Source organism: Pelobates fuscus, chromosome 5 (genome assembly GCF_036172605.1).
Source record: "Pelobates fuscus isolate aPelFus1 chromosome 5, aPelFus1.pri, whole genome shotgun sequence".
Lineage (NCBI taxonomy): Eukaryota > Metazoa > Chordata > Amphibia > Anura > Pelobatidae > Pelobates > Pelobates fuscus.
Window position 1 is genome coordinate 303890508 of NC_086321.1, and position 144179 is coordinate 304034686.

Below are 144179 nucleotides of genomic sequence, written 5' to 3' on the forward strand. Positions count from 1 at the left end.
GTTAGTGTAGTGGATGCAGTGTGTGTGTTAGTGTAGTGGATGCAGTGTGTGTGTTAGTGTAGTGGATGCAGTGTGTGTGTTAGTGTAGTTGATGCAGTGTGTGTGTTAGTGTAGTGGATGCAGAGTGTGTGTTAGTGTAGTGGATGCAGTGTGTGTGTTAGTGTAGTGGATGCAGTGTGTGTGTTAGTGTAGTGGATGCAGTGTGTGTATTAGTGTAGTGGATGCAGAGTGTGTGTATTAGTGTAGTGGATGCAGAGTGTGTGTTAGTGTAGTGGATGCAGAGTGTGTGTTAGTGTAGTGGATGCAGAGTGTGTGTTAGTGTTGTGGATGCAGAGTGTGTTAGTGTTGTGGATGCAGAGTGTGTGTTAGTGCAGTGAATGCAGTGTGTGTGTTAGTGCAGTGAATGCAGAGTGTGTGTTAGTGCAGTGGATGCAATGTGTGTGTTAGTGTAGTGAATGCAGAGTGTGTGTTAGTGCAGTGAATGCAGAGTTTTCCGGCGCTTTTAGCTCCGCCCTGCCGCACGGTAAGCTCCGCCCCCGCCGCAAATTTAAAAAAAAAAAAACATTTATTTTTTTTAATCCCGGCCGGCTGTGCGGCCGCACGGCGCCCCCTGCTCCATGGCGCCCTGTGCGGCCGCACAGCTCGCACACCCCTAAGGCCGGCCCTGGGTACCACCAATCTGAAGGGAGAGCGAGAGAGGAGGATTAATATTATGAGGAGGAAATACAAGAAGTTCTGTTTTGGAAAGATTCAGTTTCAGAAAGCGGGAGGACATCCAATCAGAGATAGAAGAAAAGAGGTGACACGTTGCAGTACATCAGGGGAGAGGTCCGGGGAGGAGAGATATATCTGGGTGTCATCAGCGTACAGGTGGTTTTGGAATCCAAAAGAGGGAATACGTTTGCCAAGAGAGGCAGTGTAAAGAGAAAATAGAAGGGGGACTCCAACTGAGACAGGACAAATGGTGGAGGTATCATTAGAAAAGGAGACACTGAATGAGCATTGGGAGAGATAAGAGGAAAACTACGAGAGGACACAGAGACCGAGTGATTGAAGAGTTTGGAGAAGGAGAACATGATCAACAGTGTAAAAAGCAGCAGAGAGGTCAAGAAGAATTAGTATGGAGTAGTGACCTTTGGATTTAGCTGTGATAATGTCATTAGTGACTTTGATAAGGACAGTCTCAGTAGAGTGGAGGGGGCAGAAGTTGGACTGAAGAGGGTCAAGGAGAGAGTTGGAGTTGAGGAAGCAGGACAGACATTTGAAGACTAGTCTTTCAAGAAGCTTTGAGGAAAAAGAGAGCAGGGATATAGGACAATAGTTAGAAGGGGAGGATGGGTCGTGACATGGTTTCTTTAAGATGGGTACTACAGTAGCATGTTTAAGGACAGTAGGAACAGTGCCAAAAAAAAGAAAGAAGTTGAAGATGTGTGTTAAGGAGGGCACAAGACAAGAGGAGAGAGATCTGATAAGGTGACACGGGACAGGATCAAGCGGGCTGGTGGTGGGGCGAGAGGAAAGGATAAGCGCAGCCACCTCTTGTTCAGTAGCCTGGGAAAAGGTCGGAAGGGTTGGAGAGGCATGATCCAGCTGAGATTGAGAAAGTGAGGGGCAAGGTGGTGAGAATGCTTTCCTTAGCTGTTCAATCTTCTCAGTAAAGGATATGGTATTATGTTTAATAATGCATTATAGATGTATTTTAATATCCGGAAACACATTTTACCTGTTGTTTCTCTGTTCCTTTCAGCTTACTTTACTTTCATGTTCCAATGGAGGATCACGTTTTCCACCTACGAACTTGCTGTTTCTTCTTCAAGTTTGACCAAATGTTAGATTGAGATGTTAGTCGGAATCATTAAGAAAGAGGAGTGGCTTAGGGTCACAGGGAGCATTCTTATTGGATGCCATGTTATGTTAACCCTTTGAGGGTGTATGTTTGCATTTTTCTAAGAATATTACAGTATCCTTTCTTTGCTGCTGAGGAATAAAGAAAGAGATAAAGCATAATACTCGCCTCCGTGTCCTTAATAAAATCATGACTTTACGTCATGAAATTAGTAAAATCTGGTAATTATGAGGCAGAAATGTGGTTCTTTGTTAAGCTCATTTACATAGGTCTACTCATCCCTTGAAGTAGTGAGAGCACTGTTAAAGTGAGATTTCTGTGGGAAAAACAAGTCTTATGGCATGACTGGTATGTATTTGTGTTTAGCAATGTGTGTGTGTATATATATATATATATATATATATATATATATATATATATATATATATACACACAGTAAGGGGGAAAAAGTATTTGATCCCCTGCTGATTTTGAACGTTTGCCCACTGACAAAGAAATGATCAGTCTATCATTTTATTAAATTCTTTATTTTTGTAGTGCATATGAGGGTAACATACAGGCACATGGTACCCCAAAGGCAATCCACATGCATATTGCAAAACAAGAGTACATATCATAGAGAGCATTAGGGTATAGTCAGGGGCGTATTAGCCGCGAGGCAAACAAGGCATTTGCCTTGGGCGGCATTTTATAGGGGGCGGCAAAAAAAGCCGCCCCCCAAATGCCCAAGGCAAATGTCTTGTTAGCCTTGCGGCTAACAGACATGCTGGGCTGCTGCTGGGCGGTCGGGCAGCGCTCTTGGGCGGCTGGCGATGGAGCACTTCATCTGAGCGGTCTGCTCAGCTCCCTCGCGCCCCCCCCCCCAGCATTCCCAAAGGTAAGGAGGCTGGGGGGGGGGGGGGGTTGAAGTAAAAAAAAATAAAAAAAAGTGTTAATGTGAGTGAGTGAGTGTGAGTGTCTGTTAGTGAGTGTGAGTGTCTGTTAGTGAGTGTGAGTGTGTGTCTGTTAGTGAGTGTGAGTGTGTGTGTGTCTGTTAGTGAGTGTGAGTGTCTGTTAGTGAATGTGTGTCTGTTAGTGAATGTGTGTCTGTTAGTGAGTGTGTGTCTGTTAGTGAGTGTGAGTGTGTGTGTGTCTGTTAGTGAATGTGTGTCTGTTAGTGAGTGTGAGTGTGTGTGTGTCTGTTAGTGAATGTGTGTCTGTTAGTGAGTGTGTGTGTGTGTCTGTTAGTGTGTGTGTGTGTGTCTGTTAGTGTGTTTGCCTGTGAGTGTGTGTGTGTGTGTGTCTGACTGTGTGTGTGTGTATGTTAGTGAGTGTGTGTGTGTGTGTCTGCTAGTTTGTGTCTGCTAGTGACTGAGTGTGTGTCTGTTAGTGCGTGTCTGTTAGTGCATGTCTGTTAGTGCATGTCTGTTAGTGCATGTCTGTTACTGAGTGTGAGTGTGTCTGTTACTGAGTGTGAGTGTGTGTCTGTTACTGAGTGTGAGTGTGTCTGTTAGTGTGTTTGCCTGTGAGTGTGTGTGTGTCTGACTGTGTGTGTATGTTAGTGAGTGTGTGTGTCTGCTAGTTTGTGTCTGCTAGTGACTGAGTGTGTGTCTGTTAGTGCGTGTCTGTTAGTGCGTGTCTGTTACTGAGGGTGTCTGTTACTGAGTGTGAGTGTCTGTTACTGAGTGTGAGTGTGTCTGTTACTGAGTGTGAGTGTGTCTGTTAGTGTGTGTGTTTCTGTTAGCGAGTGTATGCGTATCTGTCAGTGAATGTGTGTGTGTGTATTTAGAATGCGGGACGGGGTAAAGGTTGGGTGGGGGTGGCGCGGGGGCGGGGGGGTGCCTGAGTTTTGTCCTGCCTAGGGCAGCACAAAACCAGGATACACCACTGGGTATAGTCGTACGGTGCACTATTTTTTATATATATGGTCATGCTTAAATCATGCTGAGTAGGTATTGTTTAGATTGAGATTCTATGAGACAACAAGAAGATATATAGGAAGATAGCTTTGCGTTAGAATCATATGGTTACATGCAGGTAATATGCTTAGTTTAGGTAAGTACATGCTTAGGTATGAACGATGTAATTAGGTATGAGCGATGTAATTTCACCCCTTACTCCCCTTAGCTACACATGGATGCAGTAGGTAAGGGTCGAGAGATATACTGTTAACCCCTTGCCGCTGATAGTTATACATGAATACATACAATACAGTAAGGCAGGTATCATTTCGTTATATTTACACTAGGGAGGGTAAGGGCTATTCAGGTCATGCTTAGAATGTCCCTTTGTGTCTGGAAAGTCCTGCCTTCTGTGGATTCAATTTGGTCTCCCTGTTGTCTGGTGTTTTGCTCGCATTGCGGCTGCTGTGGGCTGGCTAGCCGTTGCTGCATGGAGTGCTGTGCGTCATCCGATGTTCTGGGCTTGGACCCCGGAGTTTCCAAGGGGTGATGTGGTGCAGAGTGAGGGCTGATATGCTCTGCCGGTCTGATGGTTGCAGGCTTGATGCGTTGTGCCCATTTTCCCGCCGCTGGTTGCGGATCCCTCTCCTTACCGGAGCTGAGAGCCTGAGGAGGGTTCCACACGGTAAGTGTCCCAGTAGGGCGCCCTTTTGCAGGTATACGGCTAAAGTCTATGGGTGGTTGATCCTGCAGCGCTATGGAGCCACGTTGGCTGCGGCAGTTGTGGGGTGAGTCTCTCCCGCCAAGATCTTGAGGTTAAGAGCGTGTTCTCCGCCATTTTAAGATCTGGCGGTACTGCAAGGCCTCAGTCCCATTCGTGGCGGTCAGGGTGTCAGGGTTTCAGGGTGAGGACCGGGGGGGAACGGGGCCGGTTCCTCGAGGGCCCAGGCCCCCGGCTGGGTACCGTTCGGCGGGATAGCGGGGCAGCGGCCGTCCGCTCCGCTCACCTCTGGAGTAGGCCTCAATTTCAGCCTCGAAGATTACCCACCCAGGGGACTAAAACTCTGCGAGCTAGCCTCTCCCTGGGTCCCGGGCACTATGCCCATCGAGGGCCGCCGCTGCCGGTCGGAATATTTGGCCCAAACTGCATATTTATCGCTGAAAAGTTCAAGTTTTGCTGGAGCTGGTCTGTCTTGCGACCATCCAGCTCGGCGGTCCGGCCCGCCCCTCCAGTCTCTAATTTTAATGATAGGTGTATTTTAAAAGTGAGAGACAGAATAACAAAAAACAAAAAAACAAAACAGAAAAACGCATGTCAAACATTCTATAAATTGATTTGCATGTCAATGAGTAAAATAAGTATTTGACCCCTTCGAATTAGTACTTGGTGGCAAAAGTCTTGTTGGCAATCACAGAGGTCAGACGTTTCTTGTAGTTGGCCACCAGGTTTGCACACATCTCAGGAGGGATTTTGTCCCACTCCTCTATGCAGATCCTGTTCAAGTCATTAAGGTTTCGAGGCTGATGTTTGGCAATTCGAACCTTCATCTCCCTCCACAGATTTTCTATGGGATTAAGGTCTGGGTACTCGCTAGGCCATTCCAGGACCTTAATGTGCTTCTTCTTGAGCCACTCCTTTGTTGCCTTGGTTGTGTGTTTTGGGTTATTATCATGCTGGAATACCCATCCACGACCCATTTTCAATGCCTTGGCTGAGGAAAGGAGGTTTTCATCCGAGATTTGATGGTACATGGCACCGTCCATCGTCCCTTTGATGTGGTGCAGTTGTCCAGTCCCCTTAGCAGAAAAACACCCCCAAATCATAATGTTTCCACCTCTATGTTTGACGGTGGGGATGGTGTTCTTGGGGTCATAGGCAGCATTCCTCCTCCTCCAAACACGGCACGTTAAGTTGATGCCAAAGAGCTCGATTTTGGTCTCATGTGCCCACAACATTTCACCCAGTTCTCATCTGAATCATTCAGATGTTCATTGGCAAACTTCAGACGGGCCTGTACATGTGCTTTCTTGAGCAGGGGGGACCTTGCAGGCGCTGCAGGATTTCAGTCCTTCACGGTATAGTGTGTTGTTGACCAATTGTTTTCTTGTTGACTATGGTCCCAGCTGCCTTGAGATCATTAACAAGACCCCCCCCCCCCCCCCCCCCCGTGTAGTTCTGGGCTGATTCCTCACCGTTCTCATGATCACTGAAACTACACGAGGTGATGTCTTGCATGGAGCACCAGACCGAGGGAGACTGACAGTTATTTTGTGTTTCTTCCATTTGCGAATAATCGCACCTTTTCACCAAGCTGCTTGGCAATGGTCTTGTAACCCATTCCAGCCTTGTGTAGGTCTACAATCTTGTCCTTGACATCCTTGGACAGCTCTTTGGTCTTGGCCATGGTGAAGAGTTTGGAATCTGATTGATTGCTTCTGTAGACAGGTGTCTTTTATACAGGTAACGAGCTGAGATTAAGAGCACTACCTGTATAAAAAAAACCTGGGAGCCAGAAATCTTGCTGATTGATAGGGAATGTATAACTTTTTTTGCATGCATTTTTCTGTATTTTTGTTTTGGTATTCTGCCTCTCACTGTTAAAATACACCTACCATTAAAAATATAGACTGATCATTTCTTGTCAGTGGGCAAAATCTCAAAATCAGCAGGGGATCAAATACTTTTCCCTCACTGTGTATGTGTATGTGTATGTGTATGTGTATGTGTGTGTGTGTATATATATATATATATATATATATTTTCATATATATATTCAGTGAGGGGGAAAGTATTTGATCCCCTGCTGATTTATTTACAGTGAGGGAGAAAGTATTTGATCCCCTGCTGATCAAAGAAGTATATATATATTTGTTTACTGTTGTACATCACCAGTTGGACACTGGGCACAGAAACTCGAGAAACCATATTTCTACAACTATCCCAGAGTTTTCAGCTTGGCTAGCAAATGAGCAGACACAGGCAATGCTTTCAATGTGTTTCTGCCTGTGCTCATTGACGTGACATTATTTACTATATTCGTTCAATTGGCAATTCAGTTCACCCGAAAGCATGTTCACTGGGCTCAATTGAAGCTCCAGTAAAGTTCTTCTATATTAGACATTACTTGTTCCCCCCAACATAAACTATTGGGGGTAATCATGGGAAGCTACGGGCACTTGCTTCAATCTAGTCACTGGAGGTTTAGTGAGATTGGCAAGATTAGGTATGACTTGGAGTTAGAATTCCATATCATCTCAAAGGTATCAATAGAGGTTGGGATCATCACTACCAGCGATCTTCTTCAACACTCTTTTGTTTCTGTTTGAACAAAACTTTGTAAAGTAGTGAGACTCCTGATAAACAGGATCTATAGTGTGTCCACAGAATCTTAAATAGGGGATAACCCTTGAATATATAATAAATGTAGGAACTGAGGGTGGACCCAAGCCCAGATGAGCTCAGGGGCACCAGGAAAGATTCTATGAGTCTACTCTTTATGGACTAAAATAAAAAACACCTTTATTGTAGGGTATAAATTCCCCAGAAAAGTAAAGGAAACTTATAAATAATGCCAACACATCTAATAAATTGTATTGAGGGAGGTAGTAATGTATACAACTGAGAAAGGAGTGAGCAATTAAATCTTACACAGTCCAATACTTGAAACCATATAATCAGGGGTTTCTTTAAGTACCCATGTAGTCTGTGTAGGAGATAATATTCACTGCTTGTAGAGGACTAAAAGCCCTTGAAAGAGATAAGGAAAAATAGTATCTCTTATGAGTAGAGCTATTAACTTAGTCAATTGTAGGATTGATACAGTTAGACATTGAAGCATGTGGTTTTATCGCTAAGGGATCTAAAACAATTACCGATTCAACTGATACCACTACAATCCCCATAAAACAGTTTTTCAATTGCAACACGTCTGTAATGGTTTACTTATTAACATGCAAATGTGGCATGAAATACGTTGGAAAAACCATACGTCCATTCAAGAAACGAATAATGGAACATGTCCATTCAGTGACGTCAAGTAGGGACACCCCAGTGGCCAGACATGTTAGGTCTCAGCTTGGTCTCTCTGTCTGAAGTATGTACATAACTCACATGAGCAGAGCCTGTTTAAAGTATTTTAGCCAGGTTTTTCACAGGTGACATAGTCCAAACAAGCCCCTCCAAAAACCAGTGGCGAGGTCACTTTAGCCACAGGATATCCTCTTTCTGAAACGTAATCTATCTAAAACTGAGCTTCTTATCTTTCCTCCTTGTTATATTGATCCTCCTCTTTCTCTCTTCTTTCAAGTTGATGGTACCCGCATCAGCCCATCCCTGCAAGCGTCCTGGTGTTATGTTTGATTCTGGCCTCACCTCTGAGCCTCACATCCAGCTTGTTGCCAAATCCTGTCGATTCCACCTAAAAACATTGTCCGCATCTGCTTCTTTCTTACCCAAGAAACTATTAAGGAGCTTGTACATGCTCTAGTAATTTCTCACATTGACTTTTGTAACTCCCTCCTAATTGGTCTTCACAGAAGCCATACTGCCCCACTACAGCCTGTAATTATTATTATTATTATTATTATATTTATATAGCGCCAGCAAATTCTGTAGTGCTTTACAATGTGTGGACTAACAAACGTAATTTTAACCAGACAAGTTTGACACACAGAAACAGAAGGGTTGAGGGCCCTGCTCAATGAGCTTACATGCTACAGGGAGTGAGTTTTTAATGATTTTTTTGAAGAAGTGGAGACTGGGTGATTGTCTAACGGAAAAGGCAAGGGAGTTCCACAGGAACAGTGCAGTCCTAGAGAAGTCTTGAATGCTAGAATCAGAGGTGGGAGTACGAACAGAGGATAGACGTAGGTCTTCGGCAGAGCGTAGGGGCCTAGACAGGACATACTTGTGTATTAGGGAGAATAGATAGGTGGGTGTAGCATTATGTAGAGATTTGAAAGCAAAAAACACACATTTTATATTGAGCCTTATATCTTAGGGACTGACAGAGGGGTGAGGCATGGAAGGTGCGGGCGGACAGGAAGATGAGCCTTGCCACCGCATTAATTATAGACTGCAATGGGGCAAGTTGGGAGCATGTAAGACTACTGAGAAGTGGATTGCAGTAGTCAAGGTGAGAGAGGACAGTGGCATGGACCTTAGATGCATCTGGCGTTAAGTAGGGGAAGATGCGTGCAATGTTTTTTTGTTTTTTTTATAATTCTTTATTTTTCTGTGCTCAGTTGTACAAGAAAGTTACATTCTGCATTTCATGAGCTCGTTAGTTTGCAAATATTCAGCAATAGTGAGATTATCTCAGTATTTGGGGTTAGTGTCAGGCTATACAGTGAAATGCGTTTGGGGACAAACCCGGAGCTAGCTAGATTTCTACAGGCTAGTGGTTGGTTGTGTTGCGCTCCCGGGGTACTACAGGCGTGGGATGTGAAGTATGCTCCTTTGTGTTGCATGAGGCTGCAGTGTTGCGTAGGAGCTTATGCGTGTGTGGTCTCAGGTTGGCTTCTTTGTGTGTATATAGTGCCAGGGTGTGTGTTCCTTCTGGGTACTATGTGCGGTGCGCTATGCAGGTTTGTGTGGACGTTGGTCCGTTCAATGTCTTAGTGGTAGTCTGGCATGCTTAGTGTAGCCCCTGACCTAAGGGGGTGGCGGGGGGTATTTAAGACGCCTCTTGTTGCTAGGTTGCCTGAGTCTTAGAGGCCAGTGTATAGATCCCGTTATGTTTGGGTGTTGTGGTACCTATCTCAGGCGTTCTGGTGGGAAGTCTGCGTGCACGTACAAGAAAAAATAAATAAATTAAAAAAGTAAAAAGTTAAATAAAAGTGAAAATAATACCAGATGAAAAGAAGAAAGTAACAAAAATAAAGAGATAAGCATGGAACCATAATGTTATAAATTCTTAATCGGTTTGGGTAAACGTGCAAGCAATTAGTTCCGAGTTTTCAATAGCCTTGGCTCAGGTTGGCTGCTCAGAGGCCAGGCTGGTATAGTCCCAGATTAAGTTCAGGTATGCGGACGCTGTGGGTATTCCGCCGTTTGTCCAGTTGAGGAGCTGGCTATTGGGTCCCAGGTTACATTGTGGTTGTCATCTGTAGTAGGAGGTTGACTCGGTTGCAGTCCCATTGCAGATAGGAAGGCTGGGGCTCCCGTCGGGGAGGTGAGGCTGTGAGTGGTCCCAGCGTGATGGACAAGTAAGGAGCCGGTGTTAACCCCATCTGTAGGGTATGTTTGCTTTGCGTAGGGCGGACGTTACTGGGCCAAAGGATTTGCGTCTAAGTAAAGTGGCTCTGGTGAGGTCTGGTGAGGTCTAAAAAATAATAACTGTGCTCCTTCGAATTCTAGTGGCGTTTTGCCTTTCAGGGCTGTCATTATTTGGATCTTGTCATGTATGGTGACGCATCGTAGGATGACATCTCTGGGGGTGTCTGGTGCGGTGCGGGCTGAGCCTGTTACACGGTATATCCCGTCCAGTGTGATCTTTTTAGCTGCTGGTTGTGGCATGATTGTAGTCAGGAGACGTTGTATGTAGTGCGCCAGTTCTTCAGTGGTGATGGTGTTGGGTATGCCGCGGATCTTTACATGTGTTCGCCGTTGCTTGTCTTCAAGGGACATTATTTGGGTTGCTAGTACATGTTGTTCCACATGCAGTTGTTGGACTGAGTCTTTCAGGGTGGTCATAAAATTGTGGACTCCTGCTATGTTCCTTTCTGCATTTGTGACCCGGTCTGTGACTTGTTGCATGTCCCTTTTAATCAGGGCTACATCTGCAGCCAGTAGTTTCTGGATGTCTACTAAGGAGGGCTTTCAGGTCCCCTTTAGTGGTGGGGGCTGAGTCCTCTAGCGAGGCTGGGGGTTTTGTGGGTCCCCCCCTGGGGGTTCTGCCTGTGTGGGGTCCCCTCTCCCTCTGTCTCCGGGACTGGGGCCATATTTGGCGGGGGATCTGCATATACTGGCGCGGTCTGCGCTGGTCGGGGCATTTCCCCAATGTCCCTACCTTGGGTGTTATCTCCAGCCGTGGGTTTGGGGGTGCGACGGCCCATGTTTGGTGCTTCCTGCAAGGGGTAGGCTGGGTACTCATGACCTGCTCTCTGTCCGCCGAGGAGTGCCTCGAGGCTGAGGATTGGTGTGGCGCGGTAGGCCGTGGTTTTGCGCCGCTGCCTGGGTTGCTTGGCAGCTTGAAAAAAAGGGCATCAAACTGCTCGCCCCGACGCTGTGGTGCCGGGTATGCCCTTTGTTTGCTCAGATGGCCCCTGTGTAGGGTGATATCGTCGGGATTGTAGTCGGCAATCTAGGAGCTGTATAAGATGGCGTCTTTACAGGTTGGTCGTCAGGCTCCGCCCCCGCGTGCAATGTTTTTGAGATGGAAGCTTCAGAATTTGGAGATAGACTAGACATGAGAGGTGAAGGAGAGGTCAGAGTCAAATAGAGCACCTAGGCAGTGAGCCTGTGTGGTGGAGCTGATGGTAGCACCATTGACGTGGAGGGAGACAGAAACAGGAGTAGCAACACTTGAGGGAGGAAAGACCAGAAGTTCTGATTTGGACAAGTTGAGATTAAGGAAGTGGGCAGCCATCCAGTTAGAAATAGCAGAGAGGCAGTCATAGACACTAGTCACCAGGGGCGGGGAGAGATCAGGGAAGGACAGATAATATTTGCATGTCACCTGCATAGAAGTGATATTGGAAGCCAAAGGAGCTGATGAGTTTACCAAGGGAGGCAGTATAGATCGAGAACAGTAGTTGACAAATAATGCACCTGCACGGGCAAACTCAAAGGGTATAAAGTTGGAAGAAACCCTAATGCTGCAAGTTATAATTTGATAGGAAACCCTGATGTGCAAGGGCAGAATAGTAAGCAGAGACACTACTAACAGAGACAGGGTCCAGAGTTAAGTAACCCAAAGACCCTCAGGGGAAAAATGACTAGAAACTGTAGAAACAAAAACAAGAAAATGAAACTCAGTCATACAGAGGAGCAAGGTGCCATCCGGGTTCCAAAACAAGCTAAGGGAAATTGCACCTGGACAGCACCCCAGAGGGGAGGTGTAAGGGCTGTTTCCGCGCAAAAACTGCGCACAAAAAATGACCGTCGCAACCCACAGGGACCCCAACAAGATGTCCGCGGGCCAGTGTGAGGCTCCGTGAAAATGGCCGCCTCCAATGGGAGGCTGAATACGGCTCTAACAAGATGGCCACCGAGTCAGCCGCGAAAGGGGCGGCTGGAGTCCCTGTCTGAAGGGGGTGAGGGTAGCTGCTGCATTTCCCACCCTAGTCTTACACTCGAGTTTTTGGGGGTAAAATTAGGGGTCTCGACTTATATTCGGGTTGACTTATACTCGAGTATATACGGTATATTTGCTAATCTGGTCTGATGGCTTTAGTGCATAACTCTGCAATCTTTAACAATTAAAGAAAAACTAAATTTGAAGGGACATGCACTGTTCCTTCAGACCACTTTACATATTAAAATAACCTTACCTATATTTGTCTCCCCAACTACACTTCCCATCATTTCAGTTGATTAAAAAGTTCATTAGTTGAGAACAGATCACTATCAAAATCTTGTTTCAAAGAAAATAAGGAATACATGGGAAAGCATTCTTTTAGATGCACCTTAGATATGTCATGTAAGCATACATACATCCATACTCATAAATTATCTTTCAGTTCCTGGAGTTGATTCGATAAGTGAATAGACAATAGCACATTGCACAATGGGTACTTTCAAATGTGCTTTTTTTTTTTTTAAAGTAAAATATTGTAGGGTGTCTGAAATGTAAGATTAACTACACTTGGCATCCCATCATGTCTGCAACTTTTTTTGTTTATCTGAAACTTCTTGGAAGTCCTTGACTGTGTAAGGGGACATTTCCTTAGTACGTGTTTGTTTCGAGTATATAGGCACCAGCGGAATATTTTTAATACGGGCTAGATAGGAATGTCAGCTAAATTACCCCTCAAGAAGGTTTTTGTCGACATCCATGGATGTACACTGTTTTACTAATTGTCAAATTTACTGTAAAAATGGAGATAAGTAGTTCACACAGAAACACAAAGTGACAGGTTTTAAAGAAATAGTTAAACTTGCAGAAAACAAAAAATCTACGGCAGTATGCTATCATACAAATTTAAGTACCACCCATACTGACTAAGCTATGCTATTAGGAAAGCTAGCAAAAAAGCAATTGTAATATTTAACCAACAAGGCTGTGGTGTGTAACGCTCTAGTACTCAAAGCCAAATGCTAGATGACACATTCAAATTTTCATTGTCTTCTCACCATAACAAAGGGAAAATAAAGTACTGGCATTTTAGTGTGGTGAAGACTCCTGGTCTAGAGCCTATAGTAGCAAGAGTAAGTGCAGCCACAAGGAACCTAACAATCTACCAACCAGTGGTGCTCACCAGCAGCTCAACTAGTGATCCTAAATTCAGAGTGACCTGATAATGAGGAAGCACTGATCTGTGCAGATACTTAAAGGAACACTTCAGGCACCATAACAATGTTATGTAAATTAAGTTGTATGGTGCCAGGAGGTCCCCAGCAGGGCTGCCATCAGGGGGTGACAACCATGACGGCTGGGCCACACGTGTAGCCGTGGAACTGCCGCCGGTGCAGTTGCACCAAGCCCGCACGCTGTTGGGGCCTATCGGGTGGCCCACACACTTAGGGCCACCCGATGGGCCTTATATCTTCAGGGGCCTGGTCAGCGCTGCGGCCGTGCAATAGCGCAACCGGGCCCCTTTTAAAAAAAAAAAATCAAAATCACAGCCGCATAGCACTGCTGGGAGGAAGTGGCAGTCACTTCCTCCCAGCTCCCTCCTCGAGGGAAGAAAGCCAGGCCGCGGGAGCCACGCTGACTCCCATCAGCCACAGCCTTCCACCTGCAAAAAAAGGTAAGCAAAATTAGCTGTATTTGTGTATGTCAGTATGTATCTATGCATGTGTGCATGTATGTCAGTATGTGTGTGTGTGTGTAAGTCAGTATGTGTATGTATGCATGTCTGTCTGTGTGTATGTATTTCAATATGTATGTATATGTCAGTGTGTATTTATGTCCTTATGCGTGGATCACACGTGACTGAGTCCACCTTTATCAGGCCTACTTTCAGCTACTGCTGACATTACTGAGGGGAGACCTGGAGGATTGGTTGGGGCCACATCTCTCTTGTTCGGCAGGGTGGGGATTGTCAAACAACCTAGGGTTTTATACCTGTTTCAGACTATCCCAATTATTATTCCAAATGCCTTTTTTTTTTTACCTCATTACATACATTCATCCTTTGGCGCAAGTCCAAAGCCTGCATAAGTCATGACGTCCTCACGCTGCCGAAGACTTTAAACTTTACTATCAGGCTACTTACCTGCAGAGGGTAGTGGAATGGTCCAAGAAAGGTGTAGTAAAACTGTGCAGGGGAGGGGGGGGGGGGGGTGATGATGATTCTACCTTGGCTCAAACCAATTCACAGTTCCATACTAACACCCACTCATAAAGATGGCACTTCCTTGAGATGAGATTCAGACATTGGGTACGACTACTATACCATGGACTAACCGCTAGCTATCGCTACGGAATCTGTTGGCGCTATATAAATGGCAGTAATAATAAGGATTAACGTCCAAAGTTCTAATTAATTTAGCATAAGAAATGTAACTAGGCAGAGTTGCTCTTTCTCCCATATTATTCTCCTTAATTATGGAGCCCTTCCTCAAAGCTATCTGACAGAATCAAATGATCAAGGAGTATTCTTATTCAGGAGGTGAGATGAAGGTCTATGCTCCCAATTACTCCTATTAATTTATTACCCTATTCAGCGTTTCCCAATTGGTGTTCCGCAAAATGGCCGTGGGCGGCGAGAGAGCAGTGGTCAGTGATCTCCCTGCTCAGCTCCATCGCGCGCACAGTATAGTGATGCTGGAGTTGGAATATGACATCACTCAAGTTTCACTAAGAGGCGCACAAGGGAGATCACTGCTCCCTCGCCACCCGAACGCCAGCCGTTCAGCAGCCCCACTGGACCAATAGGACATGGGACTCCCAAAGGTACAGAGGCTGGGTGGAATTAAAAAAAAAAAAAAAAAATTGTATGTGTGTCTGTGAAAGAGTATATGTGTGTTTGTCAGTGAGAATGTATGTGTGCTTGTCAGTGAGAGTGTATATGTGTCTGTCAAAGAGTATGTGTGTCTAAGTGTGCATCTGTGTGTCAAGGTTTGTGTATGTGGCTAATAAATTGGACCTTTCCAAAGGGAATCTGCCTTATTTTTCCTTGACGGGTTGGATTAAAATTTTTTCTTGACTAATATATATAGCACGACTGAATGTTGGAATAGGAATTCCCAAGACAAAAACCCTGGTCTACAGGATTTACAAAAATGTTACTGGCTTATACATAGTTTTCAACTGATCTTGACGGGTGGGGGCATGCTCAGTGTTTCATTTACTTTTTGGTTATATGTTTCTAGCACAAGACCGAAATCAGTTAAAGACCTTGCGTGTCTCTTATGTTCTTATCACATGGAAACGTGCAGTTTCAAAGTTCATATGTTATGGAGACCTGCAAATCCATAATCTCAAACAGATCTTCGTATAAGTAGAAGTTACTCCATTTCCCCCTGCCTTTTGTCATTTTTTTTTTTTTTAACACTTATTTGGGACAAACCTCGGTCAGCAACCTGCGAGGCTCACGTGATCTCTTGAGCTTGCTGACACCTGCGATTTACAATGCTTACCACTGATGGAAACCGGAGAATCTCTTTCAGTTCCGTATTAACTTATTTGTTGTTTTAAAAAACAAAACAAACAAAAACTTAGTACATAAAATGCCAAAGCACACATTAATCCCTAGCTGGTTCTGCAAACAGTGCTGTCAAATAGTCTCCACAGATCTGTATCGAATAGATTGCCATCGGGTGCTGGTGGAATGGGAAAACCAACCTCTATAAAGCACATACTTAGAAATACTGGATAATTAACCATTCAAGCACTCTGGATTTTATTGGAGACTCTAACATGTCCTTAATGGACATGTAATGCTATTTAGATAAATTTAATGGCTGTACCTTAGTATACTTTTGATTTATCCTTGCAGTTCAGCAGCAGTCCATCTGCAGAATTCTTTGTTATACCAACTATGTCACATTTTTAATTTAAGCACTTCTACTGTATTGTATTTGCATTTTACTTCTATGCATTGAAATTAAAATACACAGTCAACAAATCTGCAGCAATTGTTATCAAAACCTTTTGATTGCTTTTGGATAACACCGTGTATTGATACCATAGTGTTAACTTTGTGTGTTTAAACCACCTTTTTATTTTATTTGCTACCCTCATAATTATTATATATTTTTATAAATTAATATGAAGTAATATGCCATTATGCTGCATTCTTCAATATCCGCCATACTAATCATGCTGTCTCATCCTCTACAGAAGTACTAAGTTTTACTGCTTTTCATATAGTGAGGATTCTGCTACGTATTGGGCTTTAATAACCAAGATTTGAATTATAGCCAATTAAAGTCTGAAAGGCAAAATTTAGGCTTGGAAAAATCCTCTAATTGCACTATAGGGACAACTTTGCTATTTTAGAAAGTATTTTATTATGCAAATTTGTATTCACTACATTTGGAACTTTAGTAAAGAAAGTGCATAAGAAGAAAACAGGATCTAGGCCAAATAGTGGGAAAACTTTGGAAGCCTTGTTTTACTATAAGCATTTATACCAGGTTTACCATGAATGTGTCAATGTTGCTGGAAGCAGGCTCCCAAAATGGACACCCATGTCCCTTCTGTTTTGCTAGCACAGAAACTAGCACAGTTTCTGCAACAGCTGGTCCTCTCCTGCCCTTTGTGAAAGATAAACAATATCCCCCTCCCCCTGCATGTTCTGTTTTTCATCAATTTGTAATTAATCAGTGAAACAGAGGTTTTGGGAAAAACTTTTTTTTTTTTTTCATTCTGTACAGAGAAGCTGGTCAGTCAGACCAATGAGACAGCTCTTCATCCAACTCAGCCCTCAGAGGGCCCACGCTCTAGTGTAGTGGGAGAAGTGGAAGAGAGAAGGGAAAACAAAAATGGTGGCCAAAAAGTGTCAGGTACTCGGTAAACATAGGTGAAAGGTATACATTATGTCTATAAAAATTTAAAAAAACAAAAAAACATTGCTTGTTTCCCTGTGATATGAAATAATTATTAATATAATTCTACTCCCACAGCATGAATAGGGAAGTTCAGGGCCAATTTCTAATTACAATCCATACCTTTGGCAAGTGTGATCCCTGCTTGTGTCCCATTACAACAGTTTGTCTCCTTACACCCCAGTCTTCTCCAGGGTCAGGAGTTGAACTATACACTCATGGTTTGCCTATAATGGCAAGTAACTAACCTTCTGTGATTCTACTTTCCATGTCAATGGCACTTTCCACACTTATATTTTTAAACTACAGTATAAAACCCCCTCACCTTGTACTTCACCAATCAGTAATGGCAAGTGACACAAAATGCTTATCTTTCGTTTGGTCCTTGTTTCCTTTCCCCCTCTCCACCCCACTGTTATTAATAGCACAATCTATAGCTTTGGCCTACTCGCATTGTCTGGTTCCCATCACAGAGTCCTTGGGTTATACACTGCTGTCATCCAACAGTGGCTCTTTACCCTCAGGGAGGTGTGCAGGGGGTAAAAGGGCATGGCTCTGTGCACCATTGCTGTGCTTCTTGTGAGCTCCAGAGCGCAGTGAAAGACCTGTATGCTCCGGAATGAAGAGTGCTACAAGCAGAGAAAGCAGCACGGAACAAGCACCGAACAAGAAGGGCGGGCCTGGGATGATGCTTCTCTGTAATAAGAAAATGAGAAACTTATTATGGGAAATTATTTCATATTGAGCATGGAACTTGTGTGTCCTAAAATATATTACCCCACCAGCATGCTATTACTTCACATATAAAAGTATGTTACGGAATTAACTAACAAGCCAAATAAAGATCAATCTCGTAAATAAATGTAGACCATTTTATCACTATCCTTGCTTGCCTCCTACTTGTATGTTTTTAGTTTAGCTTTACTTGCCTCATCTGAAGGATTAGCCATGTTGGCTTTATGAGTTTTGTCTGCAGGTTCCACATCCGCCATTTCATTCAGCTCCACATGAAACAAGTAAAACACAAAGCCATAGAGAGCAGGCCCCAGCCCGTTGCACAAGCCACGGATTCCGGTCACCATCCCTTGTACTACACCTGTGGATTGGGAGAGGACAAAACACAATGTGATAAGAAATTATGATGTTATGCTGGTTACATTTTATTATGCATGCATTTATGCTCTGTTTAATTTAGTCCATAAAACGTATCTAGCCAACTACTACTTTTACTAAATACTCTAAGCATACATCTAAAACCACCATATTTTATGAAAATACCAACATAATCATCTCCATCAATAAATAACTTTACTGTAAATTATTTTTTTTCCCTAGGATTTGAAGCAGTAGTCACATTAGGAATCTTTACCAGGACAAGTAGTCTATTTTGGATAGAATTTAGAAACGTTAAGCCCCTCCTAATACTACTTCTCATTGCACTCATCAATCTTCAATTCCCCAATGACTACACAAGTCACAAACAGCACTATATAAATATTCATTAGAGGGACAACCTCTAATGCTAGTGGAAGAAAAAAAAAAATTATGTATTTTTTAAGGTGAGAATCATTTAGCCACCACCTGGAGCATCTTTCATCCAAATGTTGAATCTTCATAGGAAAATACATCCAATTTATAGTGCTTTGTGAATATATGGATGGAGGACCAAGTAGCTGCCTTGCAAATCTGCTCTGGTGACACCAATGCATTGACATTGACCTAATGGAATGAGCACAAAGCAAGAAAAAAGACTACTTATTCTGGAAAGAATATGCCAGAGAAATCGCCAATTTAGCTACCAGCAAATAGATTTTGAATACTTTATCGTTCTTCTCGTTTTGACAAAAATGTATGTAAAATAATTTGAACCAAATACGGTTTGCAATGGATCAAGACTTAGAACCTCTTAGTCAAAATGACAGACTAGGTAGGGTTCAGCATGTGTGAGAGTTTGTAATTCTCCCAAGTCTTTTGGCAGATGTAATTACTACAAAATAAAACAATAATAAAATGATTTTCCATGTATATTGATAGATGACAAAGGGTCAAATGGAGGTTCATAAGAGTACTGGTAATACTAAATACAAGTTCCAGGGAGGAAGAATTCCTCAAACCATCTGAGCCAGATTTGAAATGGCCTTGATTAATCTTGAGATCAAAAGGATGAGATAGATGCTAGTTCTCTGATTAAAAAAAAAAACTAAAGCAGAAAAAAAATAAATTATGTTCGAAATGGAGTCTGTTAAAAGGCTCAATCTTCTCTGTAAAGAATATCCATAACATCTGTATACATTCTTTTGGATTCTAGAATTTGGTGTTTAGATACCAAGCTGTTAATTTAAAGGTTTTCAATGTTTCTAATGGCACTAAAGAATGTTTAAAAAATAGAGTACAGAGAGTTGCCATTAATGGTAAATTTTAAAGCTAGACAAAAGTGGTAAGTGGTTCTTTTAAGGGACTGCTTCAATTTAGACAACCAGAATTTAACTATATAGTGCCAGGAAAACAACTGTTTTCCCAGCACTATAGAATCCTTTGAAGCGTCTGTGAATAACACAAAACGTGTTTTTTTTTTTTTTTAGCCAAAAATCTAACGTAATGCAATGCCATGTCCCATATGTGCTTCCTATCCTACAGAGGCATCTCTTGTAATAATTCTCCAATCTTTGAGTTTGAAAGACAGACAGTGATTAGGATACGGATTAGTTATCCTCCAGTGAAAGCTTATGATCGAGTCCCATAGTGGCATAAGATGGTCTAGAGAAGCCGCTCTGTAGTTCCCCTATGCCAGAATGTTGGACTGCACATTTTCTCAGCCTGAATATCACCCACTTGACTGCAGGGACTGAGCAGGGACTGAGTATGTCAGGAGACCCAAGGTTCTCATAGCTTCTTTTATGGTGCATGACCTATTGTTACAGAACTTAATGCTAATTTAATTTGTTTGTCTGTTTATCTTCTGGAAGCAGGGTTTTAATGGGAATAGAGTTTATAACAACCTAGGAATTCTAGCTTTGTGTCTGGGATTAGATGAGTGTTTTGCAAGTTGATAATCCGTACATGGTTTTGTATGTATGAAACCGCAGGGAGGTGTGACAAGGGCTGTATAAACAAAGTGATTTAACTCCTAAATGTCAGAGAATTGAGCAGTGAGACATCAGGGTTATGGTCTATACACTAAGACTGCTTTATTAAGCTAAAATTGTTTTGGTGACCATAGTGTCCATTTACGTTTGAACTGAAAGAAAGCAGAACTGAATAAACGTCCAGCTTCAATGAGGTTGGTGGTGGTGGAAGAGATTATTTAGATAGGCGTCATCTAAAGAGACCATCCAATACCCCTGCTGTAGTGTCAGAGTTGTTGAAAGATCCCCCCTCCCCCATTAAAAATGTTTCTCCACCAAATGTCAGTTCACTTTCTTTAATTACAGGGACACTATAGTCACCAGAACAACTAAAGCTTATTGAATTTGTTCTGGTGAGTAGAATCATTACCTTCAGGCTTTTTGCTGTAAACACCGTCTTTTCAGAGAAAATGCAGTGTTTACATTACAGCCTAGTGATAACATCACTGGCTACTCCTCATATGTTTTTTTAGAGATCCTTCCTGGGTCATGGCTGCCTAAAAAGCACCCAAACATTCAGTATCTCCTCCCTCTGCATGCAGACACTGAACATTCATTGATTCAATTAATCTCTATGAGGAGATGCCGATTGGCCAGGGCTGTTTTTGAATCATGCCGGCTCTGCTCCTAATCTGCCTCCTTGTAAGTCTCAGCCAGTCCTATGGGGAAGCATTGTGATTGGATCAGGCTACCACTTCTGATGTCAGCAGATTGCTTGTTTATTTTTAGGCAAACAGCATGCAGATCTACAGTGTCAGGCTTAAATACAGAAAGAGTTTGCAATATTTATGGAGGCATGAGGGGCCCAGGGGGGATACATCATGGTTTTAACACTATAGGGTCAGGAATACATGTTTTCTGACCCTATAGTGATCCTTTAAATCCAGAATAGATCTGTAGGACCTGTGTCTTTTGAAGCTGGAATATTCTTGAGCAAGTTCCTTGGTGTTGTCCTGAAATAGGTAGCTACTCTCTCCCTCAGGATTAGTAAAAGGAGAAGTGATAGATTTTTTTCCCCCACTTAGCCATCTTATTGAGTAGATCATCTAGCTGTATTCCAAATAATCTTCCCTGCTCAAAGGTTAAGTCACACAGATAACGTGCTTATCCTCTTCCTTAAGAGCAAAGATGGTCTTGAAGTGCTTGGTGATAAATGATTAGCAGAGCTTGCCATTCTCTAATCATGAAGTTAAGATGAAATGGAAATACTTACATTTTTGTGTTTTTATGTGTTTCATCTAGTTAATTTACAAATGTGACCTTTATAGGTTTCTGTATGTGTTCATCTGAAAACATTGAGAATTTATCTAAAAAATATGGTGACTCAGGGGTTGATTTGTCAGACTCTGAATTAAAACTATCCTTTTCCACGCTTTTCTTTTTCTTGGTCTTTTGAACAATCATGGAGCTGGGTGGTTGAGAGGCTTGCACAGACTGAAGACCTGCTGAACGCATGTCCAGGAAGGTCTGCTGTAGGATGAAGGATGTAGACATTGCCACTCGTTTAGCCCCATCCACAGCGTCCTTAGAGCATTGGTTACACAATTTATTTTTGCAACGATCTGGCAAAGGTTTATAGAAAGCAGAAGTAGTTAGAAGTCTCGAAACAGCAGGGCTAGCCATCAGCTAGCAGGGATAACTTAACCGAAGTGCTCATGGAGCTTCTGTGCTCTGCTGAACACAGCAGAAAACTGTGAATTTACAAGTATGAGAGTGTTTTAAACCGCATGGAGGACGACGGTTAAGACTGGCTTAACTTTAACAATCCCTCCAAAATAGACTGCTCGTCTTGCGGAAGATAACTGTGGATCCCTGTTTCTATCTGCCAAAAAAAACAAAACAAAAAAAACCTATAAAAACAAACAATCAAACCAAAAACACAGAAAACCCTATGTGACGAACGCTCCTTATCCTGGACGTTTTAAACTCCTGGAGGAGTGTGGAAGCTAGCCTCCTGCCCACCGACTATGGGCCATATACTTTGTACCAAAATGAATACTTTGCCTTCTATTCACAAGACATTTCCCTGGTTTATTTGTAGGGTTCCTATATGTGTGGGATGTATATTTAATAGTTAATGCCTTATGACCTGTAACTCTAGTGCCTGGGGGATAATTAGGTTAGGCAGATGTCTTTGGGATATGATACTGGAACTCCGCTATAATACAGAGTGCTGCAATACAGTGTGATGCAGTATGCTATATAAGTGTAATAAAGAGTAATACAGTAATACAGTTATAATACAGCGAGATACAGAATATCATACAGTGTGATATAAAGTGATAGTGAATGCTATAATACAGTACAGTGTGATACTATATAATGCAGAGCATACGGTGATATGGAATGCTAATATACAATGTAATTCTGGAAGGCTAATGATCATTAACATGTCAAAGGACTTCCTTATCTAGGAGGCAATTAGGACAGGTGACAAATGAGAATTGATTTGTGCTGCAGCCAGACTTCCAGGCCACTTGTGTGTGACTTCTTACACCTGGCCCAGTGGCTCTGTTGGGGCTCCAGCTTCAAAGGGGAACTGGGTTGTAAGCTCTGACCTTTCATGTAGTCAATTAACCCCTTTTGAAATATTGAAATGTGTTTGTGGGGTGTTGGGAACTATTGTAGATTATTCTGGACCTGAGGGATAATCAAATTAAAGAGGCTTCCTCACACAATTATCCCTCAGGCACAGATGATCTTGGAAGACAAGACCCTGTATGTTTGTGTTGGAAACCCTTTGCAGGGGACTTTTGCATTAGAAGGCCGTGTGTGGCCCTGAATAAATATATTCCTGTTGTACCCTTCATCAAGTCTTGGCTGACGTTTGGGTAACCAAGGGCTCTGATCACCGCTTCACTTGGGAGACTTAAAACGGATGTACTCAGCCGGAGTATAGGGGATCCGTTACACCCTACTTTAAGAAAAGCTTACCGTTGGATTCTAAATAAACCCCTGTAAAGATATATGGTGCTTACACCAATGTATTTGTTCATTAATTTTAATTCAGCCTAGTCACATTAATTTCTGTCTTTTCATTTTGGTTTATAGATACTCCCCAACACGCATCAGCCACACTTAACATAAAAGTGACTAACCCTGCTGGTCGGGGTCAGCATTGCGAGACACTATGGCACTGATTGCTGGGAAGGTAATGCTTGACATTGCAGCTACGGCTCCTGCTGCCCACATCATCCTGCAAAACAAACAAGGGTAAATGGGAGATATAATGATGAGTAAATGGGGAGATGTCATGGAAAAGGAACATGTAACAAAAAAAGAAGAATAAATAGCCGTAATTAAAAAAAAAAAAAAAAAAAAAAAAGACATATCAATAGAAAATGGGATGGAAGAGAACAATGTCTAAAAAGAAGGAAATTCAATTAATTTGGTGAGGGGGTAACAAGTTTAGAGAGAGAGAAGCTACAGTATTATGCAAATTTAATGTGGCTCTCCTGAATGCTGGGCAAACAATGTCCAAGATACAGAAACTAGTTTACTAAATAAAGTGCAAACAAGTTTGAGGTCCCTGTGCTGTTCACAAAGCAAACTGCAATAGAGAATACACTTATTCAACTTTTCTCTAAAATAACATTCATGGGGAAAGGGCCAATACAAATTGTATATCATTAGAGATAAAAAATAAATAAAATATAGAGAACTTATTTTGTTTAATTCAAATTTGCTGGGACCCTTAAAGGGTTCAATAATTTGTGTATATGCAGTACTTCAGTAAGAATATTGAGGTTGGTTATGTAGTTCCCCTTTCAGCATTATGAGCAGTCCAGAACCAGAATGTGTGCATAGATTGATGGACCGTGCCAGCAAGGTAATGCAACAAAAAACAGTACTTGATTAAAACACTTTTTGTTGGCGCCCTTTAATAGTCATTACCTGCTTTTTTTCCGGTTATAAGAATAGTAATCAAGGAGCATAGATGAGATAGATGAAATATCAGATTTAAAAATGCTTTATTAAAATTTCCTGCTATTTGATGAAGTTTAACCAAGGGAAACTACGGTGGATGTCCTCACAGTTTGCACGAGGATGTCCAGTATCTTTTAAATCCCCATAGGAAAGCATTGGTTCAATGCTTTTCTATGAAGAAGACCTAACGAGTGCGCAACACTCGCTGCAATGATGTCTGAGGAGGGGAAGACAGACCCAGCACCAAGGAATCAAAGCGCTGGAATAAGGCAAGTGTTCAAAAGGCTTTTTAAACCTTTAATTGCCACGGGGGAACATTGGCACACTATAATGTTAGGGATACAGCTTTGTATTCCTAACACTATAGTGTTCCTTTAAGGAGAGATTTGTCTTTGAAAATGTGCCTACATACCTATGCATATCCAAGTATATAATTAGCAGTCTCATCATATTGTCATGTGCACAATATCAGAAACTGCAACATTTAGAGAAGGCATATTGCAGGACCTTGCTATTTGCAGTTTATATCATTAAAAGGTAAGTAAATTCAAAATAGCATGGGACTGTTGCAATACTTACCAAGATTTATTTTTGCTTTTAACCAGGTACCATGTGCACATATAGCCTCTCCAAATTTGTCTATTTCAGCTTTTATCGGACTCTGCAGTTCGAATGTTTGGCCATTACATTTGATCATTTATGTATGCTTAACTTGATGTCATGATTTTCTCACGGAGTAGCATCATGTCTGTAGCGAACATGTCCAGCTTACAGACAGCAGTATTGTATTTTAATAAAGTTTCATATAAGATATATGAATAAAGCACCTTTAACATGGCTAATTTATTTGTGCCCCTTTATTATTGGAAAGCACCACTTAATCTGCTTGATAGACACAAAGAGGAATCTGTCAAAAACATTATTATAAGGAAAAACCATTACAAAGTTAAAAAATAAAAAACAAAACAAAACCCTCATCAAAAAAATCCCCAGCACTCCATATCATACTTTGTTTTACTGGGAATTCAAACTGATGCAGGAAACCATATTCTCATTGCCAAAGAAAAAAAGAAAAAAGAAAAGAAAGAAAATAAGTTGTTTATATCAGAGAGAGTTCTTCTGCATTTGAAAAGTTCAAATTAAGGCCATATGGGGGGCGTGTCCGGCAGCCGACGAAGATGGCGGCTTAGTTCCAGAGCTCCTCGTGGCGCCCGCAATAAAACCGCTCAACAAGCGAAACCGGCACACTCTCACACCACAGATGGGCCGCACAAAACGGCAGACAGACCCCGGCGGCACCCCAAGACCCTCGGGACCCGGGGGAGACCACACAATCCGGTCCTACCTCCAGGCAGCAACCCGCGCACAGTCACCGCAACGGGAGATGGAGGCCGCAAGTCAGGCAGACGAATCACTCCCATCCACACCAGCCAGATTCTCCCCAACACTGTCAGAGCCCCAGCAGCAGCAGCAAGGGGGTGAGTGGAGAGACATTCTCCCCAATCTGCTCCATAAATCTGACTTTGAAGCCCTATCAGACCGCCTGGGCCGTGTGGTCCGCGAGGAGGTAGCCCAACTGCGTGCTGACCTAGTGAACATGGAGGCACGCATGGCGGTAACAGAAACCGAGACCAAGGCGCTGAGAACAGACGTCGAGCAGACAAACACGGCAGTGATGAACCAGGAGGCTGATATAGCATACCTTACAACATGGGTCGACGACCTGGATAACCGTGGCCGCAGACTGAACCTGCGAGTCCGTGGGGTACGGGAGGGAGGCCCCTCGGAGAACGTACCGGAACTACTGAGGCAAATTTTCGCCCAAGTCCTGGGCGGCCAACACACGCCACGAATAGGTCTGGTCCGAGCGCACAGAGCTCTGAGACCCATGCCAGCACCAGAAGAACAACCCAGGGACATAATATGCTGCCTCGACAACTATCATCTCAAAGAAGAAATACTACGCACAGCCCGCCGCATGGGAAATGTCCGCATGGCAGGCCAAACTATCTCCATATACCAAGACTTATCCAGGTACACTCTACAAGCCAGGAGAGCCTTACGCCCAGTGACATCAGCCCTCCAACAGGCGGGAATCCAATATCGCTGGGGCTACCCGTTCTCACTTTCTGCAAGACACGGTCAGGACCAACTGTTCATAAGAAAGCCAGGTGATGTCCCAGGATTCCTACGTAGCCTAGGCCTCCCGCCACAACAGGTACCTGACTGGCTGGCGAGATCGTTTCTTCAGCAACCACCGGGACCACAACCACCACGCAGACCTAACGCAGGCCAACAAAGGCCCCAGCAACAGCAACAACGAGACGGGAACCAGGGCCCAGTGAGGAGGGAGCGGTAACCAAACACCAAGCAGCGCAGCCGGGGAACGGGTGTGGGGACATGGGAATCACTACACAGCTCAACGAAACCGTGAGTACAAGCAGTGGGTACAGACCAATTCATACTACACTTGTCAGCAAGCCGTGGGGAGGGGGACGGGGGAGCTAAGGGACGCAGGGGACACCAGCCACATCAGCTCCACACCGTGGGGGTTCCTGCATAAAGACGAACGAATGGCAACACCTATACCGCCAGATAAGGCGCAGGGGGGGCAGACGGGACACTTTGGGGAGGGGGACGGGCAGCCCAGCCACAGTGGGCAACGAAGATGGCGAGCAGCAGCACAAACAGATACGCAAACATCCCAGCAGAACTATTACCTGAGGTGCAACTCAGACAGACGCTTGGGTCCCACCTCATGTTGCAACACCAACTAACAACCCACAGGGGGAGGGAGAGGGGTTGGAACCTGAGGGACGGCACCTGAGATGGAGGGGGAGCGGGACCCATGGGGCACAAAAGCTGAGTCGAGCATAGGAAGGGTTCAGGGAAGGGAATGAAGGAAGCACGGCAAGAGCAGGAAGACGGGATGCACTCGAGACAGAAAGAGTGGCAGAAGGGGGGGTCGCAGGAAGGCAGAGGGGAGGGGGGAGGGTTGGCGCAGGGGGAAGAAACAATAATACAGACATGTAGGTTAACAACTGGGGGTGATAGGGGGAAGGAGGGGAGGGGGAAGAAAGGTGAAGGAGAGGGGGGGAAACGACAAGATAAAAGCTTCAAAACTTTCCCAAACACACGAGGGGGGGAGGGGAGGGGGGAGGGGGGGGGGAAAGGGAGGGGGAGGGGGGGGGAAGTACAAAAAGTTGACCCACATGCGCTCAGCCACTGAACACGGGGATACAGACCACGCGAATGGGTAGAGGCAAGCAAGAATCTAGGCAGACACCCGATCCTTACAGCCCAGGTCCCACGACACTTACAAGCAGAAAGAGGGAAACTGAGAATGGTATATATGTTATGTATATAAATTGTGTGACATTGCATTAAGATGTACTGCACGAAACGTTATGCTCATGACAAAATTTGTGGTACCCAGAGCACCAGACGGCGTACGCACACGACAAAACGGGACGCAACACAAGCTTAGGGAGGCGAACATGACAAAGCGTAAAACTCAGAGACCCAGACGAACCATAGCCACAACAGGGGGATAGTCCATACCGTGAGAAGCAACACATAGATGCCGGACCACCCACACGCTGAGCAGAAATTGACGTTAAGACGCAGGCCAGGAAACAATATAACCCCCCCATGTCACATGGTGTCCAATCCCCTAACTCCGAATAGACATGCACCACCAGCAGACTACAGAATAGCGACTCACCCCCACCCCACAACAATGATCAGCCCAGCCCAGACTGATCCTAAACTCAACAGCACGCAAGACCCAACCCCACACGGCACACCGTACCCAAGGCAATACAATTCAGAATCAGAAAAGCTGTAAGAGCGCGGCAGTAACAACACGCACACGGCACAGCGCACCGCGCACACACAGTATAAAACCCAACACACACAGAGAAACCGAGCAGACGCTACCAATACACAGCCACTTAGGAGACGAAGGATCACAGACTATTACCAGAACTAACTACTATTTACGACAAGCGGAGGGATAACCCACCACGGACGAACTACCCGACACCCCCACAGGTGTAGGACACAGAAACCCCCGATACTAGGGGGCCATACAACTCCCGGAAACGACCCAAGCCCACCAACTGGTGGAGCTACACGGTCAATCCACCGGGACGATTGTCCATTAACCTAAAATTCACAGTACTTCTACGGATTACGTAGACCCACACAGCACTAGCACAAGGAGAGACTAAACACAGAACCGCACCACACTATACAAACACACTAACCACAACCTCACCCTCCGCCCCCTCCTGCCTTTACCCTCCTATCCACCCCCTGCGGCTGCCCTGACGATGCCGACCGCCAGCCCCGACGGGTACACCCGGGAAGACCTGAGCATACTCTCCTACAATGTAAACGGCCTCAACGTCAGAGAGAAGCGCACAAGGCTCCTGAGAGACCTGAAACACTACAGGGCGTCGGTGGCATTTATCCAAGAAACGCACTTCCAAGAAGGCAGGGCGCCAGCCTTGAAAGACCGCAACTTTCGAACAGGGTACTTTAGTAACAACCCGGATAAAAGAACACTAGGAGTCTGCATACTCTTTTCAAACGGGACCCCATACAAGGAGATAGCCACCCTCAGGTGCAAACAAGGCAGATACCTTTTCACTAAAGGCACAATAGTAGATCAGACCTACACATTCGCCAACCTGTATGCTCCAAACACGAAACAGCACTACTTCCTCCGGAACGCCCTAAGCACCTTGATGAAATTCACGGAGGGCACCTTGATCATCGGGGGAGACTTGAACTTGGCACTGCACCCAGATCAGGACTCCACGTCACCACGCGGAACAACACCACACGACAAACACGCCAACACACTTCGCCTTCTACATGCCCACCAATTAGCAGACTGCTGGCGAGCACTGCACCCAACAACCAAGGACTACACCTTCTATTCACAGACACACTCGACATACACGAGATTGGACTACTTCCTGACGACACATCACAACCTGAACCTGCTCCGAGACGCAGAGATCCTACCAATGACCTGGTCAGATCACAGCCCAATACGAATGCGGCTCAAATCGCCATTATACAGACCCCGGCAAATGTCATGGAGACTAAATGAATCGATCCTTTCGGATGGGGTGGAAGCAGACAAGATCAGTAACACCATAAGAGAATACTTTCAAACCAATGAAACAGAGGAAGTGACACCGCTGACGTGCTGGGAAGCGCATAAAACGGTCGTCAGAGGCCGGATCATCGCCATATGCGCAGCCCGCAAGAGGGCGGCGATGCGGGAGACGCTCGAACTCAGCAAAGATATAGCAGTCCTGGAGGCCAGACACAAACGAACCCTCGACGCACAGACGTACAGAGACCTAATAGCCAAACGAACCCAACTTACAACACACCTCAACCGAGCCATCCAACGCTCATACCAACACTACAGACACATGATACATGAACATGGCGATAAATGCGGGAGACTGCTGGCAAACCTTCTGAAACAAAGAAAAACTCAATTATACATCCCCAAGATAAAAGATACGCAGCAACGACTTAAGCACCTCCCAGACCAGATAGCGACAGAATTCCACACCTACTACCAGGGCCTATATCACCTCCGGCGAGACGAACAGGGAAACCCACAACCGGACAAAATTGATGCCATACACAGATACCTGAATTCGGCACACATGCGGGAACTACAAGAGGCCGTCCGAGAAGCATTGGAAGCCCCCATCACATCGGAAGAACTGGCGTACGCGATGAAGAAGGCGAAGACGGGCAGAGCGCCGGGGCCGGACGGACTCCCTCTCCAATACTACAAAGTCTTCGCACAGGAGGTCGTTCCGAAACTGCTGCGAGCCCTGAACTCCATTCAAGAGGGGGCCACGCCAACGGCGCAGTTCACCTCGGCGAATATCACCCTGCTGCCGAAGGAAGGAAAAGACCCGACAGTGTGCCCAAGCTATCGCCCGATATCGGTACTAAACACCGATATTAAACTCCTTGCCAGTGTCATGGCGTCGCGGCTGGCGCCACTACTGCCGGCCACGATCCACCCGGACCAAACTGGATTCATCCCAGGCAGGGAGGTGAGGGACAACACGATCCGGGCCCTGAATATCATAGCACACGTCAGGACCCAGCAGCACGGAACCCTTCTTCTGTCCACGGACGCGGAGAAGGCGTTCGACCGGGTGGACTGGGATCTGCTGATGGAAACCCTCCACGCCATAGGAATAGGACCAAAATACAGCACCTGGACGAGGGCACTATACACCTGCCCGACGGCACGAATCAGGATCAACGGCGCACTGACAGACCCGTTCCAGATCCACAATGGGACCAGACAAGGCTGCCCGCTTTCGCCATTACTATTCGCGCTGACGCTGGAGCCATTCCTGAACAGGATCAGGCACAATGCGGACATCCAGGGGATCAAGATAGGGGACACACATCACAAAACACTAGCATATGCAGATGATATGCTATTCGTGGTCACGAACCCGCAAACCTCCCTACCAGCAATACAGAAAGAATTCGAGGAATACGGGCGGGTCTCCAACCTTAAAATCAATTACTCAAAATCAGAGATACTGAACTTGACCATCAAACACGCGGATAGACTGACCCTTCAGAGACAACACCCATACCGCTGGTGCGACCACCGCATGCGATATCTAGGGGTTTGGCTCACCACCAACCCGGCAGACCTGTACGCACAAAATTATCTCCCTATATTAAAAAAAGCGGTGGAGGAACTTCACGGATGGAATGCCCTCTACATTTCCTGGCTAGGGAGGATAAATGCGGTTAAGATGACACTACTGCCCAAGCTGCTGTTCGTGTTCCAGGCAGTACCGATCCAAGCCCCCCAAACATTCTTTAAGGCACTGAAGGCCGAGGTCCGCAAGTTTATATGGAAAGGCAGGTCCCCACGCATAGCACACAACCAGTTAATCCTACCTAAACTTCGAGGAGGCCTGGCACTCCCTGACTTTGAAAAATACTACCACGCCACACACCTAACACGAGTGGCCAGTTGGACGATAGCCAGCGGCACAAAACCATGGACCCAACTGGAATCCGACACCATCAATTGCGACCTTCGGACGCTACCCTGGATACCCGCGGCGGCATACAGAAGTAAACGCATCACCAACCCCTTCGTGGCGGCAACCATGAAGATCTGGCACAGGCAGGGGCTGAAACAATACCTAACGACAGACCCAGGTCCGCTGCTGCCACTGAGGGGCAACCCGGACTTCCCAGCGGGAGACCTTGGTCCCAGACCGGGCCCAACGGGCCACACGGCTATCCCCCGCATGAAGGACGTCCTTGTGCACCCGTTCAACATTCGGCCGTTAACAAAACTCTTCCCAGACAGACTACACACATTCTCCCATACGCTGGCCAGAGCACAGCTCTCCCAGTACGCCAGATCGATTCCACAAAAACCGTCCCTGACGAGGGAGACGACACAATTCGAACGAATCTGCATGCAAGACAAGGAAACACCCCGAGCTATCTCACAGATATATACCATACTGATCACCAGCAGATACATATTGGCGCCGCCTTGTATAAGGAATTGGGAGGAAGACCTTGACGAGCCCATGTCAGAGGCAGACTGGGACAAATGCCTCACCCTAGTACAAAAAACGCCTAGCTCCTCACGCCTACAAGAAAACTCCTACAAGATACTCACCAGATGGTATTTGACACCAACAACACTACACGCTAGGAACCCAGACATGCCAGACACCTGCTGGAGATGCGGGGAGGAAACAGGCACATTTTTACATATCTGGTGGTCATGCACACGGCTAACACCATTTTGGGACACGGTCAGGGACGTCATACGAGAGGTGTCAGACGAGATGCTCCCAAGAACCCCGGCAGCCTTCCTCCTCCATCATACCAACATGGCAATGCAAACATACAGCAGGTCCGTAGTACCGCGACTGCTAAACGCAGCCAAAGCTATAATCCCCATCTATTGGAAGCAGGGAAACGTACCCCCGATATCGCGGTGGGTGGAAGAGGTGGAAACCACCAGGAAATACGAAGATATAAAGGCAAACACCCCGAAGCTCAGAGACCGTTACATCTCACGCTGGTTTCACTGGCTGAGGATAACCACATCGAACGACTTTCAACTACGCCTAGTCCAGCAGTAACCGGGGGAGACGAGAGGAAGGAGAGAGCAGCAGGGGAAACCAGAGGGGGGGCGGAGGGGTGCGGCGGAGTGGAGCAGCAGCAGGGGAAGGAGCCACAAATGACCCCATACCCTTACACCAACCCACCATCCCCCACCAAACTTGGACCAGACCCACCACCATGTCACACAAGATGGACACGGCAGCGACACGCGACAGACAGACAGGGGAGAGACACCCCCCACTGAACATGTCGGACTAGAGACACTACACACACGATACAACCCAACACGAGGACACAAAGACCACGTCCCGGCCTAGATAAACAAACAACCGAGACGCAGAGAGAAATATACAAAAAGGCTACACACAAATACGTTACGACAATACTCTAAACAAACACACACACACGTACAGACACCAGACCCCAAACCAAACTCTCCGACAAATACGACCCACAGGATTGGGGCACACACACAGACCTACATAGAACGCACACTAAGACGCTAGCCATGTCAGCAAGCCGACTACGTTAAATACCAGACAGCACGACCAACTGTTCACATGCAACTGGAAATATGCGGGAGCACACAAATGTGCAATGGTCTAAAACGCATAACTAAGATATACTCTTCAGTTAATAGTTCTTTGTTCATTTTTCTTCTTCTTAACTCGCTACCTTTGTTATACTAGTTCAGTACAGAATATTCTTGTTTATCGATGTCCAACCCTGCAAAGCTTATATAAACTTAATACTTGTGAATACATGCCTACAATGACTCAATCGCCTCTGCGTAGGCAAATACATGATATTCAGACGAATCTGCAATATGTTTGCCCCATGCTAACTGAAACTTAAATACGCACGCCTCTGCGAAGGCGACTACCTGCTTAAACTGTTTTATACTTGAAACCTGCTTTTATGTTGTGATAACAATAAAAATATTTAAAACAAATTAAGGCCATATCCTGCCCAGGAGAGAGCTGACTAAAGCATTTTTTTCCATGCAAAACATTAACATACACTAAAGACCAATGTAATATCCTATAAACCTCGACTGCACATAGGGTAAAATCAGAGCCTTTCATTTTGGTCTAAGGGGTTTGATTAGTGGAGACTTTTCCTAATCTTGAACTGCTTACACGCTGCTGCTTAATTGTAAATGTGTGGTAGCTGCACAAAAAATGAAAATATCTTTTCATTTGCCCATTTTTAATTATTTGCATAATGCATTGCAAAACAAGGAATTGCTTCCAACACAGGGCATTCCTTTAAAAATCCTGTTTTCTGTCCAGTGCTTAACTTCCCTTTGAGGGGGGCGTGGCCGACTGCCGAAGTGGACGGACGCATGGAGTGAGAGCTCCCGGTCCGACACAGCCTAAAGCGTGGTTTAAAACAGCATTCGCACCCAACGGACAGCGGCACCCGGGTGAGCTAACCTGACAACACCCGACATGGCCCCTGCAAAGCAAACTAAGCTCACAGATTCGATCCGCCATGCTAAACGCGACCGACCGCGACTGGCGCAAGATGGCGGAGGTGAGGAGCTGGAAACAGCACAGGCCACAAACACTCACACTGAATGCAAGGAGCTGCACTACTGACGCTCCGGTCACTGAAAAGAAGTTATATGCCATGCTGCAGGACTTCAGACTTGTCCTGCAATCTGACTTAAAGAAAGCTACAAATGACATTAAAATGGAGATAGCTGAGCTGGGGGAAAGGACGAACAATCTAGAAGCACGCACTGACGATATATGTGCTGCACAAGATACCATGGCGGACACAGTCCAATCCCTATTAGAGGAACACCAATTCCTTAAAAGCAAAATCGCGGACATAGAAGATCGCTCACGGCGTAACAACATACGCTTTCGCGGCGTACCAGAAACCGTCACGAGGGACCAATTATCACAATTCCTCATGTCCCTATGCAAGTCACTGGTACCAAACATAGCAGATACTGAATGGCTCATGGACCGGGCCCACCGGTTACCGAAACCGCAAAATCTACGCCAAGACACGCCACGGGACATGGTAGTACGCTTTCACTACTACAGAACAAAGGACGCTCTGCTGCAAGCGGCAAGGAAGCTACCTAAGCTACCGGATCCATATGCTAATATCCAACTATTCGCAGACCTGTCGGCCATGACGATGAGCAGGCGCAGAGAATTCATTACAGTCACAAAGACTTTAAGAAACAACGATATACAGTACCGCTGGGGCTACCCAACGAAACTACTCGTATGGAGAAATGCCAAATCACACACCGTTAACGATCCGGAGGTGGGGATGCGACTGTTGAAAGAATGGGGACTGTTCCCGCTACAAGATCAAGACGCTTCGATCTCTAAATCACCGAAAAGACCACATGCAGAATGGCAGATGGCGGGCTCGCCACGCAGGAACGACTGAGACCTGGATCCTGCCCCTACTGTAACAAACCTGAACTTTATCACCAAATGTCAACCAAAAGACACTCTGCCTCTAAAATGCCATCATGCTAAGTACCGTGTAATGCAAATGGTTTGTGAGTATGACAAATATGACATGTTAATATTGTATGGAGTTTGCATGTTACGCCTAGGGTACCCCAGATGAGCAGAGTTCTAGGACGTAGATGATAACCTAATCATACAGGCAGGTAAACAGTAAGGGGCATATCACAAGCAACATGGGTGAGAACAAGACCGTTTAATGACAGGCTGTCACTCACTCGGCCCGTGTATATTGGTGCGACCCCAGGATGAGTAGTGTGAGGGGAATCACCTGCCCGCTCACACCTCATCCACGAAGAGCGCTGACACTCTTAATGGCGCTTTATATGTATTATAGTTATTCACTACCCATACCCTCTTCCTGTATTACTATTCCCCCCCCCCCCCGAACTCCCTCTGCTCTGGACCGGCCTCACACTGCTCAAAACGAGGTGCAAATGCCCCCACAAGGCCCCAACACCAGACAACATTACAACAGGACTATGGATGACTCCCTTGTAATATTTAATCTAAATGTTAAAGGTCTCAACAGTCCGCATAAAAGGAGATTGGCAATGGTAGAAATGGCCAAATCCAAGGCGGCAATTGTCAGCTTACAGGAAACACATTTTTGTGCTAAAAACCCACCCAAATTTTATACCAAATATTACCCCCAGAGCTACGATGCAATGTCCCCCACTAAGGCCAAAGGTGTCTCTATATATTTTCATAAAGATTGGGTATTCACTCTATCCAAAAAATTCGCGAGTCGAGATGGGAGGATACTGATACTAGTAGGCTCTTTAAATGGCCTGCTGATGACGATAGCATCTATATATGCACCAAACGTCAAACAAATGTCCTTCCTCACAAAGGTTTTTCGCAAAATTGACAGTATCAAAGCGGGTCACACAATCATATGTGGGGATTTTAACTGCACCCCAGATCCTGAGGTTGATATACAAAGGGAAGAGAATAAACCACCCCAACTCCACTCAGTATCACTAGGCCAACACCTTAGGAAATTAATGCATGAACACGACTTTTATGACACTTGGAGGGGTCTTAACCCGAGAGGCAGAGACTACACATACTATTCTGCAGTCCACAGGACCTACACTAGAATTGACCTCTGCTTACTAGACACTAGAACGCTGCCCTTTGCCACAAAGGCATCGATAGGTCCGATCACTTGGTCCGACCACGCCCCACATATCGTGACTATGCGCATACCATATCCAGCTAGAGGTAGGGGCACATGGCGACTGAACGACGGGCTACTAGACGTGCCAGATCACCTCCAGTGGCTTCAAACCCGAGTAGAGGAATACTTTACGACCCATGCTAATTGCCCAACGTCCACTACCATACAATGGCTGGCCCATAAGGCGGTCGTGAGAGGCGAACTGATTCAGATAGGAGCTAGGACAAAGCGCAATCACAAAACGTTGCTACACAATACAGAACAGGACCTGGCTAAGCTAGAAACCATCCACAAAGCAAATCCAAACAAATCCACACATAAGCAACTGATGGTACTCCGTAAACAGCTACATAACCTCCACCTAGCCACAACTGAACGACACTTACGTTTTTAAAAACAATCGCACTAAATGATGGGTAACAAGGTGGGTAGAATGCTGGCAAGGAAAGCGAAAAACGAAATTACAATCCAAAATCCCTTACATAACCTCAGATACTGGGGAGAAACTGTACAACCCCCAAGATATAGTGAACGAGCTAGCAAAATATTATGCCTCCTTATATCAACTAGAAACCGACTCTACTACACACCAACCTACAGATGACGAGATCTCTCGTTTACTAGATAGGGCACCTTTAGTCAGACTGACACAAGCACAACGCACTCAATTAGAGAGTCCCTTCACGCAAGACGAAGTGGAGACTGCAATCCTTTCTCTGCCCAAGCACAAAGCCCCCGGTCCCGATGGCTTATCCAACTACTATTATATAAAATTGACCAAACAATTAATCAACCCCCTCACCGCATTGTTTAACCATATCAAAGAGGTGGGAATCATGCCCAAAGAAATGCTAGAAGCGCACATCGTAACTCTCCCTAAACCCAACAAACCTCCCACACAGTGCGCAAACCTACGCCCGATTTCCCTTTTAAATGCGGACACCAAATTATACGCCAAGCTGATAGCTTCCAGATTAAAACAGATGCTTCCGGACCTTGTCTCGGAAGAACAAGCTGGCTTCGTACAGGGCCGGCAAGTAACACCAGACATTTTTTAAACCTGGTAGATTGGGCAAATGCCTCGCGGCAAGCGGGCCTTCTACTCGCGCTCGATGCCGAGAAGGGATTTGACCGTTTACACTGGAAATATGTTGCTTACACTTGCTAAAATGGGGTTCCCACCGGCTTTTCAATCTAGCATAATGGCACTGTATCATAGCCCTTCAGCTAGGGTGTTCAGCACTGGTTTCGTCTCCAATACATTCGACATCCGTAATGGCACCCGCCAAGGTTGTCCCCTTTCCCCTTTAATTTTCATTCTATGCTTGGAACCACTGGTCAGGATAATTAAGCAAGACTCTTCTATACATGGGTTACATACCCCGGGAGGCACCAAAAAACTTGCTCTATTTGCTGACGACATCTTGCTATTCATTACCAAACCAGAATCTTCTCTGCCCTCTCTTCTGGGCCTGTTGAAAGATTATGGCACCGTGTCGTATTACAAAAATAATATAGCCAAGACGCAAGCTCTACCAATTAATTTGCCAAAAGCTGTAGCAGACACTTTAACACTGCATCATTCTTTTGACTGGCGCACTACCTCTCTCCAATACCTGGGAGTAAAACTCACCAAATCCCCTCACAAATTAACCAAAGAAAATCACTACCCTATGCTTAAACACATTACGTCTACCCTTGACAAATGGGTGGGAATGGATGCTTCATGGCTAGGTCGTATCAACCTGATTAAAATGATGATAATGCCGCATATCCTTTATCTCTTTAGAACCTTACCCATTTCTCTCCCAAATTTACTGCTCAAACAATTCCAAAGCACTGTCAATGCGCACGTATGGAAGAGAAAACCCCCAAGAGTAGCCAAGGGCTGTATGGGTATCCCATACAGTAAGGGTGGGTTAGGTGTACCTGACATAACAGCTTACTACAAAGCATCCTTTCTGGCACAAGGGATAAGACTCATTAGGGAATATAACTCCCCCCACGACCCATTATAGATGTCTTTAGAAAATGCATGCCTGGACACAAAAGACATCGTTCACTACTTGTGGACATGCTAGTCGCCTCGGACACCTGCGGGCCCAAATCTACACTGCACGAACATTATGCTCAGAGCGTGGAAGGTCTGGAGCCCATTGGTGTTGGACCCGACACAACCTCTTAAAAGAGCTCCACTATCGACACTGGCAGTCTATTCCCCAGGCATACAAGTGGGGAAATGGGTGACCAAGGGAGCCAGGGTGGTCGGCGACCTCATGAAGGGGGGCAAGATAAAACCATTCCCAGAACTGCAAGCTGACCTAGGACTAGACTCGAGAGATCTATATACCTAAGGATTAAAAACATATTACAAACCTGAAGTAAACAGACAGTCATTGGGAAGATAACTCCTGCGTTCACCCCAGGCCAAATATCTTTGTCCAAATTTGCAAAACCCCTCTCCCTATGTTACAATGCGATCATCACAAACAATATCCCTGACAAACTGCAATATATGACGAAATGGGAGAGGGAGATGGGCTACCAGGTCCCCCAGGAGGAATGGCAGTTAGCAATGGAGAACACAAAAAAAGCATCAAGTGGCCTCTCGCTGTGGAAAGCCTACTGCAAAGTAAATATGAGATGGTACTTAGTCCCACAGAGGTTAGCGGGATTGTATAAAGGAGTTACGGACATGTGCTGGAGATGTGAGGCATGCACTGGCAACATGCTCCACATTTTCTGGTCATGCCCTTCTTTGCAGAGTTATTGGAAACAGATCCAAACCCTAATCTCTCACAAGACCGGCATTTGTATACCCCTGCATCCAGACAAATACCTGCTCCACACTATGCAAGATCTAAGTACACACCCCCACAAGAAAGTGGTTATAAACATTCTTACGGTAGCAAAAATAGCGCTAGCCGGTAACTGGAAATGCAAGCAAGCCCCTCAATTAGATTTGGTAATAGCCAAAATGGACACAATTAGTGCATACGAGAAGATGGCATATAAATTAACAGGACACTTGGCGAAATATGAAATAGAGTGGGCAAGCTGGCTGAACACCTAGGTATCACATAGGTATCACTCGATATATTAGGCCACAAAGACCAGTTGGACCAAGGGGTAATAACGTTCACTCTAATATGTCACGCACACTAAAACGCTATGCTTTCTAATGTCGAACTATTGTGGAAGAGTCCAGGGCTCCTCCATCCCTTCCCCCCCCCTTTCTTCTGTACCCTGCCCCCCCCCCAGTTAGTATTAAACTCGTTAAATTGCAATAAGCTGATGTATGCATCACATCAAGATCTGCATGATGGGTATCTGCATTGCCATGTGAAAATTGTAATTATTATGTACGCATAATGTTCCCATCTATGTAACGTAATATGCATAAAATGATATGTGTTGCAAATATGCACACGATAAATGAGAAAAACTTCCCTTTGCTCTTTTATGAGCTTTTTCTACAAGGAGCTTCACTACAGTCTCCAAGTCAATCCAAAATATCATGTCACTCACCACTGCTGAGAGCCAAAGCCATACCAGGCCAGTTGTAAAATCTGGAAGCCAAGTCCTAGCAAGATTGTGTTTTTATTCCCAATGGATCTCATAAGAACCCCTAAAACCACAGTCTAGGGAGAATTGGAAGAAAATGTAAATTAGTACATGTGAGCTAATCATTTAACAAAAAAACAACCATGGCCACTCAGCCTTTTCTGTGTGCTCAATGTGTAAACAAAACACACATTTGGTTAAGAAGATGTAGGTAGCTAGACTTTAACATCTTAAGTAAAAAAAAACACATTCTTCAAATCGCAGCAGATACCATGGAAAAATGTGGTATCCCTATATTGACCAAATGAATGTGAAATATCTCAGAAACGCTGCAGTCTGATGAAAAAGAAATCATATGTTAAACATATTTTGCACTCAATACCCACAATATAATAATTCTACTCAAATCCAGTTCCATAGCACAGAGAAGAATAAATGTTATATTGTGCTTAATATATCATGCTATATCATGCTTAATACTCTCCTAAATCCCCGAGTGTGCACCACGAGCATATGACTCACCTGAGCCAAGATTGACAATATTCCAACCACACCAATAAAGGCAGCTACTGTTTCTGAAGTGAATCCAATGACCTGTTGAGTAAAGTAATAATTTACATGTATGGTTTTGTTTTGTGTCAGTCATATGCTAAAAGGTAATGCAAACATGAACAGGGACCTCTATCTTTTGTTACTTTTTCATAATGGCCAAATAAAGTCCAGTTGGAAACATTGTTAGTGTCTAGTCCTAAAAGATGCATCACATCTTGACATAGGCGCTTAAAGCGGCACTGTCATGCCAAACTTACATATTCCCAATCGATTCCTCTTCTCTCCCTCTGTCAGGATCTGTTCTTCATTTCTTCCTGTCTGCTCTAGTTTTCTTTAAAACATAAGACAACGTAGGGACTACTTTGTCTTATGTATATTTCCTACGCTTGACCAGCAGAGGTGCAAAGTGTGCTCAGTTTCCTGTGGTGAGAGAAATTTTCCCCCAATTCTTACATTTCCTCCGTGATGTCGCGATGCTTCCGGTCAGTATTCCCGAACGCCCTGTCATTTAGGCAGAACGCCGGTAAAACTACCAAATTTCATCCTAACAGAATGAGAACAGTTTCTCCATTTGTGTTAGGATGCAATTTGAGACTTTGTTCGGATCGGAATTCGTATGAATGAAATTCCGCTTCATGCCGCGGCTGCGTCTTGCAGCCTCATGGTAGATAAATCCCTAATTCCCACTGAATTAGGGTGCGATCTATCAAAAGGCTGAAAGACCTAAAATGGCCTTTCAGACAAATTTACTAATACCAAGTAAAGATTACTTATTAGTAAATTCTGTCCCTACTCGCTATATTGTGAGTAGGGGCATGTTTAGTAAACAGTGGCTGCTCACTGTTGTAAAAAACAAACCCTAGTGTCCCCCCTCCAGAGCGGGGGCTGTTAAACTGAGGGGGGTGCGGTGTATTGCAGGTATTTAGTTTTATTGTCGTCGTCCCGCTCACTAGGTAGGGCTTCATTTTATTGGGCGGGGCGGGTGGTGGTTACTAGGGGCTCGAGGACCCCTAGTCACTGGAAGTTTAAGGCTCATGGGTGGGGGCCGGACAATAGGTCCCCCCCCCTCCCCCCCATTTTCATTTAGGGCCCCACCCTCCGCTCATGGGTGGGAGGAAAATAGGTCCCTCCCATTTTCATTTAGGCCCCCCATTATTGTAATTTAGGTCCCCAATTCGCCGCTCATGGGTGGAGGCCCGAAAATAGGTCCCCCCGCCACTCATTGGGTGAGTGTCCGTGGGGACAATAGGCCACCAATTTTCATTCAGGGCTCCCCCCCATTCTGATGAATGGATGAAATTCCCGTTCGCATGCCCAAGTGTTTAACTGGGCATGCGCAAAAATTTCACAGCGCTATCTAGTGTTGGCAGATGGTGTCCCACAGGGACTTCATCTATCCACACAAAGATGGCGGCGCCCAGGGCCTAGTTCCGGGCAGAAAATAAAGATTTAAAAAAAATAGGTAACATGGGGGTCTTAGGGGCATTTGGGACTAACTAGGGGGACAATTAGATGAAGTGGAGTCAGGAGGGGATATATATATATATATATATATATATATATACACACACACAGGACATAGGAAGAGCACTCCAGAGGTCTTATTCAAAGGTATTTATTCGGTGAGAAAAATCAATCGACGTTTCGACCATACGGTCTTTATCAAGATATCTTGATAAAGACCGTATGGTCGAAACGTCGATTGATTTTCTCACCGAATAAATACCTTTGAATAAGACCTCTGGAGTGCTCTTCCTATGTCCTGTATATATACCTACGCTTTGCAGCACCGAGGCTTTTTTTGCAAGTGAATCAACTTTAAGGTAGAGTGCCAGACTTTGAATATATATATATATATATATATATATATATATATATATATATATATATATATATATTAAAAAAAAAAAAGGATTCGGCCATGACAGTGTCACTTGAAAGAAGAGCAATTTTAAAATCCTGTGCTTTGCTTACCGTATATACTAGAGTATAAGCTGACCCGAATATAAGCCGAGGCCCCTAATTTTACCCCAAAAAACTGGGAAAACTTATTGACTCGAGTATAAGACTAGGGTGGGAAATGCAGCAGCTACTGGTAAATTTCTAAATAAAATTAGATCCTAAAAAAATTATATTAATTGAATATTTATTTACAGTGTGTGTATGAGTGCAGCGTGTGTGTATGAGTGCAGCGTGTGTGTATGAGTGCAGCGTGTGTGTATGAGTGCAGCGTGTGTGTATGAGTGCAGCGTGTGTGTATGAGTGCAGCGTGTGTGTGCATGTGTGTATGAGTATGTGTGCAGTGTGAGTATGTGTGCAGTGTGTGTATGAATGCAGTGTGTGTGTGTGTGTGTGTGTGTTGCAGAGCCTTGGTGGGGAGTGGGCAATTTTTTTTTTTTATATTTTTTTATGATTAATTTTTATTATTTTATTTTATTTAATTATTTTTTATTATTATTTTAATATTTATTTTTTATTATTTTATTTGTAATATTTATTTTTTTTCGTCCCCCCTCCCTGCTTTATACATAGCAGGGAGGGGGGCTCCTTCCCTGGTTGTCTAGTGGCATTGGTAGTTCAGTGGGGGGGCTGTGGGGGCTGTCGGAGAGTTTACTTACCTCTCCTGCAGCTCCTGTCAGCTCTCTCCTCCTCTGCGCCGGTCCGTTCAGCACCTCTATCAGCTCACACTGTAAGTCTCGCGAGAGCGCTTACACTGGGAGCTGACCGAGGTGCTGAACGGACGGCGCGGAGGAGGAGAGAGCTGACAGGAGCTGCAGGAGAGGTAAGTAAACTCTCCGACAGCCCCCACAGCCCCTGTCTGTATTATGGCAATGCAAATTGCCATAATACAGACTATTGACTCGAGTATAAGCCGAGTTGGGGTTTTTCAGCACAAAAAATGTGCTGAAAAACTCGGCTTATACTCGAGTATATACGGTATATTTAAATGCTTGTAGTTTGACATATCAAATACTTCTGCTATTAAGTTTCACAGATGATAATAAACAAACATTTCGGGTACAACCCTTTTTCAATGCACCATGTCACCATAAACGTTTGTTTATTATTTTGTCCTCCAATAAATTTTGGTAGCACTTTGTTTGTGCACATAGCAACATTTTGCGCAGTCTCTATATGTTTGATTTGTACTGTGGATTGTCACTGTTTCAGCAATGAGAGGCTTTGCTGCATTTGTGAGTACTATTTTTTCAGATTTTTTTTTGCTATATCTGGATTTTTTTATCCACTTCCTCATACCTTGTTTTGTGAGAAATAATCCAAATCATGTATATTGTATTAAAATTGAAACTAAAATTCCATAATTTCAGTTACACAAGTCATGGAAAAACAAATCACTAAGGGAAATCTACACTGTTAAGGCCCTTATATGTGTTTAAAACCTATAGTACACATGCAGTTTTTCCATGCTTACCTGTCGCAGGTAGAGAAAGAAGCTTGAGTACTGTCCGGCCTCAGGAAGGTAAGACAAAAATACAGTGATACAGATAAGCAGCACAGTAGAGTCTTGGCCCACTTTTCGCAATGACTGGAGAATGGATGGGAAAAAAAGAAAATAAATAAATCATTGGCAACTATAAATTACATCTCAATATCCATAATGCTATATTCAATTTTACGACAATCTTTCTTAAATCAGTTTCATTACGAATCAAAGATAAAGGAATACAGTAGGTACAAGGTTGACATTAATTCAGCAAAAACAAATGTAAGAAAGGCTAGACTTGATGGACGCGTGTCTTTTAAGCTATGTAAATGTATGACCTGAAGGGAACAAAACAAGATGACATGCCATGTCGATCTCTACAGGAGAACCACACTGAAAGCAAAGCCCCATAAACGGGTAGAAGTTCAGTAAGTTCGGCGCCACATGCCACTTCTTCAATCAAACCAAGACTGGCAGTTCCAAGTCAATGCAATGTAGGGTATTCAGTCTAACATGGCAATATGTTACAAGGAATAAGTGAGTGGCTAAGTAAAACAATTTGTATAGGAGTCCCATCCAGTTGTTTGGGGAGTTTCAAAATCTCTAAACACCACTGAGGCCCTTGATCTTCCCATATAAAAAGACCCCTGCCAAAATAAGCAGTGGGTATTTTGATCTGTATCATCTGCAGCAAGTAGAGAACATGAGGAAGCAGATTCATCTTAATCACATTAAGGCGCCCAAACCAGGAAACAAAGTTTACTCCATAACATAAAGGGAGATGAAAAAGTCTCTATAGGTACATTCCACCCCTTTTGCCTTTCAATAATATGGCCGCCTTCTATTTACACTCCACTCTACCAAGATAGTCCCCACACCCCTATTCACGCTATTTGTAGCGTTCTGATCACGTCATTCATTTTGGACATGATAAGGACTACATTTCCCTCTATGCCCAGCAAATACACAGTGCATTATGTAGATCCCACCCATCCGCCCGCCTTATTGGTTTATAATGGCCGCGCCATCGCGACCTTTCACCTGCCATTACACCACCTAATTTCTTCCCTCCCTCACTAAAAGTTTATTTCTTTCTATCTCCCCTAGGTCATATGTAGACTCAGTACTACCCTATACTATTAAAACCATTATTTTTTACTGTTCTAACTTGTCCACCTGTTATATGTGTAAACGAAGGTCATGTGACCAGGACTACATTTCCCTGCATTCCCAGCGAATACACACGGCATTATGCTGACCCCGCCCACCTTATTGGTTTAAAAATGCCCGCGCCCTCACGACCTTTAACCCTTCATTTCACAACCTAATTTCTTCCCTCCCTTGCATAAAAGTCTATTTCTTTTTATATCCCTCAGGTCATATGCGAGTTTAGTACTACCCTATACTACTAAAATATAAAAAACATTTTTTTTTTTATTTATTTATTTTCACTATTTTAATATGTCCACCTATCATATGTATAATTGAAAGTCATGTGACCGCAGTCACGTGGTAATGACGCCATTTTGGCGCCAATCTTTAAAATTAATTGCAAATTAGCTGTCTATATAATGTGAATAGCCAGGATTATTTACTCTACACTTGAAAAAGCCTACTGTTTGGCGAAACGCGTTGTATATTTTTACTTTGTTTTTAATTAAAGTATTTTGTGACTACCACTTATCTTTGGTTAGTACATTTACTTTATATGTTGCTGTTTTATCCTGGCTGATTTTTTTTTAACAAGATCCAGTACTTCAAAAGAAATCCCTGGTGGGGATTGTGGCGAAACCAACCTCGCCACTGGGCCCTGGAGAAGCCTGTTTGCTAGCCTCCTACCTGCCGACTATGGCCCCTGGGTTATTTGGGGCATATTGTACTTTATATTGCTGCTACTGGCCCTTTAAAATCAGCAATGGATATATTGGGACTTTTGGGACTACTGTCCCTTTAAGACTGTGGAGCATATTCCAGTATACTGCCTTTAATATTACATATGTATTTATGTGTTGAGTTTAACCTGGGATATGTATGCAGCATTCACCTGATTGTTCGGTAGAATCACTCCATTCATTATATTGAGTGAAACTACCGAACAACCAGACCACCCAGGACTAAGTGTGCCTCCAATTACAGTTTGCAACAATGTTGCAAACGGGTAATTGGCAATTAGTGTAATGTATTCTTTGTCCTCTGGGTGGCCGCCATTCGGGAAACAAACACGTGGCGGCGGCCATCTTAAACTACCGAACAGCGGTGTTTTGCCGTCGAGTGTCTGGAACTAAAATCGGACACTTGACTAGGCAAACACCGCTGAGACCTCCATACTTCCAGAAATTCGTATAGAAACTACCGAATGACCCGCCGTTCGGTAGAAAGAACCCCACAAACAAGGGAATTCATTCAAACCCTCTCCAGGCTCTATAACACAGGCAATTCGCCTGTTTTCATTCCCTTGTTTGTGACCGACCGCAGGGCCAAAATGCATGGAACTGTTTTCGGATACTTTACCCATGCGGTCGGTCAAATCTTTGGAACCTCATATCTCCCGAACTGTTCATCCGAATGACTTGAATTTTGGATATGTTGTCCCCCTGAATAAGGGCTATCCAGCGATGCTGGATTTAAAGGTGTACCCCCGGGTTTTGGGGTACATCCAGAACTTGGCTGAAAAAGTGTACCGGATAATTGAGTTTAATGTTATCTGAGGGGAGGGGATGTGTGGGCTGAACCATGTATGTGATTGGTTATTTTATGCCTCCCCCTGGGTGTGGCCTGTATGTGGATTAGTGTAATAAAAGCCAGGCTGGATGAGCCAGTCCAGAGTTCCTGTTTTACCCTCAAAGTGATGTGTCGTCTCATTATTGGGGGGAAGGATTTATTGCATGCTGTTCCAGTTGACTGCTAGGAGTACAAGCCTATTCGTATGGTTCATATGCAATGGTCTACAGCATTCATACGCTTGGGAGAATTTAAAGGTTTCTTGGATTCGGTGATTATGGTGTCTGCCAGAGTGCTTGGAGTCCTCAGGAAGCACTAGGAGCATCCTTTAACGGAGGTACTCAGTCGGGGTGCCAGGCGATCCGTTACATTGGTGGCAAGCGGTGGGATGGCGTCCTAGTGTGAGGTAAAGCAGCTCGGAGACACAGTTCGTTTGGATTTACAAATTGAGGGCAACGCTAGCAGTCGTGCAGCGCCCCTGGGAGCAGACAAGTATGGAAGGTTCTGGCTCTGGAGATGATTGGCTGGCCGAGGTGAGGCAGCGAGTGGCCGAGTATGGGGATGATATACCCATGGAGACACGCCGGGTGATCTGGAACCAGGTCATGGCCGAGCGAAACACAAGGCTGGACCGAGAATTCCGGTTGGCAAAAGAGAGGAAGTATGCTCAGCAGCAGGAGCGTTACAGCAGCCGGGTAGAGGCTGCATCCGAGGAGGTTAGCCGTCTTTCCCTGAGGCGGCGGGAGGAACCCGAAGTGGGGGTCCTCATAGACTGGTCCTGTGAGGAACCACAACAGGCAGGTAGAGATGGGACCAAGGTCACTCCACCGGGATGCTGGGCAGCCGGCCCAGATCCCCAGCAGCAGCCAGAGTTGCCAGGTGGGGAAGCAGGTGGCCCTTACTCACAAATGTTGAGGGGCCTCACGGATTGGTCCTGGGAAGACCCACAGATGGCAGGTGGAGATGGGACTGCGGTCTCTCTACCGGCCCTACAGGGATGCTGGGCAGTCGGCCCAGATCCCCAGCGGCAGTGTGCGTTACAGGGAGCTGAAGGTGCCGTTCTTGCTCCCCAGCGGCAGTCTACGGTGCAGGGAGAGGAGCCTGTTATCCCCTCTCCCCAGCGGTTGAAGGTGTGTAAGGGAGAGGAGTTTGTTATTCCCTCTCCCCAGCGGCAGCACAGCTCACCAAGGGGAGACAGTAAGCCCCTCACCAGGGCAGATGGGACCGTGGTCTCTGCGCCCTGCCTACAGGGAGTACAGAGGGGCAGCCCTGCTCCCCAGCGGCTGAAAGTGTGTAAGGGAGAGGAGTTTGTTACCCCCTCTCCCCAACGGCAGCTTAGCACACCAAGGGGAGACAGTAAGCCCCACACCAGCGCAGATGGGACCGTGGTCTCTGCGCCCAAGCTACAGGGAGCTGAGGGGGCCGTCCTCCCTCCCCAGCAGCAGTGTGATTTGTTGGGAATTGGGAGCCCAGTCTCCATTCCCCAGCGGCAGTGTGAATTGCAGGGAATTGGGAGCCCAGTCCCCATTCCCCAGCGGCAGGCTGAGTTACAGGGGGCAGAGGTAGTTGGTCCTACCCCCCAGCAGCAGCGTGATTTTTTGGGAATAGAGAGCCCAGTCTCTATTCCCCAGCAGCAGGACACTGAATTGGGAGGAGAGACAGTCGGTCTCCCTCCACAAAGACTGAAAGTAGGCATGGGAGAGGAGATTGTTACCACCTCTCCCCAGCGGCGGATCATCAATGGGCAGAGTGTTCTAATGGGAGAGGAGCTGGTTACCACCTCTCCCCAGCGGCAGCTTAATGTACCAGGGGGAGACTGTAAGCCCCACACCTGTGCAGATGGGACCGTGGTCTCTGCACTTCCAGCACAGGGGGTAGGGACGGTCGGTCCTGCCCCCCTACAACAGGGCTGTTTAGCCAAAGGGGAGCCAGTCTGTCTCCAGCAGCAGAGCTGTGTAACTAAAGGGGAGACAGTCGGTCTCCAGCAGCAGAGCTGTGTAACTCAAGGGGAGACAGTCGGTCTCCAGCAGCAGAGCTGCGCAGCTAAAGGGGAGACAGTCGGTCTCCAGCAACCAGGCTCCAACCAGACTACTCCCGTAGTAGTGCTGGCACCAGGGCAGAGTACCGCTGGTCTCTGCCCACTCAGCAACCCACCAAAACAGCCTACCAGTCCCCCACACAGCCGGGGTGAGGCACCTGGACCTGGACAAGTTTTTCCATTACTCCATAGGTGTAGTAACCATTCATTGTGGGTGGGCTGTACTGCTGTTTCTGTTTTGTGGGTGGGCTGCTGGACTAACAAGGGCACTGACCGGCAAGAGGTCAGGTACCCTGTTAGTCTGTTTGGAAAAGGGGAGAAATGTGGCGAAACCAACCTCGCCACTGGGCCCTGGAGAAGCCTGTTTGCTAGCCTCCTACCTGCTGACTATGGCCCCTGGGTTATTTGGGGCATATTGTACTTTATATTGCTGCTACTGGCCCTTTAAAATCAGCAATGGATATATTGGGACTTTTGGGACTACTGTCCCTTTAAGACTGTGGAGCATATTCCAGTATACTGCCTTTAATATTACATATGTATTTATGTGTTGAGTTTAACCTGGGATATGTATGCAGCATTCACCTGATTGTTCGGTAGAATCACTCCATTCATTATATTGAGTGAAACTACCGAACAACCAGACCACCCAGGACTAAGTGTGCCTCCAATTACAGTTTGCAACAATGTTGCAAACGGGTAATTGGCAATCAGTGTAATGTATTCTTTGTCCTCTGGGTGGCCGCCATTCGGGAAACAAACACGTGGCGGCGGCCATCTTAAACTACCGAACAGCGGTGTTTTGCCGTCGAGTGTCTGGAACTAAAATCGGACACTTGACTAGGCAAACACCGCTGAGACCTCCATACTTCCAGAAATTCGTATAGAAACTACCGAATGACCCGCCGTTCGGTAGAAAGAACCCCACAAACAAGGGAATTCATTCAAACCCTCTCCAGGCTCTATAACACAGGCAATTCGCCTGTTTTCATTCCCTTGTTTGTGACCGACCGCAGGGCCAAAATGCATGGAACTGTTTTCGGATACTTTACCCATGCGGTCGGTCAAATCTTTGGAACCTCATATCTCCCGAACTGTTCATCCGAATGACTTGAATTTTGGATATGTTGTCCCCCTGAATAAGGGCTATCCAGCGATGCTGGATTTAAAGGTGTACCCCCGGGTTTTGGGGTACATCCAGAACTTGGCTGAAAAAGTGTACCGGATAATTGAGTTTAATGTTATCTGAGGGGAGGGGATGTGTGGGCTGAACCATGTATGTGATTGGTTATTTTATGCCTCCCCCTGGGTGTGGCCTGTATGTGGATTAGTGTAATAAAAGCCAGGCTGGATGAGCCAGTCCAGAGTTCCTGTTTTACCCTCAAAGTGATGTGTCGTCTCATTATTGGGGGGAAGGATTTATTGCATGCTGTTCCAGTTGACTGCTAGGAGTACAAGCCTATTCGTATGGTTCCTATGCAATGGTCTACAGCATTCATACGCTTGGGAGAATTTAAAGGTTTCTTGGATTCGGTGATTATGGTGTCTGCCAGAGTGCTTGGAGTCCTCAGGAAGCACTAGGAGCATCCTTTAACGGAGGTACTCAGTCGGGGTGCCAGGTGATCCGTTACAGGGATTATTCCACCTTCGCTTGGTTCATAGAGCAGTGTGGCTGCTCTGAACACTGTAAGTACGTTTCATTTTTATTCCACGGTCATTTTATATATGGAAAACACTATGGGCCCTCTCTTGTGATTTTATTTTCATAAGACCGGCACTGCAAGCATCATTAGAGGAATATCCTACACGTGGGGAGTTAAAATACCACTGCATGCTGTTTTACTCAGAGCTGGTCATAGCTCTTTAAATAGTAAGTTGGCACTCTTAGGACCTCAGTGTTGTCTGTTGTTGCAGTATTACCAAAGTTATTGCACCATTGGGTTTTTCCATCTTTATATATTTTATATGCTGACGTCTGTCTGGGATGGTGTAAAGAATCTTGTGAAGACACCTCCAATTGTCCAGCAATATCCTACATGTGGGGAGTACTAAATACCACTGTATGCTGTTTTACCTAGAGCTGGGCTTAGCTCTTTAAATTGAAAGTTGGCACTTCTCCACGTCTGTGTTGTTCGTGATCCTTTCCGCATTACTGTTTTGCACTATTGGTCTCCCCTCTCTGCTTTTGTATTCCATATTAGACTACTGAGATCCCAAAGAAAGAACATAAGAACACTCACTCAAGGTCCACATTGTACCTATAGAGACTTTTTCATCTCCCTTTATTTTATTTAGCGCACCCTGTATTTGTTGTCTTTTGTTCTCTCCATTCTCTGAAGGGTTTGAGGGTTACCCTTCCTTTCAGGTGTGCAGCTCTATCCCCCCTTGTGATCAGTACTGTAGCGCTGTTCCCCTCCCTTTTCTATTTACTAAAGTTTACTCCATGTCCATAAGTCAGATTGTATGGTGTGAAGAAGAGGGAGAAAGTTCTGTGTATGAGGTTGGGCCGGATCCTTGTGGATCCAGATACCTAAATATGTAAGCACTTCAGGGCACCACTTAAAACAGGACTGCAACAGCCAACTGGTCTTAAACATAGTCTGAAACGAGTTGGGAATCTCATCAAGGAATTGGCAGGATGTATGAAATTCGATGCAAGTAGGCCCTGAGCATTCTCGCCAATCGTGTCGAATCTACAGGGGTCGCAAGTGCGACCGGGCCCTCTGTGTTCCGTCATCCACCTTAGGCTTCCCCCAGGAGACGGCTGGCTGGGCCCTTGGGCAGAGTAGGCACTTGCTTACATGGACAGCAACTGCCTATTCTGCAGAAATATAGTGTCCGAGGGACCAGTAATATTTATGCTCTTCCTGCACTGCTTTTTCCACCCAGCAGTGATGCCAGGAGTTGGAATGATATCACACCAACCTAACCATCACTAAATGGCACATGAGGGAGCAGTGCAGGAAGAGCATGCAGATTACACCTCTCTTGCACAAAGATTACAGAAGCCCCAACTAGGCCCCAGGGATAGGATCCACACCAGGTCTCCCAAAGGTAGGAAAGCTGAGTGTACCCCCCCCCAATTTTTTTTTTTTTTTTAATGTAATTGTCTCTGTCAGTGAGTGTTTATCAGTGTATCTGAGCGTGCGTGTATGTCAGTGAGAATGTATTTGTTAAACAATGTGTGCCAATGTATGTGATTGTGAATCAGTGAGAACTGCCTGCCAGAGTGTGTTACTCCCCCAGCAGGTGCTTTTTTTTTCCCTTTTATAGTTGCATGGTGTATACGAGTTTTTCTATTGATATGCAGTCTTTGTATTATACCTTTGCAGCATTAAAAACTTTAACTTGGTTCTTATCAAAGTAGTTTTTCTTGTATGCCCGCAAGATTGATTGCAGTTACATATGTCACTCTTGAAAAGTTATGACAATCTGACAAGTTGCTTTAACATTAATTTAAACAATTACTATTTAACTATTTAATTTAACAATTACTATTTCTGCATTTAACTTTTTTTGTTTTCGGTTTATTTAATTACAATCCATTTCAATTCACTGATTTCTTATCTACATATACTTAATTGGGAATTAATGAGACTGGCCAGTAGCTTCTGGATACAGCTTTCATAATTACTTTGAGGTTCTTTATCCACTCTTTCTTCTCTCTCCCCTAACCTTTACATCTAATGGGATTACTTTTTTGATATTCTCTTGAGCTTATTTCTCTCTTGTAGTTTTAGATCATGTTCGTTAAATAGTTGGACTTGGTCTAGGTTACACATTCTGCATGGTTTTTGAATAAAATAAAATAAAAATTTGTGCTTTCATTATCATACTGGCTACTGACAAATTCCACACGTTATTGTTATAGTGCTGCAAAAAAGTGAATGGTAAAATTTTACAACTTTAGTCATATTTCCCTGAATTAGCAGGGTATTTCATTATTAAATAATTACAGAATTCAATACCTGTATGCACAGTTCCTGAGGGGTGTGGGCCATTTTGAATTCAGCTAAATATTTGTGATCTAGACAGACTGACATACAACCTACACTTTACATTAAGCTATAACTGCTACTGGTTAAGTGTGTAAGCATATGCAATAACAATTTTTAGTGCAGTCTGAAATTTTTTTAAATAAATAATGATGTGCTCAAATTAAAAGCATACAAAAAAAACAAACTCGTTTTCCTGGCACTATAGTGCCCCGAGGGTGCCCCCACCCTCATGGCCCCCCTCCCACCTGGCTGAATGGAGAGGAAGGGGGTTAAAAAAAACAACTCACCTTTCTCCAGCGCTGGGCTCCCTCGGCACTGGGGACTCTCCTTCTCCTTTGGCCATCATCGGCTGAATGCGCATGCGCGGCAAGAGCCGCGAGCGCATTCAGCCAGTCCATAGGAAAGCATTCTCAATGCTTTCCTATGGACGCTGGCGTCTTCCCACTGTGAAAATCACAGTGAGAAGCGCGGAAGCGCCTCTAGCGGCTGTCAATGAGATAGCCACTAGAGGCTGGATTAACCCATCTGTAAACATAGCAGTTTCTCTGAAACTGCTATGTTTACAGCAGGCAGGGTTAATCCTAGATGGACCTGGCACCCAGACCACTTCTTAAAGTGCCTATAGTGGTCCTTTAATGTTTCTAAAACATACACCCTGTCTTGGATGCCTAGGTCAAATAAACAATTGTATCTAGAGGGTCCTGTGCAAGGGAATAATATAGTATGGCTATTTTAACCCCTTAGTGACCAGACAGTTTTTAAATTTTCTTATCGTTAAGGACCAGGGCTGTTTTTACATTTCTGCCGTGTTTGTGTTTAGTTGTAATTTTCCTCTGTTACTGTTTTGAAACACTAATATTTGTGTTCAGCGAAGTCTACCGAGAAAAACAGTACCCCCCCCTGTATAGTTTTTTTTGTGTCTTGGAAAGTTACAGGGTTAAATATAGTGCTAACAAATTAAATGCTCTGGACTTTTGTTCAAATATTACATAAATATGCATGTAGAATTTAAAAATATATAAATTTTTGTATATTTGAAGTCTACGTGTATATTTCTGAAATTATTTATCTAATTATGTATATTTCGTATGTATATAAATATATATATATATACACACACACACACACACAAACTTTCATTCTAAGTGCATTTTGATATAAATATATCAACAAAACAGTTATAATAAAATTACATATAATCTAAAAAAAAAAAATTATTTTTAATTATTTTTTTATCATATAGCTAATTATACACACACACACACGTTTCATTTTACTCTAAGTGTATTTTTATATTAAAATATGTATGTAATAAACAAATACACTTAGTATGACGTTATACATAAGATATATATATACATATTATATTATAAAACTTTTTTTTAAACTTTTTTCACCAGCAGGGGCTTCTCAGGGGTTCAGTCCCCCAAGACGGAGAGGAAGTACGATGGCCGGCGGGAGAACGGTGGCGAGCGTCCGAGGTGCTGGGGGAGGCATCGAGGCATTGCTGCAATAACATTAGAGCGGCTGGAAGCGATCACAATTGCTTCCAGCGCTCAAATTTGCTGTGGATGTACGTCCGAGGTAGTTAACCATTTTTGTGTCGGACTACCCATTACGTCCGCGGTCACTAAGGGGTTAAATCACACCAATTTCTAACACAACATTAAAACCACCTGCCTAAAATAATGTAGGTCTCCCTTGTGCTGTCAAAACCATTCTGATGCGTCATGGTATGGACTCCACAAACCTCTGAAATTGTCCTGTGGTAATCTGGCAATCTTACATTAGCAGCAGATGCTTTAAGTCCTGCAAATTGCGAGATGAGGCCTCCATGGATTGGATTTGTTGTTCCAACACATCCCACAGATGCTTAATCTGATTGAGATCTGGGGAATTTAAAGGCCAAGGCAACAGCTTGAACACTTTGTCATGTTCCTTAACCATTCCTAAACAATTTTTCAGTGTGTCACGATGAATTATTCTGCAGAAAGAGGCCACTACCATTAGGAAACACCATTGTCATGAAGGGGTGCAAATGTTCTGCAAAAACCTTTAGGTAGGTGGTATGCGTCAGACATCCACACGAATCACAGGACCCAAGGTTTCCCAGCAAAACACTGCCCAGAAGAGAATACTGTCCCCCGACCTATCTTCTTGCATCCTGCTGCCATCTCTTCCCAGGTAAATGATGCATACACAACCGGCCATCAACTTGTCCTAAAAGAACAGACCAGGCAACCTTCTTCCATTGTTCCATGGACCAGTTCTGATGCGCACATCCCCTTTGAAGGCTCAGGGGACGTTAAGGGCACTCTGAATCATGTGAATACACAGGAAATTGCGATGCACTGTGTTCTGATACCTTTCTAACACTACCACTTTTTGTAGGTACTAACCACCGCAAACCAGGAAAACTCCACAATAGTTGCCGTTTTGGAGATAGCCATCACTATTTAGCCCTTTTCAAAGGCACTCCGATCTTTTCGCTTGCTCATTTTTTCTGCTTCCAAAATACGAAATGTAAGAACTGCCTGTTCACTTGCTGTCCAATATACCCAATCCCTTGACAGGTGCCATTGTAAGGCTATAATCATCTTCACCTGTCAGTAGTTTTAAAGGGACACTCCAGGCATCCAGACCACTTCTGCCCATTGGAGTGGTCTGGGTGCCAACTCACATCACCCTTAATCCTGCAAGTGTAATTTTTGCAGTTTTTATAAAGTGCAATAATTCCCTTGCAGGGTTAAGTACTCCTCTAGTGGCTATTAGACTGCCACTAGAGGGACCTCCGTGTTCTTAAAACACGAAAAGAGTTTTAAACTACGCTGGATGTCCTCACGCTATGCATGAGGACCTTCACCGTTGTTGAAATCCCTTATAGGAAAGCATTGAATAATGCTTTCCTATGGGGAGGTCTAATGCAGGCGGGCGCACGGCCGTTGCTGCGCATGCTCATTAGGTCTCCGCCGCCGACTGTGTTTATCAGCTTGTCACTGTATGTGTATATATGAATAAACCACTTAATTTAAATGCCAACACTACACAAATACAAACCTATATATGCAAAAACAAACCTGCATTCAAACACACAGACACTGCATATAAAACAAATTCTGGTAGATCCCCAACTGGCAAACGGTAGATCCCCAACTGGCAAACCATTGTGGTAGTTGTACAACAGTGGAGAATCTACCAGTTAGCCCACCCCTGCTCTATAGGGAGACACAAAACTATTCTTGTCCCAGGTTCCTCTCTTAATTGGTTCCTGTACTGTGTTGATGTTATGATGTTGACATATTGCAAAAATAATGGATGCATTCCTACGTTATTTTCTAGTAGTCAGAAATTGTAATGGAATGATCTGAGCTGCAAGTAGTTTTACACTCACCGCAAAGGGATCAGCTTGCTCCCATGATATAGGAGCACCCCAGGACACTGGTCGCATCTCTTCAGGAAGTGATTCAGGGACAGCAAGCAGGATGAAGCCTATGTCCAACAGGGCCACTCCAGAAGCCAATACAACCACCAAAGTGTCACTGTAAGCACGAGCCAGGTATGCACCAATAGCTGGACTTGTTACTAAGCTGGCGGCAAAGGTGGCTGAGACCTAAAGCAGGTAGACAAGCAAAAATGTAATGAGGGGAGACAAGGGAAACAAACTGTGTAGGAAAAATATTGAAATATTGATGGCAGAAACATTCTGTAGGTGGCTAGGCAGCTTTAAAGGGACACTGTATCTGCTTCATCTCATTGAAGATGTGATAATTGCTGGAGTCCGCTGGCACCATCCTTCCATTCAGCATTAAACTTTTTCTATGTTTTAATACTAAATGAAAGTTCCTTAGAGTCCTAATTCTCTGCACTGCTTGGGCTAACAAGGAAGCAGTCTGCAGTCTGAGCAGCAATGGATTGCGGTGATTGGCTGAGTGTATCAGGTGACTGCTTTCACCCTTTTACAGCAGCCATTGCTAGTATAAATTGGTATGGCTGGAAGGAAGTATGAAATATATTCATCCAGTAGGGGCAGGCCAGGGACCCTTATTTAGAGTGAAACTGCACTGTAATCTATTCAATGAGATTAAATTATTACTTACAATGTCCCTTTAAAGGAAAACTATAGTCACCTAAATTACTTTAGCTAAAAAAAGCAGTTTTAGTGTATAGATCATTCCCCTGCAATGTCACTGCTCAATTCACTGTCATTTTGGAGTTAAATCACTTTGTTTATGTTTATGCAGCCCTAGCCACACCTCCCCTGGCTATGATTGACAGAGCCTGCATTGAAAAAAAAAAACTGGTTTCACTTTCAAACAGATGTAATTTACCTTAAATAATTGTATCTCAATCTCTAAATTGAACTTTAATCACATACTCTTGCAGGGTCTAGCAAGCTATTAACATAGCAGGGGATAAGAAAATCTTAATTAAACAGAACTTGCAATAAAGAAAGCCTAAATAGGGCTCTCTTTACAGGAAGTGTTTATGGAAGGCTGTGCAAGTCACATGCAGGGAGGTGTGACTAGGGTTCATAAACAAAGGGATTTAACTCCTAAATGGCAGAGGACTGAGCAGTGAGGTTGCAGGGGCATGTTCTATACACCAAAACTGCTTCATTAAGCTAAAGTTGTTCAGGTGACTATAATGTCCCTTTAAGTGAATTCATATGAAGACAATAGGCATGCGATGATTGAGGGGTGGGTTTATATAGATGACTGGGGAAGGAGATGAAATATATGGATTGCAAGAGTATACATTTTATTATTATTTTTTATTATTAATACACAGACATGAGATAATGACATGGACATAAAAATGGATAGCAGGAATAAAAATTAGGGAGTATGAAATGTTTGGCAGCAACATGGAACATATTGGCAGGTGGGAAGGTTTATGACATGAGTGACAATAAAAATAACAGAAAAGGCATGAAATGGATGGCCTAAGTGAATAGGTTTAATGAGAAGACAGATTTGAGGTTTAGAGTGAATAGTCAGGTTAACACGTGGCTCATAAAAGCTAGAACTGCAGGTTTCCTCAAACTCCGGCCCCTCCAGATGTTGATGAACTACAACGCCCATGATTCTATGAATGCAGTAGATAGGCTGAGAATGGGAGTTGTAGTTCAGCAACATCTGGAGTTTGGGGAAGCCTGAGCTAGAGATTGTATGCAAATAAATTAAACAAAAAAATAATCCCTCACATTTGAAGTTTCTGTATTGGCTACAAATCTCCAGTAGTAAATTATATCCAGGCCAGGAAGTAACAAAGGATTTATGCTGATTCTAGCACTCCCACTTTGTTGAATGTGAGATAGGACTTATCCCAAACTTTCTGGTGGCAGGGGATCAGGAGGAACAACATTGTAAAGGCAGTAGATTAATTCATACAAAAACACAAGGGAAAAGTAAAGATATGGGAATACATGGAACTTCCTTGAACCATGATCTATGGAGGAGGATAAATTTGAAAGTTCCTTTAAGGCAAAAGGGTAATTTTACAGCCTTTTTTGTGAATTGGTATGAGCAGATACTCATAATTAGGAAGAGGGTAAATGGCTAGACAGAGTCCCTAAGTTTAGGTGAGCTGCAATAGCAGAGTCTACTTTTTAGTCCCAGTCCAACTCTGCCTACAGTAAAGTTAAGGATCTGCTTCAATAGCAGATGAGTAAATCACACAGGAATGAAAGGGCTAATGTCTGACTATTTGTTTTATGGCAGTGCAAGGTTGGGCACACTGGCTGTCTTTGGCTAACTCAAAGGTAAACAGACCTGTTGCTCTGCCTGGTAGCTGCAGGTCGTTTTTCTGAACAAGAAAACATTATTAATCAGTACAACCAGAGATGACATTCCTCAGGCTGCACAGCCTGTCCACTCCCCATTTTGCAGCAGCTCCTGCAACAATAGTGAGACAGCTGTCAAACACAAACACATGCAAAATCAAAAAGCACAAGGGCTGTGTACAAAATGCTGGTCAGCATTATGTTTAAGGAAAGGAACATATACTTTTTTGTAAACTGATTTTTATTTTTTAAAGAGAGAGAGAAATATTGTTCATATTATAAAAACTACTCTTGTGTAACACCTTAAGGACCAAGCTTAATATGTTTATTTTTCATTTAAATTAACAAAAAAATGTTGTTCCCGTGTTTAAATGCAATTTCTATTTGAAGGGCCACTATAGGCATTCAAACAACTTAGACTGGGGGAGTGGCCAGCCAAGCACTTGACCCAACACCTGTGTGGCTCCGATGCGACCCCACAATAAAGTCGATTGAGGACGCTAAAATATCCAACCTGAGACTATCAACTTCTCAACAATGGGGTGCAGGAATAAAAAGCAGCAGCACTCAGAGAGTAGTCACCTATGGGACAGACTCTCCTTTGAGAGGCCTACACCACCAGCGGCTTCCAAGATGGCACCCAAGGCCCAAAGTGACCAAGAAACCTCTAAGACTCTCACGAGTAAGAGAGATCGCTTACCTCACCCCGAGCATATCAGACCCCCGAATCGGAGGAAGACTCGGCTCCGTCCATCAGGGAGGATATCAGGAGGCTCCTGATTAACATGAGGAAAGTATGGAAATCAGACCTCATGGAGGCTCAAGCACAGATTAGAGTCATCCACCACAAGGCAGTGGAGGAGAGAGAGACTGCCAGGGATGGTCATCTGCAGGAGACAAAAGGCTAGCTTGAGGGACTTACCGAACAGGTACAATACCTGAATTGGGCAGTAGCCACAATGGAGGCCCGACAGACGCCAAAATGGAATACACACAAAGTTATTAAAAGAGCTTAGTGGTGTACTAGCAAAACAATTAACATATTTATTTAACCAATCATTGTTAACAGGAGTAGTCCGAGAAGATTGGAAGTTAGCGAATGCTGTGCCCATTCACAATAAAGGTAGTAGGGAGGAGTCGGGCAACTATAGGCCAGTAAGCCTTACTTCAGTAGTGGGGAAAGTAGTGGAAACCATGTTAAAGGATAGGATTGTTGAGCATCTAAAATCACATGGATTTCAAGATCAGAGACAACATGGGTTTACTTTAGGAAGCTTATGCCAAACTAATCTTATTGATTTTTTTAAATTGGGTAACTAAAATAATAGATCAGGGTGGTGCAGGAGACATTGCTTACCTAGATTTCAGTAAGGCTTTTGACACCGTTGCACATATAAGGCTTATCAATAAACTGCAATCTTTAAGCTTGGATCCCAATGTTGTTGAATGGGTAAGGCCAGTGGTGTATTTTGGTTTTGTGCTGCCCTAGGCATGACTAAACTTATGCACCCCCCTCAATCTTCATGTGCCCCACCCCTTCTGGTCAAGGCCACACCTCTTCCTTTTGAGACCCAACCATTCTGTAAACCCCACCTCTTTCTCTTCAAGCTCCACCTCTTCATCTCTGTCCTCAAACAGTTTACGAAGCAAACTTTGCCATCAAACCGCTTTCCAATACCATCTTTATCCCAAAACAACTTTACAGTGCCAGCTTTGTCCCCAACCAACTTATTAGTGCCATATTTACACCCAAACAACATTCCAGTGCCATCTTTTTTCACAGTTTGCCAGTGCCATCTGGTATATCAGGCCTCTACGCTTTAAATGCATAAACTTGGTATATCACAGCAATCAGTTATAATTGAATAAAACTGGTACATCATAGTAATCGGTTATAAATGCATAAACTAGGTATATCATGGCATTCAGCTGTAAATGCATAAACTTATATTTTGCCAATGACCTGGAGAGTGCCTTACTCTGAAGCCACTGCCTCTGAGCGAGCACCAGGATGTTTTGTTACACCTGGCGCTCAGGTCCGAGGGGAGGGTGGCAGACAGCTCAGTAGTAAGTTGAAGTTGTGGAGGCAGGTGGGGGTCACTCTGTGCAGTAACTCATGGTGTCACCCTACTAGATATCCTCCAGTATCAGACCATTCAGAATCCTTAGCGCAAAAATTTTAATTATTCAGTTTATTTACAATACCAGTATAGGATACGGTTATCACAGACCAACATTTAGAAGAAATTAAAACAGAAAACACTTGACTCCTACACATTTCAATGATTTTACAAACAAAGGTGTATTAAGCAGCTTACTCAAGTTATTCAGGTTGGACATGGAAAAGTAGAAGTCTAGCTCTCAGAACACATCAATTTCCAGGAGCAATGTTACCGACCACTATAGTGCCAGGAAAACAAACTTGGGCCAGGAAAACCCCTTCCGCTTGGTTGAATGGTTTAAAACCCATTCAGCCACTTACATTTCTCCAGACCCGGGATCCCTCGGCACTGGTGACCTCTCCTCCCCTGCCAACGTCCGCTCCGAATGCGCATGTGCAGAAAGAGTAGCGCGTGCATTCAAACCACCCATTGGAAAGCATTACTTACTCAATGCTTTCCAAGGACGTCCAGCGTCTTCTCACTGTGATTTTCACAGTGAAAATTGCGGAAGTGCCTCTAGCAGCTGTCAGTGAGACAGCCAATAGAGGCTGGATTAACCCTCAGTGAAACATAGCAGTTTCTCTGAAACTGCTATGTTTTCAGCTGCAGGGTTAAAATTAGAGGGACCTGACACCCAGACCATTTCATTGAGCTGAAGTGGTTTGGGTGCCTATAGTGGTCCTTTAAGTATCCCTCTTTAGGAGAGGCAGCATCTATTTTGGACAATAAAACTCACATTCTTATGTAATTCAGATAGATAATAAAGCTTGCACTCTAATGTAAGTAGGATAATTAATAAAGATTGCACTATAACTGAAATACATTAAAGTGCAAGCTTTATTACCTAAGTGAATTACATAATTCAGCCATAGACAATAAAAGCCATGTATAGAGAACAGCAATATAGTCTGTGACATTATACACAGCCATATAGACTGTATGTATATAGATTGAGGCAATTTACTTATTGAGAACGCCATATAGACTGCATATATATAAATAGGGGAATTTTACTTATTGAGAGAGCCATAAATTCTGTGTATAGGTAGGAGTGTGACATTATACACAGCCATACAGACTATGTATATAGATAGGGGCCTTTTACATATTGAGGGAGCCATATAGACTGCATGTATATAAAATAGGGGCATTTTACTCATTGAGGGAGCCATATATTGTGTGTGTATAGGTAGGAGTATGACATTCACGCTGTGTGTGTGTGTGTGTGTATTATATATATATATATATATATATATATATATATATATATATGAGCCTTTTATTTATAGAAAACGGCCACATAGATAAAAGTCTCCCACCTTTTTGTTGGACCTGGCTGCTCTATTGCAGTGTAAACTTTTACTCCATACTTCTCATTTTAACAAAACAACTCCCATGTAATTAAATGACAAAAATAATTGGAACAAAAAAAAAAATGAAACATCCTAGAAACATACAGTGAAACACAAATCAAACCACTTAAATAAAAAAATGGAGAAATAAATGACATTTAAAAAGAGCAAATAAACAGAATAATAGAATGGAAGAGGATGGAGAACTAACAAATATATATATATGTTAAAACTGACATTTTGTGCAGTTTAAGGATCCCTACAGTCAGGGCAGCACTGGGACAATATGTTACATGCAGCACCAGCCATTTTAATTCTGCTCACCTATTAATGAAAGGTGTGTCAGATGAAACTGAAGACCTGAAGATAGAGAGATGATCCTGCCTTCCCAACACATTGCTTAGGAAGCAAGAGGAGGAGGAGCAGAGGCTGCAATAGAGAGCTACCGCATGGTCTGTCAGGGGGAGTGTCAGCTGTCAAGTTAATGTCGGGAGAGGGGGCTGGAAGGCTCCATTAGCTGATAATCTGGAGGGGTGTGCAGCAGTTACTGGAGTGCTTATAATCAGGGCCGCCATCAGGGGGTGACAACCGTGACAGTTGTCACGGGCCCGGCGGCCCGGACTGCTCTGGCAGTCCTGGGCCCCACTTTCCCTCCCTGCACACATAGATAGCGAATATCGCTATGTGTGAAGCCGCGGGCCCCCCAGCTTCCTGTTACCGCAGAGGGGGCCCAGGCAGCACACAGCCTCTTCTCTTCTCCTCCCTGCTAATAACTGTCGCGATCGCGAGACCCGGTTGCCATGGCAACGCTCCGCGGGTCTCGCGAGAGTTATTGGAGGAGAGAAGAGGAGAAGCTGTGTGCTGCCTGGGCCCCCTCTGCGGTAACAGGGAGCCGGGGGGCCCCACCATGCCACCGGGGATGGAATCTTTCCCCTCCCTAGACACAGGTAAGCAGGGAGGGGGGAGAAACAATTGAATTAATTAAATTACATTTTTTTTTTAAAATAATGTTAATTGCCCCCCCTCCCCCTCCCCCTCCTCATTGGGCATTTACACACACACACTACATACACTGACACAACACACACACACACTACACACACTGCCACAACACACACACACACACACACACACACTCTGCATACACTGACACAACACACAATGCATACACTGACACAACACACACACCAATACAACACACAGTGCATACACCAATACAACACACAGTGCATACACCAATACAACACACAGTGCATACACTAATACAACACACAGTGCATACTCTAATACAACACACAGTGCATACTCTAATACAATACGCACTCTGCATCCGCTACACACTAACACACTCTCTGCATCCGCTACACACTAACACACTCTCTGCATCCGCTACACACTAACACACTCTCTGCATCCGCTACACACTAACACACTCTCTGCATCCGCTACACACTAACACACTCTCTGCATCCGCTACACACTAACACACTCTCTGCATCCGCTACACACTAACACACTCTCTGCATCCGCTACACACTAACACACTCTCTGCATCCGCTACACACTAACACACTCTCTGCATCCGCTACACACTAACACACTCTCTGCATCCGCTACACACTAACACACTCTCTGCATCCGCTACACACTAACACACTCTCTGCATCCGCTACACACTAACACACTCTCTGCATCCGCTACACACTAACACACTCTCTGCATCCGCTACACACTAACACACTCTCTGCATCCGCTACACACTAACACACTCTCTGCATCCGCTACACACTAACACACACTCTGCATCCGCTACACACTAACACACACTCTGCATCCGCTACACACTAACACACACTCTCCATTCGCTACACACTAACACACACTGCATTCGCTACACACTAACACACTCTGCATTTATTACACACTAACACACACTCTGCATTTATTACACACTAACACACACTCTGCATTTATTACACACTAACACACACTCTGCATTTATTACACACTAACACACACTCTGCATTTATTACACACTAACACACACTCTGCATTTATTACACACTAACACACACTCTGCATTTATTACACACTAACACACACTCTGCATTTATTACACACTAACACACACTCTGCATTTATTACACACTAACACACACTCTGCATTTATTACACACTAACACACACTCTGCATTTATTACACACTAACACACACTCTGCATTTATTACACACCAACACACACTCTGCATTTATTACACACCAACACACACTCTGCATTTATTACACACCAACACACACTCTGCATTTATTACACACCAACACACACTCTGCATTTATTACACACCAACACACACTCTGCATTTATTACACACCAACACACACTCTGCATTTATTACACACCAACACACACTCTGCATTTATTACACACCAACACACACTCTGCATTTATTACACACTAACACACACTGCATTTATTACACACTAACACACACTGCATTTATTACACACTAACACACACTGCATTTATTACACACTAACACACACTCTGCATTTATTACACACTAACACACACTCTGCATTTATTACACACTAACACACACTCTGCATTTATTACACACCAACACACACTCTGCATTTATTACACACCAACACACACTCTGCATTTATTACACACCAACACACACTCTGCATTTATTACACACCAACACACACTCTGCATTTATTACACACTAACACACACTCTGCATTTATTACACACTAACACACACTCTGCATTTATTACACACTAACACACACTCTGCATTTATTACACACTAACACACACTCTGCATTTATTACACACTAACACACACTCTGCATTTATTACACACTAACACACACTCTGCATTTATTACACACTAACACACACTCTGCAATCACTAAACTATGCACACACTCTGCAATCACTATACTGACACACACTCTGCAATCACTATACTGACACACACTCTGCAATCACTATACTGACACACACTCTGGATTCACTACACTAACATACACTCTGCATCAACTGTACACACAGCATCCACTACACAAACATCCTGTATTCACAGTACACACACTACATCCACCACAAATTGAAACATTCTGCATTCACTATACACAGACACTGTGTCTAATACACACACTACATCCACTAAACACATTACATCCACTAAACACATTGCATCCACTAAACACATTTCATCTAGTACATACAAACACTACATCCACTACTCAAACACTCTCTGCATCCGCTACACACTAACACACCCTCTGCATCCGCTACACACTAACACACCCTCTGCATTCACTACACATTAACACACCCTCTGCATTCACTACACATTAACACACCCTCTGCATTCACTACACATTAACACACCCTCTGCATTCACTACACATTAACACACCCTCTGCATTCACTACACATTAACACACCCTCTGCATTCACTACACATTAACACACCCTCTGCATTCACTACACATTAACACACCCTCTGCATTCACTACACATTAACACACCCTCTGCATTCACTACACATTAACACACCCTCTGCATTCACTACACATTAACACACCCTCTGCATTCACTACACATTAACACACCCTCTGCATTCACTACACATTAACACACCCTCTGCATTCACTACACATTAACACACCCTCTGCATTCACTACACATTAACACACCCTCTGCATTCACTACACATTAACACACCCTCTGCATTCACTACACATTAACACACCCTCTGCATTCACTACACATTAACACACACTCTGCATTCACTACACATTAACACACACTCTGCATTCACTACACATTAACACACACTCTGCATTCACTACACATTAACACACACTCTGCATTCACTACACATTAACACACACTCTGCATTCACTACACATTAACACACACTCTGCATTCACTACACATTAACACACACTCTGCATTCACTACACATTAACACACACTCTGCATTCACTACACATTAACACACACTCTGCATTCACTACACTAACACACACACTACATTCATTACACTGACACACTCTGCATTTACTACACACTAACACACACTGCATTCATTACACACTAACACACACTCTGCATTCACTAAACTATGCACACACTCTGGATTCACTATACTGACACACACTCTGCATTAACTGTACACACAGCATCCACTACACAAACATCCTGTATTCACAGTACACACACTACATCCACCACAAATTGAAACTCTGCATTCACTATACACAGACACTGCGTCTAATACACACACTACATCAACTACAGACACTGCATCCACTAAACACATTTCATCGAGTACATACAAACACTACATCCACTACACAAACACACACTACATCACTGTACACACCCTACATCCACTACTCAAACACACTCTGCGTTCACTATACACACTGCATCCGCTACACTAACACACTCTGCATTCACTGCACAAACAGTATCTAATACACACAAACACTACATCCATTACACACATTCTAATTCACTTCCACTATACACACCACATTCAGTCCCGCATCATTGTCAGCGGACTAGGTAGGGCGTGGGCGGGCCCAGGAGGGAGGGGTCGGGGGGGCCCAGACCTTGTGCTTTGTCAGGGGCCCCAGAATTTCTGATGGCAGCCCTGCTTATAATGCTGACTGACTGGTGCCTTCTAGGAGAGAGACACAGCTTATCTTGCTGCAATTTCTCCCAGTCTCACACACTTTCCCTTTTTCAAAATTAGCTTGGGAACAAAAATAAAAATTACCATAGTGAGGATGACAGCTTGTCACCCCCGTTTTTTACCGCCCCCCCTTGGAATGTGCCGCCCAAGGCGAGTGCCTTGTTTGCCTTGCTGAAGATACACCAGTGAGTAAGGCAGTGGCTGAGTAAAAGGTAACAGAGGATTGTAGTCAATGGAGTATATTCAAAGCATGGCCTTCTTACCAGTGGGGTACCTCAGGGATCTGTACTTGGACCCATATTTTTATTAGTGATATTGCAGAAGGTCTTGATGGTAAGGTATGTATTTTTGCTAATGATACTAAGTTATGTAACAGAGTTGATGTTCCAGAAGGGATAAATCATTGCAAATGATTTAGGTAAACTAGAAAAATGGTCAGCGCTGTGACAGCTGACATTGAATGTGGATAAGTGCAAGATAATTCATCATGGACGTTAAAAGCCAAGGTAAGAGTACAGAACATTTGATAGAGTCCTTACCTCAACATCTGAGGAAAGGGATTTAGGGGTAATTATTTCAGATGATTTAAAGGTAGGCAGACAATGTAATAGGGCAGCAGGAAATGCTAGCAAAATGCTTGGTTGTATGGGGAGCGGTATTAGCAGTAGAAAGAGGGAAGTGCTCATGTCATTGTACAGAACACTGGTGAGACCTCACTTGGAGTATTGTACGCAGTACTGGAGACCATATCTTCAGAAGGATATTGATACCTTAGAGAGAGTTCAGAGAAGGGCTACTAAACTGGTTCATGGATTGCAGGATAAAACTTACAAGGAAAGGTTAAAGGAACTTAACATGTATAGCTTGGAGGAAAGGTGAGACAAGGGGGGGGTCATGATAGAAACATTTAAATACAAACAGAGAATCAACACAGTAAAGGAGAAGACTATATTTAAAAGAAGAAAAAACACAACAAGAGGACAGTCTTGAATTAGAGGGGTTTAAAAAGGTTTAAAAAGTATATCGGGAAGTATTACTTTACTGAGAGGGTAGTGGATGCATGGTTGTATAGTACAGTGGTAGTGTGTTAACCTCTACCACTTCAGCCTTCCAGCTGAAGTGGTAGAGGTTAACACAGCGAAGGGGTTAAAGCACGCTTGGGATAGGCATAAGGCTATCCTAGCTATAAGATAAGGCCAGGGAATAATGAAAGCATCTGGAAAATTGGACAGACTAGGTTGGCAGAATTTTTCTTATCTCCTGTCACATTCTATGTTTCTATGAAATATCCGCCTCCACGGATTGCCTCGATGGGAAGCAAAGGGAGCAATGACCCTTTACAGATTGTGTCAGCTTTCCAGGTCAGCAAATCCGCTACAGTGCCACCTGAGGACCCAAGAGACGCCATTGCAGTCACAAGAGATGTAGCGGTGAAAGCCACAATCTTGAACTGATCCAGAATACTTGGGAAGGTGTCCTATAAAAGACTGCTCAGTGCCCATACACCGTGACCTACCTTTCTCGGACTTGACGGAGAGGAGAATGCTGGCCCTGATCGCCAGGAAGCGGAGGGACCAGTCGGTCAAATACAGATGGGGAGTGGAGGGCTCTCTAATAGACCCCCAGGGAGGTAAGACATGTACACTGACTTCCTCTAGCAACCCATAGTCGTTACTAAAGAAGTTGGGTTTGATGGGAATGCCACCTACTGAAAACCCACCCAAGAGAAAAGTCAACTGTCCAGCCACATGGTGGGGGGGCTGCCTAGTGGCAGTGATCTCTGACCAGAAGCAAAAATTACTAGGCGTATGCCTGGCACGCTGTACTGTTGTCACACTTCCACCTCCCCCAATCTACAGCCCAAGATGGGAAGTGTTATTGTTCTCTCGTGCTATTCTCTGCATAATCTGTTTTGTTTGCCTCTGATATCTTGATGCTCCATACTCCATATTGTTGATATCTTTATACCTATATTACTTTTCTCATATAATGAAAAAGATGTATGATGTATGTACAAACTCAAATAAAACACACACAAAAAACAAAAAAAAACACCTTAGGCTAAAGATGCAGTTTTAGTGCTCAATTATCTGCCATTTAGGGGTTAAATGCTCTGGAAAGCATTGGATTGGCTGAGATCACCAAATCTGATGTCTGCCAAGGATGCAGAGAGGGTACAGTTGTGTCAACCGATACAAATAAGGTGAGTAAGCTCACCTTTTTAACAAGGCCACCTAAATAGCACTTTTACAACTTTAGTGTCAGCAATACATGTTTTTATTTAAACCTCATACGGCCAATTTAGCACAAATTTATTTAAAAGTTTACAGTATTAATTTAGGTTTGCATTTTTACATGCATATTGCAATTTTGTAAACGTAATATGTGCTACTATAATAGAGATAACTAAATTGTTCTCAGCTATATCTTCTGAGTATCGAAGGACACTACACGTATACCCTTGTCCCGTTTTGTGAAATACAGAGTTGATTTCATAAACTTTTTTTTTATTACAAATTGAAGATGGTCTATGATGCATTTTGTGGCTGTTAAGTAGCGGACATATTGAAAATACTCCATAAGTGAATATAATTTGCAAAAGTGGACAACCTGGGGACTCTCACATAAATGGCTTAGAATTGAGCAGTGAGACTTCAGAGGCATGATCTATACACCAAAACTGCTTTGTTAAGGGGAACACTGACTTCTCTAGAAATTACTCCAACTGATTGAAGCATCAAAAATCATACAAATCAACAATAAATTATATTTTTTAATGAGATGTTTTCTTTTAAATGTATACAAAAGATGCAACAAATGGCATCAAAATTTAGGTCCAGCCTGGTAGGTGCAAATGCTCTATTTTACAGTAATGGTTGACAGGGATCCAAGATGGAGGTGCCTGATTTCTTGATGAATTTCTGCATTTCATCTCATTGGTCTTTTACATTTCATAAATACAGGGGATATGTAAAGATAAGATTACAAATTATTGTCAAGTGATGTAGGTTATGTGAGTCGTCCCTAAACAGACACATATTCTGTCAAAACACATAATTAAAGAATCATAATACTTAAAAATTAACTTCTTGCAAATTCTTTTACAGCTCACTATATACTTCCAAACTGTATTACCCCCACATTTGTAATCGGTAATATCCAGCGGTTTTCATACACAGACATATGTCTATAGAACATGTCTGTAACACTCAATGAATACCTTTCTTTGATAAAAAATAAATAAATATGGGAAAAGACAAAACACTCTAAGTTACCAAATAATATATTATATTAAACATATGCACTTTAATGCAGATAAATAAGTAAATAATTATCTCCTGCCATTTAGAATTAAAGGGAACCTATAGTTGCGAAAATATATACATTTTTTTTTTATCTATTCCCTTCAATCAACATGACTACCGTCCACCCCCAATAGAAGCATTGGATATGAGATACACGTCACACGTGTGGCAGAACGTCGTGCTCCTCCAATAAAATAATGCTGTAAGCAACATTTGATTGAATATCAGATTTTGACTCTGTTCTGGAGGTAGAAGGTTGCCACTAGATGTGTATTTAACTCGATGTAAACATTGTCAATGTTTACAATGTAGACAAAATGTCACCATCCTACACTGAAAGTCTAAAAACAACAGGGCCACTGCACCCAGACTACTTAATTGAGATGAAGTGGTCTGGGTGCCTTTAGTAATCCTTTAAAGGCACACAGTTTAATGGAATATCAGAGTAGTCCAACATGCAGAAGGCTGCAGATTCCCTGGTTCTGAGGCCATAATATTGTTAATAATTATTGTTGTGTTCACCCAGATGTACCTTACTTTTAGCCATGTAAATTTTTATCAGCACATGCCTTTGTTTCACTAAAACACAAGGGGATGCTTTCACCATCTCCTCATGCTTTGGTAAAACCAAGGCACACATACATATATACACATATATAAAAATATAAGAAGTTTACGCATATATATATATATATATATATATATATATATATATACATATACATATATATATATATATATACACACACACACACACACACACACACACTTTATATAAAAAGTGATCCATTCAGAATATGTAGGTCTCACCAAGCCATATGCTGTGCTTCGCTCATGCTCTTGGGTAATGTCAGCCACATAAGCAAAGATCACAGAGAAGGTGACAGCAAAGACACCCGACATGGAGATAACAGCAAAGTACCACCTGTAAAATAGTCAAAAGCAATAACACAAATGACTACATTTCCTAATCTGGTTTCAGTACAATTTAGAGAATACATCTTTAGGGCTACTTTAGACCGTAGAGAAATACACTACTAATGGGATTCTCAAAATGTTATTGTTTGTACCCCCTTATATTGGGTATAGATGTTTGTCTTGAATTATTATTCATTTGAGACTTTAAAATACAGTCTGGCTTTTTATTTACTAGTTTGTGAAATTAAACATGTTACACAAAAGAGTCGTTACACAAATCAAAAGTTGTACCAGATCTGCAATTTTATGAAGTTAGTCTCAGTCCTTAAAATAATGTGGATTCCCCCACCCACTTCAGTACTTACCATGGGCTGATCTTGAGCAGGGGGATTGGGGCACAGGTGAAAAACACAGTGAGTAGAAGGAAGGACTTTCTTCCCCATACATCTGATAGTGCACCAATAAGAGGAGCACTCAGAAAGGAAAGGAGACCCTGATAAACAAGAGGTGAAACAAGTTAGGCAACTAGACTACCACCTCAAACACAGAGTTTAGAGACATAACATATCCATGGCTGTTGCATAGAAGCTTTGCTCACCTTAACTCCATGGATCAAACCATTCATTAGGAAGGTGTGCTGGGGAAAGGTCTGGTGCAACACCTGGGAATTGAAAACCGCTAGTTTAAAAAGACAACCGAAAATTGTAAAGACTACAGCGAGGTAACTGAAAAACTTTCCATACCGTTAGCATAGGTGTTGTCAGCAGACCCCAGGCGAAAAACTCCAGGAATATGACCACCACCGCATGGTAGACACTGGGTTCTCCAACCCCTTGCCTCTGTGTAAAACATAGATGAAGACATATTTTCACTTAGAGAGCATGGAGAGTAAGTTTAAAATCTTGAAGCACTCAATTGCCCATGATCACTATTTAGTAGATATGTCCCAATGGAAACATGAATGCATTTACTTATGCATTCTTTCATTGAAGGGAGAATTTTCTTTTGTTCCCATTAGCTCCACAGATCTAACAGAAGTGGCAGGCACATTGTTATAGCTATTTTTCCTCTCTCTCATAGAGATAGAGATAAAACAACTAGCACTATGTGCCTGCCCCTTCTGTTAGAGCCATGGAAAATCAAGAAAAATCTCCCTGGCGTTCTGATTGACAGCAGACTGGTGTTTCTGTTCTTAATTAGAAAAAAAATGCTTTTTTTCCATTGAAATCAGCACTTTTATAAACTGTCACAAAGGTGACAGGCTCCAGACCTAAAGTGCTTTATGAGTGTAAGTGTGTGTATAATTAAAGTGACACTAGTCACCAAAACAACTTTAGCTTAATGAAGCAGTTTTAGGGTATAGATCATGATTCTGCAGTCTTACTGCTCAATTCCCTGTAATTTAGTTATGTCACTTTGCTTTTGCAGCCCTAGTCACACCTCCCTGGATATGGCTTACACAGCCTTCCTAAACACTTTCTGTAAAGAGTCATCTAATGTGTACACTTCCTTTACTGTAAATTAGGTTTAATTTTGAATTTCTTATCTCCTGCTTTGTTAATAGCTTGCTAGACCCTGCAGGAGCCTCTGCGTGTGATTAAAGTTAAACCTAAAGAGGAGATAAAACCTTTTAACCCCTTAAGGACCAAACTTCTGGAATAAAAGGGAATCATGACGTGTCAGGCACGTCATGTGTCCTTAAGGGGTTAAAGTTACTAACTGAAATTGAAACCATATTGTTTTCATGCATGTTGCGTCAGTCACAGTCAGGGGAGGTGTGGCTAGGGTTGCATGAACAGAAACCCAATGGACTTAACTCTTAAATAGGAGAGAATTAAGCAGTGAGACTTAAGAGGCACTTAAATTGCTTCATTAAGCGAAGGATAGTTTGGGGACTATAGTGTCCCTTTAAATACAAATAGTAAAGTCTTCAAATACCATGCAGTGGGATTAATTGCATAGATTTACATTAAAGTCTTAAATAAACCGTATTACCAGTATACCAAAAAATCATTCAGAGCAGGAAAATAAGGTGGCAGTGACATTACATTTAAAAGAGTGCCCACCCACACCAATGTAACTATGTAATGTGGACCTGTATCACTGTCTGTGGGAGTACCCCCTAATGTGGGGCTTCTAAAGGGAGGTTGCGCAATACGACGCCCTTGCCATTAAATCCTAGTTTCCAATTGTTGGGACCCATCCCTAGCAACCCCATACCTAACAGACGTTTCTCCATGATCATAGCAGCGGTGGGCCGCAAGACCATTCTTCTGGTCTGAAATCAGCCGGGTGCTACACCATTCAATTTATTCTTAAACAAAAACTCCTTTTTCCTTTTTATCATGGATTGGCTTATACCTTAACCCCTTAAGGACCAAACCTCTGGAATAAAAGGGAATAATGACATGTCACACATGTCATGTGTCCTTAAGGGGTTAAAGGGGAAACTCCAGTGCCAATCAGTTTTCCTGGCACTGCAGGTCCCCTCTCTCTCCCACCCCCGATCCCCGGTTGCTGAAGGGGTGAAAACCCCTTCAGGTCACTTACCTGAGACTCCGCCGATGTCCCTCAGCGGTGGTTTCTCCTCGCCGCCGCTCCTCCCAGTCTTTACGTCGGCCGGTGGGCGAGACTGATCCCGCCCACCGGCTGTGGAGACCTAATGCGCATGCGCTGAAATGCCGCACATGCGCATTAGAGCTCCTCATAGGAAAGCATTGAAAATGCTTTTCAATGCTTTCCTATGGGGAATTGAGCGACGCTGGAGGTCCTCACACAGCGTGAGGACGTCCAGCGACGCTCTGCTATAGAGCAGGAAGTGCCCTCTAGTGGCTGTCTAGTAGACAACCACTAGAGGTGGAGTTAACCCTGCAAGGTAATTATTTCAGTTTATAAAAAACTGCAATAATTACAGTTGCAGGGTTAAGGGTAGTGAGAGTTGGCACCCAGACCACTCCAATGGGCAGAAGTGGTCTGGGTGCCTGGATTGTCCCTTTAACCAACAAGGAAATCTTGGTCAAAACAATTATTATTATTATTATTATTATTGCCATTTATATAGCGCCAACAGATTCCGTAGCGCTTTACAATATTTTGAGAGGGGGGGGATGTAACAATAAATAAGACAATTACAAGAAAACTTACAGGAATAATAGGTTGAAGAGGACCCTGCTCAAATGAGCTTACAGTCTATAGGAGGTGGGGTATTAGAAACATTAGGATAGGAAATATCAAGTAGGAGTGAAGCAGAGCTGGAGGAGAGAGCAAAGCACTATCCCATAGGGACAGGTATGTAAGGGAGAGATTACTCTGGGAGGCCATACGCTTTCCTGAAGAGATGGGATTTAAGGCCCTTCTTAAATGATTGAAGACTAGGGGAGAGTCTGATGGCAGTAGGCAAGTTATTCCATAGGAGAGGAGCCGCCCGTGAGAAGTCCTGCAAGCGTGAGTTGGCCGTACGGGTGCGAGCAGCGGTCAGGAGGTGGTCGCGGGCAGAGCGGAGGGTACGAGGAGGGGCATACCTCTGGATCAGTGAAGAGATATAAGAGGGGCTGGAATTGTTCAGTGCTTTAAATGTATGGGTTAGCACTTTGAATTGACTCCTATAGGATACAGGGAGCCAATGTAAGGACTGGCAGAGGGGCGAGGTGTGAGAGGACCGACTGGATAGGAAAATCAGTCTAGCTGCAGCATTCATTACAGACTGTAGCGGGGCAGTACGGCTTTTGGGGAGACCAATCAGGAGAGGGTTACAGTAATCCATGCGGGAAATTACTAGAGCATGGACAAGCTCCTTGGTAGCATCTTGCGTAAGAAAGGGGCGGATGCGGGCTATGTTTTTGAGTTGGAACCTACAGGACTTGGCAACAAACTGGATGTGAGACTCAAAGGTGAGACCAGAGTCAAGTATGACGCCAAGACAGCGCGCTTGTAGGGATGGACTTATGTGGATATCACTGACTTGAAGGGAGAGTGAGAGAGGAGGATCAGTATTAGGAGGAGGAAAGACAAGGAGTTCAGTTTTAGAGAGGTTAAGTTTGAGAAAGCGTGACGACATCCAGTCAGAGATGGAAGAGAGGCAAGCAGTGACACGTTGCAGGACGGCCGGGGAGAGGTCCGGTGAGGAGAGGTATATCTGAGTGTCATCAGCGTACAGGTGGTAGTTGAATCCAAAAGAGGCAATAAGTTTTCCAAGAGAGGCAGTATAAAGAGAAAATAGAAGGGGACCAAGGACAGAGCCTTGGGGAACTCCAACCGAGACAGGGCGAGGGGAGGAGGTATCCTTGGAAAAGGAGACACTAAATGAGCGTTGGGAGAGATAGGAGGAAAACCAAGAGAGGACAGAGTCACAGAGACCGAGTGATTGAAGAGTTTGAAGGAGGAGAGAATGATCAACTGTGTCAAAGGCAGCAGAGAGGTCAAGGAGAATTAATATGGAGTAGTGACCTTTGGATTTAGCGGAGATTAGGTCATTAGTCACTTTGATAAGAGCGGTCTCAGTAGAGTGGAGAGGGCGGAAGCCAGACTGAAGAGGGTCAAGGAGAGAGTTGGAATTAAGGAAGTGAGACACACGGGTAAAGACAAGTCTTTCCAAAAGCTTTGATGAGTAAGGGAGCAGGGATATGGGACGATAGTTCGAGGGGGAGGACGGGTCAAGAGATGGTTTTTTCAGGATAGGTATTACAGTGGCATGTTTAAGGTCAGCAGGAACAGTGCCAGAAGAGAGAGAGCAGTTAAAGATGTGTGTTAGGATAGGCACAAGACAAGGGGAGAGAGATCTGATGAGGTGAGATGGGACTTGCTCACATCGAAGTGGTATATTCCCACCCTGGATACCGCCTTTCAAATTAAAACAAGAACAACGCTGGAGTACACAGCTTTCTTCTAGGCGGATGGGATCCTTTCAGTACTCTATCCAATGCTACTCTACCATAACTTTGTTTGATGTTCTTTTGGGGTGGTGGGCGGGGAAGTTCAGTGGACCAGTGCTTGTAAATAGGTATCAATTTCGAAAAAGTTTCAGGTTAAACCTACATTGATTTTGTAATGGCGTTACGTTGGGTCTGTTTAAAATCTATGGGCTGCATCTCAATACCCAGTTCCCAGCACAAGGAATTGTAATTTACCCTTTGGATGGCATTAGACCTGGACATGACATTGTCAAATGTATTCCTTCTTCTCACAGTGGCTGGCTCTTTACATTCACTATTCAAGAGCAATGGAGAAATTCTTCTCCTTATTTAGATTTTTTTTTTAAATTGATAATTGACCAGGTGACCAAATGACTAAAGTTGGATGCAGATATTTTCGCCAACGAGGGCAACATGTTTTTGTTTGGAGATCCTGACGACCCTCGCTACACCTATATGGTCTGAAAATTCTCCATAGATATATTATACTTGACAAATTTTAGTTTTGTTTTACAGTGGAGTGCCCACAAAAAAAAAAAAAAAATGGTATTAAACAATATTCCTAGAAAAGGCAGCAAAGAGCATGTGATACCAACAACCAATTATAACATCTTCTTAGTAGCTTCCTGCATTCATGAGGTAAGTTGATTTACAAATTTTTAATAACTTACAACTATTCCCCAGACTGATAAGACAACTACCCCCCCCCCCCAAAACAAAAAACATGCAAACAAACACAGCCCCCTACCTACACCATTTATGGCATTGTGAACAGTGTTACTGACACAATAACTATGGGATTGATGAACTAAAAACCACAAATGCAGTAAACATATCTCAGATTCAGTTCATTATAACATTTGTTTAATCTGACAATTAAAAAGTGGTTTTGCTAGCTGTTAGTGGATGTAGAACAGTTATGAACGGGAATTTTAACCCTTATAGCGAAAGAAGAGAATTATTTGTGTTTACCTATACCAGGATTGTCACAAAAAATTTTTTTAAAGGGTAACTCCAAACACCATGGAATCTTCAGTGATTTAAAGTGGTTATGGTGACTGGATTCTGTATGTGCAGCGTTTCGCTATTAACCCCTTAGTGACCAGACCGTTTTTCAATTTTATTACCATTAAGGACCAGGGTTGTTTTTATATTTCTGTGGTGTTTGTGTTTAGCTGTAATTTTCCTCTTACTCATTTACTGTACCCACACATATTATATACAGTTGATCATCGCCATTAAATGGTCTTTCTAAAGAGATCATTATTTTCATCATATTATAATTTACTATAAACACTTTTTTTTATAAAATATGATGAATTTGTTTTTTTAAACACACCTTTTCTAACTTTGACCCCCAAAATGAAAAAAAATGAAAAAATAATTGGTATTTTTTTTTTTGACACACATAGTAATTTAAGAATACATGGGGCCAGGGCCTGACTATCGAGCGAGCAGGACGCACGCTGAAAGAGCTCCTCGGCAAATACCGAGAAATTGGCCAACAACTTGCTAAATTTTATAACTCACCAGCTGAATCTGATCCCTGAATCCCAGAGAGAGACTGGGCACCACCTGGACAGAATTATAGGACTCTACTGAGAGTTTTGGGTGTCCTGGCACTTATTGCGGCCTGCTCGCTATCCTAAGGCGGAGGACACGGCCGATCTCCCGCCTTATTTACAAATTGACAACAATCTTGGCCGCGCTTCCCCCCTATGGGCCGGTGGGGACTATCCCGGTACCCACGAAGCAACCGCCTACGAACACCCCAGTGAAGGGTGATGGATGGCACCAAGCATCTACAGACCCGCATGCTTGCTGCAAAGATGGCCACCAGATGGAGACCCAATCTCTGGCACCCCATTCCCCCGCGAGGACCGCATAGCAGAGGCATTTGACCGCTTTTGGGAACAACTCTGGGCAAAACTCGCCGAACAGGCACAGAGACGGGCAACCATGGACTCCTCTAGACAGCTCACAGCAACAACAGCACCACAACTCGCATCGCGCAATGCTGAAAGGATGATCATAATTAAGAGGACACCCCGACTCGGTAAACGCCGTCCTACTTCCAAGGCTCACTTACCTGGAACCCAGTTCAAGTGGGTGAGTCCAACCACACACAGCTCCCACACGCAGCCTCGGGTAGCGAGAACCCCACGGAGACACCAGCTGCCATCAAACACTCTCAGAGATCCAACCCGGGCCACCCACAGCATCCACACACAGTCGGCCCCTGTTTACTTATGGAGGGGTAGAAGCAAACCACAGTGGCACCAACCAGCAGGCACACGTGCCGAATATCACCTTCCAGGGTCTCTGCACTTCCCACAGTCGGGAGTCGGCTGATCGCTGACTTACCTTCTGCCGCACAAGTCACGTCAGAGTTAACTGATCTGTCGGACCCCTGTGGTTGCCATATTGTCCAAGGACATGGTTCTAAGTTTAATATTTATTTTATCACTTGAACTAACCGTTCCTTTTCTTTTAATGTCACTCTTATACTCACATGACAAGGATAATGGCACTAGTCTGATTAAATCATGGGTAGTCAACCTGGTCCCTACCGCCCACTGGTGGGCGGTTTGGGATTTCAAGTGGGCGGTGGTAGTTTCTGCAGAAAACTCTCAGTGTGCCTTTATGGCCGTGGACCAAGGCCGGCAGTGGAGATCTTTTCATCTCTGCTGCCGGCCCATGCAGAGCCAGCGTTGCTGTAAGCCCTCTGCTGGCTCTTAGTTCCAGGAGAGGGAGGGAAAGGCCTGGGAAGTTCTGTGTTCCTCCCGCAAGCAGGCTGGTCGGAGCTTTGCTGCGTTACCATGGCAACGCTCCAACAGTGCCTGCTTGCTGGAGGACAGGAGAGTCAGCCTGCAGCCGGAGGAGCTGCAGGCTAAAGTGAACATGCCACCACTGGACCACCAGGGCTTGCAGCACTATGTCCCCCCTCCATGGTAAAAGAAAGAAGGGAGAGGGAGACATTAAGAAAGATTTTTACATCTCTCATCTACACACAGCATAAACCCTATGCACCCTTCACACAAACTACACCGCTTATCCAAACACAGCACCCCCGCACAGACACACAGATTACCCCTCACACACACTGCCCCTCCCACAAACACACTGTCCCCCTCTCCTACACACTGCACTCTTCACACACTGCCCCCTCACACACACACACACACACACTGCACCTTTCCACACACACACTGCCCCCTCACACACTGCACCTCTCTCACACACACACACTACACCCTTCACACACACAAAAAGTAGAATAGAAAATATAAAAAAAAAAATGTAATCTAAAAAACCCTCCTTTCAAAAAAAAAAAAAAAAATCGCACATGCGCTTTCAAATTTGTTACTGTGGCACTGGTGGGTGGTAAGGAAATGCTACCACCAACAAAGATATAAAAGTGGGCGGTAGGTATTAAGAGGTTGACTACCCCTGGTTTAAATGCTATTCAATATGCGTGGTTACTGCTACTTACACGCACTCATATTAGATGTAAATACCACGACCAGTGCAGCGTAACAGAAATGCTAGTTTCATTAGTCCACCTGCATTACCAACCTACCGTGTTCCTCACTTATAACATTTAATAGTAGGTTCCACTTTCGTTACACGTAGACTTCATTACAGCTTAAATATGTCTCACTGTTCAATCCAGATAGTCTGATAGCAATATCACTCAGTCCTAGTTTTTGATAGCCTGTATTTAAAGTTTTAAAATGACTGCCTTGCATGACTCTCTCTTACTTTAACCCCTTAAGGACACAGCTTCAGAAGCTTGTCTTACGCTTAATGACACAAGCAATTTTTGCATTTTCTTGCTGTTTGCGTTCAACTGCAATTTGCATCTCTCTCGTTTATTGCACTGACACATATTACAGTTTTTTAACCCCTTAAGGACCAAACTTCTGGAATAAAATGGAATAATGACGTGTCACACACGTCATGTGTCCTTAAGGGGTTAAAGGACAGAAAGGGCTTTAATTTGATGTAACATACATACACACACACACACACACACACACACACACACACACACACACACATATATATATATATATATATATATATATGCGCGCTTATTTATTATAAAAAAAAATACAGAAAAATGCATAAAAATAAAAAATAAATGTTTTTTTTTTTTTTTTTTTACAGTTTTTGCAATAATAATGTGTGCATAATTAGAGCAGGTTAAAGAAAAGCAATTAAAAAAAATTCATTTAGTTGTTCTGATTTACAGAATATATAATGTGTCTGGGATTTGTTTGTTTTGGTAGTTACAGGTGACAAAGCACAAGGAGTAAAATAAACTTTTAATGTGGAGCAATTTTAGAATTTGGTATGTTTGTCTTGTAAGCTTAATAGCCATAAAAGAAAACAAAATTGCCACACAAAAGTATATATTTATATAAAGTAGACATCACAGGCTATTTACCCAAGGTTGTTTTGACACTTTCTACGTAGTCATTTCACCGCCAACCTCTGCTAAATATTGGAGAAAAACTGTGTTTTTGGCACACAAACTTATAACAAAGAACTTATCATGTGTATTTTGTAAAGTTGGTGTGTGCTATTCCTTTACAAAGTTTTATTTTGTGTTCAGTTACACCTGCTGAGTAAAATGACACCCCCTTTGTATGTCTTTGGCACCATTTCGTGAAGCTACAGTGCCATATATGAGACCTGTCCTTTTCAGAATTCACAGTAGAATTTTGAGAGACGGATTTAATGAGCCAATGCTTCCATTTGGGGTATTATAACAGTTTGACTGTTCAAAAAAAACCAGGCATTGTGCCATTGTTAAGGCATATTGTGCCTTAACATGCCCCCATTTTTTCACCAATATATGCCAAAGTACGGTATGTAGTAAAAAAATATTTTGGGCATTTTTTTTTACATACGGATTACATTTTTGCTGGGCCTTTTGTATATTTTATATGTGCCACTAAGTTCAAACCTCCCAAATTATGCTCAGCTAAGTCTTCTGAGTAAAATGACACCCCCATTGTATGTCTTTGGCAATATTTTGTGAAGTTACAGTGCTGTAAAAGAGACGTGACAAGTTTACGTTTTTAAGTGTGAATTTTCATGGAGGGTTTTGATGAGTCCGTGTTCCACTTTGGAGCACTTGAGCAGGCTACATATTACAACTACACCATAAAGGCATACCATTTCTTAAAGAACACATCCCAGGGTATTTCAAAAGGCATATTTTGAACCTTAGCGTGGGATCATTTTTCCGCTAGCTTGTAACAAGTGTTTTTTCTGCCTTTGTATGTTGCTCAGCTATGTTGGCTGAGTACAGCAATACCCCCGTATGTACATTTGCCAGGTATATGTGGACATTGGAGGGGCACATTTGGGACATAGCCATTCCAGTTTTTTTCAAACTTTAAATTTTTGCGCTCTGCCCATGTCCCATTTTAGAGTATTTTACCAGGCTATATAAACCAAATACCGTATATACTCGAGTATAAGCCGAGTTTTTCAGCACATTTTTTGTGCTGAAAAACCCCAACTCGGCTTATACTCGAGTCATAGTCTGTATTATGACAATTTGCATTGCCATAATACAGACTGGGGGGAGAGGGGTGCTGGCAGAGCTGTACTTACCTTTCCTGCAGCTCCTGTCAGCTCTCTCCTCCTCCGCGCCGTCCGTTCAGCACCTCGGTCAGCTCCCAGTGTAAGTCTCGCGAGAGCCGCTTACACTGGGAGCTGACAGAGGGAGCTGCACAGACCGCGCGGAGGAGGAGAGAGCTGACAGGAGCTGCAGGAAAGGTAAGTACAGCTCTGCCAGCACCCCTCTCCCCCCCTGAACTACCAATGACACTGGACCACCAGGGAAGGAGCCCCCCTCCCTGGCCAGCTAGCAAGCAGGGAGGGGGGACGAAAAAAAAAGTAATAATTAAATAATAAATAAATAATAATATAAAAAAAATAAAAAAATAATAATTAATAATATATCAAATGCCCACCCCCACCAACACATACACAAACACACACTGCATCACACACACACACTGCATCACACACACACACTGCACTCATACACACACTGCACTCATACACACACTGCACTCATACACACTCTCACACACACACTGCACACTCACACACACACACACACACACACACACTGCACACACACTGCACTCACACACACACACTGCACTCACACACACACACACTGCACTCACACACACACACACACTGCACTCACACACACACACACACTGCACTCACACACACACACACACTGCACTCATACACACACACTCACACACACACTGCACTCATACACACACACTGCACTCATACACACACACTGCACTCATACACACACACTGCACTCATACACACACACTGCACTCATACACACACACTGCACTCATATACACACACTGCACTCATATACACACTGCACTCATTATATACACACACTGGAAATAAATATTCAATTAATATATACGCACACACACTGCACTCATACACACGCACTGCACTCGCGCACTGCACTCATACGCACACACTGCACTCATACGCACACACACTGCATTCATTATATACACACACACACTGTAAATAAATATTCAATTAATATAATTTTTTTCGGATCTAATTTTATTTAGAAATTTACCAGTAGCTGCTGCATTTCCCACCCTAGTCTTATACTCGAGTCAATACGTTTTCCCAGTTTTTTGGGGTAAAATTAGGGGCCTCGGCTTATATTCGGGTCGGCTTATACTCGAGTATATACGGTACCCCATAAAGCTATACCATTTCTTAAAGATGACATCCCAGGGTATTTCAAAAGGCATATTTTGAACCTTAGCATGGGATAATTTTTCCACTAGCTTGTACAAAGTGTAGTGGTAATAAGCATTTTTTCTGCCTTTTTGACACACAAAGTGAGTTTGCGCAGTATATTTTGCAAACCTTATGTGTGCTATGACTGTATAATACTTCATATGTTGCTCAGCTATGTCGTCTGAGTACAGCAAAAGGTACAGTATGTACCTTTGCCAGGTATATGTGAATGTTGAAGGGGCACATTTGAGACACAGCCAGTTTTTTTCTAACTTTGAAGTTTTACGCTGTGTCCATGTTCCATTTAGGAGTAGTTTAGATGGTTGGTTATTGAAACTTCCCCCCCAAACACATACTATTTATTAAAGAATACACCCTGGGGTAATTCAAAAGGCATATTTTGAACCTTAGCGTGGGATCATTTTTTCTCTAGTTTGTTCCAGGTGTAGTGGTAATGAGTATTTTTTTTTTTTTAATTCTTTATTTTAGACGTGCAGTGTTAGATACAAGCTTTGTCAAGATATACTGCACTTTTTTTTATAAAAACAGAAAATTAGCTTTGCGCAGAAAGCTTAAACATGGTGAGATAATAGAAAACATGCATGTTATCAGTGCATTAGCCTACAGGTGTATAAATGTGAACAATGCAGTCAACATATGGAGGTCTCAATGTGGCATATTTAAAATACCATCTAGCCCAAACATTTTCTAGCCGCTCTTCTAGTGTGAGAATGGTAGTGTAAACGTTACTAGTAAGTGAATTTACACTGTGAATTCCTACTTTATGTATCCTTTTCAAGCTAAGCCACACAGTCAGAACGGTAGGGTAACAATGAGCGTGAGGACAGATAATGCTTATCTACGCTATGTTTACCATCCCAAAACAGTTGTGGTGTCACAAGTTAAACATGCTGCTGAAATCCAGGGACACGGCGTTGTAGTTGTCCCCAGTAAGCAAAAGTAAATTTGTACCTGCACTACTGTGGATCAGAGTAAAAGTAATACCCGCTATTCGGGCAGGCCTGCATATGTATACCTATCATGTACATAACAACTATAGAGATCATTCGCTTTTCGCAAGTGTAGGTAGCATTTGTGTAGGCCAATTGCACAAAACATTTGCTTAATAGTTGCATAAAATAAGTATATAGTACGTTTGCATATCTTAGTGGCATATAACGATTGCATATAATGTTTACTGAAAATAGGTGCCTATATCTATTGCATAGAACGGCCACCTAAGATATTTGCCTATAGTAATTGCACAGACTATGTGCACATAACGTTGGTCTATGTCGATTGCACAGGATGTTAGCCTAAAACATTTGCATTTGTCGGTTGCATAAGATAGTAGCCTGTAGCAATCACACAGACCGTGTGCACCTACTATTCGCGTATAATGATTGCGTAGGATGTCTGCGTGAAATGGTGGCACATATCGGTAGCCTACAACTGGTGCATTAAGTATTCGCATATAGCAATTGCATAAACCATTGGCTCCTACTGATCGCCTACAATAATAGCGTAGACCGTCCCCAAGTGTGATTTGTACCCCACTGGTTACCGTGGCGGTCTAGCGTCGCTAGGGAAGGCTGAAATAAAATTAAATACATGTAATTAGGGGCAGACTGCCTGATGTCAACCAGATATAATTGAAAACTTTAACGGTAAAAACAACAGTAAGTAACCTCTGGATAAGTCCCATAGAATTGAAAGGCTGCGGATATCTCTTCGTGGTATACCCAACTTTGTCAGCTTGGGACCGTGCTGGAATGGAGGCTTAGTCCGCCTGTAGCCTGAGTGAGATGCCAAAGGTCAGGTATGTCCCTGTAGCAAGAGTTCGTGCCAGTCCAGGTCCGAAATATTTTTGAAAGGCAACGTGGCGGGCAGTGCAATCCATGTTTGGCGTTGGTGAGTTCCGTGCGGTAGAAGATTTAAGATGTGGCCGCTGCATAGGCCTCCGTGGTTCTCTGTCTGGGCCGGAATTCCGCTGCGTGTACGGGGTCTAGGCCTCTAGAGTAAGTAGGTGCCTCTTGTCCGAGGGAGTCCGAGGGAAGATCTAGGCCTCTGAGAGCTGCTGCAGCTTCTTGTAGGTCGTGTATCACATGTGTTACGTCCCCTTTGGCGACGAGCAGTGTGTTGGCTGGGCCCCATCGGTACTGTATTTGATGTGTGCGCAGTAGGGATGTGAATGGTCTCAGCGACCTCCTCCACGCTAGCGTTCCACCAGAGAGGTCCGCATAGAAGGAGAGCTCCATCTCCTCGAAGAGGTAGGTTGGCCGGCCTCTGGTGGCTGCTAGTACTGCAGCTTTGTCTCTGCGATTTAGGAATTGGACCACCAAGTCCCCAGTGGCAGTAGTCGGTGCCTTGGCCGGTTTCGGCATGCGAAAAATGCCCGTTAGTTGGGTCGCTTTGGCGGTCTTGGGGGACAGAAGTGCTGTTAGGAGCCGCCTGGTGAAATGCGGTAGCTCAGCTCCGGTAATACCCAGAGCAACTCCCCTGATTTTTAAGTTGTTCTGGCGCCGCTTATCTTCTTGGGCGTTGAGCTTGCGATCCATGAGGAGATTTTGCTGTTTAAGCTCCGTGACCGCCCGCTGCAGCTCTTTGATTTGGTCTGCCTGGGCGTTGGAGGTGCTTTCAACTACTCCCAGTCTGCTTGACAGACCGCGCAGGTCGTCACGAATTGTGGCCACCTCTGTTGAGATTTTTTGGTGGTGGTCCGCCATTAGTTTGCGGATTGCCCTTATCGTGACCGGCGTGGACATCGCTGCGGGCGGTGGGGGTACCTGTCGTGCCGGCGATCGCCTTTGTGGTACCGGTAGGTATTCCCCCTCCGTTTCGTCTGACATCCCGTCGTCGAAGTCGGAACAGCCGCCGTGCAGTGACGCCATGTTGGGGCCTGGTGCGCTCAGGGCCTGCTTCCACATGTCCCCGATGTTCATGCCCGGTCGGGGCATGTCGGGCTTTTGTTTTTTGGATTTGCGACCCATGGGGTACGGGTGAGGTGTGCGTTCCCTCCGGTGTACGTTTGGGGTGGGGTATCCCCCTTTTCGTGGGTGCTTTTTGCAATTTCGTCCCGGAGCTCTGCGGCCATGCGTCCGATCGCTTCAGTGGTTAGACTCCGTCCCGGTAATGAGTATTTTTTAATGTATTTTTTTACTTTTTTAAACTTTAACTTTTTAAAACTAGTTTGTAAACTTTTGTTTTGCTTATTTTTTAAAATTTTTCTTAAAACTTTTTTTTTTTTTTTACAGATTTAACATTTTTCTAAGCTTTTTTTTTACCGTTAACCCCTACCTAGCAGTAAGCAGCACTAACTGTAAATTCCCCATTTGCCCATAACTCCCACCCCAGCTAGCAAAATATATAATTATAAAATATTAAAATTAATTAATTAAAGGAACACTATAGTCACCTGAACAACTTTAACTTAATGAAGCAGTTTTGGTGTATAGAACATGCCCCTGCAGCCTCCCTGCTCAATCCTCTGCCATTTAGGAGATAAATCCCTTTGTTTATGAACCCTAGTCACACCTCCCTGCATGTGACTTGCACAGCCTTCCATAAACACTTCCTGTAAAGAGAGCCCTATTTAGGCTTTCTTTATTGCAAGTTCTGTTTAATTAAGATTTTCTTATCCCCTGCTATGTTAATAGCTTGCTAGACCCTGCAAGAGCCTCCTGTATGTGATTAAAGTTCAATTTAGAGATTGAGATACAATTATCTAAGGTAAATTACATGTGTTTGAAAGTGAAACCAGTTTTTTTTTTATGCAGGCTCTGTCAATCATAGCCAGGGGAGGTGTGGCTAGGGCTGCATAAACAGAAACAAAGTGATTTAACTAAATGACAGTGAATTGAGCAGTGAAATTGCAGGGGAATGATCTATACACTAAAACTGCTTTATTTAGCTTAAGTAATTTAGGTGACTATAGTGTTCCTTTAAATAAATTGAACCCCTGAGAGTTAATAAATCAATAAAAGTTAATCCTCAGGGGTTAAAACAAATTAGATCACAGTATAATACTGTGATCTGTATTTTGATCACTGTAGGCAGTGATCGACTGGCAGAGAAGGGGTTAATTTTTATTTGGACTGGGTAAAGGCGGGTGTCTTTATTTTTTACTTAAACGTTATTAAAACTTTTTTTTAAAAAGTAATTTTTAACTTTTTAAAGCTTATTTTAAAACTTTTTTTAACGTTAACCCCTAGTTAGCCTAACTCAAACTCCCCAAATTCCCCACTAACTTTCACCCACCCCAGTTAGCTAAATATATAATTTTAAAATATTTAAATTAATTAATAAAATAAATTTAACCCCTGAGGGTTAAACAAAATAATAATTAACCCTCAGGGGTTAAAAAAATAAAATCAGATGACAGGAAAATGTAATCCCTGTAGTCAGTGATCAATTGGCAGGGAAGGGGTTAATTTTTTTTATTAAAATGGGTAAAGGGGGGTGGGATTTTATTAAAACTTTATTTTTTTTTACACAGGGGGCAGGGTCAGTGAAGATCTGTCTCCCTGCAATTCACAGTGAACCCGGAAGTGCAGGGAGGCGGAAGGTGACTATACACAGCACATGTACCCGCTCTGACATGCAGTGCCCGATCCGGTGCTCCTAGTCTGCCTCTAATGCAGAGGCAGACCGGAGCACCATTAACCCCACGATCGCGGCGATCTGGGGTTAATTTTTAATTTTACCGCGTGACGGACAAGGTCGTTAAGGGTATCCCCAGGATGACGGACCTCGTCAGTCACCCGTCCTGAAGGGGTTAAAAGCTGTGCTGATAACCTGTCTTCTCTAAATCTTTAAAATGTGCTGTTGTTCTATGCCATTATAATGTTCATTATTGCTGCTCACATCTGCTGTTGTGGCGCTGCAAGCATTTCATGTAATCAAAGGCAAAACAAAATAAAGAATTAAAAAAAAAAAAAAAGAATACACGTATTGAGAAGTTTAAGGGTTACTGCCAAAGAACACCCCAATACGTGTTCATCAACATCTCCCAAGTACAGTGATACCACCCATGTATAGGTATACAGGGTTCTCTGGGGGCTAAAAGACCTTATTTGGGTGCGCATTCCAGTTTTCCAACTTTTTCACTGCTGGTCATCATGCACCCATGTCCTATTTATTCATTTATACAATATTTTACAAGGAAAGATATATTAAGATTTCTCTCATTTTCAAGTATGTCCTGGGTTCACAAAACACTGCATTGATACAATAAAATACAACAACAATATTAATACACAATATATACAAAATATAACATAGAACAGGTACGAAATATATAATCAACCATGACAGGTGCATTCTGTTTTGAGGTATGTAGAGAGTGATCTTTTACAGGACTTTAGGCTTGGGGAAGATTTGAAAGTGTGCAGGAGGTAGTTCCACAATTGCGGCGCTGTGTAGGAAAAGGAGGATCGTGCTGCTTTCTTTTTGTATTGAGGTAGACTAAATAAAGTGCTGGTACTGGAGCAGAGGTTATAGGAGGTGGGAACAGCTGGGGAGAGCATTCTGCTCAGGTAGGGTGGGAGTTTCCCAGAAGTTTACACAAGGCTGGAAAGATGAAGGGTGCGTCTGGATTCCAGCGACAACCGGTTTCGTTCTTTTAGCATGTCACAATGGTGGGTCCTGTAATTACATTGTAGCACAAATCGGCAAAATGAGCTATACAATGTATTGAGTTTATTAATGTTGGATTGCCATGCAGGTGCAAAACTACATCCCCCATAATCAATGATTGGCATCAGCATTTGCTGTACAACCTTTTCCTTTACTGTAGGGCTTAGGCAGGGTTTGATTCTGTACAGGGCACCTAGTTTTGGATGAAGTTCAGATGCAGGTTTTTCTATGTGGAGGCCAAAAGATAGATTGGGATCTAACAACAGTATTTGAATGAGTGGACTGCGGTCAGTGTGCTATTTGAATTTGTTTTGATGGATAAGTGGGAATTGTATAATTCCAAAGATAATTGTGACAGTTTTGCCGTGTTTAGAAAGAGTTTTTTTTGCGATCCACTTTTCTACCTCTGTAAACTGGTCTTGGAGCACAGCCTCAAGCTGCGGTAGATTGGATTTGCTTGCATAGATTACTGTGTCGTCTACGTACATTTGAGTATTTGCAGACATTAGGCAGATCATTTATGAATAATGTGAATAATAGGGGGCCGAGAATAGAACACTACAAGTGACTGGGAGAGGGAGTGAATCGCAATCAGAAATGGACACATATTGTGAGCGATACGATACAAATGATCAAAACTAGGTTAGCAGACAATTACCGATACCTGAGTTTTTGAGTTTGTGCAGTAGAATGTCATGGTTTACTGTGTCAAAAGCATTTGCAAAATCAAGGAAAATAGCTCCAGTTAGGTCTCCTTGTTCCATGCCAGATTGGATGTCATTGCAAACTTTTAAGAGGGCAGTTGTATTAGAGTGATCTGGATGAAAACCTAATTGATCAGGGGTCAGATAGTTTGTTTGTTGGCAATACTCACATAGTTGCGTATATGCACACTTTTCTAAGATTTTTGACAATACTGGGAACAATGATATTGGGCGATAGTTGAAAACCAAAGTAGTGTCAGCACTTTTATGGATAGACACTACTCTTGCAGTCTTCCAAAGTTTAGGCATGCATCCAGACACCAAGGATTCGTTAATTAGGGTTGTGACAGGTTTAGCAATTGCCAGCGCACTGAGCTTCAACAGCATTGCTGGGATTTGATCAGGTCCTGATTGGTTTTTCATTTTTAGATTACTAAGGTGTTTCTTAAAGGGACTCTCCAGGGAGGTGATTTTACTCACCTCGTTCCAGCGCCGGGAGCCTCCTGAAGCCGCGCCCCCTATTTCGTCAAAATGACTAAATAGGCGGGCGCGAGCAGGGAGCAATCAGACGCATCATTGCTCCCTTGTGCGCATGCGCGGCTTCGCCGCACATGCGCACATACTTCAGAGGGCGGCATTCATGCCGCCCTCTGAAGTGCTGAGCGCACTACCGCGCATGCGCGCAGTGTGCGCGGGTCTTTGCCCACCCCCCTCCTCCGCTGACAGGCTAGAGAGAGAAGGCGCGCACACAGTGCCTTCTCTCTCCTGAAAACGTCAGACGTATTTTAATACGTCTGACGTGTACAGGGCCTTTTTATGGCCCTGCGTGATAGGAAGTCCCTCTAGTGGCCGTCTGAGTGACGGCCACTGGAGGTATTCCTATCAATCAATGTAAACACTGTATTTTCTCTGAAAATACAGTGTTTACATTAGATTGCCTGCAGGGAGCTATAGATAATACCTGAACAACTACATTAAGCTGTAGTTGTTCAGGTGACTATAGTGTCCCTTTAATGACACTAATTGGTACAGGTCTAAAAGAGAACTTGTATATATTGGGTCTATGCAATTTTAGTGGGGACATTTGTAGTTTCAGGAGGTGTGTCATTTCTTAGCTTGCAATCAGGTTAGTGGAGCATCCGACAAAATAATTGTTAAAAGGCATTTGCTACATCCAAGAGAAGTTGTAGGGTTTGGTTATCCACTTTGACAGTGGAGGGTTGGGAGTGGATTGGGGGAGTTTGTAATTTATTGACATTCCAAAAGTTTCTAGGGTTTGATAGGTCATTCAGGGACATTAGGGACATTTTTGAAGCTGGCCAATGTAATTTACCCCATCAAACCACATTTTTGAAAAGTAGACACCCTAGGGTATTTTAATGGTGGAGAAATTTTAAAAATAAAGTGGGTGAGAACAAGTGTCTCGCTCTTACGGAGCTTATACACCTTTACACCATACCTGGAGCGCTTGCAAGGAATCCCAGTCTTCCCTTATATTTCATCAGGGATTCATCCATGCATATATTCCTTCCAGGTGTATAAGCCTCTGCAAACCTGGCAGCGAAGTGGGCAATCAGGGTGTGGATTTTATACAGCCTGTCAAACTGGGTATGCTCCATAGGGGGGCACAGGCCGTTGTCACTGAAGTGCATGATATGTAGAATCAGTTATAAATCAGTTTGGGCGACAATGTTCCCCAATACATCATCGCCCATAAACACCAACATAAACTGTTGGGGGCTAAATGCTGCGACATCCACATTGATGCCAGGATTTGCGGTGAAGGATGGGATATCTGGCGATGAGGCGCTACCCACTCCTCAGCAGCATGTCTCCTACTGGCAGGGGGCCGAGCAGCCAGATACATCACTAGATACATTACTAGCAGCAGACACTATCTAGTGATGTATCTGAGCAACTGGCATATGCCTCCTCATCGCTATACAACCTCTGTGACATGATCACAATCAATCAAAAAAAAAAAAAAATTACAAAAAAATTATAATGCAGACACAGCAAAATAAGTCCTGCTGTGCAAGAGCCAGTGATCACTGTCAGGATAGGGGCTAATGGCTCTGAAAAGAGCCTTTGGGTCTCACAATTTTACAAATCCCTACCTAAAACTACCTTAATCTCTCTACCTAAACACAGATATCGCTCTCTCACTAAAACATAAGTGAAGAGAGGGAGGGAGATCCACACTGATCAGAGTCAATATTTACTAATAATGACCTGACAAATGGGGATCATAGTAATGAGCCCGATGGCTTCTGATGCTCTGCCGGGGGAGAGATCACTCGGCGGCCCCGCAGTCAGAATCGGTATTGCAGGAGACAACGACATTGAGGCATCGCTGCAATACCCTTAGAGCGGCTGGAAGCGATCATAATCGCTTCCAGTGCTTATATTTGTTGTGGACGTAGTATGTCCGCGGACCATATGGGGTTAAACGACATCTTCTCAGTCAGCCATCCCTATCACCACCAGAAGCAAGGGGGTATGACATCAACGGTGGAGGATCGGATTGTCGGAAGTACTTTGACTCGGCACTGGAACATAGGTAAGTTTTTATCTTTTTTTTTTTTTTTTTTTAGGAGGGTGGGGTGAAGAAGAGGAGGACTAGTAATGCGTTTGCATTACTTGCCTATACTTCTGCTAGAGAGATAAGATTTCATGTGCATGTCCCTGAAACAATCCTGATGTTCCCCTATGGTTTTCTAAGACAAGTGTCAGGGGAGCAGGGGAAAACAGAGATAGAAGTTCAGGGAATTTGTTACTATGCAACTCTCACCCAATCCTCCACAGCGCGATATCACCAGGGCAGGATTAAGAGCACACTGGGCCTGGTGCTGACAATTATGATGGGCCTAATTACGGAATCTTATTGACCAAAAACACTAAAACAGTCATACCTCCCAAGCGTCATGTATCTGATAGAGATGGTGCTGGAGGGAAACTCATAGGATGCGGCTATAAGAAAACACATACGCTATTCTAATCTCTCTCTAATTTTTGCTTTCATCTTTCAAGTAAATCCATAACCCCTAATAGCAGTGTCCAGTGAAGCAGGAAGTCAATGGGCAGGGTAAAAGGTGGGCCACTGGTGCGAATCACGTGACCAGACCTGCCAAAAGGGGAGAACATGCCCAAAAAGGGGGCATGTCTGTCCAAAGAATTTGAAGGACAGCCTGGCATGAATGCATGTCAGGCTGACCGCCAGGGCCGGACTGGGAAAAAAATTCGGCCCGGGCATTTTTCGATCACAGCAGCCCCCTGAGAAAGGTGTGGGGCTAGAGAGGGTGTGTTTTGTCATCACTAATGACAAGCACGCCCCCTCTCAAAGTGAGCATATTGGTTTAATGCGCAGAGCCCTGCTGAAGAGCTCTAGCATGGGAAAAAGGCCCTGTATTTGTTCTGCGCAGCGTAAGCAAATGTAATAACATGCTTGCGCTGTGTTTGGTTTTAACTTGTCTCTGGCGTCTCCATAAGGGGGATACCAGAGGAAAAAAGGGCCAGAAAAGCATATGGTGCATGTGTTTGGAGCCTGCTTGTGGGATTGCGTGTGTGTTGAGTAAGCTGATTGTGGTGTGGTATTGTGTAAATAGGTCAATTTAATTTGTGTTTGTGGTGTAATATATGTGGCTACGGGCTGTAGCGAGTGTTTATAGGGGGCATAGTGTGTATAGGGGATGTAGTGAGTGTGTACATACGGGGCATTAGTGTGTGTAGGGGTTGTTGTAGAGAGTGTGTGTTTAGAGAATGTAGTATGTGTTTGCTTGCAAGGAATGTAGTGTGTGCATAGGGGATCCAGAGTCTGTATGTCAGGAATGTAGTGTGTGTATGTGGTGCAGTGTGTGTAGGGGATCTTGTGTGTAAAGGACCCAGAGTGTGTATAGGAGATTGTGTGTGTGTGTGTGTGTGTGTATAGAGGATTCAGAGTGTATATAGGGTAAGGGATCTAGAGTGTAATATGTGTAGTGGTGCTGTAGTATATAATATTGTAAAGCGCTACGGAATTTGTCGGCGCTATATAAATGGCAATAATAATAATAATAATAATAATATGCATGCTGCACCCTTCACACATACACACAGCACACCCAACACACTGCACCCTTCACACATACAATACCTCCAAACACATATGTGTTTGGACGTATTGTATGTGTGAAGGGCGCAGTGTTTTGGGTGTGCTGTGTGTATGTGTGAAGGGTGCAGCATGTGTGTGTAAGAGGGGTGCTGTGTGTGTGAGGGTGTTCTTATCTACTGTCACATTCTGTTTCTAATGTATTTGTCTGTTAACTTACTGAGGGTTATTTTATATATTATACATACATGTGTGTGTTGTATATGTGTGAGAGTGTGCTGTGTGTGTTGTGTGACTGAAGGTGCTGTGTGTGTGTGTGTGTCTGAGGGTGCTGTGTGACTGAAGGTGCTGTGTGTGTGTGTGTGTGTCTGAGGGTGCTGTGTGACTGAAGGTGCTGTGTGTGTGTGTGTGTGTGTCTGAGGGTGCTGTGTGAGTGAAGGTGCTGTGTGTGTGTGTGTCTGAGGGTGCTGTGTGAGTGAAGGTGCTGTGTGTGTGTGTGTCTGAGGGTGCTGTGTGTGTGACTGAAGGTGATGTGTCTGTCTGAGGGTGCTGTGTGTGTGTGTGTGTGTGTGTCTGAGGGTGCTGTATGTGTGTGTGTGTCTGAGGGTGCTGTGTGTGTGTGTGTCTGAGGGTGCTGTGTGTGTGTGTGTGTCTGAGGGTGCTGTGTGTGTGTGTGTGTCTGAGGGTGCTGAGTGTGTGTGTCTGAGGGTGCTGAGTGTGTGTGTCTGAGGGTGCTGAGTGTGTGTGTCTGAGGGTGCTGAGTGTGTGTGTCTGAGGGTGCTGAGTGTGTGTGTCTGAGGGTGCTGAGTGTGTGTGTCTGAGGGTGCTGAGTGTGTGTGTGTCTGCGGGTGCTGTGTGTGTGTGTGTCTGAGGGTGCTGTGTGTGTGTGTGTCTGAGGGTGCTGTGTGTGTGTGTGTGTGTCTGAGGGTGCTGTGTGAGTGAAGATGCTGTGTGTGTGTGTGTGTGTCTGAGGGTGCTGAGTGTGTCTGAGGGTGCTGTGTGAGTGAAGATGCTGTGTGTGTGTGTCTGAGGGTGCTGTGTGACTGAAGGTGATGTGTCTGTCTGAGGGTGCTGTGTGTGTGTGTGTCTGAGGGTGCTGTGTGTGTGTGTCTGAGGGTGCTGAGTGTGTGTGTCTGAGGGTGCTGAGTGTGTCTGCGGGTGCTGTGTGTGTGTGTCTGCGGGTGCTGTGTGTGTGTGTGTGTGTCTGAGGGTGCTCTGTGTGTGTGTGTCTGAGGGTGCTGTGTGTGTCTGCGGGTGCTGTGTGTGTCTGCGGGTGCTGTGTGTGTGTGTGTGTGTCTGAGGGTGCTCTGTGTGTGTGTGTCTGAGGGTGCTGAGTGTGTGTGTCTGAGGGTGCTGAGTGTGTGTGTCTGAGGGTGCTGAGTGTGTGTGTCTGCGGGTGCTGAGTGTGTGTGTCTGCGGGTGCTGAGTGTGTGTGTCTGCGGGTGCTGAGTGTGTGTGTGTCTGCGGGTGCTGTGTGTGTGTGTCTGAGGGTGCTGTGTGTGTGTGTGTCTGAGGGTGCTGTGTGTGTGTGTGTGTGTGTCTGAGGGTGCTGTGTGAGTGAAGATGCTGTGTGTGTGTGTGTCTGAGGGTGCTGAGTGTGTCTGAGGGTGCTGTGTGAGTGAAGATGCTGTGTGTGTGTGTCTGAGGGTGCTGTGTGACTGAAGGTGATGTGTCTGTCTGAGGGTGCTGTGTGTGTGTGTGTCTGAGGGTGCTGTGTGTGTGTGTCTGAGGGTGCTGAGTGTGTGTGTCTGAGGGTGCTGAGTGTGTCTGCGGGTGCTGTGTGTGTGTGTGTGTGTCTGCGGGTGCTGTGTGTGTGTGTGTGTGTGTGTGTGTCTGAGGGTGCTCTGTGTGTGTGTGTCTGAGGGTGCTGTGTGAGTGAAGATGCTGTGTGTGTGTGTGTGTGTGTGAGGGTGCTGTGTGAGTGTGTCTGCGGGTGCTGAGTGTGTCTGCGGGTGCTGAGTGTGTCTGCGGGTGCTGAGTGTGTCTGCGGGTGCTGAGTGTGTCTGCGGGTGCTGAGTGTGTCTGCGGGTGCTGAGTGTGTCTGCGGGTGCTGAGTGTGTCTGCGGGTGCTGAGTGTGTCTGCGGGTGCTGAGTGTGTCTGCGGGTGCTGAGTGTGTCTGCGGGTGCTGAGTGTGTCTGCGGGTGCTGAGTGTGTCTGCGGGTGCTGAGTGTGTCTGCGGGTGCTGAGTGTGTGTGTGTCTGCGGGTGCTGTGTGTGTGTGTGTCTGCGGGTGCTGTGTGTGTGTGTGTCTGCGGGTGCTGTGTGTGTGTCTGAGGGTGCTGTGTGTGTGTGTGTCTGAGGGTGCTGTGTGTGTGTGTGTGTCTGCGGGTGCTGTGTGTGTGTGTGTCTGCGGGTGCTGTGTGTGTGTGTGTCTGAGGGTGCTGTGTGTGTGTGTGTCTGAGGGTGCTGTGTGTGTGTGTCTGAGGGTGCTGTGTGTGTGTGTCTGAGGGTGCTGTGTGTGTGTGTCTGAGGGTGCTGTGTGTGTGTGTCTGAGGGTGCTGTGTGTGTGTGTCTGAGGGTGCTGTGTGTGTCTGAGGGTGCTGTGTGTGTGTCTGAGGGTGCTCTGTGTGTGTGTGTCTGAGGGTGCTCTGTGTGTGTGTGTCTGAGGGTGCTCTGTGTGTGTGTGTGTCTGAGGGTGCTGTGTGTGTGTGTGTGTCTGAGGGTGCTCTGTGTGTGTGTGTGTCTGAGGGTGCTCTGTGTGTGTGTGTCTGAGGGTGCTCTGTGTGTGTGTGTCTGAGGGTGCTCTGTGTGTGTGTGTCTGAGGGTGCTCTGTGTGTGTGTGTCTGAGGGTGCTCTGTGTGTGTGTGTCTGAGGGTGCTCTGTGTGTGTGTGTCTGAGGGTGCTCTGTGTGTGTGTGTCTGAGGGTGCTCTGTGTGTGTGTGTCTGAGGGTGCTCTGTGTGTGTGTGTGTGTGTCTGAGGGTGCTGTGAGTGAAGATGCTGTGTGTGTGTGTGTGTCTGAGGGTGCTGTGTGAGTGAAGATGCTGTGTGTGTGTCTGAGGGTGCTGTGTGAGTGAAGATGCTGTGTGTGTGTGTGTGTGTCTGAGGGTGCTGTGTGAGTGAAGATGCTGTGTGTGTGTGTGTGTGTGTCTGAGGGTGCTGAGTGTGTCTGAGGGTGCTGTGTGAGTGAAGATGCTGTGTGTGTGTCTGAGGGTGCTGTGTGTGAGTGTGTTGTGTGACTGAAGGTGATGTGTCTGTCTGAGGGTGCTGTGTGTGTGTCTGAGGGTGCTGTGTGTGTGTGTCTGAGGGTGCTGAGTGTGTCTGCGGGTGCTGTGTGTGTGTGTGTCTGAGGGTGCTGTGTGTGTGTGTGTGTGTGTGTGTGTGTGTCTGAGGGTGCTCTGTGTGTGTGTGTGTCTGAGGGTGCTGTGAGTGAAGATGCTGTGTGTGTGTGTCTGAGGGTGCTGTGTGAGTGAAGATGCTGTGTGTGTGTGTGTGTGTGTGTGAGGGTGCTGTGTGAGTGTGTGTGTCTGAGGGTGCTCTGTGTGTGTGTGTGTCTGAGGGTGCTGTGTGAGTGAAGATGCTGTGTGTGTGTGTGTGTGTCTGAGGGTGCTGTGTGTGTGTGTGTGTCTGAGGGTGCTGAGTGTGTCTGAGGGTGCTGTGTGAGTGAAGATGCTGTGTGTGTGTGTGTGTGTGAGGGTGATGTTAGTATGAGTGTGATGTGTGTGAGTGCTCTTAGTGTGAGTGTTTATAGCACAGTGTTTGTATAAATGTAATATATAAATATAATTATTATTATTTTTTTTATAAAAACTAAAAACTATGTATCCCACCCCCTCCCTTCTTACCTTTAGCCTGGGAGGGGGTGGGAAGCCCGGTTTCCATGGAGGGGGGTGCCGTTCTGCCTGATCCCTGGTGGTCCAATGGTGAGAGTCTCGCGAGATCTGAGCGTTGCCGCGGTAACCGCGGCAACGCTCAGACCTCGCGAGAGGATCCGGCGGAGCTGCTGGCTAGAGCTCCGCCGGTCCTCTCCTCCTCCTGCCTCCCTCCCTCACTCCCCAGGAGGCCGCATCTCAGTGTCTCTGGGCCGGTGAGGGAGATCTTTGATCTCCCCACCGGCCCATGGAGGCACAGAGCAGGGCCGGCGCTCGGGTAGCGCTGGCCCTGCAGGGGCTGGTAGGGGAGATCCTGTGATCTCCCCTGCCGGCCTCGGCCCCACGGCCATCGCGGCCCACCGGGCATTTGCCCGGTATGCCCGATGGCCAGTCCGGGCCTGCTGACCGCCAATCCTGCAGGCTGTCCAACTAAGGGCATACTATGCAGGCAGCACCCTAAGCTTGACATAAATGCGTCTAATGTTGCGCTCACTCCATGCTTTCTAAGGACTGTCCCCTAGCACTCACATGTCCACTTTTCTCATTATTGTCTTATTAGCAGGCAGAAGTCCCTGGTATATAGTTTGAGACAGAGAAAAGGTGTATGTAGTGAGTGTAGAAGAAAGGGGACATGCCACAGTGTTAGAGAGACCAACGTCTGCATTACCTAAACTAATTTTATTGTCAGCCAGTCCACACAAGTTTTGTTCCCATACATCCCTCTTAAGCTTTCACACTTAAAGGAACACTATAGTCACCATAACAACTACAGCTTATTGTATTTGTTCTGGTAAGTATAATCATTCCATTCAGGCCTTTTGCAGTAAACACTGTCTTTTCAGAGAAAATAACTCCACTGGCCACTCCTTAGATGGCTGCTAGAGGTGCTTCCTGGGGCAGTACTGCCTAGTGTGCAGCACTGCCATTCAGTGTCTCCACCCTCTGCATGCAGACACTGAACTTTCCTCATACAGATGCATTGATTCAATTTATCTTTATGAGGAGATGCTGATTGGAATTGTGCTGGCTCTGCCCCTGATCTGCCTAGTTGACAGTCTCAGCCAATCCTATGGGGAAGTATTTGCTCAGACCACCACTTCTGATGATGTCAGCAGACAGTCAGTTCAGAGGCAGAGCCAGCAGCTGCAGACTTGAATACAAGTTATATTTTACTATACTTAGGGAGGCAAGAAGGGGCCAACGTGCTGGTTTTAACATAATAGGGTCAGAAATACATGATTGTGTTCCTGACCCTATAGTGCTCCTTTAAGCAAGAGTATGTGAAGAGTAGTTAGGGTTGCCACCTTTCTTGGAAAAAAATACCAGTCTTAATCATTTGTTTAATCACAAGGAGTGACATCAGAGAAAATTTTGTAAAATCACCAACAAACTACTCACAGTTTGATTCTGCTGTATAGATGGATTGCTCCCAGTGTCTCAGTCTCGCAAGTCACCCAGTGTCTCAGTGTCCCTATATATATGTCAGTGTCCCCATTTCTCCCAGTGTCCCAATGTCTCAGTGTGTCCCCATGTCACTAGGATACTGGGGACACAGAGAGACCCGGGGACACAGAGAGACCCGGGGACACTGAAACATTTAGGGAAACTGGGAGAAATGGGGACACTGAGACACTGGGAGACTAGGGGACACTGGGAGACTAGGGGACACTGGGAGACTAGGGGACACTGGGAGACTAGGGGACACTGGGAGACTAGGGGACACTGGGAGACTAGGGGACACTGGGAGACTAGGGGACACTGGGCACACTGAGACACTAGGACAGGGGTAGGCAACCTTTTAGCAGCACTGTGCCAATATAAGATTGTGATGTCCTGTAGTGTGCCGGTCCTATTTTTTTTAAATTGAGGTGTGTATGCTGCCGTATTCTGCTTGTGTTATTTATACTGTAATTGCTTTGTATTTGTGCGTATATGAGCTATTATATTGTATATGTACATTAATAGTTTGGTATCGTGTGATACATATGAATGTGGGCTGTGTATGGGGGCTGCTTGTGGAATTGTGTGTGGATGGATATGTCACTTTGTGTGTTTGGTAGTGTGTGTATGTGTGGGGGCTGTTTGGGGTATTGCATGTGAGAGGCTGCACGTGGGGTTGTGTGCATGTATGTGGATTGTTAGCGGGTTACGTTTGTGCGGATTGTGTGTATGTTTGTGTGTGGGCTGTCCGTATTATTTGTAAGAGGGAAGGGTTATTGTGCAGGTCTGTGTATATCTAGCAGTGTGAGTAGCTTCCATGGGTTCCAGTGGGGACCAGGCTGGCCAGGTACAGGTCAAGGACAGGAGCTGCAAGCTGCTCTACTACTGTGTGTATTCCCATTCACGAGTGCTGGGAGGAAGTGATCTGAGATCACTTATTCTATGTGCTGCAATGCATACATTGAGGATTGTCCTTCACCACCTTTTCGTATTGGCAGATATCTGAAGTTTCACTGGGACTCCTGATAGGCCAAAGCCTGTTTGGCTCTAGCAGCCTTGAGTGTCGTGCAAAGACACCTTGAGTGCCGTGCATGGCACTAGTGCCGTAGGTTGCCTACCCCTGCACTAGGAACACAGACACTGGGAGACATGGGAACACTGAAACATTTAGGGACACTAAGACACTAGGGACAAAGTGACATAGGGACACTGGGAGACTATGGGACACTGGGAGACAGACACTTGGGGACACTGGGAGACATGGGGACAGTTGTGGACATAGACATGGGGACACTGGGACATAAAGGGACACTGGGACACATGGGGACACTAGGCACACTGAGAGACATGGGACACTGGATGGGGGACATGGGGACACTGGGAGAAATGGGGACATAGTGTCTCCGTGTCCCAATGTCTCAGTGTCTCCCAATGTCCCTATGTTTCACAGCATCCCCATGTGTCTCAGTGTCCCCAAGTGTCTCAGTGTTTCCAGGTCTCCCAGTGTCTGTGTACCCATGTGTCCTAGTGTCAGTATCCCCTTGTGTCTGTGTCCCCATTTGTCCCCTAGTGTCTGTGTCCCCTAGTGTCTTAGTGTCCCATAGTGTATCAGTGTCCCCATGTGTCCCTGCTGCCTTTCCCCCCATCCCTCTCTTACCTGAGCTGTAGAGCTGCTGTCTGGACTCTGCTGTGTTGCTGCTCCCTCATGGATCAGTAAGTAGTAGAGAGAGGCAGGGATATGCTGTAACTTCCTATCCCTGCCTCTCTCCACACACAGTGACCCCTACTGGCCGGTGCTGGTATTGCAGAGTAATCTCCATGTATTCTGAGAAAAATACCTGCATTTGTATTGCCGGTATTACTGCAATACTGGCACGGCCAGGCAGCCTCAAATACCAGTCAGGTGGCAAACCAGGAAAACACCAGTCAGGTGGCAAACCTAAGAGTAGTGTGTGTGTGTGAGTTTTTTTAAAATGGGCCTATTCCATGGGCCTGGAGCTGCAGCTCCATCAGCCCCTATGTTAATACGGCCCTGGATATCACTACGGCTGGAGCTGAACAGACTGTATAGCTGCAGCAGAATTCTCCCAGATAAAGCTTTAGATTTCTACGTAAAAAGTGTATACTTCCTATAAGCTCTGTGTAAGGTTTAAGGGAAATGCACAGCTTTACCATTTCAGATATTCTTCTGTTTAGGTTTGTGAGAATGCAACAAACACAACTCATGTTTTATAGTGAACTTTAGCTTCTTCAATATTAAGTACAGCCTGCATGTGAGTGGTCATAACCTGTGTCTTCGTGAAGCAACAGGTGCGTTTAACAATTTAGACCATAAGTGGGTTGTGCATGTGTGAAACAACAGATGCTTAAAACCACTCTTTGTAGAAGGGTGAAGCTTTAAAATATGGCTAAAGCCACCCAAACCACTTTATCTCAATTAAATGATCCAAGTACAGTGGCCCTGTAGGTTTAACCCTGCAATGTACAACATTGCAATTTTGGAGAAACTGCAATGCTTACATTGCTAGGTTTACAACATCTGTAGCAGCTGTCTTTCTGACAGTCACTAGAAGTGCTTCCTTTACATCAACGGAGTAAAATTCAGTCATGTGACCACACACAGCTCAAAGAAACGCATGCTTTCCTACAAGAAGTAATTGGATGCGTGTAGAGTTTATGCACATCAGTCCGACTCCCTAATGCTCCTCTATGGCCATTGGCGAGGGAGCCGGATTACATTATGGAAGTAAGCATCGAGGGAGATAGAGACGTCCTGAAGTTTAAAAAATAAAAATTTCTTTAAAAACATGAACACTCCAAAAAGGTTATTGTGAGTAGGGCTCCCTTGGTCCTGGTCTCTTTTTGCTTTCCTAAAGACACTCTAAAGCCCTAAACAAGGTGACGTTAAAGGACACCTTCCATAGGTGGCTAATGCCCATGCATGGCAAAACGCTGCATCTATCAGCCTCTCTCTTTATAGAGATGCATTTCGATAGGGAGAATTTAGCATCTCCATGCAGAGAGTGGAGACACTGAACGTCAGCGCTGCACATGGTTTACATTAAAATCCCTGCAGGGACAGGCTATACACACCAGAACAACTACATTAGCTGCAGTTCTGGTGACTAAAGTGTCCCTTTAATAAACTAAGGGGGTGGGATTTCCATTTCTCGAATCGGTATATGAGCCTACTGTCACTTACCCGACATTTTGAGAAATACAAAGGCAAACATAGAAATATATGGGGGGAGAACTATAGCGTAGATCAGGAAATGGAATATGCTATCACCAAGAGTGTACCTCACTCAATCAAATACAATAGAAACCAAATAAGCTAATGAAACTTACAAAAAGAATCAAAAGCTAAAAGATGGGATAGCACACACAATAGAGGATATAAGGTCACAAGATACAACCTGTAGCATGTAACGTAATCTCAGGTGAATCTAAATGACAATAAAATATACATAGTGAAGTACGAAAAAAAACAGGAAAAATGCATCCAGGAGGTAGAGAACTTACAAAAGGTATGCGATGGTCTGCGTATATCACCCTTGTAGGGGTCTCCTTATTTTGATAGGCAAAATCTTCTCAAGATTGAAATCCTCAAAAGGATAAAGAGAAAAGCATACATAGAGTAATATAGTTAAAAGAAATAAAAATGTATTGCACAGATTGCACTTACATCAAAGTCACAATCAGCAGGCATATCTCCACTACTGGGTGTCCACTACTGGGTGGAACAGGTGGTAAATGGCGTCTATGCAGTAGAAGGAAAATCCTGACTGATGATAAATAAATATACAAAAATATATAACAATGAAAAGAATATATATCAATGAAAAAAAACAATTACAAATAAAAGTCCATGCAGGTACTTCATCCAACGCGTTTCGTCGACTTCCTCAGGGATATTCCTGCATGGACTTTTATTTTTAATTGTTTTTTTCATTGATCTATATTTTTCTATATTTATTTATCATCAGTCAGGATTTTCCTTCTACTGCATAGACGCCATTTACCACCTGTTCCACCCAGTAGTGGAGATATGCCTGCTGATTTTGACTTTGATGCAAGTGCAATAAATTTGTATTTCTTTTAACTATATTACTCTATGTATGCTTTTCTCTTTATCCTTTTGAGGATTTCAATCTTGAGAAGATTTTGCCTATCTACATAAGGAGACCCCTACAGGGGTGATATACGCAGACCATCGCATACCTCTTGTAAGTTCTCTACCTCCTGGATGCATTTTTCCTGTTTTTTTCGTACTTCACTATGTATATTTTTATTGTCATTTAGATTCACCTGAGATTACGTTACATGCTACAGGTTGTATCTTGTGACCTTATATCCTCTATTGTGTGTGCTATCCCATATTTTAGCTTTTGATTCTTTTTGTAAGTTTCATTAGCTTATTTGGTTTCCATTTTTACAAAGGCAAACATAGTTCACTGTTGGCAGGTTAAAGGTGAAATATCAACATTAAAAATAAACATTTATTTCTAATGTTGGAGTGTTCCTTAAAGGGATACTGTAGTGCGAGGAATACAAAGCTGTATTCCTGGCACTACCGATCCCTCTGCCTTCCCCCTCCCTCGCACCCCCTCCTACCCGGTAAATAAAAAGGTTAAAAACCCTTTTTACTTAACATATCCCAGCGCAGATGTCCGTCGGCGCTGGGTCGAAGCACCGCCCCGCGACGAGCGGAGTCTAATGCACAGGTGCGGCATATGCTGTGCACGGGCATTAGACCTCTCCATAGGAAAGCATTGAATCAATGCTTTCCTATGGGAAAATCTGATGCTGGATGTCCTCATGCAGAGCGTGAGGACATCCAGCTTAACATAACGGACCAAAAGTTTGTTACGATTCCGGAAGTGCCCCCAGTGGCTGTCTGGTAGACAGCCACTGTGGGCAGACTTAGAGCGGCAATGTAAACATTGGACGTGGTCTTGGTGCCTACAGTGTCCCTTTAACTCTCAACATTCCACGCAAAAGAAAAAAAAAAAACAAGCACTGGACAGGTGAGGCAATTGTCATGTAGAGCTAATTTGATGCTTATCATATAGAAGTATAGAGTCCAGTAAAACCAATTATTGAAAGCGGCTCAAGGAAGTGCCTAGTGTGACTGACTGACTGCAATTTTTACATTTGTCTGTAAGAATGGCTGTTTCTCATAAATGGTAATGCTTATATTTGTCAGACTGCATGGATGAGATATATGCACGAAAACCACTACATCAATATGTAGTGATTGAATACATCCTCAAAAATGCAGGTCTAAATTTCCTCTATTTAGTCGTTTCTGCCTGCCTTCCTATTCCACAATTTTAATTTGGCATGTTTTCTCAGACTGTAGTCTGACGTCATGCTAGATGGCATCACCTGGTTCATCTATTTGTACATTTCTATTTAAAAGGAACACTAGTCACCTAAATTATTTTAGCTAAATAAAGCTGTTTTAGTGTATAGATCATTACCCTGCAATGTCATTGCTCAATTCTCTGTCATTTAGGAGTTAAATCCCTTTGTTTCTGTTTATGCAGCCCTAGCCACACCTCCCCTAGCTATGATTGACAGAGTCTGCATGAAAAAAAAACTGGTTTCACTTTCAAACAGATGTAATTTACCTTAAATAATTGTATCTCAATCTCTAAATTGAACTTTAATCACATACAGGAGGCTCTTGCAGGGTCTAGCAAGCTATTAACATAGCAGGGGATAAGAAAATCTTAATTAAACAGAACTTGCAATAAAGAAAGCCTAAATAGGGCTCTCTTTACATGAAGTGTTTATGGATGGCTGTGCAAGTCACATGCAGGGAGGTGTGACTAGGGTTCATAAACAAAGGGAATAAACTCCTAAATGGCAGAGGATTGAGAAGTGAGGCTGCAGGGGCATGTTCTATACACCAAAACTGCTTCATTAAGCTGAAGTTGTTCAGGTGACTATAGTGTCCCTTTAACAGAAACAGTCCAACAGATTGGTATAATAGTATATTAAAGATATTCTATGCAGTCTTTGAAGTTGTCTTGGCATCAATTCTCGAGCTCAGGTGTGGCATTTAATATAGCCATGTCTACAATGTGTTTCGGTGCAACAGTGTTTGGACGGAAGACCTTCTCCCATGGGATCAACTTGGTTGGTAGAGATGCACCTGCAAGCAAGTAGGGAACATGATAGGGACCAAGAATAAAGCAGAACACGCTCTGCCATGATAAGGAACCTCCACAGACAAGAAACCTGAATTCAGAAAAAATATATAGCATAGGAGAAAAATGTTTTACAGTGAGAAAATGATTCAAATAACTGCTATTAAAACATTCAATGTATTCGTAGACCATTTTAGAACCACAAATGCTTGAAAACCGCAAATTAGACAGCCACAGTGAAACATGGCAAACTGTCAGGAAAAAATAAATAAAATTCACGTTGGACCCTCAATAACCCACTGCTGACTACAGACACAAAAACAACAACAACAACAAAAAAAAAACAGTATACAAGTCTGCTACCTGGGACTACAGAATTGAGCAATCTTGAACATAGTTAGAATGCACATGTCAGGAGACTAGGGACCACTACTTACTAGGATGGTCCATGGGGAGGATAAACTGCTGTTATGCTGAACAGAAATGGCAAGACCTACCGTATATACTCGAGTATAAGACGAGTTTTTTGGTACATATTTTTGTGCTCAAAAAGCCCCCTCGTCTTGTACTCGAGTATAGGTCTGTATTATGGCAACTTACATTGCCATAATACAGACCATGACATGTTGGGGGCCGGAGAAGCTGTTACTTACCTTTACAGCTGCTCCGGTCAGCTCCCAGCATGTCCGCGCGGCTCCTCTGTTAAGCTCCCAGTGTAAATCTCGCGAGACACGCGGGCCGCGAGATTTACACTGAGAGCAGACCGTGAGATTTACACCGGCAGTAAGTACCGGCCCTCCCCCTACACAGCCTCCCCTCCACCTGGACAAGTATGAAGTAGGGAGGGGAAAAAACAAAAACAAAACAAAAAACCTGTTAAATATTAAACATTTTAAAATAAATAAATAAATGCCCAGTTGATGGGAGTCTGACTCCCTTTATTTAATGCAGAGTGTGTGTGTATATAATGCACACACACACACCGCATTAAATACAGGGAGTCAGACTCCCATCAATCTAAGTCACCCTCTTGCACCTAAAATGCAGATGTGTGCATTATATACACATACACTCTGCATTATATGCACACACACACTGCATTTTAGGTGCAAGAGGGTGACTCAGATTGATGGGAGTCTGACTCCAATTTCAGACTCCCTGTATATAATGCAGTGTGTGCATTATATACACACACACACACACACACTCTGCATTATATACAGAGTGTGTGTGTATATAATGCACACACACAGCATTATATACAGGGAGTCAGAAAAGGGAGTCAGACTCCCATCAATCTGAGTCACCCTCTTGCACCTAAAATGCAGATGTGTGTATATGTAGAGTGTGCATTATATACACATACACTCTGCATTATATGCACACACTGCATTTTAGGTGCAAGAGGGTGACTCAGATTGATGGGAGTCTGACTTTAACCTACTGATGCCTCAATTAATGTAATTTTATTGGCATCTATTTTTATTTTTTAAATTTACCAGTAGCTGCTGCATTTCCCACCCTAGTCAATAATTTTTCCCAGTTTTTTGGGGTAAAATTAGGGGCCTCGGCTTATATTCGGGTCGGCTTATACTCGAGTATATACGGTATGTAATTTGCTCAGAGTAACTTGGCATTAAACTATCATCATGTGCGAGTACAAATGTCATACACAGTACATCACTTTCTACGAGGTGGACTGGTGTACTGGTGTATCCCTTCATATATGCAAAATAAAATAAAAAGAACACATGCTAAAGCACCACAAAACTGTAGGTAGGAATTGCAAAATGACGCTGTTATGACAAAACACAGGCAAGAAGCAGAAAGGATGAGCAAGGAGGCATGCAAGCAAAGAATGTTTCCAAATGCAAGAAATCTGCATGACCCACAACCATGAGCTCACATATAACCCCTGAAACGGACATCCAGTGTGGTTCCGGTGGCTGCAGAGTGCATAGGAGTCCCTCGCAGCTGCCATCATCTTTTGACAACCTTAGGGTTTACCATAAAAGAAAGTAGTCCCTACTTTTTCTTATGGTATCTTTGGATTGTATTGGAATTCCAGTGAAACTTCAACACAGTCTTGATCAGTATGTAAAAAAAAAAAAAAAAAAGTATCTATATGTAACACTGAAAAGCTTTGTTTTTAATATAGTTATGAAGGCAAGAACATACTGTGTAATATATGTACAATTGTAGAATCCCTCATATAATAGTCACACCGACAAAGCCATGCATAGCTTGTCTCATTTGCTGGAAAACTAACAAAATATGTCTGGACAGTACCTGACATCTAACTTATAAATTGCAGTGAAAATGTAAAACTGAAAAATAAAATGCATCACTTGAATTAGCTAGACTCTTACTTATGTTTGTGAACAAATACAGACACCAGTTATATTTACAATTCTCACTACAAAATAAATTACATGTAGCTCTTTTCCATCATTATGTGAGAAGGGGAGTGATATTAGGTATGTGGGAGTTTAACTGCGTGAAACAACGCTGGACATACGAACTGGCTTAACTCAGTGAGACTAACGGAAACTCCTTGCAGGAGCTTCTGGCTCCACATGAGGCAGTAAAGGGTGGCCGGTGGTTCCCAAGTAAGTCAAAGGTTTGCAAATGGTTTACCTACTTAAAGGGACACTATAGTGTCAGGAAAACAAATCGGTTTTCCTGACACTATAGTACCCGAGGGTGCCCCCACCCTCAGGGTCCCCCTCCCATGGTGCTGAAGGGGTTAAAACCCCTTCAGTAGCTCACCTAATTTCAGCACCGGACTCCCTTACCTCTCTTCCCCCGCTGACGTCAGCATCCTCGTCCGACATCACAGGAGCTGAATGCGCATGCGCGGCACCCCCGCACACGCATTCAAAGTGTGCGTAGGAAAGCATTTTTCAATAACTCTCCCTTCATACAAATATGAACAGCTCACACACAAACATACAGACAATCCGCACAAACTCAACACCACTAACAATCCACATACATGCACACAACCCTACATGCAGCCTCTCTCATGCTACACCCTAAACAGCCCCCCCCCCCCACACACACACACATTACCAAACACACAATGTGACATGTCCATCCACAAACAATTCCACATGCAGCCCTCATATAGAGCCCACATTCATTAGGTACACAATACCACAAACACAATACAATAGCTCATATACGCAACTGCAGTTTAAATAAAACAAGCAGAATACGGCAACATACACCCCTCAATTTAAAAAAAAAAAAAGTTAGGACATCACAATCTTAATTCGGCACAGTACTGCTAAAAGGTTGACTACCACTGGGTTAGAAAATCATGGAAGGGGGCCGAGTCAGTCCTATGGAGAAGGTTGATGACAGCAGTAACAGGTCCTTAAGTTAATATTTGCTCTGCATGGTGCTCTCACTTGTTGGCAGTTCATCAGATAGCAGATATAATCCCAGATTCATTAACCCCTCAGTAGATTTTTGACTTTAGTAGCAAATAAGCCAAACCACACTTTACAAAAACTATGGAGTTAGCACAATTTAAATGTTCAATATTACAATGAACTTGTATTTTGGGAGATCAACACTTTTTTCCAGCCACTTCTAATCTAGGTTTTTGCACATCAATTGTGATTTCCATGTGCACGAATAGTTTTTATAAAATGTAAATTCAGTCTTTCATGCACACCATTGTTTATATTGCTGTGCAAACCTAGCGCTCTGTACACTTGAATTTATTACCACCTCTGGGAAATTTCTCATTTCCACCTGCTCAGATCACCTGTATAACAGCTGCTGATTCTGTTTACCTCCATCTGCGTCTCCCCAGGCCTCCAGGAAGGGGTGATAATTTAAAAGTTAGCAGTAATCTCATTACTTACTTACAAAGCATGTATTATCTTGCAATATCAAAATTAACTAATAACCCTGGTCATAAATTTCTAATTTCACACTAATCAGTATAAGGACTTGGCATGAACAAGACCTAAATGTCATGATTAAACCGTTCAGAAAGTACCTGCCCAAATAATGAATCAGAGTTACCAGGGGTTTGTGATGGGTAACCTGTGGCACCTGCAACATTTGCAAAACATTATAGAGAATGTAGTGACAGTGACAAAATAATTATTGAAAAATCGTCTAGGGCGGGCACATATTACTGGATATCTGTAATGTAGTGACAGTCTAAAAATCGTGATCTATCGCACCCCACTGCTATGGAATGTTTCTTCAATACTGACAGCTAACTTCTGCTAGTCCACCTAATTAAGTTTCTTAGGATACATAAAAAAAAAAAAAAAAAAAAAATAGAAAATAAAAAAGTTCCGAACTAAAAACCGCTATATGGGACCTCTAGGATCCATGGTGTTGTGGGGTTATGTTCAACATGATATTTAGCATGCCAAAATAATCAGAGCAACATAGCAAGTGTTTTCCACAGCAGGAGGAGTGCCATAGGTTTGGTACCACACGTGCAGGACAATCAGTGAAACCCTCTGTGGGCAACACACAGGTGGTACACGAATAACCCCCAGCGTCATAAAGGGAGTTGTAGTTCTCAACAGCTGGGGATCTATCTACCTTAGGGTGTGAAAGAGCATTGTGACAAAGTAGATAGTAAAATATCAGTCAGGAGATTCTGAAGTCAGCAAAGTCCCCGTCACCTGGTGACAGGACCTCTGTAGCCCAAACCCAGGGCAAACAAATCTTTAGGTGTCACCAGACTGCCATGTCGCGACTCACTCACCGTCCCTCCATCTTTAATTACGATTTTTTTGGCTAGGAGGATGCTGCGGTTCAGCCTCTTCTTTTTTTTCTTTTCTCCGGTCATAGTGAGCTCAGGCCCGTCATCCCGGCGCCGGGGAAGGTTCACTACCAGGCCGTCACGGCTCACCGGGCCAAACTACCATGGAAACGGCGGCTCCTTCTACATCTCACCCTCCCTCATCGGCCGCTTCCGGCCTCCGCCGTTCTTCCCGCCCAGCAGCCGCCATGGAACCAATCGCAGATAACCTCCCCTTAACGGAGCACGGCAATTGGTCCTCGTTTCTGACTGCTACACAGTTGTGTGTTGCTGATTTGCTGAGAGATGTGAGGAAACGTCTAAGGGGGGAATGGTAAGAGCCGCCATATTGAGAGTGGCAGGAGTGACTGGCACCTCTGTGTATGAGTAGAAGGGAGGGGCTGCTACAAATAAGCATCCATATGTTAACACAGAGACACCATATGTACACGTTACAAAGTGCCTTATCTAATGTCAGTAGCTTGTATGTTATAAAAAAAGAACATTAAAATCAACTTGCACACTATTGCAATTCAATATGAATGTTTAAAGAACAGAAAGTTTTCAATATCTATCCAATAGTTACTTAAGTGTAAGCTCACCTGCCTGTCAAGTTAGGTGAGTTATACACTGACACTGCAACATACACATTTCGACTAAAAGGCAAAATCTCTAATGAGACAAAATAAAGGGGTATTCTTATGAGCTGTTACACACTATTAACCCTGAATAGCACAGACATTGGCTGGGCCACTGCACTGTAACATAGATGTGCAATAAAGAAGCAAATGGAAAAACACTTAAGCCCTACGCTCAAACTTGCACTACTAAACTTCCGCTGTCCACCTGGCATGTAAAGGGTTAAAAAAACAACAACTATATTTACTTACCCAATGCCCCATTCGAAGGGGTAGGAGGGGCCGCTAATGTGTATACCCGGCGGACCCTAGGCCCATCCCATAGGAAAGGGTAAGGGTACAGTTGGGGGATGTAGCGACTTTAAAAGTGCTTGTGATTCAAAATTCCAGTGCCCAGACCTGGACATGACTCGGCCGGTTATAATAAACCTGTTTATCTATCTCTATCATCCCTCTATCTCTATCATCCCTCTATCTCTATCATCCCTCTATCTCTATCATCCCTCTATCTCTATCATCCCTCTATTTCTATGTGTATGGCTTCTTCATTGTTTTCCGTAACAATATATCTGATGCTGGATGTTCTCATGCAGAGCGTGAGGACATCCAGCGTCAGGCAACATAAAGTCCAGTAGAGGTTGTCTTAGTGCTGTAATGTAAACATTGCAGTTTCTTTAAGACTAAGTCTGACAGGGACACTGAACCCAGACCACTTCAATTAGATTAAGTGGTTTGGGTGCATATAGTGTCCCTTTAAATAACAGTAAGATTTTAGTAGGCTTGTGCACAAACGTGTTTCAGCTGGGTCGAACAAATCAAATTCCTCTTCTAGGTCCAATCAAATAGATCCGTCAGGGATTTTCCCTGTGGAGGCTTATTCAATGAATAACAACAAACCTGAAATGCATTTGTATGCAAGTCTAGTTTTTAACCCCTTCACGACCGGTGACGGTTCAGGACCATCATCGGAAAAATCCCCTTGAGGACCGTTGATGGTCCTGAACCGTCATAACGGAAATATTTACTCACCCGGTCGCCATCGTTCCCCCGGCGGCGATCGGCGTTGCTCCCAGTGTGGAGAGACTGCCTGCAGCCCACAGCCATGTGATCGCTCAAACAGAGCAGTCACATGGCCGCAATAGGTGTCCATGTATCTGCTGGTGAAAAAAGTTTTAAAAAGTTACCGTATTTTTCGCTCCATAAGACGCACCTCACCATAAGACGCACCTAGTTTTTAGAGGAAGAAACCCAGAAAAAAAATATTCTGAACAAACTGTCCCATAGTGTTTCTTACTATGGGACAGTTTATACAGAATATTTTTTTTTCTCCCCTGTCCCATAGTGTCCCCCCCTCCCATAGTCTTCTCCTCTCTCCCATAGTCTTCACTCACCCCCTCCCCATAGTCTTCACCCACCCCCTCCCCATAGACTTCATCCACCCCCTCCCCATAGACTTCATCCACCCCCCTCCCCATAGACTTCATCCACCCCCCTCCCCATAGACTTCATCCACCCCCCTCCCCATAGACTTCATCCACCCCCCTCCCCATAGACTTCATCCACCCCCCTCCCCATAGACTTCATCCACCCCCCTCCCCATAGACTTCATCCCCCCCATCCCCATAGACTTCATCCCCCCCATCCCCATAGACTTCATCCCCCCCATCCCCATAGACTTCATCCCCCCCATCCCCATAGACTTCATCCCCCCCTCCCCATAGACTTCATCCCCCCCCTCCCCATAGATAAATCTGCCTTCATAAGAAGCCTCCAGATGTGCCCAGATATTGATATTACAACTATGCAAATGTCATATTGTATTGACGGTGTCAGATAATTTCAATTTTAGTCAGTGGTCACACCAAAAAGCAGTAATCCAGTTTTTTTTTTTTTTTTTTTTTTTTTTTTTAACAATTACTGATATTTGTTTTGATTTTTAGCCCTTTCACTACACAATGCATTAAATATTTGGTATCTCCTTAATATACCATTAGATTTAGACTATTCCTTTAATATACCATAACCCCATCAACCATTTACTACACATTTTCAAAGTTAATAAAATATTAAATAAGTTTTTATTACAAATGAAAATGCATTAGCATTCTTCTCTCCCATACTGTCCCCCTCCCCTTGTCCCATAATTACTTACCTGTCTTGTAGCGTTGACCGGCAGCACAGGGCGCACCGCAGTAGTGGAACTTGAATTTCATGTTCCGGTTTCCGGCGGGACTGAAAGGAAGTGCATACTCAGCTTGTGCACACTTCCTTTCAGTCCCGCCGGAAACCGGAACATGAAATTCAAGTTCCACTACCGCGGTGCGCCCTGTGCTGCTGGCCAACGCTGCAAGACAGGTAAGTAAAGCTTCATATTCGCTCCATAAGACGCACAGACATTTCCCCTCACTTTTGAGGGGGAAAAAAGTGCGTCTTATGGAGCGAAAAATACGGTATAATAAAGCAGTCACAGTAAAAAAAAAAAATTATATATATATATATATATATATATATATATATATATATATATATATAAAACAATGTCCAAAAGCTTGCACTCCAGTATAGTCAAAATTATATAGCCCGGTGCTTGTCGGCATCAATAATATACATGGTAGTTTGAAAAGCACTCCAAGGACTTCATATAAGGTGAAAATAGACTTAGCTTTATTCTGCAACAACCAAAGGTGATCTATAAATATATTTGTGCTCGGAATTTAATACATAATGGATAGTATCTGTAAGGGCAAAGTTGGTTGTGGTGTGCCGAAACCAACGTACGAGTGGGCCTGTGAATAAAAGAGGGCCCACCAAGGAGAATGTAATTATAACAGGGTGTAGGAGGTTGGGGACAATCAGCTGAACGGCAGAGGTGAGTAGGGGCTGGGAGTTTAAGTAGGGGACTTACTCCTCCCACAAATTCAGGCCTAATGGCCTTTCTACTTGTGCTCGGAATTTAATACGTAATGGATAGTATCTGTAAGGGCAAGTTGGTTGTGGTGTGCCGAAACCAACGTACGAGTGGGCCTGTAAATAAAAGAGGGCAAAAGAGAAGTTCATGAAAATACACACTTTATTGCCTTTTTACATAACCAAGTTCCTGAAAGCTTGACGAAGCTCTTTCTCTGTTCGTGGAATATAAGTATGGTATATGGAGGATTTCCATCGCCCCAGTCTCTTGATGATGTGAACCGGTGTATTAGTGCTGGAGGCTGAAGAGGCGGCTCCTATGCGAAAGGAGTGCCCGGAGAATGAAGTCGGATTGAAACCCAGTTTAGATAATAGCGTTCTGACGTGAGGCGTGAATTTAGCAGTGGTAAGCGGGTGCCCTTGTATTGATAAGTGTGGAGAGTCTGGTAAGTGTGCGTGAAGGGTTGACCGTAGGTGGTCTAGCGCCTTGACCGGACACCAGGCATTATCAGTAGGGAAGAGAGGAATTACAGTGGGGTGTAGTGAATGGTTGGTTTTAGTTGATGGGATCGAAAGTAGATAGTGATCCTCCACCTTTGTAAGGTGCAATGTTTTTAGACTGTGCGTGATATCCCCTTGACGAACAACAATGAACTCTCTAGGTCTGAGAAAACCGTAAAAAGCAAGATAGATAGCTGCTCTGATCATCAGGTTAGTGTTGGGATCAAACGGGGATTCGTCAAGGAGATTGCTAAGTGATCTGAAGATAGGCCCATCTATAGGTAGTCTTGTGATAGTGAGAGGAGCTGAAACCTTTAACATACCTTTCAATACCTTTTTAATGGGATATGATGACAAGAAGGGGGTGTTGTTAGGGAAATTTGTGAGGCTATGGTGCTGCACCCCAGTGAGATAAAGTGTTATGGTGTTGTGGGAAAGTTTAAGATGTAAGTGGCAAAAAGAGGCAAAAGCCACCATGGTTTGTATAGAAATGTCGCCTTGTAAACCGAATTCTGCAGTGAATTTGTTAAATATGGTAAGTGCCCTATTATAAGAGATAGCTGTGTTAGGTGATAGTGCTAGGTGAGTGAGAGTCCTAGCATGATGCATTAGTGTGCTCAATCCAGGATTAGTTCGTGAAACCGTGGTGTCCTGGATGGCTGGTGGTGAGCCGTTGGGAGTGCCTGAGAGAATACCTAGAATTGAGAGCGAGAAAGAGCGTCAGCTGCAGTGTTGTGGATACCCAGGATGTGAAAACAAACTAAGTGAAACTGACCGGTTGCTGCTAGCCAGGTCAGCTTGCGAATCAGCCGCATGATGGTCAGGGATAATGAGCGCCCCTTGTTAATGATTTCGCAAGCTGCCGAGTTGTCAGAGTAGCATTTTACTGCCTTGCCGGACCAGAGATGACCCCAGGTGTGTGCGGCCGCCACAATGGGATATATTTCAAATAGGGCTGAGGTCTCCCTGAATCCTGGCAAGGCATCCGTCTCAGCGGGCCAGTGACCTCTAAACCAGTGGTTGCCAAAGATGGCTGCGAAACCAGTGTTGGCTGCAGCGTCTGTGTGAATGATGGGTGAAGAAGTGGAGAGAGGGGGGATAAACATGGAGATACCGTTCCAATCTGCCAAAAACTTCCCCCACATAGCTAAGTCAGCCTTGGCGTGGGGGTCCAATGAAACTGGGCAAGAGTCCGGTACCCCGTGGAGCAGGCAAAGGAGCCTGGATATAAAAGACTTTCCCTGCAGGATGATGCGCATGGCAAAGTTCAGGGATCCCAGAAGGGACTGGAGTTCCTTCCTGGTGCAAACATCATTCCGCAGGAACATGTCTATCTCCCCTCTCAAGCGGGTCAGTTTGTCATGGGGAAGGCTAGCTCTGAGGGTAACGGAATCTAGCTCTATCCCCAAAAAAGGTTTATTTAGTTGTGGGGACAATTGTTTTAGCTGGGGACAAAGGTACTCCCAGTGTGGAAAAAAGTGCTGTAGTGCGGCTGATAGCGGTGGGTGTTTGTGCCCCTGGCTCTATCAGTAGAAAGTCGTCTAGGTAGTGAATAACTGAGTGACACCTGAGGACGTTCAGAAGCAGCCAGCATAGTGTCTCAGCGAAGATATTGAAAATTTTGGGGCTGCTTCAAGAACCGAAAGTGAGTCGTGTTGAGAAGTAGTACTTTCCTCGCCATTTAACACCGTGCAAGTGCCAGAGTGAGGGGTGCATGGGTAATAACTTAAACGCGTTTGTGATGTCTGTTTTGCTGAGCCAGGGGTGATTACCAGAAGAGATGATGGCCTGTATAGCGTCGTCAATAGTTACGTACTGGAGTGAGAATTCGTCTGCTGGAATGAGTGCGTTTATGCTGGGAACAAAAGAGGAGTGCAGTGCCGATAAATCGATAATTAGACGTTTTTTATTAGAATATTTGTGAACTGCGACACCGATTGGGTTAGTGCGCCAGGAGGAAAAAGGTGAGGAGGTGAAAGGCCCGATCATTAAACCATTGGTAATTTCTGAGGAAAGGAGAGTGTCTGTGGAGACTGGGTCTAGACGTGCTGACAGGAGATTAGGACATTCAAGTGTACATGAGGGGATGGCTACTATACCCGTGAGAAACCCCTGTGTGAACCCCGTGGTCAAATATTCCACCAGGTGCATGGTAGGGTGTGACTTTAAGTAAAAAACCAGGTTGTCGACATTAATGTCGGTTAGTCATTTGTTAGGGGACAACCTGTCTTGGTATGTGCCCTGAAGCAAATGGAGCAGATGTGCAATAATCTACATGCGCTGAAACTGCAGGAGCCTGCGTTGAAATTATTGCACACCTGCGCCTTGCCTAAAAAGGAGATGGGCCTACCCAGCTTGTCACGTAGACCACCCGCTGGTTTGTTGTGAGGGGTGAAAGAGGGATGAGGGGTGGGAGTGGAGGTGGTGGGATCTGCTTCAGAGGGACATAAGTCCGCCATGTGGGAAGTGGAATTACATATGGCACAAGACGGGGGCCTGAGACCAGCGAAGTGGCGACAGAATAATTCTGTATCCATCTGACACCAGTTAATTCTAACGTTGAACTGTTTCACATGGGTCGCCGCCTTCGCTGATACTGACTTATGGTAGTCGTAGAAAGAAGAGCCCCCGTACTTGATGCCTAGATCCACCACCTTGTGAAGGTAGAGGTTTAACTCCTCTCTTCTGTGGGGATACAACGTGCAGATGACGTTACGGTATATCCCGAAGCTATCACGAACTGGGGAATTGAGAGTTTTTTTATTAAGCCTAGGACCTCTTGTCTTGAGCACTACTGAAATATCCCCGTAATTGTAAGCCTTGTTCTCCAGTATGTCCTGTGACGCTATAAGCAGAGACACCAGACACACGTCCTTCCCGTCTAGGATTTCTTTCCTGATAGAGTCTGGGACGGAGTGAGCTGGTGACTCAAAAGGAGTTATAGCTGTGACTGGTGTAGGTGAGGGGCGTATGGGGGGGCATGCTGGTACAGCGGGGACAGCCGGGGTGGAGACTGGGAGGCCCGGGGTATTACCTGGGGAGGCAATGGCGCTCTCCACCTTAGATAGCCTGCTATTAAGGGTCTGTAGGTTGGCCAAGATTGCTGCCAGGGTATCCTTGAGAGCTAGTGCTTGGCCTAGGCTCAGGGGCTTGGTAGGTAAGTAGCCTGTAAAGTTCTGCCTTTCTAGCTGTGGCTGGAAAGGGGATTCCCCTGAGCCTAAGTTCGGCCGTAATTTTAGGAATAGTCCATGCTCTCAAGGACGTGGGAGTTGAAGGGGTGAGAGATTCGCCTGGAGACTCTGGTCTGGTTGGCGTGAACGGTATCTCTTCTGGCAGTTCTTTGGTGGGGATTGGTTCTTGGGACATTCTAAAAGAAATGATTTTGTGAATGAGGTATTAGAAGGGGAGTGAGGAAACGTGTGTGGGGGGGAGGGGTATGAGAGATGGTATTTGTTGGAAGAACTGGATTGTAATGCTAGTGCCGAAGCGAAAAACTTATCTGTGAGATTTTTGGTAGGTGAGGCCCTGCTAATGCCAAGTGGCGGTGAGAGGCTCTACCTATGATTTGGCTTAGGAAATTGAGGCCACAAACGTGGTGGCAGGGTGTTGGCCTCTCGGTGACTGTAAAGAGAATTCAAAACGTGTGGCCGTTACAGGTGAGGCCCTGACTAAAGCCCTGTAGTAGGGCGGGCGAGGTGTATAACTATGATTTGGGCGTGGGGCCGTACCTCCGTGTTGAGGTGTGAGATGGCCTCACGGGACCGGATTTCCTAATAGAGTGAGCTAAGGTGGTAGCCTAGACCCAGTAGCCAGTTCAATAGTATACTTAAGGTTGACTGGGAAATTCTGGTGTAATGTGTGGATACTAACCTTGAAAGGTTGTAAATGATAACTGGAACCTTCTAGTATTTTTAATGTGGCGAGTCTTGTCTGCTGCTGTTCCTGAAGAAGAAGCCTGAGGATTAAGACAGATGTTGATGTATTTATGTGTATCGTGGTGACGTATGGTTTGTAGTGAGGATTGGCTGTTAGGAGCGCAACGTGAGATCCTGAATTGAGGGATCTGAAAGGTTTAGTATAGGATTGGGACGAGTTTGCGTTAAAGAGAAAGGCTGATTGAGGCCTTGGGGTAGTGATTGCCGTACGTGGGTAAGGACGTAAGTACCTGGTGGTATGCCTGAGTACCGTATCAGGTAGGTAGGATGTTTTCCTTGGCCTGATGGTTGTATGACCGTAGGCCTTGAATGAAGTATGAAACCTGTGATGAGCGTAACTGGTTTAATGTGTAGAAACCGGTGGAGGCCTAGAATAATACTGGAGCTAAGGACTAACCAATTAATATTTCAATAGTTAACGACAGATGTGACAGTATGTAATAAATACCAACAGTTTAATTGAATTTTGAGGCCTAGACCTAGATGAAACCAAAGTGAGAAAAATACTATACCTGTTCCTGTAATAAAAGAACTTGAAATAACAACTTTTGAGCAGGAATGCAAGAAACCAATGCAATCTGTAAAGCCAAAGACATGTGACAGAGGCAGGAATAAATGACTGCGTGATTTTAAGGAGAAGATGTAGTACAGATGTGGATTTAACGGAATTATCCTAGAAGATCGTGTATAATAAATTAATATCTGTATGTAGGGTTTGAATAGGGTTGGTGTATAGTTTAGAAAAACTTGTTTATTTATATTGGTGACATGAGAAGTCTATAAGACTAATAACATGGATATTAAAACGTGGGTTACTAGTTAATTAGGTGTAGGAAAAAGAACCGTGTTATAAATAATTGTAGAGATTTTAAATGTTTTAGATATATCAAACCGGCCAACACAGTTTAAGAAAAAGACTGGTAGTTAGACCGGATTGTATAACCAAATACTGACATGTAGGTATCAGCAGTTAACTGACCGAACAGGGAATATACGTTTATATTTAGAATTCGTGTAAATGAAATTCATGAATTTGTTTAGCATGGTTTAAAAGAATTAACCGTAATAGGGATTTGTACCGTGCGTTCGTTTAAACCGTACGAATAGATCGGTACTGAATGACCGAACGGAAACATAGAAATACAACGATTAATATGAGCGTTATACTTATACATAGTTTGATAGTTTTCCGTACAAAAACGTGAACAATGCGTAAGTGTGACGAGCGATCGTCCGTTTTGGCGCAAACGCTGAATACGTTAAAACGAGCATGGATACGTGTAAAGAAGTTAGAGGAAGCCTACCCCTACGTTTTTAGGCCCGAATGGAGGGAAATAGCTGAACGCTATTTCCCTCACTTAGCTTACGTGAGCGTGCCGGTGTCGTGACCGGAAGCCGGGTACCGGGACCGGGAGGAAAAAAACGCGTGGCGGGCCTCAGAACGGACGGAGGAAAGCTATGGACCTCTTGCTGCAGGAGACTGAAGCTGATCTGGCGGGAAGCTCGGACCGGAAGTGCTGGTTGCTATGGGGATAGACAATCAGCTGAACGGCAGAGGTGAATAGGGGCTGGGAGCTCCCACAAATTCAGACCTAATGGCCTTTCTACATATCATATAAATATAATTTCAAATTAAGTGTATTTTTATATTAATATATACATATATTAATATAAAAATACACTTATAATTAAATTACTCACGTATATATATATATATATATATATATATATATATATATGAAATATATAAAAACTATATATATTGTGTGTATATATATATATATATATATTATAAAATATAAATAAGTAAATAAAATTTTTTTTTTAAATATATATATATATGTAATTTTATTCTAACTGTATTTTGATATTTATATATATATATATATCAAATTACACTTAGAATAAAATTATATATATACACACCGGTATATAAAAATAATACGAAATATATATATTATTCGAAATTACATAAATAATTTCATAAATATACACGTAGACTTCAAATATATAAATATGTATATATATTTAAATTCTATGTGCATATTTATGTAATATTTATTTAATATTTTTACATAATTAAGTAATTATAAAAAATAATTTAATTTTCTAGCACAGTATCTAACCCTGTAACATTTCATGACAACCTAAAACCTGTACATTGGGGGGATACTGTTTTAGTCATGTGACTTCACTGAACACAGTGAACACAGTGTTTAGTGTTTCAAAACAGTAAAACATATCACAGCGATGACATTGTCAGTGAAAGTGACGTTTTTTGCATTTTTCACACACAGCACAGCAAACAGCATTTTCACTGATGATATTGTTGTGATACGTTTTACTGTTTTGAAACACTAATATTTGTGTTTAGTAAAGTCTCCTGAGTATAACAGTACCCCCCATATACAGGTTTTATAGTGTTTTTGAAAGTTACTGGGTCAAATATAAGGCTTGATTTTTTCATTGAAATTTGCCAGGATGGTTATGTTGCCTTTGAGAGGGTTAGATATTAGTAAAAGTAAACATTTAATTGGTTAGGTGTTGTGTTTTATCTTGATGTACTTCCTCCAAGGTGTGATGTCATCATTGTCTTTGTGTGTAGCTCCGGATGGAGACGCCATCTTGCTACACGAGGGTCTTAGACAATGGGAGGGGGTGCTCTAGCAGCCATTTTGAGTAATAAATGAGCACAGGTACACATAGTAAATAGATATTTTACACACATTAATTTCTGTCCCTCACAGTCCCCCCTTAAAATGACTATTTACTAACATCTATCTCTAGCAGCTATATCTATCCCTATTATCTGTCCCTAATAGCCTATAGCTTATCTGTCCAACAGGCCTTGGAACTCTTTTTGTGCTGCGCATAAGGCGAGCAGTGGCTTGTCCCCCACCCCCCTCGCTACAGATTTTGCTTGAATGGACAGACGCTGTCCCTACTATCCCTAAAAAACAGTAGCCTTATGGTTAGTGGGGAGGGACTGCAACGGGGTATAGGGTTTATTGTAGTTTTCTTCATCTATATCTTGATGAATACATGCAGGGATGGCCGCCTGATCATCTGTTTTCTGGGGACACTTTCTGAAGGGAAGAGCACAACAGACAATAAGAGCAAGGATAATCAACATTACCAGGACTGCTACACCTATTTGGGACAGAACTCTCTGCCAATCATTCATCCATCCAAACCATATTTCCCATGGATCAGTAACCCCAGAGTTCTTTTTCAATTCTTCTAAGAGACTCACTAATTTCTCTATCGCCAGGGTCACCTTACCATTAGGGCCTGTGTTATCTGGGATGAAGGTACAACATGTCATAGTGTCTGGGAGCAATTTACACACTCCTTTTTCTGCCAAAATTATATCTAGGGTCATCCTATTCTGGAAGGTCATCTGGGAGGTGGCTTGTAATTGTTCAACTATCCCTTGAAGGGCATCTCTTGTATAATTGACAAACCGCTGCTGGTTATAATATATGTAATTAATTCAATTGACATTCTTATGGGCAGTAATGATTGGGAGAATGGATTCCAAACCCGCAGCAACTTCATCCCTAGCTTTGAATTCGTTTGGCACCTCCCTTGGCACCCCAATGGCATCAATATATACGGATGAGGGTCGAAACTGCCTCTTACAGGGGTGTTTCTCCTTGTTCTAAAGTGCGGGGGTGACTTGTCCAGTGAGTGTTCTGGTTCTTCAGATAATATGTGTAGGGGCATGATAACTTTAGCTAAGGCACATTCTCCCTACCATAGGCCTTCCAACCTTGTCCTAATCTTCATATCCCCACAAATCCAGTATATATCTCCCAGGGATCGAATCTGCTGTGACTAGGAGGACGTGGAAGGGACCATCATATTTTGGCTTAAAGGAGTGTTGCCTCACAAATTTCTTGACCAAAACCCAATCACCAAGCAGCAATCGATGAGTACCGGTGTCAGACTCGGGATCTGGAATGGAAGAGAACACTTGTGCATGGATTTTGTTCAACGCACGAGAGCAGCAGCATAATCAACTATTACATCAGATTGGAGCTGGAGTTGTTGGGAAAAATAACATCCGAGTCTGGGTGCTGATCCAAACAAAATCTCATATGGGGACAAGGCAATCCTCCCTCTTGGTGTGTATCTTACACTAAACAGGGCAATGGGGAGACTCTCTGGCCATGACAGGTTAGTTTCTTAGGCCATCTAACATTCTAGCTTTTAGGGTGCCATTCATGTGCTCTACCTTGCCACTACTCCAAGGGTGACAGAGTGTGTGGAATGCAAGGGTCACCCCCAGTGCTGCCCAAATCTCCTTGGTTACTGAGGCTGTGAAGGCTGGTCCCTGGTCACTTTCTATTACTTCAGGGACCCCATATCTGCATATCATTTCGGTAAGCAGGCGTTTGGCTGTCGTTTTGGCTGTCATGTTGGTGACTGGGTAGGCTTCTGGCCATCCTGAGAACATGTCCACTATGACTAGTGCGTATTCAAACCGACTAATCGTTGGCATTTGAATGTGGTCAATCTGGATTATTTGGAAGGGATAATGCTTCGGGGGGGGGGGGGGGGGGGGGCTTTTTCCACCTTGCCTGGGTTGCATTTGGCACAGATGGTGCAGGATCTGCAGTAGCTGTTTGTTAGGGAACTGATTCCTGGTGCTTCATAGTATTTACTGATCAAGGAATTCATGAGGGTCTTAGACAGGTGTGATGTTCCATGTGCCCACTGGACCACTGCTGAGTACATGCTCTTTGTTGGAGCACAGCCCGTCCTTAAGGGTTGCCCCTTTCTGTTTCCAACTTTGTATTTCTTCAGGATCAGCAGCTGGTTGTTGTTCCTTCAGGAGCTTGAGGTCTGTGGGTAAAGTCTGCATGGTGACTATGAGGGTTTCTTCAGCGGACACTCTTCTGTCCACTTCCTGCAGTGCACACGCGGCTTGCTTGGTCGCTTGATCAGCTAGATGGTTGCCTTGTGCTTCATCTGAGTTCAGTTTCCCGTGAGCCTTTACCTTGAGTATGGCCACTTCTTCAGGGGATCCATCAGCTCCTTGATAGCTGTGCTGTGTTTGACTGGTGTGCCAGTTGCAGTGTAAAATCCTCTTGTTTTCCACATTACTCCTAAGTAATGAGCCACGCCTAGTGCATATCTTGAGTCAGTGTAGATATTGGTGTGTTTTCCTTCTGAGATCTTGCATGCCGTGGTGAGAGTCTATAGCTCAGCTTCTTGTGCAGACATGGACGAGGGGAGTGAGGATGCTTGAAGTACTTCATCCACTGTGGTGACAGCAAATCCAGTATGATATCTTCCTTGTTCATCAGCATATCTGGAGCCATCCACAAACAGGGTGAGGTCAGGGTCTTGTAAAGCAGCATCATGTACGGTTGGGAGATGTGTTGTCCTCATCTTCATCTGTTCAAAGCAATCATGAGGTGGATTTGGATCATGTTCTATAGGAGGGATTGTGATACATGCAGCTTCTGTGTGGAATTGCGGGTAGCCAATTACTCTTCAATTCAAGGTTTGTCTAATGATACCCTTTTCAGAGATCTGAGTCTGGTCTTCAGTGTTCCACAATTTTGCCATAGGGCCAAGATCTTTCCAGGAGTTCTGAAGTGACTTGGTTATTGAGATGTGTGGGATAGCTGTGTCCCAGTGATGATACAGGTGAGTAGCTCCTGGGGGCAGGCGGACTAGGGCCACGCTGTTGTCCTTGGGATCACAGACCAGGTCTGTTATGATGAATGCCACTGTCACCAGTTGGAACAAGTCTTCTTCATAGTGTGGGTCAGGGCCTGGAGTAGGTTTGAACCACATGGTACAGTGAGGAAAGGTTTGGGCCTTTTTGACTTCAGTTTCAGGGAAACAACCGCAGATTAGGTCTATGTCCAGGCAGTACCAATACTGTGCAGGCCTTTCCTCGGGAAGTGGCAGAAGAGTGGCCGGGTTAAGACTGTAACATCTCTGCAAGGTAGCATTATCTGGTAGGAGTAGAGAGCATTGCAAGCGGAGATGGCTGGCAGAGGAGAGATGCTTGAGTTGGACTTGATTGAGGATAGCAGCAATATCATGAGGGGCAAGGATGACACGATGATGGCCAAGTACTAAGTCATTGGTTTTGTCAATGAGAGCATGTGCAGCAAAAACAGCTGAGACAGGAGGGGCTGCTTCTTGCTACGGCATCCAGTTGGCAAGAAAAAAATCCAATGGGGCATTGGCGTGAGCCATGGGACTGAGTGAGGACTCCAGTAGCACGTCCCTCTCTTTCAGACACAAACAATTAAAGTCTTTCTTGTAGTCAGGAAGGCCCAGGGCAGGTGCCGAGGAGATGGCACGTTGCAAGGCATGGCAGCAGGAGAGAGCTTCAGGGGACAGAGAAAAAGGTTCAGTCTTGAGGGCGTCATAGAGAAGTTGCATGAGGATGGAGGCTTCTGGTATCCAGGCTCTGCAGTAGGAGATTAGGCCCAGGAAGGTATGGAGGGGTTTGTGTTTTGCAGGGGGAGCAATATCCTTGATGGCGTGCACCCGTGGCGTGTGTGGTATTTCTCCTCAGATTCTGTCTTATCTTGGGTGACATCATTAATACAGGTAGCCTGGTCAGCTGATTTATCTCTGGCCCAGTCTCGGAGCTGTGCACAGAACTCTACACCCGAGGCAAAATCAGTATCACTAGTGAGTCGGGCACTGGAAAGGCTTTTCTCCATGATAGGCCAGTAAGCATCTCCTGCCTTTATTTCACAGAGGCTAAGTAAGTCACGCCATGCGGCAGAATAAGTCTTTTGGACTTCGGCAATCCTTCAGTAGAAGGCCATAGGTTGTTTCTCTGGGTCTGGCAGTGAGCCCATCAGAGTTGCGGCCTGGGACTGAGTGAACGTGACATACATTAAGGGGGGCCCTTCCACAACCCCCTGATGAGAACCCTAAGCCCCGGTTTCTCACGGAAGGGGCCCCCTTAATGTATGTCACCGCCAAGCAGGCTACCGTCGTCAGGGGGATCTGGGATTCGGAGGAACTGGCGGTAGAAGAGTGTGAGCCCTGTAGGCCACCATTAAGGCCATACATAGGGGAGGGGTATAGAGGTTGAAGGGGAGTGGGCAGGGCCTGGGGCGTGTGAGCGGGTGGGTCATCCGTGGTGACTAGGGGACTTTCCACGAAGGGCATGACAGGGGCAGGCATAAGGGCGCAAGGAATTGGCATAGCAGGGGCGGGAACAGGAAGTGAGGTCACAGGAGCAGGAAGGTGAGACACGACAGAGGAAGACGTAACAGGGGTAGAGGCAACAGGACAGGCAGGGAAGGCATAACAGGGGCGGGGGAATAAAGTGTACCATCCGCCCTAAGGACGGGGCACATAGGGGCAGGGGTTGATGGGGCGGTAGTTGTTGTTACTGGTAATAGGGAGGAGGTCATGGGGGTTGGGCCAACCGCCTTCCCTTTGTGCCAGGTGCCATCATAGGGCGGTGGCTGACATGCACTTTCAACATTACATGTACCTTCATGATATACATACATTCTCTGATCACCTAGGTCTATCTCCTCTTACACCCACCCTTCTTGGTGAATAGCTCTGGCAAATCTAAACCAGGCTTCTGCTGTCTGCACTAGCTTGTTGTCCTGCAACAATCCTTTCTTCTCTTTTAACAACTTGCGCCAGCCCTCTGGCTGTATCCGGCCGCTGGCAGACATATTAATGCCACATAATCCCTCACTATATATCTATATATCTATATTTGAAACATGGGGTGGTGGTTGCACTCACTTGAACATGCTTACTATATCACAAGCTAAGTGATACCTCAGGGATCTGTACTTGGACCCATTCTTTTTAATATTTTTATTAGTGATATTGCCGTCTTGATGGTAAGGTCTTGATGGTAAGGTATGTTTTTTTGCTGATGATACTAAGATATGTAACAGGGTTGATGTTCCAGGAGGGATAAGCCAAATGGCTAATGATTTAGGTAAACTAAAAATGGTCAGAGTTGTGGCAACTGACATTTAATGTGGATAAGTGCAAGATAATGCATCTTGGACGTACAGAATATTTGATAGAGTCCTAACCTCAACATCTGAGGAAAGGGATTTAGGGTTGATTATTTCTGATGACTTAAAGGTAGTCAGACAATGTAATAGAGCAGCATGAAATGCTAGCAGAATGCTTGGTTGTATAGGTAGAGGTATTAGCAGTAGAAAGAGGGAAGTGCTCATGCCATTGTACAGAACACTGGTGAGACCTCACTTGGAGTATTGTATGCAGTACTGGAGACCGTATCTTCAGAAGGATATTGATACCTTAGAGAGAGTTCGGAGAAGGGCTACTAAACTGGTTCATGGATTGCAGGATAAAACTTACCAGGAAAGGTTAAAGGATCTTAACATGTATAGCTTGGAGGAAAGACGAGACAGGGGGGATATGATAGAAACATTTAAATACATAAAGGGAATCAACACAGTAAAGGATGAGACTATATTTAAAAGAAAAAAAACTACCACAACAAGAGGACAGTCTTAAATTAGAGGGACAAAGGTTTAAAAATAATATCAGGAAGTATTACTTTACTGAGAGGGTAGTGGATGCATGGAATAGCCTTCCAGTTGAAGTGGTAGAGGTTAACACAGTAAAGGAATTTAAGTATGCGTGGGATAGGCATAAGGCTATCCTAACTATAAGAGACTAATGAAAGTATTTAGAAAATTGGGCAGACTAGATGGGCCGAATGGTTCTTATCTGCCGTCACATTCTATGTTTCTATGTTTCTAGTGGGTTTCCCTAGCTTCTGTCCCATCCTCTCTAATCAAGATGTCACGAGATAGAGACAAATAGGAAAGTGAACGTCTACAGTGCTCAACTGCCCCGGAGTTTAACCCACCGTGCGTCTTCCCAAAATGTAGACTAGTCACTGGGTCCGCCCACCCGAGGTGACCACGGACTGGAGCGTAACGAGTAGTGTGTGACCAAACACTTCTCTCAACAAAAGAATACAAGAGGAAGGAGACAAACAGGACACATTTATTGCAAACAAGAACCCAAAAAGCATATATGGTTAAAACACATTTACCCTTCCCTGTCCCCGTACTCAATAATCTCTGTACTGCCGCTTGCCACACCACACACAGCACTACAGAAACCCCCTCCCTGCGAAACCGCTTGCTACTTCGCACACAGCCACTGCAGGGAAACCCCCTCATGTAAAGCTGCTTGCCACACCGCACCCAGCTGTTACAGGAAACCCCCCTCCTGCAAAGCTGCTTGCTACTCCGCACACAGCTACTGCAGGAATCCTTCTCCCACAATGCCGCACTGCACACAGCTATTGTAGGAGTTTCTCCCCCACAACGCTGCTTGCCACACCGCACACGGCTATTGTGGGAGCGCACTCATACAAAATACGTTCATACCCAGGCAGCAGATAGTCAATATACAAAGAGACTCTGGGCAAGCTATTTACCTGTCTTGGTGCCCTCCGGTAGCCGACACAGACACGGAGACAGGCCAGTCACAGAGATAGGATATATAGGCAAGGTGCTAAGGCAGTCATTACCGTATATCAGAGGTGATCAGTCTCTGTCCCGCCGTCACTGCAGGTCTGCCTCAGAGTCTTCTAGGATGGCTGGTCGTCGGGACAGAACCCGGAGGCCCCACGTTGGGCGCCAAATTGTTTTAGACCAAACCATGTGTTTGCTTGAATATTTGCTCCTGTCCAAATATTTAAAGAATGTAGTAATGCGTGCACGCCGAAATAAATCACACTGACACAGAAAATTTCAGTTAAATTAAAACTTCCAAGTGTATTGTCAGGGGGGCAGGCAGCCCCTTAAAAAGGCAAAATAATGCAACATGTGCAAATACAGAAAGCAAAACTTTTCAATTGGTTACGGGTTAGATATTAGTAAAAGTAAACATTTCATTGGTTAGGTGTTACGTGTTTTATCTTGATGTACTTCCTCCATAGGCTGAGAGGAGACATGCGTCCATCTAGTTCACCCTTTTTGTGTGTGATGTATTGATTTTCTATGAAATGCTGCTTCTATTCACATGGCTGCTGGAAGTGTAAGTTCACCTTTGGCAGTGTCATTAGGTTGCCATTAGTCAGAAACAAGATAAAAAAGGAGGAGTTGGTCGTACCAAGGAAGAAGAAGCTAGCATTGTTGACAAGCATCATACAATTATGTTTTACAGGTCCGGTTTTGGATGATGCGTCAAGACATGGATCTTCGGCCAGTATTTTTACTTAAGCAGTTAGATGTGGGCAGATGCTATACCCACAACACTACTTTACACCAAGTCTTCTATTTTATTTATACTCATTACTAGGTTACGGAATAATTTTGTCAAACAAGTTGCAGTTTCTCTAAATTCTGACTCCACCCAACCCCCTAAATCCGGGGTGGGCAACCTTCAGCCCTCCAGATGTAATGGACTACATCTCCCTTGATGCTTGGGAGATGTAGTCCAAAACATCTGGAGGGCCGAAGATTGCCCACCCCTGCCCTAAATGATGAGGTCGCTAGACCAGGAGAAAAAAAAAGACGTGTTGGAGATATGGGTGAGATAGGAGACATAAGAATGTAAATGATCTCTAATCTGTCCCATAGAACACCAAGTATTAGAGAATCCCTGAGTTAGGGAACTATATCAGGAGTTGAGTTGTGGGAGGTCAGATTCCAAGTCTGCCCAGCACCTCACTCTAATGGCAAGCGTGAATTTTAGCAATGGTATTGCTAAATGGAGGAAAGACCAGGGCACTGTAATATCTAGGATGAATCAGGAAGTGTCTAGCCACTCTAGGATGTTTTCCCCTCCAAAATAAAAGAGGCTATAGTCAATTTGTAGCGGACTACTGGTAAACCGACTGGTTACGTCTGCTAAATTCTCCTCTCAGCTAAAAATGGAACCATTTGTGAATATAGCTCTGTTCCCTAAGTAACTCAACGAGACATACTTTGGGGAGAAATCTTGTTTTATTGGTCAGAATGCAGCCTTTTATGCACAGACCACCAGCATGGGGTCTCCATTCTTTACACACAGATCCCCCCAAAAACGGTCCCTAAGGCAAATATGAGCGCTGGAAGCGATCGTGATCTCTTCCAGCCGCTCTAAGAGTATTGCAGCAATGCCTCAATGTCGAGGCATCCTGCAATATCTCTCCTGGTTGCACCACGTGGTGCCCGCCAGTGTAGCAGAGCTTTGGAAGCCTTAGGGCAGGCTTCGGATGCTGTGCCTGTGTGCTGAGTGCCTCGAGGGGTCGAGACACATAGTGTAGACTTCAGGGGTTAAGTAAGACAAAGATTTATTTGAATGAATTAAGAGTCCCAGTCATAAATCTGAGAAATGATGATTGTTTTTGATACAATTATTTGCCATAGTAAATACATTGTCTGCATTTTTAGTAATTTACACCTTTTTAGGCAGAGATTGACATTGTAACCACATTATGGTCTCTTCTGATCATCAACAAATCCAGTTGATTATACCCTCATAATTGTATATCTGTTTGGTTAGAAGTGACAATAAAGACACATTATTATAGTGTATCTATTTTATATTTATATAATATATCTAAAGTAGAACTATTATTCAGTCACACTAAAACTATAACTACATATCGCTTATATGCAACCTTGTCTGTAAATAGTATTCACAAGCTGTAACTAGTGACCGAGACACAGAGAGTCAGAGCTATCAACCCCTTAATGATCGAGACACAGAGAATCTGGGCTATTTATTAACCCCTTAGTGACTGAGTCAGAGCTATTAACCCCTTAAGGACTGAGACACAGAGAGTTAGAGCTATTAAATAAAATCAATAAAAGAAAACGAATAAAATAAATGTATTAATCTCCCCCCCCCCAGACATGGGTCTTTCAATTTGGCGCTGCCTTTCTAAATCTCCGCAGCCCGCACTATGTGCCTCCCTCCATGGGCCGGTGAGGTCAAAAATCTCCCTCACGACCCACAGGCAGGGAGGGAGGCAGGAGAGGCAACGCTCAGATCTCGCCAGAGTTAACTCTAGCCCCGCAGATCTCACCACTGGACCACCAGGGATGGCAGCAGCACGGTCCCCCTCCCTGCAAAAGGTAAGAAGGGAGGGGGGATATTAACTAAACAGTCCCCCCACCCCACAAAATACACACACTAACAGTACACACACACTAACAGCACCCACCCACACACACACACTAACAGCACCCACCCACACACACAGCACCCACACACACACACTAACAGCACCCTCACACATACAGCACCCTTACACACACAGCACACACTAACAGCACCCTTACACACACAGCACCCTCACACATACACATCACACACTAACAGCACCCTTACACACACACACCACCCTCAAAAACACAGCACCACCCTCACAAACACAGCACCCTCACACACACACCAACAGCACCCTCACACACACACACAGGGCCGGCGCGTCCATAAGGCGGCACAGGCAGCCGTCTTAGGGCGCACCGGCTCTGGGGGCGCAAAATACCAGTGACCAGTAGGAGGGAAGTGCTCCCTCCTGCCAGGTCACCTCCTGGATCCCTGGCGCGGCGTGTGGCTGAACTGGATTCCAAGGTGGCGAGGGAGCTCTGATCTCTGTGATCTGCTCCCTCACAGGCTGTTTTCTGATGCCGCGCGAGCCGGAATATGATGTCATATTCCGGCTCCCGCGGCATCAGAAAACAGCCTGCGAGGGAGCAGATCACAGAGATCAGAGCTCCCTCGCCACCTCGGAATCCAGTTCAGCTGCACGCCTCCCAGCAGCCTCACTGGACCACCAATGAGAGACCCACGCCAGCTCTCCAGGTAGGGAGGCTGGGTGGGAAATTTAAATGAAATTCACATTATTAATTACTGTGAGTGTGTGTGTGTGTGCATGTGAGTGTGTCTGTGAGTGTGTGTGTCAGTGTGTTTGTGTGTGCATGTGAGTATGTGTGTCTGTGAGTGTGTGGTGTGTGTGTCTGTCAGTGTGTGTGTGACTGTGAGTATGTGTGTCTGTCAGTGTGTGTGTGAGTATGTGTGTCTGTGAGTTTGTGTGTGTGTGTATGTCTGTCAGTGTGTGTGTGTGTGTGTCTGTCAGTGTGTGTGTGCATGTGAGTATGTGTGTCTGTGAGTATGTGTGTCTGTAAGTTTGTGTGTGTGTGTGTGTGTGTGTGTGGGGGCATGTGAGTGTGTGTGTCTTTCAGTGTGTGTTTGTCAATGTGTCTGTCAGTATTTGTGTCTGTCAGTGTGCGTGTGAGTGTCTGTCAATGAATGAGTGTGTCAGATAAGTGAGTCTGGCTGTCAGAGACGTCTGTGTGTTTGTCATTGAGTGTGTGTGACTGTCAGTGTTTATACACCCCTTACTGTAGCGTGGCCAAGCGGAGTGTACCGTGGTACAGGAACTTCTGTTTCCTGTACCTGGCAGGCCATACAGGAAAAGCTCACTGTACCGAGATTCGCTCCGCTCAGCCACGCTACAAGAAATGTAGGAGGCACACCAGGAAGGGGAGGGGACCACTATGGGGGTGGGTGGCGCACCAAGGGACAGGGAGAGGAGGGGAGAGATACCCTGAGGTACAGGAGAAGGAGGGAGAGGAACACTAAGCGACAGGGAACAGAGGGGGGAGGGGAGAGGAACACTAAGGGACACGGAAAGGAGGAGAGAGGGGAGAGGAACAGTAAGGGTCAGAGAAGGGAGGGGACCATTAAGGGACGGGGAGAGGGGCTGGATGTGAAAGAAACACACAGCGGGGCTTGAGAAGGAAAGACACACAAAGGAGCTGGGAAGAGTAAAAGACACAGAGGGGCTGGGAGAAAAGGAGTCACACATAGGGTCTGGGAGGAGTAAGACACACAAAATGTGGGAGGATGTAAGAGTCATACAAAGAGGAGAGATAGGAGACACACAAAGGCAAAAATAGGAGATAAAATACACTAAAGGGAGTCAGATATTTAAAGACGGGATAAGAAACACAAAAGGGAGGTTAAGAGGCACACAGGTGAAGATGTTTTTGGGGGGGCGGAAAAATGCATCTTCGCCTATGTACCCAAAATTCTTTGCACCGGCCCTGCACACACACAGCACCCTAACACACACACACACCACACTCACGAACACACACACAGCGCACCCTCACACACACAGTTCCCACACACACACACAGCAGTAGGCTATGATCATGGGCATGGGGCTTCTGGGGGTGTCCCTAGCCAGCCTCATTATAGAGGCAGGCTAGGGTCATCCAATCAGAGCTTACCCCTATAATAGTATTTATTAATACTATGATCCCCATTTGTCTGGTCAGGTCAATATTAGTACATATTGACTCTGATCAGTGTGGATCTCCCTCCCACTCTTCACTTGTGTTTTAGTGAGAGAGAGATATCTGTGTTTAGGTAGGATTTTTTTTTTCAGAGCCATTAACCCTTATCTTGCCAGTTATCACTATAAATTACTGGCTCTTGCACAGCAGCACTTTTTTGTTGTCTGTGCATTTTTTTTGAGGTTCATTTTTTTAGTGAGACCCAAAAGCTCTTTTCAGAGCTATTAACCCCGATCCTGCTAGTGGTCACTGTATAGATCACTGGCTCTTGCACAGCAGCACTTATTTTGCTGTCTGCATTTTTTGGGGGGTTCATTTTTTTTTTGTGATTTTTTTGGGTGACAGATCACTAAATAAAGTGATTGTGATCATGTCACAGAGGTTATATAGCGCTGAGGAGGCGTATGCGATCCATAGACGCGTCTATGTCTGATTCCGACCCTGATTTTGACCATGCAAGGTGCTCAGATACATCACTAGATACTGTGTCTGCTGCTAGTGATGTATCTAGTTATGATGTTCTGTGGCTGCTAGGCCTCCTGCCAGAAGGAGATGTGCTGCTCCAGCTAGCAGTGCTGCTGAGGAGTGGGTGGTGTCTCATTGCCAGCTGCCAGATATCCCACCCTTAACCGCAAATATCTGCTTGGGGGGAAAGAAGGGAAATCAGCTATTGGTTGGAATATGTTGACGAGGAACAACAGCAGTTTGAGAAAATTGAGGGGTGGTGTCCCTCAGGGTTCTGTTCTGGGACCCCTTCTGATTAACATATTTATAAATTATCTTGAAAAAAGCATTGAAAGTCATGTTTCATTGTTTGCGGATGACACACTAATCTGTAAAGTAATACAATGTGAGCAAGATATTACTTTGCTGCAGAGGGATTTAGATAGACTGGGCACTCAAATGGCAGATGAAATGTAAAGTTGAAAAATGCAAGGTTATGCACTTCGGTGTAAAGAATGCACAAGCAACACACGAAAAGGACTTGGGAATTGTTATAGACAACAAACTATGCAACAATGTGCAATGTCAATCAGCAGTGGCTAAGGCCACTAAGGTATTGTCATGCATGAAAAAGGGCATTCATTCTCGGGATTAGAATATAATTTTGCCTCTTTTTAAATCACTGGTAAGACCACATATTGAATATGCTGTGCAATTTTGGGCACCTGTTCTAAAGGCACTAGAAAAAGTGCAGAGGCAGGCTACAAAATTAATAAAAAGGAATGGAACATATCAGCTATGAAGAAAGGTTAACAAATTTAAACCTCTTTAGTTTAGAAAAACGTCGCCTGAGAGGGGATATGATAACATTATACAAATATATTCGGGGCCAATACAAACCATTATGTGGAAATCTATTCACAAACCGGACTTTACATAGGACACGAGGTCATGCATTTAGACTGGAAGAAAGAAGATTTCGTCTAAGGCAAAGAAAAGTTTTTTTACTGTAAGAACAATAAGGATGTGGAATTCTCTGCCTGAAGAAGTGGTTTTATCAGAGTCCATACAGATGTTCAAACAGCAACTAGATGCATACTTGCAAAAACAGAATATTCAAGGATATAATTTTTCAATGTAGGGTAATAGCTGCTTGAACCAATGATTAATCTGACTGCCATTCTGGGGTCAAGAATGAATTTTTTTCCTAGTTTGTTGCAAGTGCTTCAAACTGTTTTTTTTTTTGTTTGTTTTTTTGCCTTCTTTTGGATCAACAGCAAAAAAACAAATGTGAGAAAGGTTGAACTTGATGGACACAAGTCTCTTTTCAGCTATGTAACTATGTGACTTTCCATACTACTGAAGTAAGGCTTACTGGCCTATAGTTGCCCAACTCCTACCTACTACCTTTCTTGTAATGGGCACAACATTTGTTAACTTCCAATCTCCTGGGACTACTCCTGTTAATAATGATTGATTAAATAAATCTGTCAATAGTTTTGCTAGTACACCACTAAGCTATTTTAATAACTTTGGGTGTATTCCATTAGACACCATTGACTTATTTGTCTTTACTTTTGACAGTTGAAAAATAACCTTTTTCTCTGTAAACTCACATGTAACAAATGACTCATTTGTCCTTTTTCCTAACTGAGGTGCCTTTCCTTAATTTTCATTTGTAAATACTGAACAAAAATATTCATTGCAGCAGTCAGCTAGAACTGTATCCTCTTCTACATACCTTCCTTCTTTTGTTTTTAATCTAACTAATCCTTGTTTTACTTTCCTTTTCTCATTTGTGTATCTAAAAAATGTTTTGCCCTCTTGTTTTACTGACTGTGCTATTTTATCTTCTGTGTGTGGTTTGGAAACGCTTATAACTTGCTTAGCGTTGTTCTGTCTAATCTTATAGATTTGTCTATCTTCCTCACTCAGTTTTTTTTTATAATTACTAAATGCTAACTTTTTGTTTTTTACTATTTGGCCACTTCTGCGGAGTACCACAGTGTTTTTTTTTTTTTTTTTTTTTTTAAATGTTTTGCTTTTACTGACAAGCCTAATGCAATTTTATGTTGCCTTCAGTACTGCAACTTTTAAATTATCCCAGTCTAAAACTTTTGTTTTTGTGTGGTGCGACTCAGTCACTGTTCTTATATTAAACCACACTGCCAGTGGAAATCGTATGTGACAGGAATTCACCTATGGGTTACTGAAGTATCTTACTATGCGCATATACTAATCTACTAAACGCCATGTCTAGTATTTCTTCTCCGCACACCAGCTATGATTACCCTCTAGGCATGTTCACTGAGCATGATCAATACATTATATTATAAAATGTTGCCATGTTATCGAATTGCCATGCATCACACTATTACTTTATGCATTCATGCTGTCTGTATATAGCTAATACAATAAACATTTGTGTTTATCACGTTTTTTTTTTTAGTTAACCGGGGTGTTGGTGACAACTATACTCTTGTGCTTTTGTATATAGCGAATGTTAACTTTTTACCAGCTGTTGTGGCAATGGAAGATATTCTCTGTACTTTCATGCACGAAAAAAACAAAACACACTGACTGATGATCACTGGATCATAAACTTTCACCCACAGTAAAATCTGATACCAAATCTCCATTTGTTAACACTAAATCTAGTATGGCCTCCTTACGAGTTGGCTCCTCAATGACTTGTTTTAGAAACAATCCTAGTAGGGAGTTTAGAATATGTGTGTTCCTGGCACAAGCAGATATTTTGGTTTTCCAGTTAACATCAGGAAGATTAAAGTCACCCATTATGATAACTTCCCCCTTAATTGTCATTTAGGTGTTCAAACGGCTTTTATTTGTGTCACCGGAAATGTATAACAATGCGATAAGATAGTAAAATAGGAGACACGCAGGTTTCGCAACAGCGGGAGCAGCCATATAAATATAAAGAAATGAACACCAAAACAATATTAACAATCAGAAGGTAGTACAGTAGCAACATTGTTAACTTCGTTACGGTACATGTAGTAAATATGCAAACATCTGTATCTTATAATCGGTTGCGAAGGGGTAGGTTTATCAACTCTGTGTGTGCCAGGTAGTGACTGTGTAGTGTATGGTCAAGATACGCCAGTCATCATAATGGCCGTGTACAGCCAAGGAGTATCTTTGAAGCGGATAGGGGCTATTATAACATCTGTGGTAAGACTGACCTGAAGAGGGGACTCGTCGTCCTATATATTATTGAGGAATAGTGGGTTTCTATTGGTTCCCATTGCCTCGCGCGGGCCCTGTTTTGTCGTGCGGTAAAATCTGTAGGTTCAGTCCATAGTAGAGGGCAGCGACGATTTAGCGGAGCATCCACATAGCACCTGAGGCCCCAGCCCACCATACCCTCCTAGACTGTTGTTGAAACTAGTGTGTACGGGCAATGGGGGCAGATTATTGCGTGGGGTCAAGGAAAGAGAGCCAGTGGTGTAGAAAGGAGAGCACAAGAACAGAAGGGGATATGGAAGAGAGAGAGGAAAAAAGAGAGAGAGAAGAAGAAAAAAAAAAAAAGGGGAAGGGGGGGGATCTAGAGGAGCACCCTCGTCGTGCCCATGGTAGATTCGGGACCGAGGTGTTCCATGTAATGAAGTGCCACTCACCCAGGGGCGCAGATGGATGAGGGGGGAGGTGTAGAGGGGCACCCCTCACGGGCCACGCCGCCGCCCGTCCCCCCCACCCCGCCCCACCACGTAAGACAGCCACGGCCGCCACCTCTCGACATGCTTCTCCTCCATACCTATCAATGAAGCGTGGATCGATTCCGCCCTGTATATCTCCTCCACCCTTTCCATCCATAGACCAATCGTCGGGGTTACATCTTGCTTCCAGTGCAATGGGATCAGAGCCTTGGCGGCGTTCAACAGGTGTTGGAGTATAGATTTTCTATACACCCCGATGGTGTCTGGTGTAGAGTGTAGTAGAGCCGCCTCTCTATCGAATCTACCCCAGTATTTCCTCCGTTCGCCGTTTGATCTCCTCCCAGAATGGCATGATGTACCCAGGATGTGTTCCCAGCGTCGGCGAAAGGTGTCCGCGTTCTCCAGATGGCCTGTAAGGAGATGCTGGTAAATGAGGGACGTGGATTTGGCTAGGTTGGTCCTTCGGTCACAGAGTGTCTCAAACCACGTCAGGTCTCTATGTAGGGATCTCTGTGTGGTAAGGTTTGGTAAAAGTGTGTAATTTGTGTGTAGCGGAAGATTTGCATTGCGGACGGTTGGTCGTTGTCTATCAATTACCATAATGGTATTATGCCTGTGTTATTCAGCAATTTGTGGATGGAGAGGGATTCTTCCCGTCCCAGGATACTCCAGGACGTCGGTGGTAGTCCACCTCCTATGTGTGGGTTATATGACAGCTGTATCAGCGGGCTCGGCGTTGGAGACAGTTGGGGTAGTCTTCTGATGTTGTCCCATGTTTTTAGTGTTTGTGCCACTGTGGAGGGGCAGTCATGGGGCGACGTCGGATGTCTCTTCGAGTTCCACACCGTAGTGAGAAGTGACAACCCCATGTGGTTCTTATCCAGTTCAATCCATTGTTTGTGTGCTGGATGAGCATGCCATTCCAAGACCCGTTGTAGCACTGTAGCATGATGGTTTTTGCGAAGGTCCGGGAGTGCTGTTCCACCCCATGCTCGTGGCAGGCATAAGATCTCCTGTCTGAGTCTCGCCTGTCCTCCGCTCCACACAAATCGTATCATAGCGGTCCGGAGCGATTGAAAGTACGCCATCGGTAGGGCCAGAGGTATCGTTTGGAAGAGGTATAGGATCCGGGGCAATATATTCATTTTCAGGTAGCTATGCGGCCGAACCACGAAATATATGGGTACGACCACGTCTGTAAATCCCGGCATATTCTTTGTAGCAAGGGTAGGAAGTTCGTCCGGTACATGTCTCCCAGATCCCTATTAAGGGCGATGCCCAGGTATTGCATGTGGTTCGGGCACCATCTGAACGGGAATTGGCGCTTCAGTGCGTCGACCTGCGCCGGAGAGGCCGAAATGTTAAGTACCTCGCATTTAGGTATATTCAGTTTAAATCCCGATATCTCCCCGTAGGACTCAAATGCCGACATCAAGTGAGGTAGGGTGGTCTCGGGATTGTTGATAATGAATAAAAGATCGTCCGCATACGCCGCCACTTTGTGGGTAACGTCCTTGTTGGGAAATCCTAGGATCTCATCCGATCTGCGCACAGCTTCCAGGAACGGTTCAAGGGTGAGGGCGAAGAGCATGGGAGAGAGCGGGTATCCCTGCCGCGTTCCGTTCCGGATCTGAAAGGGTTCGGTGAGTGCACCGTTCACTCTTACTTTGGCGCTTGGGCAATGATATAGCGCTCCTATCCACTTCATTATGTTCTCCCCAAAGCCCATCTCTCGTAGCGTGGCCGTAAGGAACGACCAGTTTACCCGGTCGAATGCTTTCTCAGCATCCGTGGAGAGCAATAGAAGGTTATCATTTGACCGTCTCGCCAGATGTTGGATGGATTGGACCCTGAGAGTGCTATCTCTGGCCTCACGTCTGGGTATGAAGCCTGTCTGGTCTGGGTGGACCAATGTCGGCAGTAGGCCTCCGATCCTGGTGGACAGTATCTTGGTCAGCAGTTTGATATCTACATTGAGTAGGGAGATCGGTCTATAGCTGCTGCAGAGTTCGGGATCCTTCCCCGGCTTCGGGAGAACCGTGATGGTAGCTGCCAGTGATTCCTGGTGGAATTGAGCATCTCCGATGAAAGCGTTGAATGCATTAGCGAGTTTTGGGATTAAGATGTGTTGGAATTTCTTATAATAGTCTAGGGTGAAGCCGTCCGGACCTGGTGCTCGACCTGTTTTAGCTGCTTTGATCGCTCCTGCAACCTCTGTAATCGGTATCTCCAAGTCCTCCGATTTCCCTCGTTGCAATCTCGACCCCACATGGGTTTCAATATAGTGCCGCATTTTTTCGTTCCTATCCGCTATCTCATGTGGCTGTGTCGGTTGCGGGATGTTATACAGTGAGGAGTAGAACGTCCGAAATTCCGAGGCGATCTTATCCGGGAATTGTGTAGTTGTACCATCAGCTTGCCGTATTCTGTGGACCTGGGCTAGTCCCTGTGGACCTTTAAGCATCCTGGCCAGTAGCCTCCCTCCTTTGTTAGCATGTTGGTAAAAGAATGCCTTCGAGCGTTGCAATGAACGATAGTGACGGGTCGTCATTTGTGTCTGTAACTGTCTCCGAGCTTCCAGTAATTCCGCGTATGTCGACTCGAGGTGTGATCTCTTATGTTGTGTCTCGAGTGTAGATATGCGGTCCACAAGGTCGGTCATGTGTCGCTGTGAATCCCTTCTCTTTTTGGAGGCGAGGTGCATTAGTGTGCCCCGGATAACGCTTTTATGCGCCTCCCAGATCGTGGTCGCGAGTTGGTCCTCCGTCGTGTTGAGCGTAAAATATGTATTGAGTTCCTCGGACACCTGTTCCCTGATTGGCGGGTCTAGCAGTAGCGAATCTTGGAGCCTCGATGCCCATGAGGTCGGGCGCATCCTTGGGGAATCTATCTTCAGAGTGACGGGGCCATGGTCTGACCATTGTGCAGCACCTATCTCCGCCGTTTGAATTGTCGTCAACTGTTCTTGTTGCATGAATATATAGTCTATTCTCGAGTAGCGTTTGTGGATCGTAGAATAGTGTGTGTATTCCCCGTCATCGGGATGCAGTGCGCGCCAGCAATCCACTAGCCGAAGGTTCCGCAAGGATTTCAGTATGTTGCGGAGGGCACCTTGGGTGATGCAGCTGTGTCCTGTAGACGAGTCAGCAAGAGGGTGTAGTGGTACGTTGAAGTCGCCGCCTAGAATCAGGGTTCCTTCCGTGAAGGAGGAGAGCTTAAGGAGGGTTTTGCGTATGTATTGGGCTTGATTGTTGTTCGGGACGTAGATAGTAGCGAAAGTGTATCGTCTATCTTGAATATCTCCCTTAAGGAAGAGGTATCTGCCATTTGCATCCGATAGACGGTCCGCTTCGCGGAATTGTAGCTTCGCCTCCAGGAGGACAGCCACCCCAGCCCTGCGGGCCGTGGGGTGGTTACTACAGGCGGCGTTGGGATAGTGCTTGCTTTTTAGTATTGGGGCTGCGCCCTCCTTGAGGGGTGCATCTCTTGTAAGAAGGCTACAGATATACGCCTAGCGTAGAGGTCTCGTAGGAGCTGCGTCCGACGTTCCGGGATGTTGAGACCGTGGCAGTTCAAAGATAGAATTCGGTATGGGTCGGGCTCGTAGGTTGTGAGGGGGCGAGGGGCCACGGCCGTTCCTCGCGGCATCGTGGTCCGCACGGGCAGGGGGGGAGCGGGGAGAGGGTAAGGGGCGAGGAGAAGAAAAAGGAAAAGAAAAAAAAAAGGGAGGAGGGGGAATTAGAAGAAGGAGTCAGGGAAGAGCTTGAGAGAATGGACGTTACCTCGGTTAGAGTTGAGAGTAGTAAACGGGGGTTAGAGTGCGCGCCTCAGATGAGAGCCGGCAACTACACCTAGATGTAGGTGCAGAGGAACCCTCCTAGGAGGGTGTTTTCGTGTGACCACGGCGGCAAGCGACAGTCGGGTCTGCTAGAGCAAGTCCAGCAGCGTCCAACTACCGATTCCCCGTGGGAAGGGTTTGTTCACACGAGTACGTTCGGGGTTAGTGGGTGTGTCCGGCAAGCATCACCACCTTGGGTGATACCTCTCTCGTATGAAGAGGTAGATTAGGGTCGTGGGCAGCCTACAGGTGCTCCGCCACCTCGTCAGTAGTCATATGTCACTTACATGGAATAGTGTAGTTAGCAAGTTGTGTCAGCGGCCCTAGGGGGCCTGGGTGAAGGGGGTCTTACGTCGTCTTTTTGGGAAGTAGAGTGGGGACCTGGTGGGGGCGAGCCTCACCTATATCACGGTCTTCTGCGAGGGCAGTATGAGTCAGAGTAGATCGTCGGGTATCGCTGGGGCGTGGGATGGGGTGGGAGTACAGCATATTTGCGGGCTGGGGGACTAATGTCCAGGAATAGGGGTGTCGGACGGTCAAGTTGAGCATGCCCAACGTTCGTCATAAGGTCCAGCGTAGCTTGGGGGGTGTCGGGAAGGGGCCAAGCCACCACTACCAGCAGTAGCTCACGCAGCATCACCTGCGTGACAAGGGGTGTTAGTGGTCTAGGGGACTGGCTGGACTAACATCAGCTGCATACCCGGGATGGGGAAGGCGCAGGTGTATCACATGGGAAAAAGGTATAGCAGATAAGACATGTCATTTATCACATTGATGCTGATACCGGAGAAACTGACGGAAGCCAAGCACAGAGAGATGGACACAGGTTTCTTCAGGAAGGAAGAGATTCTTTATTCGATTCACCGAACGGGACTCAGAGGGACTAATGTCACCAAAATACAACAAGATCTGAGCCCCGGACAATAGTGTAGGCTCCTTATATAGGCATGTAACTCCTCCCATAATAAGCTCCACCCACACATACTCTTACCCAATCAATCGAACAAGAACTAACTTCCGGTTTGGCCGCATGGCTTGTCCAGCACAATGGAGGAGGGGAATACTACATCCGGTATTCTCGCACATGCTCCGTACACTACTGATTGTATCTTTGCCACGTGCAACCAACCGACCGATACACCAGTATATGCACGTACACATGCCACTTGGTAATCTCGGCCTACTAAATTTATTTTTACCGAGATTCCACCACATCCCCCCCTTTGATGCCTCTGATATTTTCACAATTCCGGAGGCATCACTTAACCATAGTTTGCATATACCTCAGGTTGCCATGAACCAGACCAGACTTTGCGACTAATGATATGAATCCCTCAACATTCCTCTTCCTGCACTGGTTCTCCCTGATTTAGCGCCTCATATCTATATATGGCCATTATCTGTGCAGCAGCCTTTCTCTCTGCTATATTTTCTATAATGCCCTGTACAGACCTAACTACCAAAGGAACAAGACATGGTAGAAGAAGACACAGCATTAAGATTAGCATGACTCCACCTACCAATGCCTTAAGTCCTCCAAACTGCTCATACCAATTACCAAACCAACTACTTGGATTATACCCTTTCCATACCTGAGTAGGCACATGCGCTAGTTTAACCATATGGCTAGTAAGCTCAGCTATTGCTTGCCCTTCATCATCTATTCGAAGACAGCAATTGCTTAGGTTAAACTTCCCACATACACCTCCCTCTACTGCCAATATGTAATCCAAAGCTAATCTATTTTGGTAAACGGCTGTCCTCATCCTAGTATTATGCTTCGCTAGGAGATTGAGCGCTTGTGATGTCTCATTGGTAATTATCTCAACCACTGCCTGTAACCTTATAATACGGTTGAGCATATATATTGGGGTTCTATATCCAAACGTACCATGCTCCGCCCATGTAGCTGGCCCATAATAATCTATAATACGCTGGGGAGGCCATTCATTATCTTCCCAGGTACCTATCTCTAGGGGGCCCCTTTTCTTCCTATGATTCACATCATATACTTTAACTCCCAAAGTCTCTCCTGTTTCAATAAGCAACAAGAAGAAGGATGGTTTGAGCATACCTAACACACATGCCCCTTCCCAGTCCTGTGGTAACTCCGAACAGGCTTTCTTACCACAGATCCAGTACAAATTTGCCAGGGCTTTCCAACTAGATGTGATAGATAGATCAAACCACACGTCCTTTAAATTGGTATAACTTGCAAACGGGTTAGGTGGTTCTGAGACATTTGAAGCCGACCACCAGGTTGTACTCTTTGTATTATCATCATAAGCTTTTTGCCCTAGACAAGTTAATTCACCTACAGATGTATTAAACATTATTCCTTTCCTTGCTATGCAAACATAACCTATAATGGAGGTCTTTAATCGCCACTCAGATTTACCTCTAACACTCATTTGATAATCGGCTTGAGAAGATATTATTTGTTCAAGTGTCTCAGAACCAGAATACATTACCTCCTTTGCTTCCCTGGGCCATTGGTCTCCCATGTTAGTACCTCCACACACATAGCAGTTGGTCACATTAAGACTACCAGCAATACTCTCAGCTAAGTCTATAAACAGGTTTTTAGCATTATGGGGGATCTTATTATCTACACTCATCTCTTCATAAAAAGAATGGAAAACCTGATGAGTTTGGGATGCTACGGTATCGGTCTCTATCCCTATAAATAATATTGTCCCAGGATCCAAACCCGTCCCATATATCTGGAACCCAAATAAGTTTCCGAACCTATCTATAAATTGTTCAGGATTATTAATAAGTATATGGACTGGGTTACACTCCATAGACTTACAATATGGTTTGGTAGGCAACTTAGTAACAATCATATCCCTATCTACTGTCTGTCCCCAAGTTGCCCACCCCACACAAGACCAATATGGACAATAATTATAATCCCTATCTGGGCATTTTGGATTTACGTACTTGTTTTTACTACTGGGACAAATATACTTATCATTAGACCCATACGTTCTCTCCCACTTAAGATCCCCGCATACATTCCACGGTTTTCTACCACTTGATATCGCCTTACATGCATCAAATAGCAGAACACCCGAAGAATGTACGGTTTCTAACACAGTCTTATTTATTAGGGTCCCCTGTGGGTCTCCATTCCGGAGGGTCAACCAAATTGTACGGGGTTGATACTCTGGATTGAAGCACTTAGGTTCTCCTACTCCTAAAGGGCATACACTATACTCTATCCCTAAGTATCTACACCTAGATACATATCCCAAGTATTGCCATGATCCCAAGTATTGTGTCAATACTCCCACAGCCATTCTTCTTTGCTCGTGTACATATAAGTAGAATGGGCGTGTATGATCAGGTAGACCTAATGCTGGGGCACTCATCAAAGCCTTCTTCACATCTTCAAATGCCTTTTGCTGTTCAGGGGTCCATAGGAAGGGATCGTGTTCTGTACCTTTTATAGCTGCATAAAGAGGTTTCGCCAATATCGCATAACTGGGAATCCATATCCTACAGAAGCCTGCTGCCCCCAAGAATTCCCGCACTTGTTTTCTATTCTTGGGTATTGGTATTTGGCATACAGCTTCTTTTCTCTCTGGCCCCATTATCCTTTGATAATCCCAGATACTTGACAGTCGGCTGACACAATTGAGCTTTCTTCCTGGACACCTTATATCCTGCCTTCCAGAGAATGTGTAGTAAATCATGCAGGGCTCGAGTCCTGCAGGAACGCGTGGGAACGGCGTTCCTGCACTTTTTTTTAGTGCAGGAACGCCGTTCCCGTTTATGGTCCAGCAGGCACGCAGGGGGCGTCAAAAAATGCCGCCCCCAAATGTCCCCCCTGTCATGGGGGGCCCAAGAGGTGGCCTAATGGCCACCTGATGGACCCCCCCGGCCGGCTCTTGTCTCTCTCTGTCAGCCGCGGCGAGGGAGCTGTGTTCTCTCTGCTCCCTCTCGCCGCGCGCCGTTTGCTGATGCCGGGAGCCGGAATATGATGTCATTTCCGGCTCCCGGCATCAGCAGACAGCCTGCGCGGAGAGAGGGAGCAGAGAGAACACAGCTCCCTCGCCGCGGCTGACAGAGAGAGACAAGAGCCGGCCGCACTGAAGCCCCATTGGACCACAGGGACAGGTCCACGCCAGCTCTCCACGTAGGGAGGCTGGGTGGACATTTTTAAATTTAAAAAAAAATATACAAATAATTTGTGTGTGTCTGTGTCTGTGAGTGTGTGTGTGTGTGTGTGTATGTGTCTGTGAGTGCGTATGTGTGTGTCTGTGAGTGTATGTGTGTGTGTATGTGTGTCTGTGAGTGTGTGTATGTGTCTGGGAGTGTGTGTGTGTATGTGTCTGGGAGTGTGTGTGTGTATGTGTCTGGGAGTGTGTGTGTGTATGTGTCTGGGAGTGTGTGTGTGTGTGTCTGTGTATGTGTGTGTGTCTGGGAGTGTGTGTGTATGTGTCTGTGAGTGGATGTGTGAGTGTGTGTGTATGTGTCTGGGAATGTGTGTGTGTCTGGGAGTGTATGTGTGTGTGTGTGTGTATGTGTCTGTGAGTGTATGTGTGTTTGTCTGTGTATGTGTCTGGGAGTGTGTGGGTGTGAGTGTGTGTGTATGTGTCTGGGAGTGTGTCTGTGAGTGTGTGTGTATGTGTGTGTGAGTGTGTGTCTGTGAGTGGATAGTGTGTGTGTGGGTGGGTGTGTGTGTATGTGTCTGTGAGTGTATGTGTGTGTGTCTGTGTATGTGTCTGGGAGTGTGTGGGTGTGTGTGTCTGTGAGTGTGTGTCTGTGAGTGTGTGTGTGTGTGTGTGTCTGAGTATGTGTGTGTGTGTGTGTGTGTGTGTGTACGTGTGTGTCTGTGAGTCTGTGAGTGTGTGTGTGTGTGTGTGTGTGCACCTGAGTGTGTGTGTACGTGTTTATATATGCATGCAAGTTTTGTTTTTTTCCGGTGGTGGGGTCAGGGTGGAACTCGAGTGAGTTCCCACACTTTATTCCCCAGGACTTGACCCCTGAAATCATGTGTTGCTTGCTGACATATTTCTCTAGTAACTGCCACTATCAACAAATCATCTACGTATTGCAATAGTACACACTCTCCTGGGATGGACTTGAAATCCAGTAAGTCTTGACTTAAAGCTGATCCAAATAGGGTAGGTGAATTTTTAAACCCTTGGGGCAGCCTTGTCCAAGTCATCTGGCGTTTCGAGCCCGTTACAGCATTTTCCCATTGGAATGCGAAGATACACTGGCTTTCCGCACCAATTCGAAGGCAAAAGAA

The 144179-nt window shown here is 44.4% G+C and overlaps 1 protein-coding gene across 1 annotated transcript; it reads right to left on the bottom strand.

The window, feature by feature from the left end:
* Positions 1–16321: 16321 nt before the first annotated feature.
* Positions 16322–108881, bottom strand: LOC134611540 (hippocampus abundant transcript 1 protein-like). The gene is made up of 12 exons (XM_063455502.1): positions 108644–108881; positions 71084–71179; positions 70939–71001; positions 70706–70833; positions 70233–70347; positions 55494–55712; positions 43334–43447; positions 39871–39942; positions 39313–39425; positions 23106–23203; positions 17812–17978; positions 16322–17578 (listed from the first exon to the last, which is right to left on the bottom strand). The coding sequence occupies exons 1-12, from the start codon at positions 108725–108727 to the stop codon at positions 17366–17368; spliced, it is 1482 nt and encodes a 493-aa protein (XP_063311572.1). The 5' UTR covers positions 108728–108881; the 3' UTR covers positions 16322–17365.
* Between the last annotated feature and the right edge of the window lie 35298 nt (positions 108882–144179).

What these genes read in the sequence shown, in the direction of transcription:
- LOC134611540 (XM_063455502.1), bottom strand. Translation starts at nt 108,727, where the DNA reads ATGACCGGAGAAAAGAAAAAAAAGAAGAGGCTGAACCGCAGCATCCTC. An exon ending in GGCTTTGGCTCTCAGCAGTG is followed by an intron (nt 23,204 to 39,312) that starts GTGAGTGACATG and finishes TTTGTTTTGCAG; the next exon opens with GATGATGTGGGCAGCAGGAG. An exon ending in TGCTGACCCCGACCAGCAGG is followed by an intron (nt 17,979 to 23,105) that starts GTTAGTCACTTT and finishes CCCAATCCACAG; the next exon opens with GTGTAGTACAAGGGATGGTG.